Source organism: Brassica napus, chromosome A1 (genome assembly GCF_020379485.1).
Source record: "Brassica napus cultivar Da-Ae chromosome A1, Da-Ae, whole genome shotgun sequence".
NCBI lineage: Eukaryota > Viridiplantae > Streptophyta > Magnoliopsida > Brassicales > Brassicaceae > Brassica > Brassica napus.
Genome location: NC_063434.1, coordinates 13,835,808 through 13,953,885, shown reverse-complemented (window position 1 = coordinate 13,953,885; position 118,078 = coordinate 13,835,808). Strand labels below are relative to the sequence as shown.

General features: G+C 35.2%; 15 protein-coding genes, 4 long non-coding RNA genes and 1 other non-coding gene across 38 annotated transcripts; 10 read left to right on the top strand and 10 right to left on the bottom strand.

Annotated features, from left to right (window-relative positions):
• Positions 1–22,186: 22,186 nt before the first annotated feature.
• On the top strand, positions 22,187–24,525 carry LOC106447585 (cyclin-dependent kinase A-1-like). Of its 2 annotated transcripts, XM_013889544.3 has the most exons (9): positions 22,187–22,331; positions 22,444–22,484; positions 22,550–22,734; positions 22,796–22,916; positions 23,001–23,174; positions 23,243–23,406; positions 23,588–23,675; positions 23,780–23,833; positions 24,139–24,525. In XM_013889544.3, exons 2-9 carry the CDS (start codon positions 22,476–22,478, stop codon positions 24,226–24,228), a joined length of 885 nt encoding a protein of 294 aa, XP_013744998.1. In that variant the 5' UTR covers positions 22,187–22,331; positions 22,444–22,475; the 3' UTR covers positions 24,229–24,525. The 2 variants fall into 2 exon arrangements, with proteins under 2 accessions (XP_013744998.1, XP_048632808.1); XM_048776851.1 differs by lacking the exons at positions 22,187–22,331; positions 22,444–22,484 and having other exon boundaries at positions 22,541–22,734.
• A 5,103-nt stretch (positions 24,526–29,628) lies between these two features.
• Positions 29,629–32,373, top strand: LOC106447550 (long chain base biosynthesis protein 2b). 2 transcript variants are annotated; one of them, XM_048776839.1, is made up of 9 exons: positions 29,629–30,202; positions 30,294–30,564; positions 30,633–30,726; positions 30,803–30,966; positions 31,061–31,222; positions 31,341–31,467; positions 31,547–31,713; positions 31,804–31,911; positions 32,062–32,373. In XM_048776839.1, the coding sequence occupies exons 1-9, from the start codon at positions 29,922–29,924 to the stop codon at positions 32,155–32,157; spliced, it is 1,470 nt and encodes a 489-aa protein (XP_048632796.1). In that variant the 5' UTR covers positions 29,629–29,921; the 3' UTR covers positions 32,158–32,373. The 2 variants fall into 2 exon arrangements, with proteins under 2 accessions (XP_048632796.1, XP_048632798.1); XM_048776841.1 differs by having other exon boundaries at positions 29,708–30,172.
• A 298-nt stretch (positions 32,374–32,671) lies between these two features.
• On the bottom strand, positions 32,672–33,808 carry LOC106447571 (protein bicaudal C homolog 1-A). The gene has a single exon (XM_013889526.3). It carries the CDS (start codon positions 33,659–33,661, stop codon positions 32,882–32,884), a length of 780 nt encoding a protein of 259 aa, XP_013744980.1. The 5' UTR covers positions 33,662–33,808; the 3' UTR covers positions 32,672–32,881.
• Positions 33,809–37,734: 3,926 nt separating this feature from the next.
• On the top strand, positions 37,735–40,214 carry LOC106447540 (pentatricopeptide repeat-containing protein At3g48810). Its single transcript, XM_013889490.3, has one exon. It carries the CDS (start codon positions 37,915–37,917, stop codon positions 39,877–39,879), a length of 1,965 nt encoding a protein of 654 aa, XP_013744944.1. The 5' UTR covers positions 37,735–37,914; the 3' UTR covers positions 39,880–40,214.
• A 434-nt stretch (positions 40,215–40,648) lies between these two features.
• On the bottom strand, positions 40,649–41,280 carry LOC106361361. The gene is made up of 2 exons (XR_007338420.1): positions 40,892–41,280; positions 40,649–40,739 (listed from the first exon to the last, which is right to left on the bottom strand). It is a non-coding gene; the product is annotated as an uncharacterized LOC106361361 (long non-coding RNA).
• Positions 41,281–41,506: 226 nt separating this feature from the next.
• On the bottom strand, positions 41,507–42,548 carry LOC106376634. Of its 2 annotated transcripts, XM_013816733.3 has the most exons (3): positions 42,420–42,548; positions 42,197–42,289; positions 41,508–42,067 (listed from the first exon to the last, which is right to left on the bottom strand). In XM_013816733.3, the coding sequence occupies exons 2-3, from the start codon at positions 42,198–42,200 to the stop codon at positions 41,583–41,585; spliced, it is 489 nt and encodes a 162-aa protein (XP_013672187.1). In that variant the 5' UTR covers positions 42,201–42,289; positions 42,420–42,548; the 3' UTR covers positions 41,508–41,582. The 2 variants fall into 2 exon arrangements, with proteins under 2 accessions (XP_048632785.1, XP_013672187.1); XM_048776828.1 differs by having other exon boundaries at positions 41,507–42,067; positions 42,197–42,530.
• Positions 42,549–42,936: 388 nt separating this feature from the next.
• Positions 42,937–44,044, top strand: LOC125607107. Its single transcript, XR_007338418.1, has 2 exons — positions 42,937–43,864; positions 43,958–44,044. It is a non-coding gene; the product is annotated as an uncharacterized LOC125607107 (long non-coding RNA).
• Positions 44,045–44,125: 81 nt separating this feature from the next.
• Positions 44,126–48,376, bottom strand: LOC106447528 (chaperone protein ClpC2, chloroplastic). 2 transcript variants are annotated; one of them, XM_013889473.3, is made up of 10 exons: positions 48,243–48,376; positions 47,167–47,750; positions 46,959–47,074; positions 46,761–46,883; positions 46,486–46,671; positions 46,192–46,407; positions 45,883–46,100; positions 45,717–45,792; positions 45,557–45,646; positions 44,126–45,485 (listed from the first exon to the last, which is right to left on the bottom strand). In XM_013889473.3, exons 2-10 carry the CDS (start codon positions 47,726–47,728, stop codon positions 44,286–44,288), a joined length of 2,787 nt encoding a protein of 928 aa, XP_013744927.2. In that variant the 5' UTR covers positions 47,729–47,750; positions 48,243–48,376; the 3' UTR covers positions 44,126–44,285. The 2 variants fall into 2 exon arrangements, with proteins under 2 accessions (XP_013744927.2, XP_048632741.1); XM_048776784.1 differs by lacking the exon at positions 48,243–48,376 and adding an exon at positions 48,134–48,195.
• Positions 48,377–48,594: 218 nt separating this feature from the next.
• On the top strand, positions 48,595–50,571 carry LOC106447520 (F-box/LRR-repeat protein At3g48880). Of its 2 annotated transcripts, none has more exons than XM_013889460.3 (3): positions 48,595–48,722; positions 49,357–49,741; positions 49,806–50,571. In XM_013889460.3, the coding sequence occupies exons 2-3, from the start codon at positions 49,377–49,379 to the stop codon at positions 50,368–50,370; spliced, it is 930 nt and encodes a 309-aa protein (XP_013744914.1). In that variant the 5' UTR covers positions 48,595–48,722; positions 49,357–49,376; the 3' UTR covers positions 50,371–50,571. The 2 variants fall into 2 exon arrangements, with proteins under 2 accessions (XP_013744914.1, XP_048632763.1); XM_048776806.1 differs by having other exon boundaries at positions 48,690–48,897; positions 49,355–49,741.
• Positions 50,572–55,718: 5,147 nt separating this feature from the next.
• On the bottom strand, positions 55,719–55,825 carry LOC125579452. The gene has a single exon (XR_007317495.1). It is a non-coding gene; the product is annotated as a small nucleolar RNA R71 (small nucleolar RNA).
• Positions 55,826–62,276: 6,451 nt separating this feature from the next.
• Positions 62,277–66,536, top strand: LOC106447881 (single-strand DNA endonuclease 1). 3 transcript variants are annotated; one of them, XM_022719201.2, is made up of 14 exons: positions 62,277–62,432; positions 62,531–62,688; positions 62,827–62,888; positions 62,995–63,125; positions 63,219–63,270; positions 63,368–63,440; positions 63,542–63,615; positions 63,881–63,940; positions 64,038–64,188; positions 64,291–64,390; positions 64,759–64,841; positions 64,948–65,048; positions 65,281–65,411; positions 65,755–66,536. In XM_022719201.2, exons 1-14 carry the CDS (start codon positions 62,365–62,367, stop codon positions 66,347–66,349), a joined length of 1,839 nt encoding a protein of 612 aa, XP_022574922.1. In that variant the 5' UTR covers positions 62,277–62,364; the 3' UTR covers positions 66,350–66,536. The 3 variants fall into 3 exon arrangements, with proteins under 3 accessions (XP_022574922.1, XP_013745287.2, XP_013745292.1); XM_013889833.3 differs by having other exon boundaries at positions 65,275–65,411; XM_013889838.3 differs by lacking the exon at positions 62,277–62,432 and having other exon boundaries at positions 62,991–63,125; positions 65,275–65,411.
• Positions 66,537–66,824: 288 nt separating this feature from the next.
• Positions 66,825–68,427, bottom strand: LOC106447509 (fasciclin-like arabinogalactan protein 2). The gene has a single exon (XM_013889449.3). The coding sequence runs from the start codon at positions 68,137–68,139 to the stop codon at positions 66,934–66,936; it is 1,206 nt and encodes a 401-aa protein (XP_013744903.1). The 5' UTR covers positions 68,140–68,427; the 3' UTR covers positions 66,825–66,933.
• A 12,316-nt stretch (positions 68,428–80,743) lies between these two features.
• Positions 80,744–82,050, bottom strand: LOC106361522. The gene is made up of 5 exons (XM_048777280.1): positions 81,849–82,050; positions 81,533–81,754; positions 81,174–81,255; positions 80,974–81,098; positions 80,744–80,898 (listed from the first exon to the last, which is right to left on the bottom strand). The coding sequence occupies exons 1-5, from the start codon at positions 82,048–82,050 to the stop codon at positions 80,744–80,746; spliced, it is 786 nt and encodes a 261-aa protein (XP_048633237.1).
• Positions 82,051–86,222: 4,172 nt separating this feature from the next.
• Positions 86,223–87,371, bottom strand: LOC106447872 (40S ribosomal protein S11-3). Its single transcript, XM_013889829.3, has 6 exons — positions 87,232–87,371; positions 87,111–87,151; positions 86,939–87,039; positions 86,682–86,826; positions 86,523–86,612; positions 86,223–86,429 (listed from the first exon to the last, which is right to left on the bottom strand). Exons 1-6 carry the CDS (start codon positions 87,241–87,243, stop codon positions 86,339–86,341), a joined length of 480 nt encoding a protein of 159 aa, XP_013745283.1. The 5' UTR covers positions 87,244–87,371; the 3' UTR covers positions 86,223–86,338.
• A 3,691-nt stretch (positions 87,372–91,062) lies between these two features.
• On the top strand, positions 91,063–92,674 carry LOC106447852 (pentatricopeptide repeat-containing protein At4g01400, mitochondrial-like). The gene has a single exon (XM_013889810.3). It carries the CDS (start codon positions 91,155–91,157, stop codon positions 92,559–92,561), a length of 1,407 nt encoding a protein of 468 aa, XP_013745264.1. The 5' UTR covers positions 91,063–91,154; the 3' UTR covers positions 92,562–92,674.
• A 57-nt stretch (positions 92,675–92,731) lies between these two features.
• Positions 92,732–94,358, top strand: BNAA01G20620D (uncharacterized protein YciO). The gene is made up of 7 exons (XM_013889819.3): positions 92,732–93,127; positions 93,225–93,249; positions 93,342–93,464; positions 93,543–93,709; positions 93,781–93,850; positions 93,930–94,028; positions 94,104–94,358. The coding sequence occupies exons 1-7, from the start codon at positions 92,805–92,807 to the stop codon at positions 94,182–94,184; spliced, it is 888 nt and encodes a 295-aa protein (XP_013745273.1). The 5' UTR covers positions 92,732–92,804; the 3' UTR covers positions 94,185–94,358.
• A 92-nt stretch (positions 94,359–94,450) lies between these two features.
• On the bottom strand, positions 94,451–95,847 carry LOC106447867 (60S ribosomal protein L13-1). The gene is given in 5 exon segments (NM_001316299.1): positions 94,451–94,812; positions 94,969–95,127; positions 95,209–95,342; positions 95,425–95,543; positions 95,830–95,847. Coding segments are annotated over 4 exon segments (621 nt in total). The 5' UTR covers positions 95,531–95,543; positions 95,830–95,847; the 3' UTR covers positions 94,451–94,590.
• Positions 95,848–96,029: 182 nt separating this feature from the next.
• LOC111197783 (peptidyl-tRNA hydrolase, mitochondrial) lies at positions 96,030–98,627 on the top strand. 2 transcript variants are annotated; one of them, XM_022719208.2, is made up of 9 exons: positions 96,030–96,139; positions 96,762–96,943; positions 97,043–97,127; positions 97,222–97,289; positions 97,582–97,632; positions 97,737–97,810; positions 97,950–98,008; positions 98,111–98,187; positions 98,294–98,627. In XM_022719208.2, exons 2-9 carry the CDS (start codon positions 96,830–96,832, stop codon positions 98,426–98,428), a joined length of 663 nt encoding a protein of 220 aa, XP_022574929.1. In that variant the 5' UTR covers positions 96,030–96,139; positions 96,762–96,829; the 3' UTR covers positions 98,429–98,627. The 2 variants fall into 2 exon arrangements, with proteins under 2 accessions (XP_022574929.1, XP_048632782.1); XM_048776825.1 differs by lacking the exon at positions 96,030–96,139 and adding an exon at positions 96,199–96,656.
• Positions 98,628–101,117: 2,490 nt separating this feature from the next.
• LOC106447848 lies at positions 101,118–102,961 on the top strand. The gene is made up of 3 exons (XR_001289029.3): positions 101,118–101,936; positions 102,010–102,079; positions 102,207–102,961. It is a non-coding gene; the product is annotated as an uncharacterized LOC106447848 (long non-coding RNA).
• A 6,209-nt stretch (positions 102,962–109,170) lies between these two features.
• On the bottom strand, positions 109,171–111,603 carry LOC106447813. Of its 11 annotated transcripts, none has more exons than XR_001289022.3 (6): positions 111,150–111,597; positions 110,915–111,043; positions 110,607–110,697; positions 110,347–110,535; positions 109,852–109,937; positions 109,171–109,673 (listed from the first exon to the last, which is right to left on the bottom strand). It is a non-coding gene; the product is annotated as an uncharacterized LOC106447813 (long non-coding RNA). The 11 variants fall into 11 exon arrangements; XR_001289020.3 differs by having other exon boundaries at positions 110,924–111,043; positions 111,150–111,596; XR_002664457.2 differs by having other exon boundaries at positions 110,347–110,445; positions 111,150–111,589.
• Positions 111,604–118,078: the final 6,475 nt, after the last annotated feature.

Genomic DNA, 118,078 nt, shown 5'->3' with positions numbered 1-118,078 from the left:
AATTAGTAGTTACAAATATTTTTTAAATAAATAATACATGTAATTCCTAACTTATACTCTATTTTTTTTTAAAAAAATAGATTTTTATAAATAGATATCATATTTTGACACTTTTGAAATTATATTATTGAAGTTTATATAATGACAGGTATCTCTAAGTCTCTAAGTCATGTGTTCATAATGGCATGTATCTCTAAGCCTAATACAAAATCAATCAACTTAGAGCCAAGTAACATATATACAAAATGAGGTGTAAAAAGAGTTATCATATCTAGTCTATTATAGAAGCAAAGAGGAACCAAACATATACATGTTCGGTATAGAGAAAATTATATGATGTTGATAAGAGAAAATTATAAATCAACTTAGAGCAAAGTTTAATCTATTGTAAAAGAGGTCCAAGTGAGAGTTATTGAATTGCTAGTATAATTGTAAATATATTGTAAATATACAATCGGTATAGTTTAATAGAGTAGATAGAACATAATTCAATAGAACATAATTCGTTTGGTTGTTATAATATAATATATTGTTGGTTTAATTTAAGTTATTTAGTTTTAATTTTATTGTATAATTAATTGTAACTAATAGGATATGGTCCATAAATTATGTAACACACTAACAAACTTGAAACAGTCCAAAACTTAAATGATAACTTTAATGGTAGATAAATTTAGGACTCTATTTTAATAGAGTAGATATCATTTAGAAAATTTTCAAACATATCAAGAATATATTGTTACAATAAATAAATATTCATAAATAAGTTAATATATAGTACTCTTATATCTGAAATAAAATTTAATATTAAATACCAATATTTGCATTAAAACTAAAGAAATATTTAATTAAACACTTTATCTCTCCCAATGTATAAAAATCAGTTGAATTTCTTATACCTAATATCATATATGTTAAACTGGGAAATCGATCAGAAACTGTTCAAAAAAGAGTAATAATATTTCTGTTCTTCGTTACCACATGTAACCATGACTTTACAAGATCTTACAATTTTAATTTTTGACAACGATGCTGATGGTACCAATATTTTCAGTACACTTATAAACAATTAACCTTCTATAGATGAGCAAAAAGATCTGCAAAGTTTGATTCAATTTGTTATTCGTTTTGATTTGATTTTAAAAGCTTTGATATTCATATTCTATAAATAAAATACTAATATACAATATCATTAAAAATCAAAAATAGTAATATTTTGTAAACCATATATCTACTCCAGTCTGTTATATGCATATATATACATACATGTATTCAAAAAATTATATAAACTATATAATTATTACATTTATGTAAATCTTACAAAAATTTTATTCATTAAATTAATTATTTAGTTACTAATTTTTTTAAAGTAAACAACTTTTTATGTAATACATTATTATTAATTTATATTATTTTTATTAGTTTATTTAAATTTTAAATCCAAACTTTGTACAACATATTGGATAAAAAATATATATAGATTTTTGATATCCAAACACTAAATATCCTAATGACTACAGAATGAATACATTCCACAAATAAATTTTTGAACGAAATGAATTAGATCATAGTACTTCCAAAAACCCGAATATCTAATCCGTGTCAACCCCAAAAGCAGAACAGATTTTGGCGTCGAACAAATTCACATTGATTGATGATCCAACCTTTGGAAACCATATAAGTTGTACTCTAGCAATCATCGATAACAAACATGTATTCATGATTGTTTTATGATTACATTTATGGTTTTTATGTAAATTTTGAATATACATTTTGATTGTCTATATGTCTTATGCATGTTTTCATGTTAATATCTATCTTTTAGAGTAAAATGGTTACTAAAAATTACATACTCTTTAGTACTGAGTATTTTCCTTTCTAATAATTACTAATTTGAAGAATCCAAATCGACTACAATCATGTAATGTAACGCCGAGCGGAAAAAGAAAACCTATGACCTATTTGGTACTCGCTCATGTTTTTATAAGTATTACTAGGTGGTGATCCGCGTTGTTGGGGATGAATGGACTAAATTAGTTTATAACTTTCATTTAGTAGGTATTACTTATACTAATTATAGGAAATAATAATCATCATGATATTTGACCATAAACATTTAAAAGCGATGGTTACTCTCATAAATCAATCATCATAATTCTAAACACATAAAGCCACAAAATAAACGGCGAGTTTATCTAATTGGAAAGAAAACAATTGACTTCCTATAATTAAAATTCACACTAAAAAATGGAAATATCAGTGTATTCGAATTACAATATATTTCTTAATGAAGACATGAATACCAATTTATGATGATTTTAACATATAGTACGTTTGGAAAGAAAACATTGCACTTCCCATAATCAAAACTAGACCCTGACCCGCACGCCAACGCGGGTATGAATTTTTGGTTTTTGGTTATTTATTTAACTAAATGATGTATTTGTAATATTTGATGTATTATACTCACCAATTAAATTTTTTGTTTTGACATCTTAAACCATCTATTTATGACGAATATTCGATATCATATAAAAAATTGAACAAATAGACGTAATTAGAGAATTGTAGACGATATATAAAAACAATGGTTATAAATGTAAAATATGAAAAAATATTATATCATGACTTAGTATAGCATAAAAGATTATAAATTAGTTATACATGTTTAAAGAAAATACAATGATTTTTAAACTTCTATAAAAAATTTAACATATAAAAAAGGACGTTGAATTAATTAGTCATCAAATTGTAAATAATTTCATAATTTTATTAATAATAAATTATTTATAGTCTTTTTTTTCGTCATGATAATTATTAAATATCCATAACATTAATATGTTAAAAGACCATATTATGAAAGCCCATGTTGTAACCGTTTTTTTTATAGAAAGTGTAACAATAAATTACCTTTAACTCTTCGTTTTGTTTAAGTTCTGTGTTGGTAAAAGATTAAAAAAATCTCTCAATCTTTTTTAATGTTCAATTTGAAGCTTAGTATGCGAAACTCATACGCAAATATAGGCAATTGGTTGGAATCTCTATATCTTTATATTCTTACAAATTTTAAATTTATTGTTTCTTCTTCTACAAGCAAATCAATTACCGAAGTAATAGATCAATTGGTTGAAATCAAATATATTCTTATAATTAGTGTGATTATGGTTACAGTTTCTATATTTAATAGGTACATTAAAGATACGATATTGAAGATATTATGTTTTGATTAATAGAATATATTGAATTTTGAGTTTGTATTTATTGATTTGTTTTTTATAAACCTTAGAAAATCAATAGGATGATTGGTTGATTGATACATCCTATAAAGAAAACGAAAACTATAGGTGGTTTGAATATTGTACATCGATCAATGATGTAAGTTGACTATATAAAACTTGAGCATGATTATTTCAAACTAAAGTATAGGTAGGTTATATGCATTTGTTATATTGTAGTTAATATATTTTAAGTATTACATATGTCAAGTGATTCACGTTTTCGTAAAAAATAAAATTCAAGTTTATTATTGGGCCATACTCGTCCGTAATAAGTTACATTAAGTATATGATGTATTTTTAGGTTCATTTAATGATATTAAGTTTAAATTTAATTAAGCAAAACTCATTAATTGAACTGAAAAAGACAAACATTAAAATAAGTAAGTTCATTTAATGACATTAATAAATTTGATTAAGGAAAACTCATTAATTTAACTGGAAAAGACAAGCATTAAAATAGGTAGTTTAATTTAATTCTCAGTGGCATGGAAGTGTAAATAAATTAGAAAACTTAGAGGTATTTTTTAATGGATACTTCTCTTTTAATAATATAGATGAGATTTGAATAAAACATAGTTTCCCAAAATACTGTATTTAAACAATAACAAAAATGTTAAGAAAAATAAACAATCTATATATATAAAGAAATGTTTGCCTCTCTCCCGTGAAGCCACGTCATCAATTCGTGCGTTCTGGGAGTGACACGTGTCCTATTTTATATTTAAGACCAAAATAAAAGAATGCAGTTAAGGATAATTGAACCCAGCACCTCTAGCACTGGTAATTTCTCTTAGAACCACTAGGCTAAAGTCACTTTTTATAAATACGTGGCCGCGAAAATACTTATTATCGTGTCAGCTGGAAGCCCATGCTTCTTCTACTTGTGGCCAGGACCGACACTGAACTGACATCAAGATGAAGATCGTGAAGTTAAAAACTTTACTCCAAACAGTTTTGCAATGTTTCCAACCTTTATAACTTGATGCATATAATATATATCAAAATACATTTGTTGTACACGCTTTTATTAGTTTTGCTTTTAAAAGAAGGTATTTACAGTTATAAATGTTTTGTGCCAGTGAAGTAATGGTTGAAAAATCTCTATACATATGTCATTTCAAAATAACACCCAACTTCTATATATAGTCAATACATATGTCCATGTTATATTCTAGACTAAATATTTTCTCTTTTAAAAATATAGAAAACAATTTTTTTAGTCTACAAGCAAATGTTGTAGAGCAAGTATGCATTATACAAAATAATATATATTTAAAATCCATACATAAAAACATAAAAGTTGTTATATGCCTCTTTCTGACACATGCACACTCCACTATGAATAAGAATTAAAAAAACAGTATTGTCATCAAACTTTATCACAAATCCACATTTGTACATCTATAATTATGAGTTGGACAATTAGTTAATTTGATACAATACCAAAGCAAGAATAATCGAAAAACAACTATACCACCGCATACTAATAAGTAAGGCATAACAAATAACCAAATTCTTGAATCTTAAAACAAATTTCAACTCGATCATTTAGTGAATATCAAATTAACTAATATCCCGCCCGTAGGGCGGACCAACCCTAGTAACTAAAATAAATTTGTTTGGAGCTTTTTAAGAATTATTCGTTGGGGATAAGATTTTAATGTACGTACCAACATGAATTTTTTTCTTATATTTGTTTGCATGATATACTAATTATTGAATGCTTTATTAGTGTTTCTGTAAGTGAACATTCCACTCTTCTTTCTTTTTTTGGTAGGAAACATTCCACTCTTCTTGAAAGAGAACAAGATAATATCACAACTATGTTGTTTCTTTCCATTCAATTTTATTTTATTTTGTTTATCCTTTTTTCTTGTTGTCCATTAGAAGAATAATTAATATATATGATTTTTTGGTCTTCTCTTAATTTTTTATATAAAACTTTGCAAGCTGGCTCGTTGCATATATAGCACTAGTCTGCTTTCCTTTTTTTGCATCCAAACATTGAAAGCTGATCGATAATTGTCTAAAATAATCTTTCAGAATCAAAGAAAATTTAGATGATTAACATATTTCTTTCAAAATAGTTATATTTTTCAACATAATTATATTAAGAACATAAATAACGTTAATTTATCTTTTTATTTTACAGTATAAGTGATAGACAACCATATATTACAAATTTTATATCTATGCATTATCCAGATATCATATTGTCTATAATGATTAGGAAATTTATATTGAATTCTTTATCAAAAAAAAATTTGTATTGAATACGTACTTCTCTAATATTTTTAAAACCACACACTCGTCATCCATCAAGGGAAAACGTTTAAAAGATTCATTGTCTTGTGTACAGTTGGCCGGCAGCTTTGGTGCACCAAAATTTTCTGAACAAATCTGATTATATTTATCAATTATCACTTAAAATATTATAAAATCATACTCTCTATGTATACACATTGAAATGCGACATTTTAATCAAGAGTGCAACTTTTAAAAGCATACGATACATTTCTAGGTGTTAGGTGTATAAATGGAAAGTTTATTTTTATAAGCATACGATACATAAACTTATTTGCTAAACCAAAACCGAAATTTTTATCTACTGGTAAACTAATTTTTATAAATATCTGAGGACAAAGCACTAGAGATGTTAACCACGTGTTAGTGGTCCAGTGGTTAAACTCAACCTGGAAAATCAAGAATTTGAGTGTTACTGGGAGGTGATTATTTTGAGGGACCTTCAGATCTAATATGGAGAAGCCTGCTAACGTGTAACTATTGATGAGATTTACATGGGATGATCACTAGCACTCCTAGATACCTCGGCGAGCTCCTCGACTAAACTTCGGTGGACGATCATTAACGCTAATTGGATCCGCTCGAAGCTCCAGATATCAGGATCATAAAAAAATGCACTAGAGGTGTTGTTTTTGCCGGACACTGAAGTTTGTTATAAATCGCTTAAGATAGTTAGCAATTAATAATAGAGAAGTTTATACATAGATTAAGGTAATTCACAATCTCTGATGAAGTATCATTAAAAGCATAATTCGTATATGTTTTTTTTTTCGTTGGTTGTAGCTCATTTTTGTTGCTAAAACGGCTTCCAGTTGTATTCATTTGAGCGATTGAATCATCTTTTTGTAAAGGAGGCTCTCTTTTGGTGTCAATAATGACATATCCCAATTTCTAGGGAGGCTTACTTGGCAACTTGAGAGGAAATTTCGAAACATTTTCTTTTTTTTTTCCTTTTCTTTCACTTTTTCGAAAAAAGTTCACTTTACTTTTTAGTAGAATTATTTTAGAGTCATCACCTTCTTTGCCCGTATCTGTTAAAGAGCAATTTCTTATGAACCTAAATCTCATATATCTCCATGGTTTGGTGAAAAGTGAATATCCAATTTTATCATTTTCTATTTTCTGAAATTACTTTTAAAAAATAAATAAATAAAAAAATCTATCTTCTTTTTACTATTTAAAATTCTAAATATATATAATTCCAAAGATTCGTAAAAAAATGAAAACAAATTTCCAATCTTAGTTTTCTTGCATCTGTTGTGTTGACTGACAAAAGTGAAGCATCAAATGAATTGGTGATTTGTATATCTTTTGTTATTTTCAAACGAAATCCCCTATATATTAATTGAGAAACATTTGAAAAGTTGTAACCTCAATTTTGTATTAATTAAAAGAAGTCCCAATGCATAGGTGGCACTCAATTAGGTAGTCAATTACATTCAATTGAAAAATAAGTAGGTCCACATTCGATTTTTATATGTTGTTAGATACATAAGTTGGTCAAACTATATGATATAATGATATGATATGATATTTTCTTTCCTAAATAAAACCTACGGAATTACCATAAATGACTAATATATATATGACAATTAATGATTTTAATAATAAAGATTTGATAACAATTTATATCTCCTCCATCATTTTTTGTTTAATTTTATATTATTAAAATAAATTAAACAATCAAATTAGCTATAAAAATAAAATTTAGATTTTTTCGTATATGTTATATTTTGAATTTTTAAAAACGACAATAAATGACTAAAACTATTAAAATTATTATGTTAAAAATTAATGATCAATGGTTTAACATTTTTATTATAAGAAGATACACATGATTTTAAAACCATATGAGTAAAAAATATCATTTAATAATAAAAAAAATATATATATATATATATATATATATAGATTAAACACTATATACCATAAGATTACATAAATATTTTAATATCAAAACTTTCAATGAATTTTCAAGAACATTTATAAATTATAAACTTATTAAAGATTTCAGATTGAAAATTTTGTTATCGATGATTTAAATATTTTGTTATAAAACTATATGAATGATCATAGAACCGTATGATTATAAATTCTTATTTAATAAATAACTATACAAAATATACTATTCTTAGAAAAATAGGTTGGTCCATCTTAATTTATATTACACTTTTTATTAAACTAACTATTGAATTGATAAATAACGTACCAAAAAATGTTTTGCAATTTCCTTAAATAAAAGCTACGAAATTACCTAATATGAAAAATAAATATTTGATAACAATTTTTGTATCTTAGTTCTTTTTTTTAATTTTATATTATTAAAAGATATTTAAAAATCACATTAAATATATAATAAAAACATTTATATTTTTTCTTATATGTTATATTTTGAATTTTTCAAAACGTCTATAAATTATTAGAAATTTGAAGATTCCCACTCTGAAAATTTTGTGATCAATAGATTATTAGAAATGTTTATCCCGCGCCTTGCGCGGGTCTTATCCTAGTATAATATGTGAAACACAAAAACTAAGATCAGGAATTATAAGTCCATTGACATTGATTGTATTCAAATGAGTTTAGAGATTTTTGTTTGTACCTTTGTAAAATCTTATTTTTTGCAAACTTAATCAAGCATATAATAGTTTCATCTTTTGCTTCTTCCATTTGTTCAAAATACTTCCCCCACAAACAACACGCCATGGCATGACCACTGAAGACAATCACATTGAGAAAACAGCGAAATATTTAGTTAACTTGAACAAAACCAGTGTGCAAAATTACAAATCATTGGAAAAATTGATTATCTTGTGTCACATAAAACGGAATTGAACCTTTTTCCTGTCTTTTTCTTTAACTTGCACAGTAGCTATTGCTCCAAGATCAATAAATTGTCCAAATACATCTACGAAGAAAACATATAGAATGTGATTATAAAGGCTTCACATCCGTAAGAAGTGTAACATCTTTTTGGCTCGTCATTTTTAATGTGATTTGTGAATGTGATTGTGAATTGAGACAATAGGAAGAGGTATATAAAATATATACAATTAGATGACACAGTAATATGGGTTACCCTTACTCTAGATATTGCGAGATTGTAGCCTTCAAATGGAATATTCCTTTTTAAAATATAACACAATGATTTTATTGATGCAATTTAATATTTTACGTATATAATAATTAGATATTTAGGGATTTTATGGTCTATAATTAAGGCCCTTAATCACACACATAATAAGATTGGAATATTCCTGGTTGGTAGAGTTGTCAAAAAAAAATTTTTAAAAGATAAGATTGGAATATTAATCCTAGTATCTAAACTATTAATCCCCGTATCTATAGAAAAGTTTAACAAAAAAGGAATTTGAAATGATGGTGAATCACACAGAAGTTAATGGTAATGTAAATTGTAGGAATACTATAAAACGATAGTTTTTTTTTTTATTTCAGTGGCATGAGATGGTAGTTTTTTTATGAAAAGTCAAGGTCAAATTTTATTTGTATTCTCTTTTTAATAGTTTAGACTAGATTTTGATCCGCACGTGTAATTTTTCATTTTACAACTTCTGATCTTGAAAAATTATATGAATTTTTGACTTTTTTTTTTTGACAACAAGACATTCACATACTCATATTGACTCTGCAAACCAACACGGTAACTCCGCATCCATGTGAACGACGAAAGACGGTTGATTCCTGGCACTACTTGCCAAGCTATCCGCCCGTAGGTTCTCCGTTCGGGGTACATAGACGATCTTTGAGTTGAGGAAGCTTCTACGTAAAAGTTTGATATCTTCCAGATAACTTTAAAATGCTGGCCATTCTTCTGGTTCCGAAACCATCTTCACCAATTGAGAACAATCTGTTGCAAACGTAACCTGAAACTGTCGTAAGTTCTTCATACATTCCATTGTCCAAATCAACGCCTCCACCTCCGAGTGAAGAGGTGATAGGCATACCCTTACGTTCCTTGCTCCTAATAAACCATCAAAGCCGGGTAAGGTACTATACCATCCTTGTCTCGAAAATAGTTCCTTCTCTTTCCACGAACCATTTGTAAAACACCATCGTCCTGAAGTACCTAATGAAGGTGTAGTCAGAACTTGCCGCTCCCTCCTTTGGTCAGTGAGTACATGTGCTTCAGTCCAAAGTGCCGATTCCAGTTCTGCTAGTTTAAGAGTTTCCCTTGGATCAATATCCAGATTACTAAATATTTTATTATTCTGACATTTCCATATATACCATAATATCCATGCAAACTGATGGTCCTCCATTTCTGGGTTGACAGAATTTTTGACTTTTTTGTTACTAAACTAATGCATTATTTTATATAAAAAGCTGAAAATTTTGATGAGATTCTTTATAACTCTTTCAGCATATTTTGTCATAATTAAAAAAAATCACTAAATTTAAAATTAAAATTGATTTCATTTTAGTATCTTATATGAAGTAAAAAATTTAAAGTTTTCAAATAGCATATTTTGTAAATAGCACTGAAAGTAAATGTTAACTATATTCTATTATATTTTGTATATAATCATTTTTAGATAATATATTTTTGAAATTTTAAAATAAATAAATAGATAATATATATTTGTATAAACGTTTAATATATATTAACAATTTTATTTTTTTGTATAAAAATATTACATAATTTACAAATTTTAATCCTTATAAATGGTCAATGATATTTTAATCTTTTTAAATTGTAAATAATATTTTATTTATTTATCTAAATGAAAGTATTTTTCAAAATATTTTAATATACCAATTTAATATAATTTAATATAATTTCATATTCAATTCATATATTACTTCTATTTTAGTATATTATAGATAATAATTATAAAATTTATAAAAGTAGCATATAATTAAAGTTTCTTTTTTTATAATAATTGTTTATTTAAAATTTGATTTATAATAATATTTTATTACTAATTACGAAATTATTCAATTTATTAATTTTAAAAAAATAGTATGATTTTGTTAGATTTTTTTCAAAAGATTTATAATTTAATCAATTAATAATTATTAAAATAATTAGAAATGTTATTTATTCAATAGATTAATGTACATAATCAAATAGATATATTGAATAAATTGGACCTAATATGAATTTTAGTGGTAGATAAAAGTTATACTTCTCTTTTAATAGAGAAGATAGTTTAGAATAGACTTTGACCCGCACATCCGTATGAGTAATTTTTCATTTTATAACTTTTGATCTTCAAAAATTATATGATTTTTTGACTTTTTCTAACTAAACTAATGCATTATTTTAAATAAAAAGCTGAAAATTTTGATGAGATTCTTTATAAATTTTCAACAATGTCTCTTTTGATAATTTTGATTGGATTTCGGGATTTGGGGTTTCTATGTGATGATTTAAAGTCTTGGTTTCTTATGGTAGCAGCTATAGATTGATAGAGTTTCAGTGAATGTACTTATATTTAGTGTTCTTGGGTGGATTTAGGTTCAGAGTAGGTATGAATCTTGTGGTTTAAGATTTGCTAAGTAATCTGTCTTCAGCAAAATAGTGTTGAGTTGAATTCTCAAACTTGTCTTAGCGAAGTAAGCTGTCATGTTCCAACGATTCTTACTCATGTGCCCTTGATCTGACTACTATACATGGATTTTAATTCTCAAACTTGTCTCGCATTACAGAGTAATCCGTTTGCAAATCCAGATAGACAAAACATAGTACTCAGAAGGTAGTCCGTTGTGTATGATAAAAGTTATAGCTCAAAACATAATCTTCACTATTTATTCTTAAAGGGAATGGAACTAAATGTCCATTCATACACTGCTTGCATTTCTACATCCAGATTCAGGAAAGTTCAAGTCCTACACAAACCAGGGAAGGTTCACTTACGAGTTCGAATCAGCTGCAGAGTTCGCTGGGGAAACTTTCTCAATGGAATGATGAACTCATCAATCCTTCGTCGTCCTGGCTGATGGAGTAGTTACACGAGATGTTACAACTGTTTACCTTACAGAAAGAAACTGGAATGTAGAGAAAGCCTTCTCAAATCTATTGGAAGAATCATCGCAGTTTCAGGCTTCACAAGAAGGTGAAACCGGGAGCTCTTCTAGGTAAACCAGTAAATGATGGTTTCTAGAGTATGCTTAGTATGAATCGGTTATGATTCAACACTTTGAGCCTCATGTAATATTGTATTATAGTTTAACTCTAAATTATTTATTGCCGAGTATAAAATTTAACCAAATTCTTAATTTCTGCAAGAACCTGTTGTAATTTTTAATAATTATGAGGCAAATTGAGCTCTGAGTATTTAAGCGACTATGCTAATTCAAAAGAAAGTGAGAAAGTTGAAGTCCATTGTGCACGTGAAAGTGGAAGATTTTAAGAACGACATGGCTACTGCACTTATATTTCAATCTATACCAAAAACCCTAGTTCTCCAAGAAGGTATGGGATGCGATCAAGGCACGCCACGTAGAAGCTGACAGAGTTTGAGAAGCACGGTTGCAAACCCTCATGACCGAGTTTGATCGCTTAAAGATGAATGAAACCGACAAAATCGATGACTTCGTAGGCAAGCTATCTGAGATCTCTTCCAAATCAGCTGCGTTAGGAGAAGCTATGATGAAACAAAACTTGTCAAAACGTTTCTTCAAAGCTTACCACGAAAGAAGTACATCCACATTGTTGCTTCTCTTGAACAAATCCTAGACCTCAAAACCACCAGCTTCGAAGATATCATAGGTCGGCTAAAGACATATGGAGAACGTATTTGTGACGATGAGAAAGAAGCACAAGAGAATCAAAGTAAGCTTATGTACACCAATATGGAGAGCCAATCAAACCGAGATTATCATGGAGAATATAGAGAACGAGGTGGTGGAGGTAGATATTACGGCAGAGGCAGAGGACGAGGAAGATTGTATTGGGACAACAGGGACATGTCCAAAGTCATGTGTTACAGATGCGATAAACTCGACCACTTTTCCTCTACGTGCCCAGATATATTGTTGAAACTGCAAGAAGCAACAGAGACTAAAGAATATGAAACACGAGAGGCTGATGGGTTATTGATGCATGAGATTGTTTAACTAAACCAAAAGAATGTCAGGCCAAAGGAGTTTGAATCTACAAAGGATGGAGATCAAGTTTGCTATCTAGACAACGGAGCAAGCAATCACATGACTGGTAACCGTCGGTATTACAACAAGATTGATGAAACAATTTCAGGAAAAGTACGATTCGAAGATGACTCAAGAATCGATATCAAAAGCAAAGGATCTATACTCTTTCTCACTCAAAAAGGAGAAAGGAAAATCCTAGCCAATGTATACTTTATACCGGATCTAAGGAGTATCATCATCAGTCTTCGGCAGGCTACTGAATCAGGATGCGATGTAAGGATGAGATCAGACGTTCTTACACTTCATGAAAAGGATGGGAATCTGATCATGATAGCAATGAGATTGAAGAATCGCCTCTACAAAGTACTAATGGAGATAGATGAAGCATGTTGTCTGAAACTTAGAGCACAAGATGATTCCACAAGATGGCATGCAAGGCTAGGTCACATTGGAGTGGATACGATGAAAGCAATGATAGGGAAAGAACTTGTGACCGGCATACCAAAGTTGAAAGTCAAAAGAGAAACTTGTGAATCATGTTTGCTTGGTAAGCAAGCAAGGAGACCGTTTCCACAATCAACATCTTATCGGGCAGAAAAGGTACTTGAACTTGTTCATGGCGACTTATGCGGACCTATTACACCACCCACAGCTGGAATAAATCGGTATATCTTCGTGCTCATAGATGATCACTCCCGTTATATGTGGTCCATCCTCATGAAAAAAAAGAGAAGTGTTTGATAGATTCAAACGATTCAAAGCAATCGTTGAGCATGAAACCAAATCATCAATCAAGACGTTCAGAAAGGACATAGGTGGCGAGTTTACGAGCAGAGAGTTCAATCAATTCTGCGAATCATCAGGAATAAAAAGACACTTAACTGCTCCCTATAATCCACAACAAAACGGAGTAGTAGAAAAAAAGGAATCGAACGTTGTTAGAGATGATAGAAGCATCTTGAAGCATATGGAAGTACCAAATTATCTTTGGGGAGAGGCTGTGAGACATTCTACATATCTGATCATTCGTGTTGGGACGAATACGTTGGGAGTCAAACACCATATGAAGCATACAATAGAAGAAAGCTAAGCTTAGAGCACTTGAGAATTTTTGGTTGTATCAGATATACGAAAACAGAGGCGCCAAACTTGAAGAAATTGGATGATAGATCGCGATCTCTTGTGCCTCTAGGAACAGAACCCGGTTCAAAAGCATAAAGAATGTATGATCCAATAAGCAAGAGAATCGTTGTGAGTAGAGACGTTGTGTTTAACAAAGATAAAACATGGAAGTGGAACAAATCTGAACATGATACTATCGAGAAACCAGGAATACTGCGAGTGACTATTGGAGAATATGGAAAGACTATCAATAATGAAGGAGAGACTAAAACGAATGTTGAGAATGATGAAACCGAGGGTACAAACGAGAATGAGCACGATCACCAAGCATCATCTGATCAAGAAACAAATGATGATCAAAAAGAAAAAGTACAATTACGAAGATCAACAAGGATCTCAAAGAAGACAAGTTACCTCGAGGATTACATATATATAGCAGAAGAGGAAGGTGAGCGTCTTCAACTTCTATTAAATGAGGAACCGTGGGACTTCAAGGAGGCAATTGAAGAGAAAGTTTGGCGTGATGCTTGTGAAGATGAAATCAACTTGATCATCAAGAACAAGACGTGGAGCTTAGTTGACCTACCCAAAGGAGAAAAACCAATCAGATTGAAGTGGATTTTCAAGATTAGACGTAACGCCGATGGAAGCATAAACAAATACAAGTCGAGATTAGTTGCTAAAGGTTACATACAGCAACATGGTGTTGATTTCGAAGAAGTGTTTTCTCCTGTTGCAAGAATTAAAACCGTGAGATTCATCATTGCTATAGCCGGATCAAAAATTTGGGAGATTCATCACCTAGACGTAAAAACAGCTTTCCTTCATGGTGACCTAAAATAAGACGTCTACGTTAGTCAACCAGAAGGTTTCGAGATCAAAGGATGCGAGGATAAGGTATACAAGCTAAGTAAAGATTTATATGGATTGAGACAAGCTCCGAGAGCTTGGAACGAGAAGTTGAATCATGTGCTTGAATAATTGAAGTTTGTTAAGTGTTCAAAGGAGCCCTCATTGTATCGGAAGAGAGTAAAGGAACAAACACTTATGGTAGCAGTATACGTTGATGACTTATGTTCACACCTGAACTATATTCGCGAGTTTAAAGAGGAGATGTCAGCGGTTTTTGAGATGAGCGATCTCGGTCTGATAACATACTATTTAGGTATTGAAGTGATCCAGGGAAAGGAAGGAATAATATTGAAACAAGAGCGATATGCGAGAAAGATCTTGAGTGAAACCGGAATGGGAGAGTGCAATGATGTGCATACTCCAATGGAGTTCGGTCTCAAACTTTCAAGAGCAGAGGAAGAGCAGAGCATATATGTGAAGCAATATAGGAAGAGCATTGGATGCTTGCATTATTTACTTCACACGAGACCGGGTCTTGCGTTTAGTGTTGGCTTGTTAAGTAGATACATGCATGATCCAAAGCAAGTTCTCAGATATTTGAAAGGATCCGTTTCCCGTGGACTTATGTTTCGTAGAGAAGACAAAACAAAGTTGAGTGGGTTCAGTGGTTCGAGTCACAACATAGATGAAGATGACTGGAGATCAACTACATGTCATGTTTTCTATTTGAATGAGTGTCCAATCTCTTGGTGCTCACAAAAATAGGAAACAGTGGCTCTATCTTCATGTGAAGCAGAATTCATGGCTGCTACCAAGGCTGCTAAACAAGCAATATGGTTACAAGAACTACTCGAAGAAATCAGCAAACAACCGTGCAAGAAAGGAGTAATCCGGCTGGATAATAAATCTGCAATAGCTCTTACAAAAAATCTGGTGTTTCATGGACGTAGCAAACATATACACAAGCGCTATCACTTCATCAGGGAATGTGTTGAACATGATCAAGTGGACGTCCAACACGTTCCAGGAATCGAGCAACGAGCTGATATTTTGACTAAGGCACTAGGAAGGATCAAGTTCAAGGAGATGAGAGAGTTTGTAGGAGTTCAAGATGTGAATGAAGTTAACTTCAAGTTTAAAGGGGAGAATGTTGGAGATAAACATGAAGCTAACTTGGGATCCAAGTTAAACCAATCCTAGTTGAGAAAAGATTAGGTAAGATTCAAATATGTTAAACCTAATGAGTTTGGGAAATTTAGAGTTATATAAAAGGAGATGCAAGGATGTTGCATAACTTATGAGCTTTAGAGATTGTGAGTTTGTGAGTGCTTAAGTTTTGAGTTATTTTCTCAAGTTAATAAAGACACTACAAGAAAACACAACTATAGCGACAAAATTTAACGAGAAAAATTAATCCTCGTAAATTTACGTCGACTTTACGAGAATCTTGAGAAAATTTAAAAGCAACGTTAATTCGTCGTAAAATAACAAGAAAACGATTTTGTCGTAAAAATGACGTAACATAACGTTGTTTTTATGAGGAAATATGGTTTCCTCGTAAGTTCGACGTAAAAGTAGTGACTACTTTACGAGAAAATATTTTACGTTTACTTAACAAGAAAATTGCAAGTCCACCAACTTTGTAGTTGTAACACATTTTTTGTTTCGGCTACCTAACTAAATTTCGTCGTAAATTCGTAGTAAAATTTCAACATTCGAAAATTTCCTATAAATATGGACGTTTGAACATCACTTTAAACACACCAACAAGAAAACAAATATAAACGTGAAAGAAAAAAATATGTCGGGCTCCGGGAATATTTTCGAGTTGCGGAGATGGATGTATATGCACAAAGATGCTAACGGGAGAGTAATGAAAGAATACATCGAAGGGCTGGAGACATTTATGCTTCAAGCAGATTCCACACCGCTCGCCCAAGAAAGCGGTAAGATCTTCTCTCCTTGTCGGAAGTGCAACAATTCAAAATGGCAAATCGTGAAAATGTTTGGAAGCATTTAATAAATAGAGGTTTCACGCCAAAGTACTAGTAGTAGTAATAGCAATTTTTAGGAAGAACCGGTTGATCATCATTTGCATAATGAACATAGTTACCATCTGCAGGAGGAGCAGATGGTAGATTATGATAGGGTTCATGATATGGTAGATGATGCATTCGTAGCTCATGATGAAGAAGAAGAACCTAACATAGATGCAAAAAAGTTTTATGAAATGTTAGATGCTGCGAATCAGCCACTTTACAGGGGTTGTAGAGAATATCTCTCTAAATTGTCGTTGGATGCTAGAATGATGAATATTAAAACTGATCACAATCTACCTGAAAGTTGCATGAGTGAATGGGCAGACTTGTTTAAAGAGTATTTACCAGAAGAAAATGTGTCTGCTGATTCTTATTATGAGATTCAAAAACTGGTTTATAGTCTTGGATTGCCTTCAGAGATGATAGACGTTTGCACCGACAATTGCATGATCTACGGGGGAGATGATGAGAAGTTAGAAGAATGTCGATTCTACAAGAAGCCACAATTCAAGCCGCAAGGTAGTGGACGTAATAGGGTACCGTACAAAAAGATGTGGTACCTACCAATTACAGACAGATTGCAAAAGACTATATCAATCTGAGCAGACAGCCGGAGGGATGAGATGGTATGCCGAGCATACTCAGACGGATGGTGAGATGACTCATCCATCAGATGCAAGAGCCTGGAAACATTTTAACAAAGTACATCCGGAATTCGCTAGCAATTGCCGGAATGTGTATCTTGGATTATGCACAAATGGATTTAGTCCATTTGGAATGTCAGGGAGACAATATTGTGACCAGTCTTTCTTACGCCATACAACCTACCACCGGAGATGTGCATTCAACGAGGAACTTACGGCGATTTAAAAAAAAAAAGAACACAGGACTCGTTAATTCCACGTAAGCCGTATTCATCGTAAAAAAACTCGTAATAAGAAAACGCGGACCTCGCTTATTCCTCGTAAATAAAAAAAGGGGGCCTCTCTATTTCCTCTCTAATTTGATTAGTTTAGGGTAGATTAGGTGGTTAGTGTAGGAAATTTAGATACTGGAATCTATTTCCTCTCTTAACGACCAATTAGGGACTACCGTTGTAATATTTGAAAAAAAGAGAAGAAAGATACTGAAATCACATGTGGGAAGAAACAAGGCGAGACCTACGTAAGTCTAGCCTTGTCTCCGCCCACATGTGTTCCAGTATCTTTCTTCTCCTTCTTTTTTTTCAAATCTTTTTAATTTGAAAAGCAAACTGGTGAGTAATTATCTCTGATTTGAGAAGCAAATTGGTGAGTTTATCTTTAATTTGAGAAGCAAACTGGTGAATATTTATAAGAAATTTCGAAAGGTTTTACGACCAATTAGCTTCGTCTCATTCCTCGTAAATAAAAAAGCGGGCCTCGCTTAATTCCTCGTAAATAAACGAGGACGTTACGAGAAAACCAAACACGGGCCTTGCTAATTCCTCGTAAATAAAAACGCGGGCCACTCTAATTCCTCGTAAATAAAAACCCGGGCCTCGTGAGTTCCTCGTAACTTTACGAGTAATTTACGACGATTCCTAATTTCCTATATATACACGCGAGTTCTCACTTCCCATTTCGTCTCAACTTCCTCTCTCATTCGTAGCTATGGTACGCTCTCTCTATTTTGATTAGTTTTAAGGTAGATTAGGTGATTAGTGTAGGGAATTTAGATAGGTTTACGGATTTTATGTTAGTTAGAGTTGATTAGGTGGTTAATTATAGAATTTGTTAAATTACTGTTGATGTTAATTTTAAAATTAATTTTTTTCCAGACGGTTCGAAAGAATAGCCTTACTCCCCATTAGAGAGAGATGTTCGGTGAGCCTGGTAGTCGTTTAGACCGGTCTTCTTCAGCTCCCGGTTCTTCGGGTCCGGAGACTGTCCCCGAGACTCAGTCTTCTCAGAGAGTCTCTATGTCCCCTCCTTCTAGTGCACCATCGGTTCCTCGATTCGTTGCACCGCCGGCTCCTCATGATCATGTCCCAGAGGCGCCTCCTCCTGTGCCTCCTCCGATGTCGGTCGGGATTCATCCCGATTTGATGGTGCCGCCGAGTGCTCCTTACTCGTAGTACACTTTCGAAGACCTTCTCGCTCAGCCAGGCAGAGAAGGGTTACCAGTCTTAGACCCCGACCGACCGGACGGAACTTTGTGGTACGTAACATTTAAAAAAAAAAATGTTTATAACAATAATAAATAATTTATACTTTAAATTTATTTTTTTCAGGTTTGGGAGTGACACTTCTGTTGCTCGGAACGTAACCGAGTCGATCAAAGGTTACGTCTCCGAGCCACATACTGGAGAAAGATGTCGTTCTACGTCAGAAAGACGTGGTTCAAAATTTTCACTATAAGTTACTATTAATTAATTATATATACTTTAATTTTTTATCCTTTAGAATTTTAAATTTTTTAAAACTAATTCTTAATTTAATTTTTTTTCTGTTACAGCAAAAATATCATTGGTCCCTGGGGGTCAATGATAGGGTGAAGAAAGCGTTTAATGCGAAGGCGCAAGCTCGCTTGTTGGACACAGTCTCCAAATGGAAGGGTGACTGGATCGTGAAGGGATATGAGCGTGGCAAACCTCCTGAGCTCACCACGAACGTGTGGGATGGCCTCATCCGTTATTGGCGGGATCCTGACTCCATTAGAGTCGCCGAATCTTGCCCTGCCTCCCGTCAGGCGGTAGATGAGCACAGCCACGGGCAGATGCTTCACTTTACGGGTCAAAAACCCCACGCTGGTGTCCGTCTCGAGATGGTAATTAAATATTTAATTTCATTAATTTTATTTATATATATATATGTAAATATATATATTCTAACTTTCTTAAATGTTTTTTAGGCCAAAGAGATGGGAGTTTTCTCGTCTCTCTTGCAACTTTACGAGATGACCCACAAGAAGAAGGCGAGCCAATTTCTAGATGCTAGGTCCGAGCAGATCTTCAACGACTTGGTTGGTCACGTTGAAGACCGCCAGACCCAGCTGACCCAGCAGTCCACCGACGGATTACCCGTCACCTTATCCACACTTAAAGTGGATAAGATTTACGAGGAGGTAAATTTTTTGAAATTTTAAATTTTTTATTATTCATTTAATTTAACTTTTTACTAACAATATTTCTTTTTTTGTTTTTAAGGTTGTCCCTAAGAAAAAAGGACATACATTGGAGATTGGTTCCGTCAACGATGTTCCGAGAGCGACATCGTCTTATGGTCAGAGACGGGAAGATGAAGTCACTCAGCTGCGTAACGAGTTGGACTCGACGCGATCTGCGTTCACAACTCGTATGGGTGGAGTCGAGGGCTCCTTGGACGTTATAGCGGCCACAAATCCGGAATGGGAGTCCTTGTTGAGGAACATGCGACCCCAAAATCCCATTCCAGGCGATTCATCATCAGACACACATGCCGACGCAGATGTAGAGAGGAGGAGTGAGGAATTCTACCGGACGATGAACGACTCTTAGTTCGTTTTTTTTCATTGAATGTATTATATTCAAAACTTATTTATGTATAAAATATTTTTGTTTTTATTTTTATTTTTAAATTAGATTTTTATTAAAAAATTAAATAATTTTAATTATATTTTTTAATTCTGGAAATATCAAAACGAAGTAAATTTGTAGCTAAATTACGACTACTTTACGTCGAAAAGTTACGAGGAAGTAACGAGAAAAATGTTTACGTCAACATTACAAGGAAAGTCTAACGAGTATTTTACGTAGAAAGATTTACGTGTAATTTACGAGGAAATGCTTGCGAGGTATTTACGAGGAGATGTAGCATCCTCCTTACGTGGAAAGTTTACGTGGTTTTTACGACGAATAATGTTCTTTGTTTTTACGACGAAATATTTCCTCGCTAATTTAGGACGAATTGGCGAGTAAATATACGTTACGATGAACGAATAACGACGAAACATGTTTCTTCGCTAATTCCTCGTAAAACCTCTTTTACGAGGAAGTTACTACGAATTTGGCCGTCGTTAATATTGTGTTTTCTTGTAGTGAGAGAGTTATTCTGTATTGTGTGATCATACAATCTTTAGAGCTTATATTCATTGTACAACTTTTCATGTTTACACATACTACTTTTACCTTCACTTTTAATGAAGGGTAAAAGACATTTATAATCCTATGGTTAATTAATCTAGACTTAGTGTTTAGAGTTGAGGGATGGGATCGAATTTTTGGAATGTGAAATTTAGGATTCTAAAAAATTTATAAGTACATAATTAAAAGAGAAATTCCCTATGATAGTTTTTTTTAAGTTTTTGTCACATAAATAACCATCAATGAAGAAAATGACCAAAATAAGTTTTATTAAATGGTAAAAATGTATTTTTACCTTAGGGTTAACTAATCTAGATTTAAGGTTTAGAGTTAAGGGGAGGAGTTTTGGGGATAATATTTTAAATTAAAAAAAATAAATAAATATTAAAAATTCTAAAATAAAAAGAGCTATTTTGGTTATTTTCTTTTTTGAGGACTATTTTGTCATAAAAACTTAAAAATGGCTCTTTAAGAGAATTGCCAGACTTAAAAATATAAAAAAAAATTAAAAACAGTTTCAAAGATAATTTTCGATTTTTCAAAAAGAAAATTCAAAAAAAAAATATAATTAAGTTCGAATTAAAAAAAGTATAATTCGAACTTATATATATAGAGAGAGAGAACAAGGATATAAAAGTTTTTGCCACATAATGAAAAATATATTTTTGAAAATGTCCCTTTAGTAGTGGTAAACGAAAGAACCGATTTAATGTGTTATAAAGAACTGATTTAATGCGGTAGACAAAGGAACCGATTTAATGCGGCATAAAATATCGAATTGATGCTATAAAGTAGGTTTGTGATTTTTATCCGAGATTCAGATTCGATCTGAGATTTGATCCGGATCCGATCCGAAAATACAGATATCCGGAGGGGCCGAATCCGGATCCGGATAGTAAAATGCTGGAACGGCCAATGCCGGATCCTGATATCTTAATTTTTAGTCCGGATATCCGGATCCGTAATTTTTATTAATAAATATTTCAAAATTGTAATTTATATATATATAAAAACTAATTTTATTTAATATATTTTTATTTTTATAATACTATATGTAAGTATTATGTAAATTTTGTAATTTTATTCATAGAAATAATTCAAAGCATTATATATTTTTTATTTTAAATTATTGTTAATATTATATATATTAATATTATTTATTTATTTATTTTAAGGATCCAAATCTAGATCCAGATATCCGCCGGATATTATAATTTTTAGAAGGATATCCGATATCCATCCGAAAACCCTGGATTCGGATAACGATACTAAAATTATGGATCCGGTGGATAAGGATCCGAATACCTTTTAATTGTCCGGATACTCGATCCGGTCTGAGGCCTACTATAAAGAACCGATTTAATGTGGTAAGGTAAATTCAGTCCGGTAGAATATTTATTAAGAAAAACAACGAACATAATTTTCGATGCACACGAAAAAGAAAAGGAAAAAGAAAAAGAAAACCCTGAGTCAATCGCCTTCTTCTCTAGTCCACTCTCTTGACCGTCACTCTCTCTCTCCACACTGCCTGGATAGTCGCCGGTAAGATGATGTGGTTATCCTCCGATCCAATTTCTTAGCGAAGGAGCTTCTTTCTACTCCGTTTAGCATTTCTTAGTGTTTCACTAGATTATGCCTCATTATCAATCTGCAGATATACAAAGTTGGGAGATTGCTTTTCAGCTTATGGATCAGGTTGGTCGAAGTTCATAGTCATTGACGAATCTGTCGGTTGATTGATCGTGCTGATAATGTTGCAGTACGAGAAAGTTGAGAAGATCGGTGAAGGAACCTACGGTGTGGTTTATAAGGCACGAGACAAGGTGACTAATGAGACTATTGCTTTGAAGAAGATCCGGCTCGAGCAGGAGGATGAAGGTGTACCTAGCACAGCCATTAGAGAGATCTCCCTCTTGAAAGAAATGCAGCACAGCAACATTGTCAAGTAGAGAGAATCAAGTTTTATAATCATAATAAAATCTGGTGGCTAATGTTTTTGATGGTAGGTTGCAGGATGTTGTGCACAGCGAGAAGCGTTTGTATCTGGTTTTTGAGTATCTTGACCTGGATCTCAAGAAGCACATGGACTCCTCTCCTGATTTCTCCAAGGATCTGCATATGATCAAAGTTTGTCCTTTGGAAACTTTTAAAGGCGTCTGTTGTATTGTTTAGTAATCATTACTGGCTGGCTGTTCCATCTTGTCTTTGCAGACCTATCTTTACCAGATTCTCCGTGGAATCGCGTATTGCCACTCTCACAGGGTTCTCCACCGTGATCTGAAGCCGCAGAATTTGTTGATTGATCGCGCCACAAACTCACTAAAGCTTGCAGATTTTGGACTGGCCAGAGCTTTCGGTATCCCCGTCAGGACATTTACTCATGAGGTGCCCAAAAAAAGAGCTTAATTCTTGTTTGGCATTGGCTTCATTCATATTCGCTTCTTTCCTTGTAGGTGGTTACTCTCTGGTACCGAGCACCTGAGATACTCCTAGGTTCTCATCATTACTCTACACCCGTTGATATTTGGTCTGTGGGATGCATATTTGCCGAGATGATCACCCAAAAGCCCCTGTTTCCTGGAGACTCCGAGATTGATCAACTCTTCAAGATTTTCAGGTTTCCTAACTAACTTCCTTGATCCATTTTTCTACTTCTACATTTTAAATAACTTCCTTGCCTGCAATTATATCACAAAGGAATCTGAACTCATTTTCAACTTGAAATCTAATTTTCAGAGCCTAGTGTTGAAGTGTTAACTGATAATTTGCTACCATGCTTTTCTCTATCTCTTTTCCAGAATCATGGGAACTCCAAACGAAGATACATGGCCCGGTGTAACTTCGCTGCCCGATTACAAATCTGCTTTGCCTAAATGGAAACCAACGGTACTTCAATTTTCTTCATTCACTTCTGCATCACGTTTTCAGTAGACAAAATGTCACGACATATTGTGATCCATGCCCATGCCTTTTTTCTTCTTATACAACAGGACTTAGAATCTTTTGTCCCGAATCTGGATCCCGAGGGAATAGATCTCCTATCTGTAAGTTCACTGACCATATGCATATATATATTTACACACACATACTGTCTTTAGGACTAGAAACCGTTTGTACAGTTAAACCCATTAGCTGTTTGACTAAACCAAAACCAAATAAATTGGTTCTGGCTTCTTGAATGTGCCGCAAAAGAAGAAGTCCAAAACCAAGTCTGAAACATGAACAAACTTCAATAACCGGGATTGGTTAAAGTCCTAAACCCAAAACGGGAAAAGAGCAAAACCAAACTTTTGGATATTTATCACTAAGATATAATGAGTTTATGGATGATATTATGTCTGTGTAACAGAAAATGCTGTTAATGGATCCCACCAAAAGAATCAACGCAAGAGCTGCCCTGGAGCATGATTACTTCAAGGATCTTAGCGTCATGCCTTAGACAATGCTTCAGAACAAGGAATCTCCTTCATTCACTATATATATAATTATCTCTCAATCCTTGTTAATCCGAAGAAAATGAATCAAAATACATCAAGTGGCTTTTATTTTGTGCAATCATTTTTTGGGAGTAGTTTTTTTCTTCTTCTAAGCGTTTGAGATGATTTTTTGTGTTATCTTTTTTTACCCAAGTTCAGTATGCCTTATATATGTTTTTATTTTGCAAAATCTCATACTATTGTAGTGATTATCATCTGATGATCATTATGTAATGTATCTTATTGTATGTTTTCATCAATTTGAGTATGGTCCTGACATGGATTAAAGTTTGGAAGAGTTGCCTTCTTGAATCGCTTGTAGGTTTATCTTAGTTTGAAAATTGCCCTATTGTGAAACGCGGATGGTCTGTAGATACGACGATAAACGGGAACCCAAATTGTGACCAACGCGGATGCTAGATAATAGATACGACGGTGTTTCCATTTACAATGCTTAAAAATTAAAATCCAAAATGCCTAGGCAAAGCTGAGAAGGTGTGCCTAAATATGATATACTCCTCTGAATGTGGCAAGCCATGAGGACTAAAGAATGTTATGCATTCAAACCTCTAATTTCTAAAACAAATTTGTTTTCATCTTGCTATTTGCTTAGAGTTTTGAGAGGATCCTACAAAAATATATGTATTAGTATCATAAAATATATAATTAGTGCATTACTAGTAATGCAAAAATTAGAAACAATTATCACATTAGTGATAACGACTTTAAAGCTGACAATTGAAACATGAAGTTGAACTATAGTCAAAACTGGATTAAAAGGCTCGTTTTGTCCATGCATAGTTTTCACTTGCAGAAAAGTGAGATGCATGGTATCTCATGTATATTAATTAAGGAACATTTGAAAAGATATAATTTTAATTTTGTAATAATTTTTTTTTTGAATTATACAGAGGTATCTTAGCCCCACAGAAGTGATCCAGACTAGTCACATATTGTCACGTGTCAGTCATCTGTCCCTGACAATGCTGAAATGTTAATTCCCCAGTGGCCGGGATTCGAACCCAGGTGACGGTACTCATAGCTGTAAGTCCTTTACCACTAGAGCTAGAAGCCCCGGTTAATTTTGTAATAATTAAAAAAGACATATTGCTTATGTGTCAATCAATTAAGTAGTTAATTAGTCATACGTGTCAGCCTCGTATTGAAATTGAAAAACATGTTGGTCCAATTCGATTTTTATATCTCACTAGAAATATTTAACACCAACTATATGATATTATATGATATTAATTAAAGCAAGGTGGCTATTTATTATATATTATTTCTTTAAATAAAACATATAGAATTACCTAATGTGATTATGATATATATATATAGTAATTAATGATTTTAAAAAATGAAGATTTGCTAATAATCTGTATGTTTTCTATCATTTTTGTTTAATTCCCTACTATTAAAATAAATTACACAATTACATTAATCATATATTAAAAATTTAGATTTTTTTTGTATATGTTGTATTTTGAATTTTTCAAAACGAGTATAAATTACTAAACCTGTTAAAAGTCTCACATAAACTTTTGGGATCAATGTTTAAATTTTTTTCTATAATAAGATACAATGATAATAAAATCATATCAATAAATAATTTTATTTTAATAGGTGTTTATGTAAATATATATATACTTTATATCGTTTAAATTTAATTATATATCATATACGATAGATAAGATTGATTGTTTTGATTTATTTATTCTAAAATGATTACGAATAAACAAGAGCGGTCATTTGATTTATATGTGCAAGCCAATTTATTACATAATAGTAACTGATTTCTTAGTTATTTAATATATATTATTATTTTATTATTTCATAATATGTAGAAAAATATAAAATAAGTATTTATTCTGCACAAGACACAGATCTTAACCTAAGTATGTATCTCTTAAATAATTTTGAATCTTAAACAATTTCTAAATCTCAGGCCAAAATAAAAGAAAAAAATGAGAATAAACTCAAAAATCAATATTTATATCGAACAATAACCAAAATGACACAAAAAGGAGAAAAATATCGTTCTCTCTCCCTTCTCTCTTCTTAATGGATTCTCAAGGTTGGGATCCCGGATATCTAAGGCTTCAAAGGGGCAATCGAAAGGTTTTAAGTGGTTCTCGGAGAGTAAATCTTCATCTTCATGACGGTTTCAGTGGAGGATGGAAGCGAAAGGAGCTTATGGATTCTCGAAGGATCTTATGGAGATCTGGAAAGTCCAGGAAAGAGAGGCAAGGCAAATCGAATCTGAAGGTAACAATAACCAAAATCAATCTTAAAACTCATTATCTCTCTATCCCGTTCTCTCTCCCTTCTCTCTTCTTCTGTTAGGGTTTCCGCCATATAAAATCCGCCTATGGCGGTCACCGTCGTGCTTTTGGTGACCGCCGGGCCTTTTTTCTTTTCTTGTTTCCTTCTTCTCCATTTCCGTCTCCTCGTGCTCTTTTCTCTGTGACTTGCTAAGCTCGACTCGGGTGTGTTTTCCAGGTCAGATCCGGCGACTTCCTGGGTTTTGGTTCAGAACCAGGAGGTTTCCGCGCTTGAGTACGGCGCTAGCTCCTCCACGAATCTACATCTCCGGTCTTAGGAGAGTCTATGTTCGGAAACGTTTTTACCTTCCTTAGTCTTGCGTGGCTGAGAGGTGTAGTGTGGTGGTTGTTGAGATGTCGGTCATGCTCGGTGTGCTCCATTTGGTGGCACTGAAGTGGTGCTCTTGAGCTCAGCATCATGTATGGTGAGGTTCCGCGGATCTTGCATATGTCTCTTCTTCTTCTACTGGTAGTCTCTGGTGGGCACATGAGCTTCTCAGGAGTCAGATTCTCTGTCTCCGGCAAGCTTGAGTGGTAACCTGTGGCGGTCATGGCGGCGTGTGGTGTGGCAGCTCATGCGTTTCAGATGTGTTCCTAGTTCTTCATGTCCTTCTTCAGGGCAGTTTCCCGGTGGTTCTGGTGTTGTCTTTGCTGTGTCATGAGTCCTTCACACCTTCATCTCTCTCAAATAAGGTATGGCGGCTCTTGGATAAGCTCGTTAGTTGGTTTGGACCCTGTTCTTGTTCTGGTGATGTTGTTGGTCTAGCGGACGGCTCGTTCTCCTGTGGTTAAGCTACCAGAGAGTTAGCTACCTTTCGGTCTGCTATCTCTATATGAGATTTTGGTTCAATGGGTGTAAACGGTCACAATGAGTTGGAATGGAGGCGGCAATCTCAGGGATGGTTCGATGAACGACAGCATCATCGCTCGGTGGTTCTCTCTCGTTTAGCTGTCGGGTTTTTTTGAGTTTTTTCGTGTTTGAATTCTTCCTCTGAGCCTGGTTTCGGCTGTGCAGTCGGAAGCTGCAGGAGCCGTTGTTTCAAGGTTTGAGGGTGATTTTCTCTCGGTAGCTCGTGGTGCATGGCTCTCGTTTGCGACTAGTCTCGGTTTGTAAGGTCTAAGCTTGACTCATAGCAAATCTGGCTCTTCGACTTTGTCATGCTACCTTCAGGTTTGTTTTCATTCCGTTTAGGATCAATTGTTTAGTTTCATTATCGCATTCTACTACTTGTTTACTATGTAATTTCTGTCACAAATTTGAAAATTGGTATAATAATTTAACATTTTACCAAAAATAAATAAATTTGTGAACCAAATCTTTAGTTGCAACTTTTCTTAAACTCCTATCTGCAACAACATTTTAATTTTGTATTGGAACTTATGATCATGTTCTTATTTCAACTAAAATTTTCCCATAGACCCTCTCTACAAGGGTAAATTTTTACGAGAAGTCTCATTAGAATAAGTTCTCACTAAATCTCTTTGATGCTCATCTCTAGCAGAGATACTTAAACAACAATCTCTTTGATGGGTTTTGGGAGAATAATACAATTCCTCGTGTTTTGATTCTTAAGAAGATGACATTGAAGATGAGATTAGTTTATGGTTTCATGCAAGTTGTGTATAAAGATCTCAATGAACTTTTAACTTCGGAAAAAACATTGAATACTGCAAAAAAGTGGAAGTTTGAATTATTTAGAGACTCTTTGAAAAATTTAACATTAAGATAGATGAAAAAATAAGAGAAATTTCAAGAAGTATCTATAACTGCAAGATGACACCACAGTAGAGTGATACATAAGGTAAATCGAGAGACAAATTACACAAGCAAATTACTATGCTTATTAGAAATCTCTTAAACAATATATTACAAGATATGCTTAATTCAGCTTTTACACGTCTAATGTTAACACCCTAACACACGCTACTGAAAGATTTCTAAGTTACCCGTTTATGTTTCTCTTCTGTCAAGTACTTCAGCCACTTCTTCAACACGACCTAGAATATTTCCAAGAGCTTATCTCTCTCTCTCTCTCTCTCTCTCTCTCTCTCTCTCTCTCTCTCTCTCTCTCTCTCTCTCTCTCTCTCTCTCTCTCTCTCTCTCTCTCTCTCTCTCTCTCTCTCTCTCTCTCTCTATAAGATCTCTCGATACATACGACCCATAGCTATCTTATATTATTCTCCGCATTCCCTATACCTTAGTCTCCAAGACAACATGAACATCTTCCATAACATTAAGTGCAATTTTCCTTTTTTTTTAATGCATTTATTCCTTTTCCTTTAAGTCATAAAGTTGTTCATCAAGTTTTTTCTTCTTTTCTTTTCTCCAAAATACTATCTTGCTTTCCAATTCTATGCGACTCCATCTCAGCACCTTGACTCCACATGGTCTTCACCACTCACATGACATCTGCTTCATCAACTACGTCAACGACTATTTCAGGACAAACATCTTACATCTTCAGTATCCTTTTGATGTCCATAACCATTGATCCATTGGACATGAAAAGAGTAGTTTATGTTTTCTTTTGATTAATTAAAGCAGTAATATAAACAGTCATGGACTTTAAAAGTAGCAGCGATTATAAACTAATTTCATGAAGACATGATTGGCAAGAACAACTTGCTAGTTTGTAGTTGGTTTTCTGCATAGACCATTTGGTGACTCGAATCCCTAAGATTTTTTCTCGTTTGGATTATACACTCAACCCTCTAAAGATCTCAAATACAGCTAAAATAAAGATCATCACAAATCTTTGAATGCAATTGCAATGTCTTAAATCGTTTTTGCTCCTTAGTAATGATTCATGGTAAAAATTGTTTGGCTCAAATCCGAAAATAAATATGAAAATTTTGACAAATTGAGTGAAGAACGACGTTGCGGAAAGGGGGTCTCATGCTCAAAGTCAAGTGGCCTACTTTGACTTTTCTAATTTGCGCGTCGACTAAAAATTAACGTATTGTATGGAAGTCTATTTGAACTAACGACAAGTTTATGAGCTGTGAATAGAGTGCATTTTTACTTGAGGGATTTTAATTTTAGTAGTCAAAAAAATATTTTAGGAATAAATGTTGGGGAGAATTATTGAATAGTCTGAGTGTCCAAAAATAACTAATTAATTAGAAAATTGAAAAAGAAGGAAATGTTTTGAAGAAGATCCGAAGAAGAATCCATTTTCATTGCTGACCAAAAAGGGGAAGAGATTGAATTCAAATCTCTCTCTTCTCTTCTCTCTCCCGTGACGACGACAAAGCCCGCAGATTTTTCCAGATCTCATCATCATCATCATCATCATTCAATCTTATTCCGAGAGGAAAAGAAGAAGAAGAAGAAGATGATAACGATCCCATACCTAACCGCTGTATCGACCTACTTCAGCTACGGATTGCTCTTCGCCTTCGGGCAGCTCCGCGATTACTCCCGGCGAATCTTCGATTGGTGGAGCACCAACAACCTCCATGGATACGCCCCGATCTGCTTGGCTCATGAGGATTTCTACATCAGACGTTTGTATCATCGCATTCAGGATTGTTTTGGACGTCCCATCTCAAGTGCACCTGATGCTTGGGTTGATGTCGTCGAGAGGTTCTCTAATGACAACAACAAGACCCTCAAGTCACTCTCTCTCCTTCTATTATTGTTTACATGTAAAAGGTTGAAACTTTAGCTCTCTTTAGAATAAAACCACTGGTTGGTTTGGTTGCAGGAGAACAACAAAGAGCACAAGATGCCTTAACTTGGGCTCTTACAACTATCTTGGATTTGGTTCTTATGATGAATACTGCACCCCTCTTGTTATCGACTCTTTGAAGAAATTCTCCCCAAGTACTTGCAGCTCCCGAGTTGATGCAGGGACTACCTCTGTACATGCGGAACTCGAGGAATGTGTTGCTAAATATGTCGGCAAACCTGCTGCTATTGTCACTGGCATGGGCTACGCTACCAACTCCGCTATCATCCCTGTCTTGATTGGAAAGGTTTGTTTTCTTGTGGTGAACGAACGCCTATGTATTGTTACTAACTGCTACCCCCTCTTTTTTTACAGGGAGGGCTGATAATAAGCGATTCTTTGAACCATACCTCAATTGTCAATGGTGCTCGAGGTTCAGGAGCTACTATCCGTGTCTTCCAACACAACAGTAAAGCAATTCTTATGCTCCTTCACTTTCCACGTATTTATCGAAGGGTGACTTACCTTTATGCTATGCTTCTCAGCACCTGCGCATTTGGAAAGAGTGTTGAAAGAACAAATCGCTGAGGGACAACCTAGGACACACAGACCCTGGAAGAAAATCATCGTTGTTGTTGAGGGTATTTACAGCATGGAAGGGGAAATTTGTCAACTGCCTGAGATTGTCTCAATATGCAAAAAGTATAAGGTAAACCATCCCCTTTTTTTCAGTATCGATGAGAGTTTAAGAAACTCTTTGGCAAAAGAGTTCTTGTAAGCTAATTTCTCTAACATTGTTTCAGGCTTATGTCTACTTGGATGAAGCTCACAGCATTGGAGCAATTGGAAAAACAGGCAGGGGAGTTTGCGAGCTTCTTGGAGTTGACACTGCTGATGTGGACATAATGATGGGAACTTTTACCAAATCTTTCGGATCTTGTGGTGGCTATATTGCCGGATCCAAGGTTAGCAATTAATTAGTATGTACTTTTTGTTTACATAGCATATTGTTTAGGCAAGTGGTAGTGCACTTCATCTTGAAATCCGCCAAAGTTCTAATAATGGTGCTTTCAATTTCTGCAGGACCTTATCCAATATTTGAAGTACCATTGCCCGGCTCACCTTTACGCAACATCAATCTCAACTCCTTCCGCGCAACAAATCATATCGGCCATAAAAGTTATCCTTGGAGAGGACGGTTCTAACAGAGGTATCTCTATAGTTTGGTTTGCTCTCATAATCTTAAGTTATATATAGTGTCTCAAAATTCTGCTAAAACCCCTGGGCAGGTGCACAAAAGTTAGCAAGGATAAGGGAGAACAGCAACTTTTTCAGGGCTGAGTTGCAGAAGATGGGATTTGAGGTTCTTGGAGACAATGATTCCCCAGTCATGCCGATAATGCTTTACAATCCTGCGAAAATCCCAGCCTTCTCAAGGGAATGCTTGCGAGAAAACGTAAGTGGAACTATATTATACTTTCTCCCAATATTTAATTTGCCTCCCATACCAGAGATCATTAACATCTATGCTCAAAACTGTGAACAGGTGGCAGTTGTGGTTGTTGGTTTCCCAGCTACACCTCTGTTGCTAGCCAGGGCTCGTATTTGTATATCCGCATCTCACTCGAGAGAAGATCTTATTAAAGCTCTACAGGTAAACAAAAAGCTTGCATCACTTGCTCTCTCCCTCCTATATTATTTACCATAGAGAACTCGATTCTATACATAGTACTTACTATAAATGATTCGAGTTCATCCACAAATTGATTTTGTATATTATAAATTTGTGCGTGTTATATGACAGGTTATAAGCAAAGCAGGTGACCTTACCGGAATCAAATATTTTCCAGCGGCTCCAAAGAAGCAAGAAGAAGTGAAAGATACCATCAAATTGGACTAAAACGAGGGGGTAATGGCATCATCAATTTCTAGTACCAGAAGAGGTTCGTCTTTTGTTGGTGTCCCTTCTACTTGTCTTGAAACTTTGTGATCCTTCTTTCATTTTGGTTCCTTGGTTTTGTCACAGTTAAAATTGTATAGTTGACTTCTTTAAGAACAGATATGACATTTTGTGCTTCACGAAACTATGTAAAGACCAATCGTTTCTTTTTTCTTCTTTCCTCTTCTGCTTTGCTTCCACAGATCGTCAGCATGTGGGACTCGATTCTTTTTACCAACCCGAATGCCAATCTTTCACATTTAACTCTAATCCACAACCAAACCTAAAATCATCATATATCCATGTCTCACTGTTTCGATGTTCTTAAAAAAAAAAAAAAAGAAGCTGTGTGAACAAAATAAACTAATTACCTGCTCCGTTTCTACATACTGAGATAGCTAAACACTTAACCTATTCAATTGCAAGTTCCTTATCATCAAGACCACCCGTGGAAACGTCTCAGGCGAATCAAAAGGAGTAGAAAACCTTCTTCTTTTTCACTTCTACTTATACAAACACTAGTACAGTAGCTAATGCTACAATCAAAAACTAAACAGCAAAGATGAGAAACAATCAGAGGAATGGCATACTAAGGCAAAAAGGACGAAAAGGCTTTCAGACATTGCCATGTCTGACTATCTCACCAACAAACAACAAAAACACAGTCGAAATTCTCCAACATCCATCAGGAGAACTCCCTACCAAGCTTCTGAATAGCAGAGAACATCTTCCTCCTGGACCCAACAGCATTAATCCCCATATCTTTCAAATCCTCCAAGGTCAACAACGGCAAAACCTCTTCATCAACCTCATGTATCTCAAACATTGGCCAGTACCTCCCTAACCCCAGCTCTTGCAGCCAAATCTTCACCCCTTCTCTTCCCTCCATATTGGAGGGCTCTGACAACTCAAACTCTCTGTTGTAATACCCACCACCGTCTCTCACTAAAGACTCGTCCTTTATCGGACTCTCCGAATCTTCTCTACTGAAATCCCTATACCCCCCACCTTCCAGCTCATCGCCGTGATCCATTTCCCCAACTCTCGACACCCAATTGGATCTCACTCGCTTCGTCGACGGCCCGACCCGTTTCTTGACCCGCCAGCTCCCGACACCGAAAGAATCGACATTCACTTCCCTTTCGTCACCTAGGTTATCGTACCCAGAACTCAAATTCGTCAAAGCTCGAGTCCTCGTCGACGACTTGCTCATATCTTTCTTGGGTTTCCTCACCTGCGAATCGTACGCCGTTTGGTACTGCTCGCCGCCGATTTCGCCTAATCTAACGCTCGGTCTCCTCAATCGCTTCGATCCGGCCAGAGCTTCGGCTGATGTTGACGGCAGAGAAGGAGGAACGCCGCCGTTGGGTTGCTGGCTATTGTCGTTGCCTGGTTGCAATTCCGCCATTCGAGAGGTTTCTTGCTTCACTTTGTCGGGCATAGATGTGATGCTACTAAAGAACATGAAAGGGCAAAAGTCTTTTAGCTAATTAGGGTTTTTTATCTGGGGAAGTCTGAGGTGGGATGTGAGAAAGAGAATCGTCATCACTAGAGTCGCACAAGAGAGATAGAGGGAAGAGAATACATGTTCACTTCCTGACACGTGTACGCTTATGCACACACTCACTCACAGTTATTTAATTATAAACAAATCCTTTCCCTTCTCCTAATTTTATTTTTGTTTTTACAATAAAACCTCTATAAATTAATAATGTCGAAACTTTAAAATTTTATTAATTTATGAAAATTTTCTTATTTAAATTTTTTATTTTAAAATATATTTATTTTAAGATAAAAAAATATTTGATTTTAATGTATAGACATTAATTGTTATTTTTTTGAAATTTGACATTTATATTAATTTTATTATATTATTTAGTATATATAATATATATTTCATTGAACTTAACTGTGTGTTTAGATATAATATTATTAAATCTCATCAAAAATATATTACGTGTTAAGAAAATATAAAGATAATTTTATTGTGAATATAAAATAAAAAATATAATAATAGGTATTTACTTATATTGAATATGTATACATATAAATTATTAATTTATAATTTTAATGAGACCATATATTACATAGAATGGTTTTTAAAAATTATTATCTTATTATTTTATTGATTTTTGTTAAATTTGAACCGATCTAAACCGGCGAAATTTATTAATTTATAGAAATTATTAATTTATCGAGAATTTATAGATGTTTTACGGTATATTTTTTGTTTCAAAAGATGTTTTGTTTCAATTCATATCTTAGCGGAGCTTACTGAGTTACTCGTAGCTGACTTTAATGGATTTAGAATTTCAAATAAAAATATGTATATTATTGGCTCAATAATTTTAGAATTTATTGTAAAATAATATGTTATTATTTAATGGTTTACAAAATATGGTAAGTTCATGATAAGCTTATCTGATCTGTGACAGAAATAAAAAGAATTAGAGAAGAGAGGAAAAATATGGACAAAAAAAAGTTAGGGACTGAACCTATTGTTTTAATTATGATATATTCTTTTTTTTGTCAAACAATTATGATATATTCAATAATCCTAAATAATTAACAATTTTAACATATATGGAGAAAGTAGAAATATATGGCTTGGGCTTCATCTCTATGTTTTATCTGAGGCTTAATAACTTTCCATATGAGATCCATATATCTTCAGAGCTTAAAAATATTTTCATGTAAGAGATCCAACTTGTCATGTTGCTGGAATAGAAAACAAGTGTTGTAGGTGGATGACTTCAATGATCGTAATGGTCACAGTGACCTCACATACTCAATAAAATTGTTGTAGGAAAATTGAATCTTGGTCTAGTTACCTTGTAGTTTCTTTCCATTTGTAGTTCTACTTATTCCGTAGCCACACGAATCCGCCATACTCAGAATCTCCACTTATTCAATACTTGATTCCTTGCATCCATGTGAGAAAAGACAGTAGCCAATTGATGTACCAAATGCTCGCTTTTGCACTGGTCTGGTGACCTTGGTGAACTAAACCATTCAAAGGTAATATGGCCAGTCATTTCAAGAATAATTTGACAGTGATTAAGTGATTTGAAGATGGTGCTAAGATTTCTTGTCATTTTCTTGTCACCCCACCATATCCTCTATAACTATTATCTTGTCGGGAGCCAACTCACCAAGATAGTTATGGGAAATGATCATAACACGTACATTCTTGAAAGGTAAAGTGTAATCAGAAACTGATGAGTTGGTTCTTTCAAAGTTTTGCCAATTTTAGAGTATGAAAAATTGAGAATCATTCACCAGGAGTTGGTTTGGCATTTCTTTGGCACCAACATTTATTTCACACTTCTTCCACCTCATCATACTCATGTGGATCTTAAAACTCACAATAGATATTTGTAGTGGTGAATGTAGGTAGAAGAGGACTAAGGGTGCAAGTGCACCCACCTTTTTTCTCAAAAAAGGTTTTGTAAGGAGTTTTGTTGAATTTTTGCACCCATTGGAAATTTATTTTGCATTCTTAATTCCGTACATTTGTGATGTTGTCTTTCTAATTTGTATATGTACACTAATATATGCACCCACTAACAATATGTTCTACATTTGTCCATGGGTATTTGGTAGTGATTATATGTACAAGAGTAGGGAAGAAGAATTATGTGGGTAACAATATCCTCATAACACAATTTTGTAATCAAATTCAAGTCGACAAAAATAAACTTTTGTATATATTGATATAAAAAAACTAAAAAGTTACAAGGATTGATCAGATACAGAAAGGGATTAACTAAAGTCGAAGAACAAAAGGTGAAGTCGAGGTCGATGTTAGGGGTGAAAGCTGCAACGTTAGGAATGCCCTTTTTCTATTTTTTCATCTTCCTTTTATATCCCACCTTCTTTGCCTTGCTTTCGTGATCTTCTCTCTTGCAGGTTGCCAATCCCGAGATCTTCGGGGTACTACTATTGTTGAGTCATCTTCTCCGATGATTGTGGAGGTTATTCTTTTGACTCGATCTCTTACAATCTTTGAATATATTTTTTTCGCTGAGCTTTTCAATAATTTCCATCGATTTTTGTGGGATATGATCCCCATCGTTTAGGTATAATTCTTCCTTATCGCAATCTTTCTGAGGCCATAAATCTCGCAGCCGCACCTTCCTTTGGATGTACTTGTCTTTCTAGCCCATCATCATTTTTTCAAAATGATGGCTACATGGAAGAAGCCCAGCTAGCAGGAATATGAAAGGATTCATAGCATGATTTGTGTGGGTGGTTCGGAAGAGATCCATGTGAGTGATTCTCTTATGGAAGTACTAAGAGAGGAAACACGTCTCCCATGGTCAGTTAGTGGTGACACCAAGCCTAGCAGCCGCAGTGATGTTGCTTCAGTGGATGTCGTTTGTACGAATTCGATTAACCTGTTGGGTTCTGGTGGTCGAGATCATCCACTAAAGAAAGTCAAAATTGCTAATACGGATTTGAGTTCGAGCTCGTCGAGTGATGGTGCTGGCGCGAGACCTTTCCATTGGCAATTCTATAAGGTAAAAGATTGCCTCATCACTGAAGATCTGGATAGCGTTGCTCATCTAGTAAGGCACTTCAAGTCTGTCGGTAGTCCGTTGCCGTCTCTTTGGAATATGATGGAATGTGACACCTATGTGAAGATGGCTTTTGCTCATGCCAAGGTGCCTCCCTTGGATCTGATATCTGCTTTCGCTATTGTACTCATCTTCCTTTAAATGAGGTTGTTTTTCAAGCTATGGAGGCTTATAATGAGTTTGGTGCGACTGTGGAGCAAATGTTAAAGGATGTTCCGTGTGATGACGAGCTTAAAAAACTCAAGAAGGTCGTAAGGGAGTTGAAACTCAGTTTGAATCTGGCTCATGATCGAGAATGTGCCAACTATGCCCCAATGGATGATGCCGAAAAGCTTGGGAATCAAGCCACTTCTCTCGAAGCTCGGTGATCTGGAAATGAAAGAAAAGCAGCCCTCGAGAGGGTTTCTTTGCTGGAGGCGCAGATCAAAATTTCGTCGGCTAAACATGTGAAGGATCTTCGTTTGGCTTCTTACGAAGCTAATATGACCCTTGGTGATAGCTACCTCGACGTGCTCTAAATGAGAAATGGGAGAGAAAGTAGGTTGCAACTGACTGTAAGGTTTGTCTTCGGAAGGTCATATCTAACATCAATCTTATCAAAAAAAAACTAGAGAATTTTAAAAAAGATGTTTGTGTAAAAATACAAAGACATAAATCTAAGAAAACTTATAAATTTACGATAGTTAGATTTGGAAATTACTAAACTTACAAAATTTACAAATTGTATATATAAATTTCAGATCAAGTATGTTACATAGTTTCTTAAACAACATTTTAAATTAGGTATGTTTTTGTAACTATGTTCATTCATTAATAGTTAGTGTGCCATTGTACATCATCTATGATTTTTTTCAACAATAAATAGATATTTTGTAAAGTTAGTAGAAGTTGAGGGGCATATTCATCAATACCTTTAACTTCTCACTACCTATCGAATTCCTGCTTTTTTTTTTTTTAAAGAAAACAAAATCCGAGCAAAACCCTCGCTGAAAACGCCGCCGTTTGAATGGCTTCCTCCGGCCAATCTAATCATCGGCTCCGTCTGTAAATTTAGAAGAAAAAAAGAAGACTCTCAAGTGTTCCTTTGCAAGAAAAGTTCTCATCTTTTTTTTTATATTCCGGTCTCGTTGCGTTGCCATCCATGTACCTGAAAGAAGGATGCTCGTTGCTCTTAAAAGTTCAAAAACCAATCATCCCCTTCGTCCTCAACACAAATCTCAACGTGAACCTCCTCCCTCAAGCTCCAAACCCAGCAACGGAGATCAAAGAGTCATATGTCGTAAAGAGGCTGAGACAAGAGCCATGTGTCCCCTTGGCTTTGCACTTCTTCAAATCCGTTACCAACTCAAATCTCTTCAAGCACACGCCTTTGACATTCGAGGTCATGATCAGGAAGCTAGCGGTGGACGGTCAGGTGGATAGTGTTCAGTACCTTCTGCAGCAGATGAAGCTCCAAGGCTTCCAGTGTTCCGAAGATTTGTTTGTCAATGTTATTAGCGTGTACCGGCAAGTGGGTTTGTCTGAACGAGCCGTGGAGATGTTTTATAGGATAAAGGAGTTCGGGTGTGATCCTTCTGTTAAGATATATAACCATGTTTTGGATACTCTACTCGGTGAGAACAGGATTCAGATGATTTATACGGTTTATAGAGACATGAAGAGAGATGGGTTTGAGCCTAATGTGTTTACTTACAATGTGCTTCTCAAGGCTTTGTGTAAGAACAGTAAGGTGGAGGGAGCTCAGAAGTTGCTTGTGGAGATGTCGAATAAAGGCTGTTCTCCTGATGCTGTGAGCTACACCACGGTGATCTCGTCTATGTGTGAGCTCGGTATGGCGAAGGAAGGCAGGGAGCTCGCCGCAAGATTTGAACCTGTCGTGAGCGTCTATAACGCTTTGATTAATGGGTTATGCAAAGAGAGTGATTACAAAGGGGCGTTTGAGCTGATGAGAGAGATGGGGGAGAAGGGGGTATCTCCTAATGTTATCTCATACTCTACACTCATCAACGCGCTTTGCAGTTTTGGAGAGACCGAGCTCTCTTTCTCGCTTCTGGCGCAGATGTTGAAACGAGGGTGTCATCCAAATGTCCATACGTTGAGTTCTCTTGTGAAGGGTTGTTTTGTGAGAGGTACGAGCAGTGATGCTCTAGACTTGTGGAGTTCGATGATCAGAGGGTTTGAGTTGCAACCGAACGTTGTAGCGTTTAATACTTTGGTACAAGGACTCTGTTCCCATGGCGATATGGAGAAGGCTCTGTCTGTCTTTGCACACATGGAAGGAAACGGATGTTCTCCAAACATCAGAACTTACGGCTCTCTCATCAACGGGTTTGCCAAAAGAGGTAGCCTCAATGGCGCTGTTGATACATGGAACAAGATGCTAACTAGTGGATGCTCCCCAAACGTTGTGGTGTATACAAGCATGGTGCAAGCTCTTTGTAGGCACTCCAAGTTCAGAGAAGCTGAGTCTCTTATAGAGATTATGTGCAAAGAAAACTGTGCTCCTTCTGTGGCGACGTTCAATGCCTTTATCAAAGGCTTATGCGATGCAGGGAGGCTTGACTGGGCAGAGAAAGTGTTCATACAAATGGAGCAGCAATACAAGTGTCCTCCCAACATTATAACGTATAACGAGCTACTAGATGGGCTCTCAAAGGCAAACCGGATAGAAGAAGCTTATAGTCTCACCCGAGAGATATCCATGAGAGGTGTGGAGTGGAGCTCGTCTACTTACAACACGCTTTTACATGGGTCATGCAGTGCAGGTCTCCCAGGGATAGCTCTGCAGCTAGCAGGGAAAATGGTGGTTGATGGTAAGTCTCCGGATGAGATAACGAGGAATATGATAGTATTAGCGTATTGCAAACTAGGGAAGGCTGAGAGGGCTGTTCAGATGTTGGATCAAGTTTCTTCATGTGGAGGAAGAAAGTGGCGGCCAGATGTAATCTCATACACAAATGTGATATGGGGGTTATGCAGTTCTAATTGTAGGGAAGATGCAGTTATTATTCTGGAGAGGATGATAAGTGAAAGGATTCTCCCAAGTGTTGCTACGTGGAATATATTGCTTCGTTGTTTTATCATTGATGACAACTTGAGCTCATGATCAGTTTACCATATGACATGTCAAAACTTGTTCAGTTCATCTATGTATTGAGTTAGAAGCATAAACTCTGGAGGATATATGGGAATCATGTGATCACATGGAAGCTTTTCGGTATGTGACACTGAGAATACATTGGCAAATATGATGAGACAGTCCGGCAAAGAGTGTTTCCTCAAGGAGATAGCTCTAGATTCTCGGGCCAAGGTTTTGAGTTTATATTCTTTTGTGTATAATAGATAGTTCGTTGATGAATAGAACAATATGTTATGATATTGTAACCCTTGATGGAAAGTTATGAACTTATGATCAAAAGATAATGTTGAAGTTTACTTGAGCTTTAAGATCTCACATGAGATTATAATATTGAACTTGATTATGTGCTATGGAATTCGACATGGAGCAAAGCAATCTCTAACTCACATTTACCTACAGCGCTCGTGAAGACAGGATTGTTTATTGGAACTTCCTGAAGAGAAGGAAGGAAGGAAGAATCCTCAAATGAGGAACTGATTTCAGATATTCAAAAACCACGAGGTAAGGGATAAAATAAGTGCGGATGTACAAACCCGAATCATTCTGTTCATGATATCATGTATTGTTGTTTTTATTAGCAGTACCTCTTGCTTCTTTTCTGCATAAGTTTCAAAGAGAATGAAGTATCTATTTGCAAGCAGTAGAAAATGCGACACACAAAAATGAATAAATATAGAGAATCCAACTATGGCGTAACCATGGAGGAGTAGAAAACAAGAGAACATTTATACAGTACCATCCAACTCCACCACTTTGTCAAGGGCTTTCGCTGACCCTCGATTAAGAAGACGGAAGGTACTTTTTTCTCCCACATATTCCTTGTAGTTCTGGAGATAACAGAGGCAACCAATGAATTGGAGGTTAGATCAAAACTGAGACAAGAGAGGGAACAAAAAGTCGATGCCAAGGAAATGAAGATGAGACAAGAGAGGGAACAAAAGAAACTGGAAGTTAGATAAAAAAAGGATTCAATATTAACCTGAATTGGAGCACCATTTTCTCTAAGAACCGCATCGTAAGTATCTATCTCCTTATCCGAACTTTGTTTTCAAAAGATCACCAGAGTTACCAATAACAGCACATCGCCCAAACTGCCGGGGAAATATGGTGGTGTTTCAGGAAGCACTGACGAAAGCTTCTCGATGCATAAAGATTTATTCTGACAACGATTACTGCACCAGAGTTGGAGTTTCATTAAGACCAGACTAACAAGGAAGGAAGAAGATAGCCCAGCATTCCTGGTGTAAACGTGTGAGTAAACACGTACAGTTGTATTCCTTTATTGATTCTGCGCCATGCATAATCCTCCCATCCATTTGGTAAGGCATCAATGTATTCCTTGGTGAGTAGCGTAGAGCTGCTATTCCTGACCTGGTCAACCAACTCCCATTTAAAAAAAAAAAAAAAAAACTAAAACAAGAGTTAAAGGAGTGCAGAAGCAATACCCACTTGTTCCCATGTAGCAACAGCTTCGCACAAGTCAAACTCATATGATAGTCCTTCAAGCTCTTCAGACTTGGGATCTTTCTATTGATTGGACATTATTTTTTTTTTTTTTTTTTTTTTTTTTTTTAAGAAACATCTCTTTATTTATTTTGCAAAAACAAAATACAAACCTTTAGACCTACCTTTACCAAAAAAAGAAAAGGTGCAGGGACTTAACAATGCCCTTAAAAGATACTTAACCAAGTACCCAAATAAGTGAGAGAGGAGCTGCTTGTGATTCTCATGTTCCTAGATAGGGGATCAAGTTTCAGTCTGATGGTTTGTTTAACCTCTTGAATGATGGCTTGAGGGGGTCTACTCACGCTGGAGTGGAGGCGACTATTTCTTTCCTTCCAAATCATGTACACAACCGCTTGGAAGACGAGTTTTATGATCAAGAGGATGTTAGGATCTGTTGAAGAAGTCTTTAGCCACCTGAGACAATCTTCAAACCCTGTGGGAGGATTAACTTGGATGCGTGAGCAGAAGTACATCCATATCTCATAACTGTATACACAATCAAAGAACAGGTGCTGTCTAGACTCTTCACAACCGGAACAAAGGAGACAGTTTGGAGGTACTTCAAGACCCCAAGCTCTAAGCCTGTCTCGAGTTGCCAATCTGTTCCAGGCCACCAACCAAGAGATAAACGCATGCTTGGGTATTCTTCCTGTAAACCAGACAAGAGATAAACGCATGATTGGACATTATTAAACCAAGGGCACAGTACAAATATTCCTTCAGTAGAGACAAGCTTCAATGTAACAAACAAAGCCAAGTAACCAATCAGAATAAATACCCATTTGAGAATAGTATCCTTTGGGAAGTTGATTGATACTTTACAGTAATCTCTACCGGTAGCAGCAGCTTCTAGTCCCAAGCCATTTGCATTCTAACATCATTCCAAAATAAACTCTCTTTTTTTTTTGAAAGTCTCCCATAAAATCAACAAATCATAAGTAAAGATTCGATTGATTCCGAGTGACATCACTGAAACAAGCACGAATCGGATTTTTACTTACTATGCACTTCTGAAATCCGCTCTGCAGGGACTGCAACGCCTCTAAATCTTCATTGCTTCTTAGCCCATTTGATTCGCCTCTAAATGCTGCCTAGTTTTAAAAAACGACAGGATAGTGAACACGAACGAACGACGTCCTTTATACGCAGAAGAAACTGAGAGAACACTTATATATTGGACAATTCTATCAAATATCATTTTTTTGTTACAAAAATAGCATAACACAGAAAATAACTAAAATATTATTTTAAAAATTTTAGTTTAGTTTAGTTTTAAAAAATTTGAAACATTATCCTCAAAATTTTACTCCATTAACTCTAAACTCTAAGTCTAGATTAGTTAACCCTAAGTCTAAATATTATTTTTACTCTTTAATAAAACCTTTTTTGGTCATTTTTCTCACTGAGAACTATTTTTGTGTCAAAAATTTAAAAAATGCTATCCTATGAAATTTCTCCTTATATATTAGTCTGAAAACATTATAACATTTGATCAACGTCATATGTCACGAGAACGATTCTTACATTTCTTAAAAAAATAGGTTACTTCATCTAAATATATATTATATTTTTCAATAACTTAGCCATAACATCAATTATTAACATATATAAAGTATTTTTTCTTTTTTTTATTCCTTAGACAAACTTACTTTGATAAATTTGTCATGTCTTGGCCATAAACTTATTAAATTTTGACAGATTTAGTGATGATTCCACAAATTTAATTTCTTTGGCCACAAATTTATTTAATTTTGATAGAGTTATGTAGCATCGATAGATTTAATTTTATATAGCCACAAATTTACTTCAATTTGATAGATTTACTTAAGATTCGATAGATTTATTTTTATTTTGGCAACAAGTTTACTTTATTTTGACACATTTAATTAAAACCTGATAGATTTATTTTTATTTTGGCCACAAATTTACTTTATTCTAATAGAATTAATTTGAATCTGATAGATTTGTTTTTTCTTTAGTGACTAATTTATTTAATTTTGAAAAATAATAATTTGGATTCGATAGACTTTTATTTGTTATTCTGACAAAAAAATTACTATATTTAATCAAATTTGAATGGTTATACAAAATTGTAACAAACAGTTTAAATCCAAAAATAGTAATTTTAACCATAACCATCCAAACAGTACACGAGTTGTTAAATAAAACAGTAACAACCCAGTTAACTTTTGTAAAAATCGAAACCATTTTTGCTTCATTTCTTAGTGTGTTCACTACTTCAGCTACATGTAAGAAAAGATTACCCAACGCCTCCACTCAAAGAAATTAGACTCAGCAAATGCATAATAATGTGTCCTTTTTTATGTAAGATGGCTGATGTACTTCTGGGGCAGAGCGAAGTTACACGGTCTGGAAGAAGAACGTCTCCTTCTATGGATCAGCCGTAGCAGCGGGAAATCTACGACTTCTCACGATTCCTTAGATGGTACAATCAATCACACTTCGTTTCCACTCCTGACTTTTACTTGAAAACCTTAATGATGAAACTAAAGTGTTTCGATTTTGCTCTCTTCTATAGTGGAAAGAGGATTGATAGAGCTAAGGAAACTGGGGACAGAGCAACAGCTATGGGAAGCTTCTCGGAGAGAAATTGATCAGCTTCCATCACCTACTTCTTCAAATCACGATCTCGATGCAGATTATTTCACATAGAATCTGTGTGCCATCCTTTTTTTCACACACTTGATTGTGTAAGCTTTGGTGTTCTTATTTTGGCAAATCTAGGTCCAACAAGCTTTGTGAAAAGGAAAAAAAAAAAAAACACTGCAACAGAACACAAGCAATCAATATCCAGATCGAAGAGAAAAAACTAAAACAAAAATCTCTAGAACACATTCTCATTCCTTCTACAAGACAAGAATAGGATCTTCCATGGCTTCTTCAGCAAAACTACCACCACCTCCACTCTTACCATTCAACACAACCACACTTCCTTCAGCATCAACATCAACAATCACTGAATCTCCATCTTTAATCTCCCTTGAAAGCATCTTCTCCGCCATGCTATCTTCCAACAGCCTCATTATCGCTCTTCTCAGCGGCCTCGCACCGTAGCTCGGGTCAAACCCTTCATCTACAACTCTCTCCTTAAACCTCTCGGTCACTTGAAGCTCAATCTCTTTGTCCTTAAGCCTCACCACCACTTCTTTAAGCATTATATCAGCAATCTCCTTCACTTCCAGCTTCGTCAGCTGCCTGAAAACAATCATCTCATCTAACCTGTTCAAGAACTCCGGTCTGAAATACTGTTTCAGTTCCTCAGTGACCAAGCTCTTGATCCTGTTGTAGCTGCTGTCTTTCTCGTCGTAGTCCAGATCAAACCCGATTCTTCTACCGCCCTTTTCAATCACGCTGCTTCCTACGTTCGATGTCATGATCAGAAGCGTGTTCTTGAAATCAACGGTTCTTCCTTTGCTGTCAGTGAGTCTCCCGTCTTCTAGGATCTGAAGCATCATGTTGAAAACATCAGGATGGGCTTTCTCTATTTCGTCGAAGAGGACAAGCGTGTAAGGCCTGCGTCGAACTGCCTCAGTTAACTGACCTCCTTCCGTGTACCCTACGTAGCCAGGAGGTGAACCGATGAGTTTTGAGACGGTGTGTCGTTCCATGAACTCACTCATGTCGAGACGGATCATTGCTTCCTCTGAACCGAAGTAGTAAGCAGCCAAGGCTTTGGCAAGCTCTGATTTCCCCACACCGGTTGGACCAGAGAAGATGAAACTTGCTATTGGGCGGTTCGGGTTCTTGAGTCCAACACGCGCACGTCTGATGGCTCGGCTTATAGCTTTGACTGCTTCGTCTTGGCCAATGACTCTTGTGTGAAGGGTCTGCTCCATCTTGAGAAGACGGCTAGATTCATCGGACGAGACTTTCTCTACAGGGATTCCTGTCCAGGTGGAGACAATGTGTTGGATGTCGGATTCAGTGACAGTTGGTCCTCCTTCTTCGCCAGCTTCAGTCTCAGCTTTGCTCACTTCTTTGCCTTTGGCTAAAACTGCAGCTATCTCGGCCCTAAGCTCTATTTCCCGGTCACGGTGAGAACCAGCCTGTTGGAGAAGAAACTGTAAACACCAATCTTGGGTTTATAGACGGTAAGACAAAAACTCGAAGACGATACCTTCTCAAAGTCTTGGCTTCTTACAGCTTCATTCTTCTCCTTTGTGATCTGTCTGAGTTGCTTTTCAAGCTCCCTAGCTTCCTCAGGTACCTAAACATACACACAATTCCACTCTGAATAAACTCAAAAAGATATAAAAGACAATCTGCTGATAATAAACCTGAGCATGGCGTAGTCGAACTCGAGACCCAGCTTCATCAATCAAGTCAATCGCTTTGTCCGGAAGAAACCGATCACTATTCATTCAAGAGAAGAAACAGGACTTGAGTAAATGATGCAAACCTGTGTAATCAACTGTGTTGACAACAGGAAGAAACAAGTAGTACCTGATGTACTGATGAGACAACTGCGCAGCAGCAACCAAGGCTTCATCAGTGTACCGGAGCTTGTGGTGGATCTCATAACGCTCACGCAGACCGTGCAAGATCTGTATAGCTTCATCTACAGTTGGTTCAGGTACCTTCACAGGCTGGAACCTTCTCTCTAATGCAGGATCTTTCTCAATATGCTTTCTGTACTCATCCAACGTTGTTGCACCAATACACTACAACAATAAAAAATAATATAAACTTAAGAGTTTCCATTTTTAGTTAACATACATTTTGACCAATAGAAAGAATGAGGATTTCCTTTACCTGCAATTCACCTCTGGCAAGAGCTGGCTTTAAGATGTTGGCAGCATCAATGGCACCTTCAGCGGCTCCTGCGCCGATCAGAGTGTGCACTTCATCGATAAACAGAATGATGTCATCACTTTGCCTGATCTCCTCCATAAGCTTCTTCAATCTTTCCTCGAATTCTCCACGGTACTTTGTTCCAGCCACTAGAAGACCCATATCAAGGGTTATAACCTGGAAAGTAAAGGTAAACACTCTTCTCAGCATCTTATAAACAATACAAATGAACCAATGGGAGAATATTTTGTTTACCGTCTTCCCCTCAATTGTTTCAGGAACATCACCACTGGCTATTCTCTGTGCTAGTCCTTCAGCTATTGCTGTCTTACCAACTCCAGGTTCTCCAATTAGACAGGGGTTGTTCTTGGTTCTCCGAGCCAAGATCTGGACCACTCGTTCAATCTGTGGCTGCCTTCCCACAACCGGATCTAGTTTTCCCTGTAATAGAAAGTGGAAAACAAAAGCTTAACATTACACTTTCTTGAGAGTTTCTTCAAGATGAGTGTTAAGTAAGCCATTTTTATTACCTCCTCTGCTAGTTTAGTTAAGTTAGTCCCATACTCTTCTAGCGTTGGCATCTTGCTGTTTCCGCTGGATCCTCCACCAACGCTTGCGGTCACTTCATTGTTTTCTCCGACCATACGTATAACCTGACTCAAAATGTAATCAAGAAACTGTTTCCAAAGACTAAACATGGTTGTGAGGACTCAGATTGATGCATTTACCTGCGTCCGGATGTTACTAGCATCTACACCCAAATTCTCCAGGACACGAGCTGCAACACCTTCCCCTTCACGAAGAAGACCAAGCAGAAGATGCTCTGACCCAATGTAGTTATGCCCTATAGTTTAAATAACAACAAAAAGGTTGCCAAATTAGCAAGAGACTAAAAAGCTAAAGTAATACAGAAACAGATCCAGGACAGGCTCTTACCGAGTTGTCGAGCTTCCTCTAGAGACAACTCCAGGACACGCTTTGCACGAGGAGTGAATGGGATCTCCACAGCCACGAATCCACTGCCTCTCCCAATGATCTTCTCCACCTCCACGCGAGAATCTTTAAGATTGATCCCCATGGATTTAAGAACCTTTGCAGCGATTCCAGTCCCTTCCCCAATGAGACCCAACAGTATCTGCTCAGTGCCAACAAAGTTATGTCCAAGTCTCCGAGCTTCCTCTTGAGACAGCATTATGACCTTGATAGCTTTCTCGGTGAACCGCTCAAACATGGCTTTTGTCACACATCGGCTCGCTTTTCCTTTGCGGGAAGAGATTTGAAGGTTAACTTTACTAAAGAAACCATGAGCAGGCCTTGCTATTAGATCCACTGCATTGGCAGACCTTAACCCTGAGAAGCTCTGGATGCTCAAAACCGGCGTTTGTGAAGTGTACATCATCTTCACACATCGTCTTGGTTTTCTATAGTCGTCGGACTGAACATGTCTTCCGGGACCAAGTAAAGGACGGGCTGTGAAATTAGCCAAGAGCCTAGCCATGATGGCGAGAGTTGGATGGAGGCTGCATTGGGTAAACGGTAAATCATAAGTTGTAAGCTCTTATAGACCAAAAATAAAAGACAACACCAGAAGAAGAGAAAGTTTTGGCTAGAGAAGGCAAACATCACAAAAAGAAGCGAGAGAGAGAGAGATTGAAGCTAATCATACTCTTAAACCAGTTTATAGAAAGAGCTCTCTCTCTCTCTCTCTCTCTCTGGCACAAAAGATGCATAACTCAGTCCACTAACTAAAAGCAGAACAGTCATTCTGAGTGAGATTAGCAACCAAAGCATACAATCTTTGAACAAATACAAAACCCTAATCCCCAAGTAAACATTTTTTTCTCAACTGAATACAAGAGAACCTAAAGGAACAACCTGAAGATTTTAATAAAAAGTCTCTGACCTTTACCCTTCAAAGTTAACACGACACAGAAACAGAAACAGAAACCTCTCGTAAGATTAATGGAAACAGGAAAAGAGAGAGAGGCAGAGAAGAGGGTTTTAGGTTTTACCGGCTAAAGTGCGAGAGAGACTCTTGTAATGGTCGGCCCGTCTGGGGAAAGAGATAGGTAGCGGAAGACGAACGAAACAAAGGAGATTACTTTTGCTTCTCTCTCTCTCTCTCTCTCGTTTTATCTAACTCTGTCTCGTCGTCTAAACTGCATCGCAGCCGTTCATAACATGTCACCCACCTAACAACGTTACGTAGAAGCCGTTGGATCACTCAAGTGTGTTTTGCGCCGTCAGATTTTAATTACCTTTTTGTCTTCAGGGATTTTAAGGGTTTGGGTTTAGACAAACCGGTTTTCTCCGAACCAAAACAAAAAAAATACAATCAAAAAATAAAACCAAAAATCAAAACCGGGTCGTTGTGACGACAACACACTCTTTTTTCTTTTCATATCTACTTTCATCGGCTAGAGAGAGAGAGAGAGAGAAAGAGATGAGTTACGGTGTCGTCGTCGCTGCCTACGATTATTTGCTCTTCCAAGGTTCTTAAATTTCTCACCCCCCCCCCACCACTTTGCGTCTGTCTTTCACCTTTCAGCTTTCTTCTTCTTCTTTGATCTTATCCTTTTAGTTTGCTTGTGAATTGAGATCTATGTCGGTTTATACGTTTTCAATTTTAGGAATGTCAATAGATCAGATCGGTTCATGGCTAGAGAGAGCTTTTCGATCTTACTCCTCTCTCTCTGTTTTCGATTAGTTCGGTTTCTTTCTCAGTTTTAGACGATCTTAGTCATCTCTGTTTTCGAATTACTCTGCTTTCGATTGATTAGTTCGGTTTCTTTCTGTGTTTTAACGATCTTGGTCCTTCCGTGTTTCTCTGAGTTAATTGTCCGATCTTGGACAAGTCTTTTCGTTTTTGTGACTCTGAGGTTTTTTTTTAATTAATACTCTGTTTGTTTGTGACAAGTTTTGCTGACGTTTGTGTCTTTCTCTCTTTGCTTCAGTTTCTTTCTTGCATTGATTGATTACAATCTCTCATATTTATTTAGAGAATTAAGACACTTGATTCCTCTTTTCCGTTTTTTTTTTTTTGGGTTGATTTTTCCCTATTTAACAATGGAGTCTTGTGAAGGATACTAAGAACAGTTTTTTTTTTGATTAAACCTTCTTTGTTAGGGTACTAGAGCAATAGAGAAATGGAAGAAGGGTATGAGAGTCGTCGAGGGAGTAGATGGGAAGAGCTGGACACTGACATCTTAGTCCGCATCTTCCAGAAGTTTAGCATCTTTGAGTTGACTTCGGGTTTAGCTCATGTCTGTAGTGGTTGGAGAGCTGCTTGTTGCGATCCCATCCTCTGGAAGACTCTTGATCTCTCCCACATGAGATCTAGCTTCATCAAGATCCCTTTAGAGCCTTACGTCTACGTGGAGCGTCGCTCCGATGAGGCCCTCACCCGCATCCTGAAACTCTCCATGAATCTCAGTGGAGGCAACACCAGGGCCTTGGTTTTCCATTTCAACTTGTTCTTGAGTGATGATCAGCTTACTTACACTGCAGAGAGGTAACGAGTTTTAATTGAGTCTTTAGATTCAGCTTTACTTATATTTTGAAATCTTTTTTTGTAGGTGTCCAGGGTTGAGACGGATCGTCCTTCCGGCTTGGAACAGGATAAAGAAGACTGGGATATGCAAAGCCATAAGGATCTGGAAAGATCTCGAGTCACTAACTATGCCTAGCATCGCAAACCCGCCTTACCTCTTAACAGAGATCGCCAAGAACTGCAAGAACTTCAAGGAGCTCAAGATCATGGGACCCTTCGAGATCTTCTTTGCCAACACGCTCATCACTTACCTCCCTAACCTCAAAACACTCAGCCTTAGATGCTCTGCCATCAAGCGAGAAGCGCTCATAAAGATCCTCGACGGGTTACCTCATCTTGAAGTGCTCAACATATCGCACTCTTACCTGGTGGAGTACAGCGTGTGGCAACCGCAGCAGAAAGTGATTGTTAGAGAGCTGGATAAGACGATACTTGAGAAAGCTTCGAGGCTGAAGAGGTTCTTGACTTGTATGGAGCATGAGACTTGTGTCATGTGTCAGAGGACTGAGAATGATGAAGGGATTGTGAGATGGTACAAGTATGAAGAAGGAGAGTGGAAAGTTGATGAAGTGAGCTCTCTTCATCTTTGATTGGTGTATCTGACTTACTTCCCCATCTTTCATTGTTTGTGTGTTTCTCTCTTTTTTTGTTGGTTTGTTTTTGGTTTTGAACGTTTATTGTGTGTATATAAATGTAGGCCATGCCAAAAAGTTTGTATTTAGTGATCAATTCTAGATCACCAACCTTGACTCATGAGTAGGAAAATAAATAAAAACAAACAATTTCTAATATGTTTTTTTCATGTCTTTTTGGCAGACACGGAGAGCTACATTCAAAAGCATATTTTAGTCATTAGCTTTCCATACTTAACCGTGTTATTATAAAATGGTCTGATAAGCTAAAGCATGAGTCCCACTGCAACATTTTAGTTTTAAATGATCAATTTATTTTAGTTGGCATTAGTAGACGCGAAAATGTTGCTACTACAGCTCAAAGCACATTGAGATGTTTTCTATGGTGTTTCATCATTCTACAAGATTATTTATACAAAATTTCTTCCTTGAAGTTACATATAGCTCTGGTGCTCATGTTTGGTAGTGAGTACTTTCAAGATCGTGTTTGAAGCATATTTGCTTATTTGAATACGCGTTATTCAAAATCTAAACCAACCAAGTAAGTGTTTGAGATGTTCAAGTCAACTGCTCCTTGTTTCTATGATGAATGTACACGTGGTGAAAGGTCAAGAAGAAGAGGAAAGTGCAAACATTTTAGTCTCCCGTCTACGGAAAAGAAACTGATCAGTTCCAACACTTCTATTATTTACCTAGAGTAAAGTAAGCAGCAACACTTCTATCTATGTATTTTCTTTATTTTGAATAATGTGACCAGGGCATGTTTTTATAAAAACCGATTAGCGTTTGCATGTTTTTATAAAAACGTGTATACCAAATTTATTCAAGTAGATTGAACAACTAGACTTTTCTTATCAATGTATGAATCAGTTTCATTAGTATATTGAAACTATATGACCGATAATGAAGTATATGTTATGGAAAATTCATATAACAATTAACCACCAAACCAAATAATTAAACAACATAACATGTTCATAAGTGGATATTTACAGATACAAAACTCATAAAATGACAAAACAGTCTATATTTCTATCACCCATCCTCCGAAAAAAACAAAACAAAATATTCCACTGCAACCATGAATTATATAAAATTAACTCAAATAAGATTCATGCAAAGCTTAGCTATAACTCAATTGGTTATAAATCAACACTCCCTATACAAACTTTACAATAGATACTACAAGTGTCTTGGTTAGCTAAACCATAGACTGTTTACCAATTTAAAATTAAAATAACATAACTACTAGAGCTAAATGCAACATAACAACTAATACTATGAAAGTCTCTTACAAATAAACACAATATGAAAATAATACATAGTCTAGATAAAAACAAAATTATAACACATTAAAAGAAATCAATTCAACACAAACAAATAACTCTAAAAAATTAAACACCCATGAATAAATGATCCTTAAAACCAACGTTAGAAAAAGACAATGAAATAATCTATTTAACCTCACCCTGTATAATACAATTCTACAAAACCTTTATGCCCCCACAAATACTCCAAGAATGAGTAACCTACCACTTATATCTCATCGGTTCTCACATCAAACAAGATCTACATGTGGAAACCCAAAGCAAACACTCCAAGTCTACATCCACAGACCCAACACACAACAATCTGTAATTGATTTTCAGATACCATCCATCATCGACAGCCAAGGTAATTTTAATGACTTAATGACTGAGAGCATGGAATACATGTTAACATACCATGACATTCACCACCACAATTCAACATACTTATTGAAGAAACCACCCAATACGTGATGAATGAAGTAAGAGACGACAACAATATCTTAGCTAATGATCTTCAAGTTACTCTAACTATCAAAGACTATAACCAAAACGCAACATCAAGACTAGACGTTGATCTGATCATCACCGATCTAGAGGGTACTAATAGGCCTCCAACTACGGAAGAGGAAACGATATATGCATCGTATGCTTCAGAAATTACAACGATTGGAAACAATCTTTGCTCTCTTATTTGCAGACATCATTTCCATTTTCCTTGCATTGATCAGTGGCTTCGCACAAAATAAGTTATCTGGTATATAGAGAAAGTAATCTATGATGCCAACTTAATAAAAATAAATAAAAGGGTTTATTGGGTTATAATTTCCAATATCACTTCTGTCACTTTTGTCCTCATTTAGATATTTTTCTTTTTGATATTTTTCTTTTTCTTTCTCACCATTTAGATATTTTTCTTTCTCACCATTACAAATTTCTAGATTTATGTTCATCTTGACTTTGTAGCTCTATGCTTTGTTTCCTGCTTTCCATTTTATTTAAAAGGAAAAAACACCCTCCCTTCTAAAGTGCTCAAACAAAACTTCAATTTATCAATAATATTATATACTTATTAACCCTTCTCTTTCTGTTCCCATGCAATCTCCCCTAATCCCACGTCCTTATACAACAATAATTTTCAATCCAAGCTCCAACAAATTCAACCTTAACGATAGGTAAAAATTTGACACCAAAATTCTATTTAAATTTTTTATCATATACATATAAACTCGACTATTCTTGTTTTCATGACTATTCATGTTCTCATGCATTCTCCTCTAATCCCACATCATTTTACAAGAATAACTTGCAGCCCAAGCTTAGGAAAATCCAACCTAAGCAAGCACTCACTTCCACACAACGCCTATGAGTGGTATTGTTAAAGTTATATTTAAATAAATCAGAACTAGATCACGAAAGAAGCACAGCTTGAATATGTGCTGGTTGGAAAATATATCTCTAAAAAGTATGTGTCGATTAGAGGTGTCCTTGATTCGGTAAATAAAGCCTTCACTTGATATATGTAAAGATACAAACTCATTTTATTATCCAAATTATATTAATTTTGGTGCAACTATCACCTATATATTATTCTTACTTCATTAATAAGTGGGAAACAACTTACGCTATTCATATTTTGCCTGAATAACTACAAAACAGACAAATATATTACTATCACTAACCAATACCAAATGGATCAACAAATCCTTTACAACTTATTAGACCCTGACGCGTAGCGCCAGAATGCACATAGTACGTATATATAGGTTGAGTTTAGTTGAACTAGAGTTTTCAAACTGATACGTGGTTTTTTTTTTGTTTTCGGTTCTGTTTAGTTATGCGGTTAAAAGGATTACAAGTGATATCTTGCATATTTGCATTGTTTTATCCATTCATCCATTAGCATTTTCATCATATAGATTAGGATTTAGCCATGTCTAGGTTGCATTTTGCATTCATTGTCCTCATTAGGTGTTGGAGTGCCACATGGAGTTCTTGGGGACATTTGGATGCATTTGGAGCTTAAAGGACGTGAAACAGGTGATCATTGGACGAGCAGAGCATGGGAGCGAGGTTCCGCAGCGACGTCATGAGGTCGCTCCAAAGCACCTCTCAGAGCGACCTAGCTAGAGCGACCCCGTGCAGTCGCTCGCATCTCACACCCCTCTCGGAGCGACCTCCCAAAGCGACACCCCGAGGTCGCTCGCGTCTCTATGGCGAGACGACAAGAAGCGAAGCCCGGAGCGACCTCTCAGAGCGACCTACCAAGGTCGCTCCCGATCCAGAGCGACCCGTTGGAGCGACACACCAAAGTCGCTCGCGACCTCTCGCCCGGAGACACCAAAAATCGGCCCTGGAGCGACTTCCCGGAGCGACACCTGCAAGTCGCTCCGCGTTATTTTGCTGCCGAAAATCATGATTTCTTAAGGACCTTTTTGCAATTTATTTTGGACGTTTTGCACTTGGAAAAACCTATGTTTTAAACATCTTTTGTAGCCACCAGAGGCAGATTATCTTTTATCTTTTGATCTATTGAGAAATAAACAAGAACTCTCTTGAGAAGTTCATCTCTTGGATTTTGATTGTTATGTTCTTGTGTTCTTGTTGATTTCTTATCTATTTCTTTACATGATTAATCTGAAATCCAATATGGGTTTAAGAGGAATCATGGAGATTAGTGAGTAATCACCTTTGGAATTCATGGGTTAGGGAGATTAAGGGTGATTAGGTTAGAGTTAGGATGTTTTAGTGTAGATCATTCATATTTCCTTGCTAGTAGAGTAATCATAATGCATCTTCTGAGTTGGCCACTCAGTTGTTGATCCTTAGGCATTTCTCACCCGAAAGGTGTTCGATGAAATGCCCGAGACAACTCTCCTAGGCTTTTAGTATACTTTGCCAAAGACATTTGTTGTTAAAGGTGCTAAGATAGCTAATAGACTTGTTAGTAATGATTGCTTTCATATTATTCAACCAAAGACATTTGATGTTTGAGATATGTTAGCAAATGAGCATTCATCTAGACATAGAGCTTGCTTAGAATTGTGTCTAGGCTTAAGGTTGATAGTTTGATTGATCATTTGCCATCCTTAGTTCGATACTTGATCACCCAAGGTCTAATCCCTATACCCATGAGTTCTCTTTTCCTTTAGTCAAGAAAGTATCATTCTGTTATTGCTTTCTAGTTTTAGTCATAGTTTAAAACCCATCTAAATCATTGGTTGCACTTACATTAAGTGAGTACTTGCATTCTCAGTGCTTTGATATCCCTCAGAACTGGTTCGACAATCATCTATACTACAACATTTGTCTTAGGAGCCTTGAAAACTCCTAACATCAAATTGGCGCCGTTGCCAAATTCTGAGTAGATTTGAACATTGAGATTTAGTCACTTGCTTGAGACTAAGTCATTTTTATTTTCTTTTGTTACTGATTCTCTTTCTTCACCTCCCTTTAATCTACAGGTGTATGAACTTGAGGAGCAGGGGTCCATCAAACCTAGTTCCAATAGCTGCAGACATCAGAGCTTTAGAGAGAGAGTGTGCTAGAAATAGAAGAGAAGAAGAGCAACAGGCTCACTTGCAGAGATTGAGTACTGATATGGGAGACATACCTCAAAACCAACAGCGAGCAGCTCGACCCATTGGCACTTACGACCGCCCCAACATTCATGGTCATAGATTGGGAATCCGAGCACCCGCTGTGGCAGCCAACAACTTTGAGATCAAATCAGGACTCCTCAACGTGATCGAGAACAACAAGTATCATGGCTTGGCTCTAGAGGATCCATTTGATCACTTGGACAGGTTCGACAGCTACTGTGGGTTGTCAAAAACCAATGGTGTGTCCGAAGATGCCTTAAAGCTCAAGCTATTCCCTTTCTCTTTGGGGGATAAGGCACGTCAGTGGGAGAAGTCTCTACCCAGTGACTCCATCACTACTTGGGATGACTGCAAGAAAGCATTCTTGGAGAAGTTCTTCTCTACTTCAAGAACTGCTAAGCTGAGAAACGAGATTTCCAGCTTTCAACAGAAGAACTTGGAAGGCTTCAGTGAAGCCTGGGAGAGATTCAAGGGCTACCAAGCTCAATGCCCACACCATGGCTTTTCTAAGGAGAGCTTGCTGAGCACATTCTACCGTGGTGCTCTTCCTAAGTACAGAGCCAGACTGGATACAGCTAGCAATGGGTTCTTCTTGGGGAGAACTGAGGAGGATGCAGAAGAGCTGGTTGACAACATGGTAAAGAGTGATGCAGTCTACAGTGGAGACCACGACAGAGGCAGTAGAACAGATGATAAGCAGACGAGGAAAGAGATCAAAGCTTTGGAAGACAAGATCGACCTACTCATTGCTGAAAAAGCAACCCAAGAGCAGCTGAAGTTTGTTGGTAACTCCAAGCAGGAAGATCCACTTGCTGTCAATGAGGTTGAGGGTTTGGAAGGTCAAGAGGAGTTGTGTTTCATCAACAACAATGGTAGCTGGTACAAAAAGGAGCCCAACTTTCAGTACAACAACTACCAACAGAAATCCTATCCAAACAACCAACAGAGTGGCTATCCGCCAAGAAACAACCAGCAAGGCAGCTATCAGCCTCAGCAAAACCCCTCGTCTGGTTCCTCTGCTCCTCAAGAGAGCAGCACTGATACCTTACTGAAGCAAATCTTGGAGTCTCAGACTAGAAGTGAGAAGCAAGTTGGTTATGAGTTGAAGAACCTTCATTCCAAGATTGATGGGAGCTACAATGAGCTCAACAACAAATTCTCACACCTTGCTTCTACAGTCAGGAATTTAGAGAATCAATTTGCTTCCATGAACACTCACCAGAATCGCCAGCAAGGATCTCTACCTGGAAAGTCTGACCAAAATCCCAAGGAGGCCAAAGCTATCACCCTTAGGAGTGGTAAGCAGTTACCTCCTAGAACCCTCACCAAGGATGCTGAGAAACTAGGTGAGGGGGTTGCCATCAACATAGATGATGAAGTGGTGATTGTTGATGAGAAGATCAATGACGAGATCTTGGAGAAGATAGTGGAAGCCAAAGGTAAAGGAAAGGTTGGAGAGGAGAAGAAGACAGTAAAGGATGGTGAAGTTGTTACTCCAGCAAGTGAAAGTTCTTTTGTTCCTCCTCCCTATGAACCCAAACTTCCATTCCCTGGTAGATTCAAGAAGCAGCTGCTAGAGAAATACAAAGCTCTGTTTGAGAAGCAAATGAGTGAAGCTCAGGTTGCAATGCCCATCATCGATGCTTTCATGTTGATTCCTCAATACAACAATTTCCTGAAAGATGTTGTAGCTGCAAAGAAGAAGGAGATGGAAGGCATGATGATTCTTACCCATGAGTGCAATGCCATCATCCAGAGGCTTGATGTTCCAGAGAAATTAGAGGATCCAGGAAGCTTCACACTACCTTGTGCTCTTGGACCTATGGTATTTGAGAAAAGTCTCTGCGATTTGGGAGCTAGTGTCAGCTTGATGCCTTTGTCTGTTGCAAAGAAGCTTGGATTCACTCAGTACAAGAAGTGTAGACTCTCTCTGGTGTTAGCTGATCGTTCAGTGAAGTATCCTGTGGGCATCTTAGAGGACCTCCCTGTGAAGATTGGAAGGTATGAGATACCTACAGATTTTGTGGTGCTTGAGATGGGTGAGGAGGCTCAAGATCCATTGATTCTAGGAAGGCCATTCTTAGCTACAGCAGGAGCTATTGTTAATGTGAAGGAGGGCACGATTGATCTCCATTTGGGTAAAGAGAACATCCTCCACTTTGACATCAAGAGGAAAATGAGGAAACCAACTGTGTTCGGGCAAGCCTTCTACATTGAAGAGATGGGCACTCCTGCTGATGAGCACCTTGAAGAGTTACCACCTGAGGACGACGAGGAGGGAGCATCTCCCTCTACTCATTCCCTATAGAAGGTAACCCACCACACTCCCTTGTATATACCATTTCATTTTTGCATATTAGTCTTCTTTTCGGTATCTCTCTCTCTACTTGACGACACAGAGACTGTGTCACTCAAGTTTGGGGGAGGTACCAAGTATTTGATCATGTTTGCTTTGATGTTGTTTCATTGAGTCATGCATGGCATACCTATTTGCATAGATAAAAAAAAAAAAAAATCAATCATTTAGTTTGCATCATTTGCATTTTTAGGAGAGTCTAGAGCATATAGGTTGCATTCACTTGCATTGGGAGCAATGATTTTGAATGCCTTGTAAAGAACACTACGTTGCACTTGACTAGCTTTTGCACCTCTCAAAAAGACTTGTATGTTTCGAGCCTTGAAAACTCTTCCTGAAACTTGTTGATTGCTGAAACTCAGTCTTTGAAGCCAACTACAACCTTATTTGAACTGAACGAACTTAATGCTTCTTGCTCATGGTCCCTTGTGTACTGAGTCATGGCTATACACACTTGAGTTGTCACATCTTTTATACCAATCTTTTTTGACAAACTCTAGTGGTAGACCACTCCCAAAACCTTTTCCTCCTTTTAAGCTTTCATTGTTTGATGAGTGAGGCCTTTTTCGGAAAGTCTTACATGTGCATAATGTTGAGAGTATCGGGAACGACAATGCTTGATCTTCATTCTTGCTAGATTGGACACTCTATTGTCTAGCTATAGGTGGGGGTGAGTGTTGTGATTATGATTTGGGAGAAATGAAAAAGGAAAAGAATAGACTCTTTGTGCTTAAGTGAATTGTTTTATTGGGACCAGTATAGAAGCCTCTAGCTCAAGTTTTGAAAAGTCTTGGCCCCCAGCCTAAAAAAAAAAAAAAAAAAAAAAAAAAAAAGAAAAACGAAAAAAAAAAAGAGAAAAGAAAAAAAAAAAAGAAAAAGAAAAAAAAAAGGGGGCTAGCAAAGTTGTTAGGAGCTAAGAAATGTTTTGAGGTTGTGAAAAATCCCTTGTAGATTTCAAAGAGAAGGAGTTAAAGTTCTTAGGATCTTTTGGTGAGAGATGTGAGTTGGGTTTGACATTTGGGAATGATTGTGTAATTGTATGTTTGGGAAAAGGGTAGAACAATGGAGATTGAGCATTGTATGCATGAGTTGGTCCCTTTCTTAGATATATTATGTGCAATGTCAAGGCTACTTGTTTTGAGAGTAAACCACCTTAAAGATCATATGTTTTGAACCTCTTGAATCACTTGAATAAAAGCCTTCCCTTACCCAACCAAATGACTTGGACCAACTGACCATTTGCAAGAATTCACCTGATGTTTTGTGCTTAATGAATGTGAGAGTTGGTTGATTTGAATGTGTGGATGCTTGATGATGAGTGTAAGAACAAAAAGAGTTAAGATAGGCCTAGAGAAGCTAGAGTGTAATAAGAGAGTGTGCTAGTTGTGTTTCTTTTGGCTATGTGCTCCCTCCTTCAACCTCTCTCCCTATGAGTTCTAGAAAGTTCACTTGTGGACAAGTAAAAGAACAAGTTTGGGGGAGTTGATATCTTGCATATTTGCATTGTTTTATCCATTCATCCATTAGCATTTTCATCATATAGATTAGGATTTAGCCATGTCTAGGTTGCATTTTGCATTCATTGTCCTCATTAGGTGTTGGAGTGCCACATGGAGTTCTTGGGGACATTTGGATGCATTTGGAGCTTAAAGGACGTGAAACAGGTGATCATTGGACGAGCAGAGCATGGGAGCGAGGTTCCGCAGCGACGTCATGAGGTCGCTCCAAAGCACCTCTCAGAGCGACCTAGCTAGAGCGACCCCGTGCAGTCGCTCGCATCTCACACCCCTCTCGGAGCGACCTCCCAAAGCGACACCCCGAGGTCGCTCGCGTCTCTATGGCGAGACGACAAGAAGCGAAGCCCGGAGCGACCTCTCAGAGCGACCTACCAAGGTCGCTCCCGATCCAGAGCGACCCGTTGGAGCGACACACCAAAGTCGCTCGCGACCTCTCGCCCGGAGACACCAAAAATCGGCCCTGGAGCGACTTCCCGGAGCGACACCTGCAAGTCGCTCCGCGTTATTTTGCTGCCGAAAATCATGATTTCTTAAGGACCTTTTTGCAATTTATTTTGGACGTTTTGCACTTGGAAAAACCTATGTTTTAAACATCTTTTGTAGCCACCAGAGGCAGATTATCTTTTATCTTTTGATCTATTGAGAAATAAAACAAGAACTCTCTTGAGAAGTTCATCTCTTGGATTTTGATTGTTATGTTCTTGTGTTCTTGTTGATTTCTTATCTATTTCTTTACATGATTAATCTGAAATCCAATATGGGTTTAAGAGGAATCATGGAGATTAGTGAGTAATCACCTTTGGAATTCATGGGTTAGGGAGATTAAGGGTGATTAGGTTAGAGTTAGGATGTTTTAGTGTAGATCATTCATATTTCCTTGCTAGTAGAGTAATCATAATGCATCTTCTGAGTTGGCCACTCAGTTGTTGATCCTTAGGCATTTCTCACCCGAAAGGTGTTCGATGAAATGCCCGAGACAACTCTCCTAGGCTTTTAGTATACTTTGCCCAAGACATTTGTTGTTAAAGGTACTAAGATAGCTAATAGACTTGTTAGTAATGATTGCTTTCATATTATTCAACCAAAGACATTTGATGTTTGAGATATGTTAGCAAATGAGCATTCATCTAGACATAGAGCTTGCTTAGAATTGTGTCTAGGCTTAAGGTTGATTGTTTGATTGATCATTTGCCATCCTTAGTTCGATACTTGATCACCCAAGGTCTAATCCCTATACCCATGAGTTCTCTTTTCCTTTAGTCAAGAAAGTATCATTCTGTTATTGCTTTCTAGTTTTAGTCATAGTTTAAAACCCATCTAAATCATTGATTGCACTTACATTAAGTGAGTACTTGCATTCTCAGTGCTTTGATATCCCTCAGAACTGGTTCGACAATCTTCTATACTACAACATTTGTCTTAGGAGCCTTGAAAACTCCTAACATCAACAAGCTTTTCAAAATTAATTTAATTACTGATTTGACTCGGTTCACAATTGGTTAACGATTGTTTCTTAAGTTCTCCTAAACTGAATTATACCAATCTTTAAAAATTTATTAAAATTTATGAGACAAAGGGTCTGATTGGTAATGACTGTACCTTTAAAAATTTTGCTGTAGAAAAAAATCTCTAGATTTTTTGTTGTGGCTTTAGATTTTGTGGCTTTAGAAGTTTATGAAAAGCTGCAGGTTATTTTAAGAGCTGTGATTTTGGATTTTTTATTAAACCTTGATTTCTGTAAATTTAGTGATATAGAAATAAATGTGATATGGACATCACTTACAACCACTACCAGTTACACTCAAAAATCAAATTAATAAGATTTAGCCGAATAAAAAACGAATCTATACTATTATTTGCGAAGTAAGTTTTTGGAATGGAGCTCTCACGTTAAAAGTTAGAGTGGTTAATATCGTTTATACTCTTAATGAATAAAATGTATAACTAAATTAAAAAATAAAAACGAAATTATAATTTATTTGATTAGATAACTGATTAAAATTAATAATAGTAAGAATTATCCAAAATCTGAAAATATAATTTGAAAAAGAGATAATTTATGTATATATTATATTGTTATCTGAAAAAGTCTTTTAGTAAAAAGTTAAAACATGAATTATATAACTAAATATTAATCAAATAAAATTCTTAATTATTTAATTAAAAGTAGAATATTGAATCAACCAAAATCTAAAAATATAATTAAAAAAACGATAATTTCTATATATATATATATATATTGTATTGTTATCTGAAAAAGTATTTTAGTAAGAAGTTAAAAACATAAATTGTATATTTAATCTATACTATTATTTGCGAAGTAAATTTTTGGAATCGAGCTCTCACGTTAAAAGTTAGAGTGGTTAATACCATTAATGAATAAATGTATAACTAAATTAAAAAACAAAAACAAAATTTTAATTTATTTGATTAGATAATTGATTAAAATTAATAATAGTAATAATTATTCAAAATCTGAAAATATAATTCTAAAAAGAGATAATTTATGTATATATTATATTGTTATCTGAAAAAGTCTTTTAGTAAAAACTTAAAAACATGAATTATATAACTAAATATTAATCAAATAAAATTCTTAATTATATAATTAAAAATAGAATATTGAATTAACCAAAATCTAAAAATATAATTAAAAAAAGAAGATGATTTATATATATATATATATATTATTTTTATATGAAAAAGTATTTTAGTAAAAAGTTAAAACATAAATTATATAATTAAATATTAATCAAATAATATTTTTACTAAAATTATGAATATACTGTACAAAAAACTTTTCAAAAATTATGAAAATGTTTAAGTCCGCATCGCGGGCAAAACACCTAGTTTGAATAAAAACCATAAACTTTCAGTTAATTTCACTAAGATTTTGAACAACTAAAGTAACCAATAAACAGGCCGTAGCTGTATTAAGTAAATTTTAGAATAATTTAAAACCAAAATTACCTATCTAACCGAAAATATGAACCAAACCGATCAGAGGAACCGATAGATAGCTTAAAAGGTGGTTAACTCGTTTTGGGTATTGGGCCTCATTGGGATTTAAATTTAAAAAATGTGGAACATTGTATTCGAACGGGGTTCAAAATTGAGAAATTCAAATTACCTCCCATCTTCCCCCTTTCTGTCACTCATTTCAATCTAAAATGGGGGTGAAGTATCTGTGGGAAGTAGTAGAGCCTTGCAAGAAGAGATATCCACTCGATCATCTTCAGTGAGTATTCTTGTTTCCTCTCAGAAAATTTTATGCTGTATAATTAAAGAAAAGACAAGGCCTTGACTTAGACGAGATCTCATCTCCGTCGTCCGCAGAAACAAGAGGGTATGCGTGGATCTCTCGTGTTGGATGGTGGAATTGCATAAAGTGAACCAGTCGTATTGCGCCACTAAAGAAAAAGTTTATCTCCGAGGCTTCTTTCATCGTCTTCGAGCCCTAATTGCCCTAAACTGCTCCATCATTCTAGTCTCAGGTATCTATCTATCTATTTCCGAAATTGCCATCAATTTCAACGAGTTTGTTCAGTAGTGATCAAATCAGTTCTGAGTTGTCAGTGCTTTGCTCTAAAGAATTGATCTTTTTTGTTTATGTGTCTTGTAATTGATTGTAGATGGTTCAATTCCTGGAATCAAAGTACCAACGTACAGGCGTCGATTAAAAGCAAGATTCGAGGTGCACTGCATGCTAACTAAATGAGGCACTAGTGTTCTTTTGTTCCTTGCATCTCATTCTCATGGTTAGTTATTTTCACCGGTTAACACTTTATGGGTCTAGCCAGGTTGCTGACGATGGCGGCGTCGAACCTGGGAAAGAGACTTCACTCAGAAGGAATAAGGGGTCTGAGTTCTCTTGCATGATAAAAGAGGCCAAAGTTATTGCTTCCACACTGGGGATACTCTGTTTAGACGGGTAATTCTTCAAGATTGACAATACTACTTTTTGGTTCGAGTGTTTTGCCAAGTTGTAAACATGGACACATGAAAGCATATCCTTCAATTGCAGGGTTGAGGAAGCTGAAGCACAATGTGCTCTGTTAAACTCTGAAAACTTATGTGTAAGATACATTTTGCCCTTTCTTGTTCGTCAATCTTCATGCTGTTAACTCATTACTCAAGTGATAAGTTTTCGTTTTCCTGATTATCGATCGATAGGACGCCTGTTTTAGCTCTGATTCAGATATTTTCCTTTTTGGGGCAAAGACTGTGTACCGAGAGATATGCCTTGGTGAGTGGAAAGAGACTCCTTAGCCGTCGTGATTTCTTTTACCATCCCTTTAGTTAATTGTTGTGGTTAGATATATAACTTAATCAATCTTCTTGAACTAGGTGAAGGAGGTTACGTTGTTTGCTATGAGATGGAAGACATCAAGAAAAAGCTTGGGCTTGGACGGAACTCATTGGTAACTTGACGAGTCTCTTTTAGTCATTAGCTTTACATACTTAACCGTGTTGGTTTGATCAGCAAAAGTATGACTGATGAATGCATACTTGCAAAAGGTGGCGTTTGATATTTTAACCTACAATGTTTTCTTTTTGTTAGACTAGAAAACGCAGCTACAGACTGTTGTATGTTGTTCCATATGTCAATGAACTTTGAGATGTTTGCTATGATGTTTCATCAGTTTAAAGGTTACTTACTCAGAAGTTTGTTCCATGAGGTTACAGATAGCTCTGGCGCTTCTGCTTGGCAGTGACTACTCTCAGGGAGTTCGTGGTATTCGTCAGGTTTGTTGTTAACTGAAGCTCTCGAACCATTATCTATAGGGGTTTTCATATTATTTGCAGACATTATTAAGGTTGAATTTCTTCTTCAAACAAACAGGAGAAAGCCTGCGAGATTGTTAGGTCTGTTGGAGAAAACGTTATCCTTGAAAAAGTTTCATCAGAAGGACTCGCTTTTGTCAAAAATAAGAGAAATTCAAAGAAGCAAATTAGGCCTAAAAAGGGGACCTTACCCTTGGTGGCTGTAAATGGTATTGTGATTTGACATGGTTCGCTTATGCAGTTAGTTGATTTTCCTAGATATATTTTGTTCGTCTCATAGAAGCTCTTTTCGTAATTACTACTTGGTTTAGGAAGTAGTCATGATCCAGAGGGACTGCAAGAGATCAAAGAGGTGATCGATGCGTTCATGAATCCCAAGTGCCACAATGCAGACTCTAATACAGTTTCCAGGTTAAACCTTATTTCCATTTCCTTGTAGTGATAGTTCTTCTCCTCAATATAACTATGCGTGGAGCTAGCAATAAGGGATCACCGATTTTGTTCTGAATTAAGTCATGTTACATGCATTGTTTGCAGTTTCTACTGATAAAGTATTAGTGTTGCTTGTTTGTGTCAAACTAGTTACTTAAAATAAACAAGAGAGCACAAAGGAAACTAAAGATGGAATCAAATGCTTCCTCAAAGTGCCTGAAAGAAATCAAAATGATTTCAGACAATATACAAGCTGGGAACAGGAATATATGTTAATCCTGGAGATTAGTGAGCTTAGAAAAGGTTGAATGTATATTTAGATATGAATTTCAGTACTGGTTTTGCAGAGCTCTGGCTGAATTCACTTTCCAGCGCACCAAGCTACAGGAGATATGCCACCAGTTCTTTGAGTGGCCCTCTGAGAAAACAGGTATCAATTTTGAACTTCTTCTATTCCTTGTTGGTTTGCATTTGCAGTCATTGTGCAGAAACGATTGTGTAACCAACCTTCTTATTTCTCTCTATCTTTCTTTTAGATGAATACATACTTCCTAAAATCGCTGAAAGAAATCTGAGAAGGTATGCTATTCTGCAATCAAGATCAACTGAGGTTGGCGTTAACCGGCCTCTCCACAAGGTGCCTTTTCTTTCTCTTACTGCACGTTATTTTCTATAGATCTTTGAAGTTAAAGCAACTACATAAGTTGTGCGAAATTGATACGTACGGTACATAAAAGTTTATGGATTGGTAAAGGAAGTTTTTGGCTCAGACATTAAAAGTCGATTGGCTTCACCTTGCATAATTCAGTTGGAAATTAAACAAGAACATGTCTTAACTCTGGAACGAAAATATTCTTCTGCAGCTACAGGTGCCAGAGAAGTGCCCGGTGTCTGAAATCATTAAGACTCGCAAAGTACAGGGACGAGAATGTTTTGAAGTCTCATGGAATGATCTAGAAGGGCTAGAGACGTCTATTGTTCCTGCAGATCTTGTAGAAAGGTAATGATAATGCTCAAAGTCAGACCTTCACCCATTTGTCGAAAGGATTCAAATAAAGTTGACATTTAGCTGTGGTTCAGTTTTGTTTGAATTAAAATAGTATGTCTGAAGTAAGCAGTTCTTCAGGTAAATTAGTCAGTTACTTGTTACTAAAAATGCCCTAGTTCAGCGATATTTGGTTAGCTTGGTTATAGAAACTTTCATATATCTACATATGCAGCCAAATGCTACTGTAACTTTGTCACATAGCACCCAAAACATTGTTCAGATTTTTTGGTTAGCTTACATTGAAGAACCTTCTAATATATGTTTTGCCAATTTATCCTTCTTTTTTTTATGTTAGGGCTTGTCCTGAGAAGATCATAGAGTTCAAGGAGAAAATGGAAGCAAAGAAGAAGAAGAAGAAGAAGAAGCCGAAACAAAAACAACCTAAATCAAAAGAGAAGGAAACAAGTTCACCGAGTAAAGCTTCTTCACTTATCGAACTCAGCCTCCAACTCCAACAGATTGATCTTAGTTCAACATCTGACCTAGCTACAAGCACCATAGAAGAAGCAGAGCAAGAGAAAGAACAGCAAAAATCCAAGAAACATGATTACTTGCGTCTAATCGATTCACCTGCTAAAGAAAATTCCAGTATTGGTTGGTCGACCATTGGTAAATTCGGTGTTGGCTCGAGCTCTTATTCATTCTATCCAGAAACAGAAGTCATTGATCTGATAAGCCCTTGTCCTGAAGCTCGGTCACGGAACGTGTCAAGAAGTTATCAAGAACAGAAGTCTCAGGAGCAGAAGTGCCTTCATCACAAACTTGAGAATGTGATTGAGCTGAGTGATTCAGAGACAGATGATGATGATGATGATGATGGTGAACATTGCAGAAAAGCCAGAGAGCTTAGGATGTTCTTGCAAAATATTAGGAAAGACGTTATCCGCTGAGCCAAAAGTGGACGATGATCATTTATGATAAGTGACTATGCTATGTTATTATGTACGAATTGTTCCATTCCACATAATGTCTATGATTTATGAATTCTTTTTTTTTTTTTTAATTGTGTAGGTTTCATGAAAACTGTTAGTAAAACAGCTATTATTAATAAACAGATTCTCTTTGTTGGCAGTGATAGTTTTGCTGTTGAAATTTAAATCATGCTACTTGTTTAGTAGTTTCTACTTATAGGTTCTAACTATTGGTGATGCTTCTTTGCGTTAAAACTGGTAACTTTAAAGTAAACAAGAGAGCACAGAGGAAATTAAATATGGTATGAAATGCCTCAAGGGGATTTCTGATGAGATACAAGCTTAGAAGAAGAGAAATAACTGTTACCCCTGAAGATTACTGAACTTTAAAAAAAAATGTTATTTGATAAAAAAAAAAAACAAAAACAAAAAATGTTGAATGTATATAATGAAATATGAAATAAGTGATTATGAATTTAATGATTGAACTCATTGTCCGACAAGAAAATCAATAAAGATCAAAAACAAGAAAATCAAGAAACAAGATTCCCAACAACAACACATCACATGAGCCAAACTCCGAAACAGAGCCCCACAATCGCCGTCACAATAATACTGGTTCGTGTAACTGGAACGGCGCCGTTTTTATCATCAGCAACCTCACCGTCATCGTCCGACGGAGCATCGGCACTGGGTCCATCAGCGTCTTCATCAGCCTCAGCATTCTTAGGCTTGTGCTTACTTGATTTAGGTGCTGGAGCAGACGCCTTAACGGCCTTATAGATCTCTCTCGGCAACAAAACTTTATCAATCTTGTAAATAATCAACGGCTCTTGGTCCTTTAACGTCCCCGTTAACTTCGCCGTCACAACGTCCGTCTCAAGCGTCACTTCCTCTCCGTCGTTCTGAACCGTGAAGTCAAACTTGTTGTTACCCTCAGTCGCCAACGTGTTAACGGCGCCGTTACCTGATCTAAGCATCTGCAACGACTGGTAAACGGGCATGCCGTGGTACAACACCAACGCCGTCTTGTTCGCAGCGGAGAGGGCTTTGAACTTCGGCGCGAATTTCCCGACGGCGCTGTCGGAAGGACAGAACACCGTCAAGCCTCCGTCGACGGTGTCTTGAAACGTCTTGTCGGCTCCGGTGGATTTCAACATGTCGGAGAAAGCTTTGCATCCTTGCTTTTCGAGAATGGAGGTGAGGATGAGATCGCTAGGGCTCGCGGTGGGAGCCTCTGCTTCCGGGGAGGTCAAGACTTGGCTGATGTGAAGGACGGAGATGTTGTAAGCCTTCTCGAAGATGGATTTGATGTAGCGAGCCGTGAGTTGACTGTCGTCGTCTTGGACACCGAAAGCAACTTTCCCGCCTTTGATGTCGGTGATGTTGACGTAGCCGGAAGTTCCCGTGGCGGATCCGGTGGACTGGAACATGGACGCGGTGGAGGTGGAGCCGTCTGTGATCTGGTGGAGCTTTTTGGCTCCGAAGTAATCTACGAGGACGTGGAGGGAGAGAATGTTGCGGATTGTGTAGAGTGAGTAGCCTTTGGAGAGGATTGAGTTCATTGCTGAGTTGTCAACGGCCAAGACGGTGATGGTTTGACGGCGGTTGATCTCGTCGGCGAGATGGGTGGCCGAGAGGTAGTGGTTGAAAGTGGAGAAGTCAGGGTCTTTGGCCAAGATTTTGGTTATGTTGTGGGCGTTTGAGAGAGACAAGAGTTGGAACATAATAATAATCAATGCGGCGGCTGCTCGCCGGAGATAAGCCATTTTGGGAGTGTCGGCGGCTAGGTGATTAGTGGACTTGTGCGGTAGCAATGAAGAAGAAAGAAATGCTATAATTATAAGAGATATGATTAATAATAATAAGAATCAAAGCTGTCTCGAATATTTTACAGCGCAGAAGCAGGTAAGAGGGGCCACATGCCCACATAAGTTTGTGTCTGAAAGTAACATGGGGTGTCCGATTTATATATTTATATGTACGCAACAAACCGACACTTTTTTTCTTCTTCTTCTTTTTCATCAACTTCACCGACAGTTATTTTCACAATCCTTCTAGACATTCTCGTCCATGTACTTTCCGAGTCTATGATTTCAGACACCGGTCACTTTTCTGGCACCGGCTGCAGAAGAATGTACTTTTGTAAGGGAAAGTCGGTTACTACAAATGCTCCCGGTTCAGCCATATTAATTTGGTTGGCTTGACTTACTACTTATGCAGCCTAATGCTACTCTTTATTTGTCACATTGTACCAAAACAAGGTTCAGAATTGTTGGTTTGTGTACATTTGAAGAACGGGTCTACGAACATTTCGCCAGTTTATCCATAAATGAACGCAAAAAGAAAAGAAGAAACCAAAACAAAAAAAACAAGGTAAATCAAAAGAGAAGGAAACAAGTTCAATAACCAAATAGTTTTCTCTTATTATCCAACTTAACCTCAAACTCCAGCACACTTATCTCAGTGTAACTGTAAAGCCCCGATCGTCCATGGTTAATGGACCACCCACGCCCGCTCTTTTGGTCTGTGGGTCCCATCCTGTCTGACGGGCAGTGCATTAATTTTCCACGGCCCGAAAGTCTTGTTTACTGACCATGCAATCACCTCCGACCATTCTCCATGCTTTAGTCTCACTCGCACGCTATTGCGAATCACTTCCCGATAGGCTACCCATCATTCCTCTACTCCAACTCAAGCACGCTTAACTCTGGAATTATTTATGGATGTGCTCCAGAAAAGGTAAGTCAACTTTGGTGACATAGGTAACCAAATCAATTCTCTTAAGTATTTTCTATATATCACAAACCGGAATGTTACAATAACCTTTGTAGTAGATATAAGCTCCATAGAAGAAGCGAGCAAGAGAAGGAACAACAAAACTCTAAGAAACATGATTACTTGTGTCTAATCAATTCGTCTGCTACAGAAACTTCAAATAGTGACTGGTTGTTTGGCCAACCATGGCTAGATTTTGTGTTTGAAGAGTTCTTATTCATTGTATCTAGAAACATAAGTCACTTATTTGATAATCCCTAGCCCTCAAGCTCGTAGTTATCAAGAGCAGAAGTGTCATGACCACAAGCTTGAGAATGTGTTGAGCTGAGTGATTCAAAGATAGATTATAATGAGGCCCGACTCAAAATATTTTTGGGCCTTGTACATAATCAATCTTTTATACCATATATAAAGTTTTAAGTTTATCATTTTTGTAAATTGTAGACTTTTTTAACAAAAAAACAGAAATTAAGGACCCCAAAATATAAAGAAAAACTAAAGAAAAAAATGAGACCATGTACAAAAACACACGTGTAAAGCCGACACTAATTATTATGTACAAATTACAGAAAGCTAAAAATGCTTATAGGATGTTTCTTGAATATATTAGGAACGACTTAATCCCTCTGAGCCAAAAGTGGACGATGATCATTTATGATAACTATGCAATATATTATGTATGAATAGTTACCTTCCACATAATGTTTATAAGAATGTGAGGGACTTTCACAGAAAACATCAAGAGTCAAACTCTTTAACCAGGTAAATTTTGTTTTGTTTATTGTTGAATGGTGGGTCTTCAGCTTGTTTTGCGAGTTAGATCAGAAAAATGAAGTCCATTATCAACAGGAGGCCCATCGCCGAATCAACCCTGGTAGAAAAGACACCTCCCTACACAAGGATGAGCAATGTAGCAGTAAGATATCAGTAATATGTGTCTACCGCCGAGCATAGCTTGCGCCAACAACTTCGAGCAATAAGTATAATGATGATTGTCGGAACAAATTCCTGACACAATCACTACAAAAGCAAGGAAAGAAAGGAGGGACTCCATAAATACGTATTGAATAAAAAAGAAAAAGGGGGAGATTTAGAGAGAGTCACTATGCGCTCTTAAACAGTTAAACACTCAATAAACAGAATCTTTGCCCCTAGTCTCTCTTATTATTGATAAACTAGATTTCCGGTTTTAGATTTCAACATTTATGTTTAGAAACTTTTTGATATGCAAGGCATATACCTTTTCAAACCTTTTGCAGTCTCAAAGATGATCTTTTTTCTAGTGTGCAATGGAATATAAGATAACTTAGATTAGGTTCAGTCTTGTAGCTCATCATCAACTACAGTTTGATGCTTGAAGTAGAAATATATAACATGCCTTCTGCATTATAATAAGTATATGGTACTTGCTAAAACATTTTTATCTAGATTAGTTATATATATATATATATGCACATGTATTTTTTTTAAATCAAATCGTCTTTTCTCTTTCGCAGGCCATATATAACAGATAGTTGTTAAACCTCATATAAAATACATATCCTCAATATAGAAAACGGGTCTTTACTGTTTTCGTGGTTTAGGTAAGTTGATCTATGCGGAACGAGAACAGTTTCAGGAAGCTGAGGCAGTACATCTTTAGAGTGAACTAGAGCTAATGATCGCTTTGTATGAAATGTTCGTAACTCTGCAACAATGGATTTTCACGTAACTGATATATTTCACATATCATTTGTATTATGCAGGTCACCAAGTCGTTTGAATATGAAGCAGCTATACAAATACAATCGATCAATAAGGAAGGTGGATGAAGATTGTTAGTATCTTACGCAGTACCGTGCTTACATGAGAAAATAAGAAGGATTGGCCTAGGGCATCTTTTAAAAAATACAAAACACTAAAGGCATTTCTTATAATTAGTTTCATGTAATGAGATTCTATAGAAACATGTAGCTTCATGAGTTAAACAAAAAATGAGACTACAAAAAAACAGATATTTTAAAGAAACTTAATAAAATATGAAAACATTTGTTAATTATTTAAAAGTTGTATAAACCAGCTATTGTCATTTTTAGCATGGATGACAGTAGCATTCCTTCCTTCCTGCACTTTTATATGGGAAACATTTTCCAGAACATCTTTTCGGATTTGTTTCTGCAACGCAATACTGAGTGCATACTTCATCACCAGAATTACGATCCAAACAGACTTCAGTTGGCGCACTCTTGGCTTTAACATACTTACTTTTCACCTGAGCTTCTCCTGAACATAATGGAGTCAATGAAGAATCAGTAAGATCCCTTTAATTAATAAACTTTTTTTAACTCCTTCAATTAATAAACATAATTTAGTTTCAATTAGGTTTCACAAGAAAGAAACATTATCTTATTCATAAATCATATAACATTTTGACTTTTTGTTTATATGTTAGTTTTTGTGTGTTTTAAGTGAAAAACAAATAGATGAAATTTGTTTGCGGAAATAAGTTTGTAACGAAAACTGCAAATGCAAAAAAAAAAAAGGTTCGTGTTAGCATTTCTATCACTACTCCATAATTTATTCCATAAGTGGAGAGAAAAATGAAGTATGAACAAATAATAAAAATTAATTCTATTTATAGAGTAATCTTTTATTTTTTGTTCATTCTCTATTTTTTAATTATGAAATAGGGATGGAAATGCCCTAAGTTATAGTCGCTAAATGAGTTTTGTTTAAAGTTCTTAACGTTATGTGGTTCATTTGAAAAAAAAAGAAGCGAAGCATAATTTAATATTTCTTCTGTTTGCTTTTAATTGATGTTTAAGTTTATTTTTCTATAGTACTCCATCCGTTTCATAAAGAGTATCACTTAGACATTTTTCACAGATATTAAAAAACTGATTGAAATACATTTATGTTTTCATTAATATCATCTATTTAACCAATAAAATTTTAGATAAATACATTTATTTATAAATCAATGCATTTTATAATTAATGTTAAGTTAAAAATAAGTATAAATTGCATTGAAATTGTAAAATGACATTTTTTATGTAATAAGAAAAAAAAATGCTAAAGTGACATTTAATATGAATAGAGGGAATATAATATAAAATATTTTGTGACCATTTATTTCCTGAATTTTTTATTGCCAGATAATCAATTATGTTTTAGTGTAGGAAAAGAAAATAATAGGAAAAAAAATCAGCATTTTGAAAAATATAAAAAGGATTGAAAAAAAAGAAACAAACAACAAATAAAGCTTTTGTGAGATTTATTTGTCAAAATATGTATTACCTGTCAAAACCAACGAGAAAATCATTAAAAGAGAGATGAAAGCGACGACATTTCCACATTTCGCCATCTTTATTTTTCTCGCCATGTTTATTTTTCTTCTTTATTATTCTCTCTTTTTTCTTCTTATGGAATATTTATGTTGTATCCACTCATCTAATTGTTAATTATATATACGGATTTTAAGTTTTCTAAAAAAAGAAGATGAAACGTAAATTTTTGTCCGTAAAAAAGGGTGGTCAATGAACCACATAATTTTCGGTCTAGTTTGACATGTTCAGATAACCCCTAATATAGGTTATGTTTCTAAAAAAAGGAAAATACTAGCTTCGATTGACTCGATGACCTCATGAAAATTCAAATAATTGGCTGTCTAAGTGTCTGTCTATCTTGAATCATCTAGCAGATGGTTAATTTCTGGATGCCAATGTTTTATTATGCATAAATGTCGCCTTAAGAATATGAAGATGTTGTGGTCTGGGATATATACCTAAGCACTCTGAGGTTAAAGTATTTGGCAAGCAATAACCCTCCTAAATTCAAAAGGTGGATTAGGTTAATTTAACTCTTTAACGAGCAAAGCTTTAGAGATATTTAGGTGGATATACTCCATGGAAGCCCATATTAGAGAAGCATGCATGAAATGACTTAAGAAGCCCGGGTTATACCATTTATGCCTGGAGAAGATGAAATTACCCCCGTGTGATGATGAAAAAAAGCAGGTACGTACACTGCCGTTGCAGAGGGAAGAAAAGCGTTGCAGGTGTGTAGGGTGGCGTTCGAGGTCATAGGTAGACAGTTGGCTTACTTCTCCTCCACTCGTTTGCTCCGGGTATTGAGACGAAAAGATGGACGCTATGTCCAAGATCTCATCGGTAAAGGGAAAGGATATTTTGAAAATTTTTATGTACTTGTTAAAAGGTAAACAAGAAAATAAATAACATAAGATAGCAGTTCAACTTTCTTTTGTGGGAGAAGAAAGTCTAGAACGAGAACTGTGATAGAGAGTGAAGAAGAAAGAAGAGAACTCCGGTGACTGTACTCGTTTCAGGTTCAAAGTACATTTCTTACTTGAAAAAAGGTTTGAAAGGCATAATGTTTTATTCAGTTCTCTTAAGCTAAATCATTTTTTTGTAGGAAAGAAATGGGTCAGCTTGTAAAACTAGTTACATGAGTATGGGGGAGACATGGCCAAGGAGTTTGGAAGTTCGATGTTGATCATACTGAGGTAAAATACGATGTAGCTGTGAGAGAGAACGAAAGCTACGTTCCACTGCTGGAAATGGTGAAGGGAAAGTTTCAGCTAAGAAAAAGACTTTTAACATCAGAACTTTTAACCGGTAAATATTTAACTATCGCTGTTGAAGGGATAATTAAAGACTTGTAGGGCATGCAGCAGGTGTGGCGGGAGAAACCATAACCACACAACATGCAAGATGCCCATATAATAAGGACATATCCAGACGTTGGGGAGGTGCAATGGAAGAAAGCGCTAATCTTTTGAAGGTCTGATCTGGGGGGACCCCTTTTGTATTTTGTTAAACACTAAAGTTCCCCAAAGCAGCACCACATTGAGAACCGTATATGTCTTTTGTGGTATCTGATTATTATTGTCCCCAACTTTGATGTAAGATTCTATGTTAAACTTATTATGTGTTAAACTTATTATTATCCGTTAATTCGTATCTTTACAGGGTAGGAAGCCTAATGTGATCTAGAATATTAAGATTTAAATAACAAGGTTAGTTAAATATGAAGATCTTTGAAGCTCTGTACAAGATTGTGTTATCAAAGTTCATTGTTATTAGCTAACCCGAGCTTCACTAATCTATATTATATGCATAGACAGTTAAGGTGTATGGTTAGTTTACTAAATAGATGTTTGTAGATTTTTACCAGATTGTTGAAATCAGAAACTGAACAGATTTAGAATATCGTCCACATCGATACTTATAGGATATAATTAGTACTAATGGTGTGAAAGAAAATTGTGGTGAAACTAAAAATTGAGAGCGATGAAGAGGTAAATAATTGATAATCTTGACCGATAAATTGTAAATTATCCTTAAATAGTTTTCGTGACTGCCAACAGAAATCAAGTTGTACGAGGGATCTAGAGAGAAAATTGATATTTCTTGATTAGGAGCTACTGAGGTCGTTGAAGAATATTACAACCAGCTGTTTGGCAGCCTTTGGGAGGATATGCGTCGTGATGCATTTTAAACCTGGTAACCCGCATTTGGTGTGCACCTCAATGAGGAGCTCAAACATTACAGCAGCATCACCAGCATTAACGATCTGAGGTACACCTTTCGCTCGGTTCAAGCTAAATGGCTTCAGCGATCCTACAAACTCTGTGCCATTGGCAGCTTTGACGATGTAGGGCATGAGAGCAGCAATAGGATTAAGATCCTTCTTCATTAAACTCTCGCTCTTAAATGCAACATTGGAGTCAAGTATGACCACAGACGTGACTTTCGTGTCGACAAAAACACCAACCCAATGCTGCTTATCAATACAAAATGGAAAGTATATTTTCTCTCGAAGTCAAAGATAGACACCAGCAAACTTCAACTTAGGACGGTCTTTCACGGCGGTCTTGACAACGCGAAAATGCTGCATCACCATATATGCATGGAATGTGGTATCGAAGATTTGGACCCTGGAATCATCATCAGGAAGCTCACGAGCAAGGAAGAGCATTAGCGCATCCATAACCTAACAAAAATTAATGTTAAACAAGGGTTGAAAAAAAAATGCTGAGAAATAAAAGAACAACAATTACCTTAGGGGATATATGTTGAGGCCTAAGCGCAATATCGGAGAACTCAGTTGGGGTAATTGTGTGAGTAGGCGAAATATCTATTAACCTATACGGAAACCTTTAGCGTTTAAATATAAAGTTAGACTGAAATCACTGAAAATAAATGGATAACGTACGTTTTTTTTGTCTAAGCTCTTCCTGGAGGTCCGAGAAAAGTTGACCAATATTGGGGTTGATGTTGTACCCTAAGCCAATTTTCAGATCATAATGGAAGTCGTTCAGTACAATAGGCTTGTTCTGGGGCCTTTTACTCTTCCGTGGCTCAACTAGTCCACCGTCACCATTGTCTTCGTGCATGACGAAGTTGACATGTTTGACATTCACAAGAACTTCAGTAACTTCTTTATGCAATAGTCCGAGTGAGAAAGACGGAATTCCGAGAAGATTATAAGGTATATGCATCTTTTAATAGTATGGTCCCAAACAATACGTTATCAACAAGAAAGATAGGAGGGAGATAAGATAAAATTTCATTAAACGAAAACATGTTTAGAAACATACCTCTGTGTCTAATTGATCTGACACTGGATTCGGATGATCCCCATTGTTGTGTGGGTCAGTGTGTCCAGCAGACTTCTCCTGACTCCGGGATAATGAATGACATGATTAGCGGGTAATAAAACTCTTAACACTTACATTGATGTTTATATGCTACGAAATGCAATACACGATAATATACTACAGAACCGATGCAAAACCTGAGTGATTGGATTAGATGGAAATGCGACTGGGGCGTCCAAATTAATCTACGCCTTTGATTGTGGCTTACCATTTGCTTCAAACGCGCTTACAGCCAGAACAGAGGCATCAGCTGGCTTGTCCTATATGATTGGTACAAACAGTAGTATTATCAGTTAACCATTGTATTAAATGGGATTAATATACTTAACAGTTATATTACTAGCTCATTTACCAGGAGAGAATCATGTGAAGCCAGGTTTTGTACGTCTTGGTTGCCAGTCTTCTTCTCCGGCATAGACACATGAGATCCAGAAGCTTCAGCTCCAGTATCTTGCATTGATGTCAGAAAATAAAGGTTAATTTGCAAGGAAAATTGATAATATAACGGCTACATCAATAATTGGTTGATAAAGATACCTTACGCGGTGAAGAACCTAAGTTAAGATCATCAAGCACACCATCAATGATATCGCGGGCCGGTGAAGTCCAATTTGCTTGGGCATTGCTCGAAACCAGAGGAGGAGATCTACCACCAGAACTGGGAGAGTTTTCGTTATGGCCGATCATGGTCCTCTTTTTCAGACGCGGACGAAGCACTGCCTTTGGCAACATGATCCATTAACGATTGGATTATTGCGCCTTGAATTTTCAACAAACTGGCCGACAAGGAAACATCCAGACTTTTCTGCAACTCCAAAAGCCCGTGATGGACAGACAACTGCACAGAGGAAGCTACACGCCCCTCTATACCACCAATGTAATCTTTCATCAGCGTACAAATATGATTAGCAAGCCCTGGCGGATGAGGTAACTCAGACGAGTCACACTCTGTGAATTCAGACATGTGCTCTTTCTCCAGCTTATCTTTCGTTTCTTTATCCTTGTTTTTTTCTCCAGCTTTAATCTTGCTAGGTCAACCGAGGTTAAGCCACCAACAAACATCTCTTTCTTAAACGCAAAGCATTCAACAATTAATCAGACCATATCATCTACCAACGCGTCCTCTAACTCATCATCATATGAAAAATCAACAGTTTGAGCCCAATTCTCTTTCAGATCATCGAGTATTGATTTCACTTCTACCTGAAAAAGTTAGCATCCAAATTATTCATATGGGGTTAATGACTATAATGTGTAATATTATTACTTGGAACTGTTAGAATAAAGGTTAGCGGAAATTAAAAAACTTATATTTTAACAAAAAAAGGATAATGGTTTATCTCACCCTGCATTCACGGTCAACTTTCCTAGCATTCGCAGGGATGACTTCAAATTTTCCTCCAAAGGTGGTTTCTATTTTACAGAATCGTTGTCCTCGCCATCGTTCAGCCCAATTTCTTCCATGTCACAATCGCTATCTGAGTCGACAAGGACTACGAGCTCGTTAAGTGTAACCTCCTATTTCAACATCGGGACAGCAGCAACCAACACTTGCTGAATAGAATCAACTTGTCCTTTAAGCGCAACTGATGACTGAGCCAGAGACACTTCGTCTTTACTAATAATGTTGGTCACCAAGAAATGAAAGGAAACGCGACCCCAAGGATAAGAGTAAAGTGCTCAGGTACTCTTAATGAGGCAAAAAGTGAGCCGGCGTACTCTCACGTGATCTGTCATACTCTTATCCATTCACATACTCTTGGAGAGAGTGGTTGATTACGAAAGTACCCCTCACTGATTTAATGAATAAATTAATATTAATCGAATCATTCTCTATTCTTCTCTCTCCTCCTCGCCGCTCGATTCCGACTAATCCATAATCCAGGGCTCGGTCATCGTCGAATCGTCTCGTCGATTCATCTACTCGACTCCTCCCTCCTTGTTCTTCCTCGCTATCATCGAATTGCGATCTTGGATGCTGGATCATTGAGCTATTAATTCAGTTTTACATGGTATGTATCTCAAATCGTCGTTAAGACCGATGTATAGAATCGATAGAATCCACCATAGACGAACTCATTAGATAGAAGATTTCGTATTTGTGTATGAACTAATGGAGGATCGGAAAGTTTGAATGGTCTGTTTATTAGGGAATTCGATAATCAACAGCTGTATAATTGAATGGAGACTCGGGAATCAAAGCTGATTACAATTTGGTTTTGAATTGAAGTATTCTTATTCATTTGGTTTTCATGAACTAGTCGAGGATCGGAAAGGAATGGATGAATGATTGAATGAATACTCTGAAATATATTCATATTCTTATTCATAGGATTCATAGACGTTCACGAGTTCACTGATTACTTAATTGATTACTGACACCGTTTTGTGACATGGTATAACTAAGTATAACTTTAATGCTATAACTGAGTAACCAAGTGTAACTTTAAGGTTAATTTTTTTTATTGCAGACAATGTGTTCTTGTTCGACGAACATACACTTTGATTATGATGGACGTTATTCGAAGGATGGAGATGATTATGAATGGATTCCAACCGATGCTCGTTTGTATGATATATCCTTTAAGACATCATTGTTGGAGGAGATCACTTATTCGTTGTTGAAGGAGAGGATATGCAGGAAGATGGGAATAAATCCATTTGCGAAGATGCTCAATTTGGGTTACATTTCATTGGTAGTGGAACCTAAGAGGCAATCATATATTTTGGATAATGAAGATGTGTATGTTTATCTAACATCAGTGGATAGAGAGCAAAGAAGAAGTATTTTGCATGTGGAGGACATCGAAGAATTGCAAATAGTTCGAATAACCGAGCAACTGTCAAGAGTTGGAGAGAGCTCTTGTAGTAGGAACTATTGTGAGCGTGAGAGTGGATATGGAGAAGAAGAGAATGTAGGCACTGGTTTGGAACACGGTGAACATCCCCACAAGAAACAGAAGAAGAGTAGGTTGTAATCCTTTCGTTTCAGTTTTGATGTGGATCGGGCTGTAAGCCTTTCACTTTCAGTTTTGGTGTTTTTATCGCATGGGATCGTTGTGAGCCGAAATAAAATAATTTATATTTGTGTGTTGATGAGTAAAGTGAAAGTAGTTTTCTTTACTGGTATAACTACGATAGGTAAACTTAGTAAGACTATGAGCAGGGGAGGTGTTGAATATTTTATTCAATAGTTGAATGATCACAATGGAAGTGGTGAATATGGGTGTTGAAATGAGGTGGATTCATTTGTGTTGAAAGTTTTCACCCATGTTGAAAAATGATTATGGTGGGGACACACACCACATGTTATATTCTTAGTTGTTGTTAAGGTTTTTTGCATATATTGTTTTCACGATATATGTTTTTGTGTTTATTTTATGCTATTTTTTGATATTTTTACACAAATTTTTATTATTTTAAATTATCTATAAATGGAGACTAATTTTGTTTAATTTGGATATATAAACAAAATAATTATTAATTATTAAAATAGAGTGTTGAATTTTATTCAACAAAACCATTGAATCTTAAAACCATTGTACATATATTGAATAAAATGGAGCAAAACTTCAAAATGAGGATTTGAGGGTTGATCACTCCAACCACGAAACCTCAAAAAAAAACCGAATCTTTATTATTTATTTACATTATGTGTGAGCTTTGTAAATTCTTAACTTTTTAATTTTATAAGTCATGGAAGTAGCAAGACTATAATATATTATTTATTATTAATGTTATGTTGGTTATTATTTAATCGGAATTATTAAAATTCCATCTCGTCGGTTGGTAGCAATCATATGGGAAATATATTGTGTTATCATAGCTTTATCACTAAAACCAACCTCGTTAGATTTGATAACTCTCTATGGCACCAAATCAAGTTTATGTGTATGCGATCGTATGAGAAATGAACATAGGAAACACAATTGCATTGGTATAACCATAAAATCACCAATTTAAGTCGAGTATAACTAAGATTAATGGAAATAATAAAAAAAGTACAACTTTGATGTGTTCTGTGAAACTTAGTACTTGGTGAAACTTAGACCACGAAAAACTCTGATATTTCTTTTCCCGCCCAACTTTTTGAATTTCTAATTTCTCTCTTCCCAATTTGCTAAACCCCAAAATCGTATAAAAGACCTTTTTTTAGGTTTTCCCCATATCTATCTCCAACTTCCTCTCTCTTCTGCTTGGCTCCTCTCTCTCTCTCTCTCAACTAACTTTTCCGTCAGATAATGTCGTCCAACCCAATAACGGCCGCTTCATCGTCCACGACCGGAGATATTACCGGTGGTCGGAGACGAGTAAAAACTGCGGGAATACCTACTAAATGTTCGTGCGGAGCGAGAATCGTCGAGTTAATATCCAAATCGACGCCAAATCCACACCGCCGGTATTATTGGTGTCACCATGCGGCTTCACTTAGGGTATTATCGGTCTCTCTATGTTCTCTTAAGCTGCTCGTTTAATTTTTTTTTACATAATGTTGTGGGATCTAATATTGTAGCTGGAGAACGACGACCACGTCTTCAAATGGGTCGACGAAGCTTTCACCGATGAGATTCAACAGTTGGACTACCATGTTCGAATCCTAGAAGAAGAAGTTCAATTGCTCAAAGCAACAATAAGAAGCGAAGGTCCGAAAAAAACGGCTAAGATATCAGGATGTTTTGTCCCTGTTATTGTCGGCATCAGTGTCGTTGTAGTTCTAGCCGGTATTACGATGTACAAGTAATTGTGTCTCTGTTATTGTCGGTATTCTAAACTTTCATAATGAAGTCGTTTTAGTTCGATTCTTGAATCTTTTAGTTTTAAGTTGTTTATACCATTGGAAAAAGTGAAACTAACACAAAATCTGACATATTTATACGATAAGTCGAACAACTGATTAAGAGAAACTAGAAGTTAGATAACAGTTAGAACAACAAGTTTTACACAAGACTTTCAACCCCATATTTCTTAACATAAGGGTCGCTGTTTAGTAGAGACTGCCTGAAGTGCTCAACCTCGGACAAACGCGGATTGAACCTGAAGTCCGAAATTTCACCTTCGGTCTCAAGCGATAGATCATCAGGACCAGAACAATCTGTATAAATATAAATGATCTTAGTAAACGTTTTACTCAACTATCACATTTAAAAGACACAGAAACTACACTTACTCCAATGCTTCCTGATCCTCCACATCTTAAGGGCCACAATCACCTGTCCACGTCCCATCTTTTCAAGACCATCCCAGAAGGCATAGGCCTGTTCGCCAGTTGCCACACATTTTATCTGGCTGTGACTATTCAGAATTAAGAAGTGTGTCAATTACAATATCGATAAATTTTCTTTGGATCATAAGTTACTTCCTACTTACATGTTGTCCCTAATGTAAAACACCATCATTGGTGTTGCAAGGTCGAAACGGGCTTCCGTGTTGAAGACCACTCCCATTGTATCTACCACATAAGTGTTACACAACTAAATCAGTTTGTTTCACGTATTTTCACTAAATCAGTTCGTACACTAAATCACGTAGTTTCACTAAATGTTACACAACTTAATCAGTTTGTTTCACGTAGTTTCACTAAATGTTACACAACTAAATCAGTTTGTTTCACGTAGTTTCACTAAATGTTACACAACTAAGTCAATTTGTTTCACGTAGTTTCACTAAATGTTACTCAACTAAATCAGTTTGTTTCACGTAGTTTCACTAAATGTTACGAAACATACCTATGGGATGGTTTCGTTCCTTGCTGGACATGTGCGGGATTGCATGGATGTTCTTGAAGTCAATGAAAACCCGATCGTTAACAGGCGGGTTGATCAAGCGGACTTGTGTGTCGCGCGTACCAATTAGTTTGAACGGAGAGTTAACTGCCTGGAAACCTGGACCGGAACGATCTACTTTTACCCGAAATATTTCCACCCATTTTTCCTCTTCCTCCTCGAAGCCTTTAAAATTTTCATAATCCCCATAAACGGTCATCTCCATCTTGTACCCCTACATAAATAAATAAAGTATAAGGATCAAATTTTTGTTTGTCACGGTTAAATGTTAAGAAAAATTCGAGAGATGATGATATAACACTTACATCTTCATCTGCTAGGACATAGGTATAGTAAGATCCACTGTTTGTAACATAGGAATGGAAAGAGAAGATCCTGTGTAATTTGACTCTGAAACGCCAAGCCACGAGCCTGGGATAAGAAACCGCCGAAACCTCTGAAAGCTTGTTGTAGAATGCCATCTTGTTTGTAGAGAGACGAGAGAGAGAGATTCGATGAGAGAAGAGAGAGTTTCGAGAAGAGACCAGAGAAGTTGAGATAAGAGAGGAGACGATTTATTCGATTTAAACTTCTTAACTTCAAAACTCTTTTAACTTCCTGTGGAGTTTCAATTTTCAAAGCAACTGTAGAGGAGAAAAGTCACAAATGTAATGATTATTATAAGAGACTTTTTCAAGGGATTAATTGTGTTCTTTCGAGGAGTCCATCAATATCTACCACATAAGTGTTACACAACTAAATCAGTCTGTTTCACGTATTTCCACTAATCAGTCCGTACACTAAATCACGTAGTTTCACTAAATGTTACACAACTAAATCAGTTTGTTTCACGTAGTTTCACTAAATGTTACATAACTAAATCAGTTTGTTTCACGTAGTTTCACTAAATGTTACACAACTAAACTGATGGAGAAGGTGATGATGATAGTAGACGGTGTAGTGTTGTGGCGTTTAAATGCAAGTGTAATGATTATTACAAGAGACTTTTTCATGAGAGAAGTCGTGTCTTCTCGAGGAGTCCATCAAATCACCCATAATTACAGGTTTTTCTCAAATCTTAATATTACCATTTTCATTTAATATATCAAATCGTTTTGGATACTGATCAACTCTTGCAAAATATAACAATAAAATATCTAAATTTCGTTACGTTTTACATAGTTTCAAATATTTATGCAATCTAAATTCTGAACTTTTTCTTAGTTTCATAACTTTAGACAATCTAAAATCACTTAGTTTCACTTACTTATATATAGTTATATATCTTAATAAATTAAAGTTATACAAAGTTACAGTTCAGTTCCAAGAGATGCGAGTGTCAGAAGGCGTGTGAGAGAAGTCATGTTCTTTAGAGGAGTCCATCGAATCACCCATAATTACAAGTTTTTCTCAAATCTTAATATTACCATTTTCATTTAATATATCGTATACCTACTACTTGCTTTCATTATATCCACATCAAATCACCCTTACAGTATAATTAAATATATCCACTAAGTATAATAAGTTTTGGATACTGATCAACTCTTGCAAAATATATTCCAAATTATAACAATGAAATATCTAAATTTCGTTATGTTTTACATAGTTTCAAATATTTATGCAATCTAAATTCTAAACTTTTTCTTAGTTTCATAACTTTAGACAATCTAAAATCACTTAGTTTCACTTACTTATATATAGTTATATATCTTAATAAATTAAAGTTATACAAAGTTACAGTTCAGTTCCAAGAGATGCGAGTGTAGATAATCAAAAGGCGTGTGAGAGAAGTCGTGTCTTCTCGAGGAGTCCATCATATCACACTTAAATGGACACACTTCTTTTAATTAGGGTGAGTGGTTCATTAAATTTTAAGGGTTTATCACTTCTACAAATTTGTGATTTCTCTCACACATTAACCGTTTTCTTTTATCAGAATTAGACATGGAGAACTTGAACTTGGCTTCTCTCCCTCCAATAATGCTTCATAAGATTCTCTCTAAGGTGGCAACGAAGAGTATCCGAGACTTTGGTTCTGCAAGGATTGCTTTTCCCGGGTTCAACGAAGTTGGAAGAGATGATTACTTCTACAGATCGGCCAATCTCATTTACCTGAATGACTGGGTAGACGAAGTCAATGCTGTTCGAACTTTCAAGCTTAAATGTAACAGTTTGGGTAATCCAGAGGCCATCTACCTGAGAGGTATGAACGAGTACTTCTTCCTCCATTTACTTGATGAAGGAAGGGAAAAAATACATCGTGCTGGTGAGAGAGGGTGCGTGTTGGCACAATTTGTAGATGCTATGCTGAACTTAGCCTTTAGCGTTGATGGTAGAGGAATTGTTCACAACTACCCTGCTTTTACTCGTCAACATGATGATGAGATGTTTCAAATCATCAATAGTTGGGATCTCACAGGCTATTGGAATTACGAAAAACCTCCCATGTTTCTATCTAGGGCTGAAAGGATAGATCCTAATGTGCCACATGATTGCTGGTGCTCCAACCTAGACCCTCCAATGTTTGTAGTTTCCCTAAATGGATCAAGATTACATTGGAAATGCGATCGTTGTTTCTGGAATTGTGCAGCTTGGGACTTCTGCAATGACATATACTTGACTGCTCGTGCCTGGCCCATTGAAGATTAGTTGTGTGTTTATCACATAGAAGTTTTATCTACTTTTACTAAGTTGTTATGTAAATTACTCTTTACAATATGCTCTGTTATTTCTCTAGTTATAGCTATAAACATAATATACTTTCTCTAGTTATATATATAAACTTATCTTTTTTATTTGAACTTCAATGAATATATCAATAACAACAATTGTGGAATCTAAAAGTACGACTTAGTTCAATTTAGGATAACTTCAATTTATTAGTTGAATTTTTATTATTCTGCACAGTTACACCAAGGTTTATGATTACACCAAGTCTTACAAAGGTTTCGAAAGTTATGGAGAAACAGATCCGAATTTTATGTATCGGGTCTGGATAATCCGCGAAATGACTCTGGTTAGATTGTAACTATGCATGCAAGTTTCTGTTGGGTCCATAGTCTTTTAATATTTTTCTGATTTAAATAAAGATATATTTAATTCTAAATCCGGGCAGTTTCGGGCAGGAGTATTTCAGCTCTCTTTTTTTCGGGCAGGAGCATCTGAGGGCGTTTAATTCCAAGGATACGCTAGGAATTCATCAAAATCCCTTTAAGCTCAACGTAGTCAGGGATTATACGAGGTGTATGAGAGGACGAAAGCAAAATAGACGAGGTTATTGCAAGACAAGCAATCTTGAGTCTGGTGTCGTGATCTTTGACCTTGTGTATCTTGAGCAAATCGACGGCCAACTCAATTGAAACAGATTTCAAGGACCCGAAAAGCTCATTCCAATATAGTTTCACATTAAGTGGGTTCTTTCTCTTCTTCCTTGAAACCGTGGGAAGCGTACCGCAATTGAGACCAATAACTATAGCAAACTCTCTTAGAGAGAATCATATAGGACGACCGGCAAACATAAACCATACCTCGTATTTTTTGTTAACTTTAAGCATACGGACTATTATGAATTGCCCAAATGCACCAGAGAAAAGGGTGTTCTCCTCGAGAGCAATAATCTTTCCAAATATTGACTTCCGAAAAAACTTTGTTTCCTAAAAATCAAGAACATCGAGAATCGATTCAGTCTGCTTTATCTTGTGGTAGGAATTGACACGCTCTCTAATGGGTTCTTTTCCGGCGGCGAACATGCGTGGTGGAAGAACGGGATAGTCCATTATTTTCAGTATGGAACACGAAGAAATTGAGTATGAAAGGAAATCAAAGAAAATTATGGATGCGATTTGCAATATCTAAAGATGTAGTTTGATAGAGTTTAGAAGAGTCTCAATCTAGTAATGACGACAGTACAGTGAATCGACGCTTGTTTTTGAGAACAAAAAACAAAACAAGATGAACAAGGAAGGTATAATTACGTCTTGTCCAATAGGCGTGACCAAAACGCCGGTTACGTTATCAATATGCAATTCAGTTGATAGAGAATTCACGTCCACATTCAGTTGATAGAGAATTCACGTCCACTAAACTGACATATGCAACAGACGCCATAACATCTTTCCAAGAATAAAGAGGAATAGAGAGTAGGAGCATTTTAGTCACGAAAACAATGAAGACTTAGGCGATGGTAGATGGGCAATTAAGGGATATGCTTTGCCTATAGATGCCAATTATCTCAAAGCTTTAAAGGTTCTTTCGTAATAAAATGTCAGACTATATATGTATATGATATGATATAACTAAATATACTATTAGAGATTCAGGAATGTATCTAGTTAGTAAACAAGAGAGATTAAATTGAGACATTGTATAAAGAGTAGATACTTTAAATTAGACTTCATCACTTCATTATGAAGTTGAATTTTTTAATACGTCAAAAACATTTAATACTCTATTTACGTTCTAATTTGATGTGTATATATATGAATATGACTTCAATAAAGATATTATTTTATCCTAAAAGTCGCAACATCTTTGGAATCAAACCGGTATTTGGATGGACCAATCAGTTTAACCGGTATTTGGATCTGATAAAGAAAAATAAATACATATTCAAAACGAGATCTCAAGTTTGGTTGAAAATGGTATAGCAAAGTAAACAAAATCGAGTAGCATCAAAACATTAATATCTGAAAATTCAAATGTCAAATTCTCCATAGATAAAAGAGGAATAGCATCCAAAAACATAAACTAACATGAAAAGCCCCCTTGTTACATTCCAGTGAAAGCCTTCTTTGCGAAAGCAGAAGCACCAGCTGGTATCACCTTCAACACATTGAACCTCACAGTCTTGGACAAAGGCCTAAAGTCACCAATAATAAAATACCAAATCAAAACTTCGCACACGAACATATAACAAATCAGAATCAACATTGTTGTTGGTCCAGAACCAAACCTGCATTGGCCGATGATGACATGGTCTCCTTCCTTGACACGGAAGCATGGTGAGACATGAGCAGGGATGTTCGAGTGTCTCTTCTCGTACCTGACAAAGAAAAGGATAATACTTTCTTAACATCCATACAAAAGTCAAGAAACTATACAAGAATGTTACCTCTGATACTTCTTGACAAAGTGGAGGTAGTTCCTTCTCACGATGATGGTCCTCTGCATCTTGGCGCTGTGGCAAGTACCGGCTAAGATACGACCTCTAATGGAGACAGTTCCGGTGAAGGGACATTTTCTGTCAATGTAAGTTCCTGTTCAAAACAAAAACATTAACCACCAGAGAATCTAACTAATTAGGTTCGGTTGTTCACTAAAGCTTAGGACATTGATCTATCAGTTCCACCTAGATGCTAAGAAACAAACCTTGAATGGCTTCACGAGGAGTCTTGAAGCCCAAACCGATGTTCTTCGAGAACCGGTTTCCACCCTTACCAGGTCGCTTTCCCTTTCCAGATATCTTCGAGCTGAAACAACAAATCATTTAATACACTACAGTAAAATTCTAAACACAGAGTGAAATCGATTCGTTTGTTACCTAAGGAAGACCTTAGGTTGCTTGAGAAAAGCCTTCTCAGTCTGCAAATGGGCAAAAGAAAAGGCATGAGATTCACTAAATAGACAGGAAGCAATGGAAGAGGGGGTAAAGATCAAATAACCTGTTCTGCCATGGCTGCTGTTTTGTGAAAGCTTGAGGCAAGGATGTAGGAGACGATAGGAGAGGCAGTGACGGCTAAAAGCTTTAAGAAAGAAAAACCCTAGTGTACAAAGAGTCTTTATATAGTGAGAAATTTCCTGCGACAACAACATAATATACCAAGCTTTATTGGGCCCTTCTATATTGGGCCTTAATATCTCGGCCTAATACTAAGAAATCCTTAAATTGAGGATTAAAAAAAATTAGTAACGGAATTGTGGAATTGCTTTTTTACCAATTAGAATTAGGGTTGGGCACAAATACGCGTCACTTGTCTTATACCCGTTACTTGACTCGTACTCGTTTCGTTTTTCCAAGTACTCGTTGTTGCCAAGTCAAGTATTAAGTCATTGAGTTTTGCTACTTGCAAGTATAAGACGAGTAACAAGTATCACGAAAAAAATCACGACTTACTTTGATATTACTCGTTACTTATTTTACGACTTAAAACATGATAATTAAATCATAAAAACCAAAACCCTAAACAAACATTTTTTTGTTGTAAGAAATAAACAATACTTTCTTATCGAATTTCATCTTCTTTTTTTATACTATGTGCAAATATTTTATCCCTTATATACTAAAGCACAAGTCACTTTACCAATCAAATTTTGACACATGAAATATGTTTAAAACAAAAAAAAAACTAAATAAAATACAAAAGTATTTCGATTCCCGTTTTTCTAAATTCCTAATAACAAAATTCCCATTTTTTTCTCAGATTATCGACACCACGTTCAAAAAGATCCTCAACACTACGTAAGGTTTAAAACTGTTTTACCTTTTATATAAATTTCCATCTATTAATTTGTTCTTTGTTCAATCTCTTTCTCTTCTACATTTTATCTTCTTCTCCATCGCTTCATTTTTTTTTTATTAGGCATTCATATTTAAAATGATTAAATTAAAAACTACAGATTAAGACAGAAGAAGAAAACATATAAATAAACAGAGAAAGAAGGACGCTTGGAAATTGGAATGGAAAACCAGTCCAGGTAAAAAAGAAGTAGCACAATAATTTCATCTTCATCGCTTCATATTTTGGGACTGAGGTTTTGACTGATGCAAAATAATAATTCGTACATGGTTTTGGTTTATGGTTACTCTTAATTTAGATTCAGTTTCCTTTTTTTATCAATCAATATTATCTTCTTTTTTTTTGCATATTTCAAGTTAGAAATATATACAAAGATAACAAAATGATTTTAAAACAAAAATGAAGAAATTCTTTTTGTTAATTGAAGTTATTTGATTCTTATAGTGTATTAAGAAAAAGGAGAATACAAATATGCGATGGGCTGAAGTAAGTGTATTCGGCTAGAAGGTTTTAAAATTCAGGTTAGTGAAACTAAAAAAAAAACAAGCTTTTCATTGCTCAATTCATCATATTAAATTTCTTTTTTTCATGAAATTTTTCTTCTAACCTACTTAAATTTTTTTTCTTTAGATATGGTCAAAAATAGAAAAAAATAAACTTAAACAAAGTATGCCAATAACAGATTCACAATGAATTAAATCACTTTATTGTGTCGTGATAATTAGTTGTGATAGTGATGACAATTCAAATAAATAAAATGATACTAACCTTTTTCGTTATAAATTCCACACATATATTGGAAAAAACAATATCATATAAAATGATGTTCGTGCGTAGCACGAGAAATATACTAGTTTAAAATAACTCTCATGTTTTTACCGAGTCGAGTAAATAAAAAAAACTTTTATAATCTTTTCTCGTAAAATATTATCTATCAAGTAATTTTTAAAAACTTGAATATATATTCAAGTAATTAATAAATACTTGTAAGTAGCAATTAATCGAACAAGACAAGTAACTTGCAAGTAACATATTTTTGGACAAGTATTCGAAATAACAAATACTCGTTTCTGACAAGTCAAATACAAGTCGAAAAATTCATTATTCGTTCAAGGCAAGCCAAGTATCAAGTATACGTAAAAAAGCAAGTATCCGCCTTGCGCCCACCCCTAATTAGAATGATTGACTTTAAATAAATGTTTTACATTATTTTGTTATTGACTAATAATATATCATTTTAATAACTAATTTTTTTATAAATTAATTTTTTTATAAAATAAATAAAATTATGTTTTGGGTTTCACATCATCAGTAAATTTTTTGTGTAAAACAAATATATCCAAAATAAATGTTCAATATTTTAGCACATTTCTTGTGTTAATTTTCTAATAGTATTAATATAAATTTTGTAATATATCAGTATATTTTTGTCAACTTATAAAATATTAATATCACAATAACTGATTTAGATGATTTTGTAAGTTTTATTTCTTCATTCGCTACAAATTTTTGTTATTTGATTGTTTTTTCCAGCTAAATTTTAAAATCTACAAGTCAAGAAATATTACCACTTGGCCTTAGTAGGAAAACGAAAATGGACAAAACTAAAGAGAAATGATCCCAAATGACTTTAATCCAAGTTTTTTTTTTTGGTCAAATAATCCAAGTTTTTATTCTCAACTTCTTCAATTGGAAGAAATGACTCAAATTTTTTTATTAACGATAAATATATCATTAGGGTTAGTTAACCATAGACTTTGGAAAGGGGGTTAAATCTTTTTAAAATAAAAAATAAATATTAAAATTTTTAAAAATTAAAAATAAAAATTTTAAAAAGTCTCAAAAAACATTTTCGAATTTCAAATATATATTTTTTGTATTTTTACTTATTTTTTGCTTCTTTAGGTAGAATGATTTTTTGCTTCTTTAGTAAAATTTATTTGAGAAATTTCCTAGCATAGACCTAAATTTTTTTTTTATCACAAATATAAACCTTAAAAATTAAAATGACTAAAATAGACTTAAATATTTTATCAAAAGAAGTAAATATACATTTATATCTTTAGGGTTAATTAATCTATACATTAGAGTTTAGAGTTAAGTGGTGGAGTTTATGATTTAAGGTTTAAGGTTTAGGGTTTAAAATTGAGGAGTGGGGTTTTGGGATATGATTTCAAACTAAAAAAAATAAAAAAATTTAAAGTTTTCAAAATAAAAAAAAACTAGGGAAATTGCCACAAATACCACATTCGTAGTACCACTTTTCATGTTTACACTAACCAGTTTTATCCTCACTTTTAATGAATGGTAAAAGACAATTATAACCTTAGGGTTAAATAATCTAGACTTAGGGTTTAGAGTTGAGGGGTGGGGTAGAGTTTTTGAAATGTGAAATTTATGATTCTAATAAATATATAAATACTTAAAAAATATATAAATTTTTTTTAAAAATAGTTTCAAACATAATTTTCGTTTTTCAAAAAGAAATTTGAAAGAAAAAAATAAAAAAAATTCGAAAAAAAAAATTATAAAAAAGTTCGAATTTGAAAAAGTATAATTTGAAAACATAAAATTTATTTTATTTTTTATTTTTTATTTTATTTTTTATTTTTTATTTTTATTTTTTATTTTTTATTTTTTATTATATATAAATAACAAGGGCATAATAATTTTTTGTCACTTAATAAAGAATGTATTTTTGAAAATATCTCATTAGTCGTGGTAAAAATGAAAAGTAGTACCATAAAAGTGGTAAACATATAATTTCTCCAAAAAACTATTTTGGTCATTTTAGTTTTTGAGGTCTATTTTTGTAACAAAAACTTAAAAAGATTTATTTGAGAGAATTGGCCAATTTATTTTCGTCATTTCTATTTTGAAGACTTTTTTTTGTGACAGAAAAATAAATAAAAAAGTTGTTCGAGAGATTTGCCCAAAATTAAATAACCGAGTTTTTAATTAAATCTAAAATGTTTGAAAGAAGCGTTTCAAGTAAAAAAACTGTGTATATTATTTTTCAGAAAACGCCGTCATGATTTCCAACGGTTGACTATGAAAAACGGAGAGCAATGATTCGCCGGCCGATCCAGAACTCCTCCGCCGTGTCTCGTCACCTAACTTCTCCAATCTCTCTATTCTCCCGTTTTCTATTCTCTTCTTCATCTGAAAACAATACCCATGAGCCCATTGTATCAAACCGGAACCCTAAGTCACCATTTGGGTCTCCGACCCGCGTTCAAAAGCTCATAGCTTCGCAATCGGATCCTCTCCTCGCGAAAGAGATCTTCGATTACGCCTCACAACATCCCAGTTTCCGTCACTCTCAATCTTCTCACCTCGTCCTCATCCTCAAACTCGGCCGTTCGAGACACTTCAATCTCATCGACGACGTTCTCGCCAAGCACAGATCGAGTGGTTACCCAGTCACCGGAGAGCTTTTCACGTATCTTATCAAAGTCTACGCAGAAGCAGAGTTACCTGAGAAAGCTTTCAAGACGTTTTACAAAATGATCGAGTTCAATTTCACTCCACAACCCAAGCATCTGAATCGGATCCTCGAGGTCCTCGTAAGCCATAGAGGTTATCTCCAGAAAGCTTTAGAGCTTTTCAAGAGTGCCCGGCTTCACGGGGTGATGCCCAACACGAGAACATACAACGTATTGATGCGAGCCTTTTGTTTGAACGATGACTTGAGTATTGCGTACAAGTTGTTCGGCAAAATGCTTGAGAGAGATGTTGTCCCTGATGTAGAGTCTTATAGGATTCTTATACAAGGGTTTTGCAGGAAAGGACAAGTGAATGGTGCTATGGAGTTGCTTGAAGATATGTTGAATAAAGGGTTTGTGCCTGATAGGTTGAGTTACACGACATTGTTGAATAGTTTGTGTAGGAAGACACAGCTTAGAGAGGCTTATAAGCTTCTATGTAGGATGAAGTTAAAAGGTTGCAACCCTGATATTGTTCATTACAACACGATGATTCTCGGGTTCTGTAGACAAGGTCGTGCTATGGATGCTAGGAAGGTTCTTGAAGATATGTCATCTAACGGTTTCCCACCCGATTCGGTCTCGTATAGGACATTGATTGGGGGATTGTGTGGTCAAGGAATGTTTGAGGAAGGCAAGAAGTATCTACAGGAGATGATATCGAATGGGTTTTCTCCTCATTTTTCGGTTTCTAATTGTTTGGTGAAAGGGTTGTGCAGCTTTGGGAAAGTAGAAGAAGCATGTGATGTGGTGGAGCTCGTGATGAAGAATGGGGATGCATTGCATTCAGACACTTGGGAAATGATAATTCCTATTGTCTGTAAAGAAGATGACTCTGAGAAGATCCAAAGGTTTCTTGAAGATGCTATGAAAGTAGAGATAAGCGGTGATACCAGACTCGTTGATGCGGGTATCATCGCTTTAGGGTCTTATCTTTCTAGTAAGCGACAGTTGAAACGTATGAATGTGAGAGAGAGGAGACGTTTGTAGGTTCCTCCTTTTCTTGAAGACAACGTTCTATTTATCTCTGCTATAATAGAGTCTTTGTATCCTTGACTCTTTACTAGTGTACACATCTTGTCGATAATCTTCATTTTAAAACACAGTTTTGAGTTAAAAAAAACATGATAAAAGTGATTGATATGGTCTATGAGGCTATAACAGAGTCCAATTAAGGCCCAAAGATGAGCCTTTTTCGTATATTCTTCTGTTTCTCAAAGTTGGATTCTTTTCATGGCGATGCGTCTTCCTTTCCCGTCAACTCACCGCCGTATCCCAACGCTTCCGAGCTTGGCCTCTTTCACTCCACGGAGGCGAAATGTTGCGATGGCATCGGCAAAGAGAAGCCCTAAGCGTCTCAAATACTCTACTCCTCGGTTCACAAAGGAGGGGGAGTTTGTGTCAATAGAGGTGGACCCTTCAGGTGCTGATTCGTGGAAACTCGAACCTGTTATTGAGCTTCTCAAACAAGGAGCCGTTGGTGTTATCCCCACTGATACAGTGTATGCAATAGTTTGCGACTGTAAGAACCATTCCGCTGTAGAACGTCTCCGAAGGTTGGTCCTTTCTGTGTTAAAACAGTGTGTGTACTTTACTTTCGACTCGATTCTATTACCTAACATAAACCCTGTGTGGTCTGTTTTGTCGCTGTAGGATTAAAAAGATTGAATCTTCCAAGGTCAGGACCATGACCATAATAGATACTAGCTGCAAAATGGACTTGTTTGTGTGTGGGCTAACTCTTTGTTTTTTTTTCTTGCCATGCTGCAGCCACTTAGTATCTTATGCCGTTCCTTAAGGGACATAGACACATATACAATGGGGTTCCCTCGTGGCGATGGTCATGGTCATGCTAACGTTTTCCGTGCTGTTAAGCAATGCTTGCCTGGACCTGTGAGATACTCCATGACTCTTGTATAATCCAAACAGTTTTCATCTGTCCATTAACATGATGGCGTATGTTTTATGCAGTACACTTTCATCTTGACTGCAAGCAAAGAGTTACCTAAACAATGCGTAGGGTATGGAACGACAAGTGTGAAATACGCTTCGAGGAAGAATGTGGGTGTACGCATATCAGATGATGCTGTCTGCCAAGCTATTCTGGAGGCCATGGATGCCCCTCTGATTTGCACCAGGTTGGTTCCTTCTTCATCCCAATCCTTTACATGTGTGTAGAGTGGTAATTAATATGTATGATTAATGACAGTGTGAAAGGGCCAAAAGAAAACGAATGGATGATTGATCCAACCATAATTGGTGACATATATGGACCAGAGGTACATATATAGCTGCTCTCTATTTGACTAAACAAGCTCTCTGCTTGCTCTAGTCTCATTTTCAGTTTTCTTTCTACAGGGTCTGGATTTTCTGGTAGATGGAGGTGTTCGAGTGGCTGAACCATCAACCATTGTTGATATGACAGGACCATATCCCAAGGTCATACGTGAAGGCAAGGTAATCAAAACATTCAAGTGCATACTGCTTTGATCTTATCCAAAAAGAGCGCTAATGTCTATGTGGTTTTAACAGGGGCCTATATTGCCATGGATGGTGGTTGAAGAGGAAGACGAATCTAGCCTGCGCCAAGACCTTATAGCTTCTGGAACTTGAACAAAACAATACAGAGACCGTTTGTTTTGCATCTAGACACGTACCTGGCTAAAGAATCTGAATTATGTGAATACTGACGTTAATTAAATAATCCAAAATCCACAAAATGACGAATAATGTGATTTGTGTAGAAGGAAATGTTGGTTGAAATGTAATACTTCATTTAACTTAAAAGCTAGGTAGACGTGGATTCAGAGAGAGAGAGGCTACAAAGTAACGCTTAATATGGTAGAGCAAGATATGGGTTTGAAGTAGATAGTAGATGTGTAAAATGATCTTTTCCATAAATCCAGATAACCAAGTAGCAGCAAAATCTTTGAAGGATAAAAATCTGAGGAAACAAAAGCAGAGTCTGATACACAAAAAAAGACTGATTCAAACGTTGACAAGAGATAAAGTGCTTCTCTCACTTCTTCTCTTCTTTCTCAGCATCAGCAGCTCTCTTGGCTCTAGCACCGGCATGTCTCTTGTTTGTGCGCTCCAGACGGATTTTGTCAAAAGCCTTGACTGATTTCATCTCAGTTGTCAGCTTCACAAGCTCTGTAGCATGCTTCTCACGGACAATAGGCATGTAGTCCCCTTGGACTTGAGTGGCATTGGCCAACTCTTCTGCAGTAGAATCACCAGCCTGACACAAAAAGAATAGAAAAAGAAGAGTCTTGAGCAAAAGTCTAAGGATAAATCTTAACTAGAAGGTTGTCGTCTCAAAAGTAATAAAAACAATGAGCACAGATGTAAAGTCTAATCTAAAAGAAGAGGAAGATTGTCGTTTGGAGAGTAATACCTTGACCTTCCTGGCACGACGCGGGAAGATGACCAACTTAGCCTTGTAGGTTTTGAGCCTCTGGACATTGGACTGAAGACCCTCGAGAGATCTGTTCTTCCGGCGATGGTCAACAGCGATACCAATGGTTGGTGCCAACTTCTTGGGGATTCCAGCAGACTGAAGACAAAGAGAAGTAAAGATTACAAACAAATATCTCACAAAGAAATGGAAACAAAGAAAAAAGATAGACAAAAATACCTTGAGCTCTTCAAGAGTGAAACCTTTACCGGTTCGGACCTTCATGTTGTACTTGAGAGTCTGACCATGCACAACAGGGCGAAGAGGTCCAGCAGTGGGACGGGGGAAGATCTTCACAGCCTTCTTTTGTCTCGCTGAGTAAAGCATAAAACAAACACATGTTCAAGTAAAATACAACATAGCACATAACGTTATTGAACAAGATTGATAACTAACCAACTCTTCTCCTGGTTTTCCTGGCAGGCTGGTTGAACCAAGTCTTGACATAGTTCTGCCAGTGCTTCTTGAAATGACCATTGGGGATGACATTGTTGTGCTTCATTTCTTCTCCTCAGCTGCAATTTATAGTACAAAGAACACTAAGCAGGTCAAGAGAAATCATTAAATAAAAGCTAACATAGAAACAGATAAGAAACTAGCAAAAGGATGGAGACGGCACTATGGAGATACCAAACAATTAAACCAGTACAGTAAACGAAACAAAACAAGTGGCAGGAGCTAGACGGACACTTAAGACTGAAAATGAGACAAAACCGATCAATGCGATGTCACGGCTATGTAATTCTAGAGATTAGGTCTTAACAACAATAAAAATTCACAGAGAAGAAGAAGAGTACTCACATGAATGTCAGAGAAAAGGTTGCGGCGAGACGAGAGAAATGACAAGGGCTTGTTTGATGATTAGGTTATAAATACCTAAAACCCTAATGGCTATCTGTTGGGCCTTTTCTTCAACGAGCTGGGATGCATTAAAAGCCCATTAAAGAAAGAAAGCCTTTTTGGTTCAATTTTAAACCAAAGGAAACCGCAATAATAGCCCATTAACCACCTTCTTTCTCTTGGTTCCTCCTCTTCCTAAAGGTTTTTGTGACTTCGCTGAACAACTAACTAATCAAGTGAATGATTTATCAACGAAAATGGAACAACAATGGTAATGTTTCTTAGTTTTTATGTTTGTCGGAATCATCATCATCTCTTTGATAATCCAATTGTTTGATTTGTTGTGGTCTGTTTTGGCTTATTAATCAAAGTAATCGCCCTTTGAAGTTTCTTTCAAATGTTCGACCACTGCAAAATACAATTTGATTCCTTATTTATGTTCAATAGAGATATATTCCTGAGATTTGAGATTGGTTGCTAACTCTTGAAGTCTCACTTTACTATGGTTGTGGTCTCCAAATCCTTGCCATGTAACTAGTTTCTGTTTTCGCTTGTTCTATCATTTAGCTATTTGCTGTATCAGAAGTGTCTTTGTTTTGCACTATTATGTTTCTCTTGACCTGCTTAATGCTTTTTTTTTTTGGTTTGATTTGAATATTATGATTACCACTCTTGCTGATGATTAGTTTGTTGGTTGTTTGAAATGAACCGCGACTAAGTTTTAGCTTCTTTACTATGCCACAAGTATACTGATTCTGTTGTTTCGTTGTGGATGTGAATGGTTCCATGTAAGTACATTAAATAAGTAAATAGCTCAACATTGATATTTACACAGATCAATCAAATTCAAAGTATTTAAAAAAAAAAAAACACTAATTTGTTTCTCTTTTCAGATTGCGTGCTGTTGGAAATAAAGGTGTAGGGATTTATTAAACTTGGAGAAGATTTCAACTTTGAGATAATGATGCTTGGCAAGTTGTCAAGGCGTTGCTACTGCACTTCTGTTCATCAGCAGCCATGGCTCTTTCTTGGATTGGGAAATCCTGGCGACAAATACAATGGCACTAGACACAATGTACCCACACTTCTTTAGTCCTTAAAGTTATTAAAACAACTTGGATCTGCCTGCGTTGATTCTCAAGATGTCTGCTCTTGTTTGGCTACTATGTTGCAGATTGGGTTCGAGATGATAGATGTTTTTGCTGAGTCAGTGGGGATTCAGATGAACCTGCTAAATTTCAAGGCTATAATGGGACAAGGTATTATCCATAACATGTATGAACAAATAACTCTGTTAGTTTGATGTTTGCATTAAGGAGGGCTTCTTCTAATTTTGTCTTGTCCTTCTGTCAGGTTTCGTGGGCGATGTCCCTGTTATCCTGGCAAAGCCGCAAACTTACATGAACTTGAGCGGTGAATCAGTAAATTTTGCTTCTCCTATTATTCATGTGTAAACTATTGCATCTTGGCAGCATATCAAATTTGTGAGATCCAGGTTGAGTAGAAAAGTAGATGAAACCTGAATGATTTAAAGTGGTCTCTTGTTGTACCAAAACATATATTCTTGAATGTGTTTCATCCATTAACCAAGGTTAGGTTTTCTCTATAGACATGTTAGAGGTCGATAAGAAGCTTTCATGTGTGAAAGAGATGTATGGGTCATAAGAATCTATTGCTTTTCTTACTAACTCCACCTCTCCTGAAACTGATCAGAGTGGACCTCTCGCGGCTTATTACAAGTTACCTCTCAATCGTGTGCTTGTGGTAAATCCTAATACTCTTTCTGTCTCTCAAGCGGCCCCTACCCATTCTTACAATCTCCTTAGCAGCATAAGACACTTAATTTCATTGTTGCTGTGGTGATGTAGGTGCACGATGACACACAATTGCCATGTGGTGTTCTTCGCCTTCAAGAAAAAGGAGGCCATGGATGTCACAACGGGTACATTTTTATTTTATATAGGCTGTGGGCCATGTGTAAAACAGAGTTCATCAGTAACTTGCTTAACTTAGACCATTATAATATGTGAATCAATCTATTGAAAACTGTTATTGTGTATACTTGCTTGTGTTCTTCTCAGGTTAAAGTCAGTAATGCACCATTTCCGAGGCAATAAGGAATTTGCAAGGCTACGAATCGGTTAGTTTGGACCCTCTCTTGTAACTTAACATTATTTCTCTGATATTTGGGTTCTAAATCTAGCTCTTGTTGTTCTTATCATCTACTAATTAATGTTAAAAGGAATTGGGAAGCCTCCTGGACAAATGGATCCAAAGGCGTTCTTGTTGCAGAAGTTCAGCATGCTAGCTCGTGAACGGGTAAAAGTCTTTTTGAGCATTTATGTGTGTTTAAATCAAACACTAGGAAATGATCTCTCTCTTTATTTTTATTTTTTTTTGCATCTCTGTGTGTTTGTGGGAAAAGATTGATGGAGCTTTAGCAGAAGGGGTGGAAGCTCTGAAGCTGGTCTTGTCTAAAGACTTTGGAGAAAGCTGGAGACTGTTCAACGTGGAACAGAAGTACAAACACTTAAGGCAACACACAATAATTGCACCTTGACCAAATTGCTCTCACCAAGATGGGATAAAAGAAACAAACTAAAAAAAAGAACAATCAGAGACGAGCAAGTTCATAGTGGATAATTTTGTTCTTAAAAAACAAAGTTTGGTTACTTTTTGTAATTTTTAGTTCAGTGTATACTAAAGTTACAAAATTTCTCGGATTGAAAATTAAAGTTTATACCTTTGTTTCATAGCTATATGATGATGGTATGAGTGAGTCCAACCTGTTCATGTCGATTCTATGTGGTTGTTGCCCTCTTCTAGAATGTTGTTACTCTCTTGGCTGTGCACGTTGAGATTACAAACGCTATCTTTACACTGCTGGTCAGGACAGTCAAGATTGTCGGAGAGTTTCTGCCTTTTGCCGCTGCATCTTATCTATTTACGAAGGTGACATCCAAATTCCTCTATGGGAGCCTCCACAAGGATATGGATATGGGATAAACAAGCAATCCCATATCAAGCAATCTTGTTTATGATCATGAAACAAGATTGCTTGTTTCTAAAGAAGACTTATCAAGACACTCAGGGTCATGCTCCAGCGTATATACTATATCTTGATCATAAAGATGTCGTTGTTGCCATCCGGGGCTGAGTTGCGAATATGCTGTGCTTTTAGATAACAAGCTTAGGGAAATGAAGTTTGATGGTGGTCGGGTATGTGCACAACGGGCTGTTGAAGATGAGGAATGTAAAGTTTTGAAAGAATTGGTGGTGAAGTATCCGAGTTTTACTTGCTGGACATTCTCTCGGGTCTGGTGTAGCTACAATGTTGGCTTTGTAAGTGGTTCGTCATCCGGATAGGTTGGGGAATATTGATAGAAAGAGAGTAACGTGTTTTGCTATTGCGCCTGCGTGGTGTATGTCATTGAGTTTAGCTGTCAGGTGTCGGATGTGATCAACTCTGTTTTGCTTCAAGTGTGTCTAAATACATCAAATGACCTAAGTCATTCCAAATGTTGAATCTAAAGTATTTTTGGAAATATGTTCTTGTCTTTTTGAAACTTTCAAAGATAGCTTACAACATTCTCACAGGTACGGTCTGGAAATATCCTTAATATGTTTTTCCTGCTCTTTTGGGACATCTTATGGCTTTTGGTTCACTATTGACTAAACTTTTTCTTTTACTTACAAACTAGGTGATTTTCCTGTGCTCATGCACATATACAAACATTTATGTTAAGGTTTTATGAAAACAATTGATAAAAAAAATCTTTATTTATAACTTTTAAGTTAATTTCTAATATTTATAATATTATTTGAAAAGTCAGTTTGTTATGTATTATTATGTTCTCATCTTAATTAGATATATGATTTCACATATAATATATTGTATAATTTTAAATATATTTTTTTGTGTTAAATTATATCTATTATTTTAAATTAAACAATGATTTTTAATTATATTAAAATTGGACTATTATTTTCTTAATTTCATGTAGTTAAGTTCATTTTCTTATATTTGTAAATATATTGGTGTTTTTTGTAACAATGGGTATATATTGTTTTAGAAAATAGGAAACATTAATATTAAATCAGAATTGCATTAATAAACATAACTTGTAATATTTTGAAAATTCATACAGCAGAACACTACTACACACTAAATCTTAATAATGGTTTGATTTGATTTTTCATAATTTAGTATATTGAATTGTATCGATTTTCTGATCACAATTGTTTTTGCTTTTATTTTAGGATGAAAAATATATTTTGTAAGATTATGTATAATTTGATATATGCTGTTTTCCATAAAATTAAAAAATTGAAGTGTTAATAAATTTTATTATGAAAATTCTAATCATTCAATCAAAAATATATTGATAAATAAGAAATTCTATTTATATTGTTGTAGCCTCACGTTATAACATATTTATTTGGTTTTAAAATAATCATAAGATATACTAATTTTCGGAAAACATAAGATATTAAATAATCATTTATGTTGTTCCAAATTATTTTTTATTAATTATTAGATCAAAAGATATTTATAATAAATATTATTATCTTTTAGAAAAACATATCTGAATTATTTTGTTTTTAAGTTTTTGTGAAGTTATTTTTATATATATTTATGAGTAAATTTTTAAAAGTTATTGAATTTTTTTATTTTTTGTTGTAGGAAACATAAAGAATAAAAAAACTAAATTTGTTTTTGTATAAATTTTTATGTTTATATTTTATAAAAAAATTCTTTTTATTATTTATGTGTTTTAATAAAAAGGAAAATTATATTAAAAAGTTAATTACAGTTTTATTAAGAAAAAGGAAACATAGATTGTTATTAATGGAAATCACTAATAATAAAAAAAAATAGAAATCACTAACAATATTTTTAATTTATTAAGGGTGTAAGTGTAATAAACCACCGTGAAAGCTAACATGAGCGCGACACATAAAAAACTGACTGCTCAAATCTTATTATATAAAGAACAGTTTACTCCCTCCTGCTTAAGCCACGTAGGATGCCACGTCAGAAATTCGACTCCTGATGGCGCGACACGTGTATCGTAAATGAAAAAGCTTTGCTGAGTTTTGATTTTCTTATGGGCTTATACGGTTTGATTATTTCTAGGTTTTGAATAATATGTATTGGGCTGAGAGACAAACAAAAACTTGGCCCATTATTTCTTTTTCCGATAAAATACTTGACCCGTTGTTTGCGTTCATCTCCTTCTCGAGTATAGGGTTAATCGTCGCCCCAATAATCTAATTTTGTCTACCATCAATGGAGGTTCTGAAAGGTCGTGTGAGTCGAAACTTCGTGACTGTTCATGTCGTTTCGCTAACGATTCTTCACCTCCTAACCGTTACAAGTTTGATTGATTCATCACCATTAACGACTTCTTAACTCTTTCGACCCACTACAGCCACGATCCCTCATTCAATGATTCTTATTCCTCTTGCAGTCGGTGATTCTCCACTCTATAAAAAGGTAAGCTTCATCCGTAGCATCATCCTCACAATTCCTAACAGCAATATATTTTTTTTCATAATGTTCATTAGTGGTTCTGAGCAAATTTTGCTTTGCTTAAGATCAACTGAATATATTTTGATTTATGGGGGAGGGAGCTTTCTCTCTCTGTTCACTCTCTACACATCTTTGAGAGAGAGAGAGAAAATCAATGTTTTGTGTTCTTCTCTTCCGTTTCGTCCTCTGAATCGGATTGTTTATACCTTTTGTTAGTTTGATGTTTTGGTTCCGGCCACAAATTGATCTTTACCATGATCTTGACCGGATATAAACTTTTATCTAAATCAGATTCAGTTTTTATTTTCATTTTCAGATTTCAGGAAAAAATCCGATATGTAATATTTCAATCCTTTGTTGTTTGATCGTCTGCTCAGATTGTTTTGCGTGCAGGAATATAATATTTTCCATCCTTTTTAGTGGGCCTATTTAATTAGGTATGGGTGGAGCTTCCTCTGTAGATTGATAATTTGAGATGGAAAACTTGAGTTCAGAGCTTCATAAGCATATCTCATGGTGGGCAACAACAATGAAGGTAGAAAGACTCTTGATCACTCTTATCAAGTCTGAAACCCATTGATGTTTCGTATTGCTCTGGTTTTGGGCAGATTTGGCTTTAGCTGACTGAGATCCTAAGGTTTTCCTGCTCAAAAATGTTCACAATGGCTGGTAAACTAGGTCTGTTTTGCATGTCTGGACCATGGCTCTTTCCATTTTAGACAGAGAATGAATGAAGTGAGAGAGAATGTCATTTACAAGAACAGGAACACATCAGTTTTCATGCTCTCTTAATCTGTCTGTGCAGGTCATGTATTCCTCAATGCCATATCGGTGACATACTTCCCACATTAAAGACACCAACTGCGGGCTCCGTAGAGCAAAGAGTGGTTCCTCTGCCACATCTTTCAAGTATGGTGATGTTAAGAAAATTGAATCCGTCACATTATATGAAATTAATAGCTACGTTCTCAACTCATCCCTAGGTACGTTCACTGCATAAGGATCACTGTAATAGCATGACCAGATACATGTGTTGTTTGCGTTGTCTCTCCTTTTCATGCTGCGCACAATTACCTTATCAAAACGTCTTTTATTTGAAAATAACTAAATAAGAGATTTGTTGTTACTTAGCTTTCTGCTTTAGTTCATTTACTAAGCTTCACATTTGAATAACTGTGGAGTTTCTGATGATGTGGCTGCTGTAAAATTTTCTGTGGTCCCAAATACAGTGGTGAAACGCAGTGTTCGGTTCACACAAACGGGCATCTGATGCTGTTCCAGTTATTGAAAGACGTCCAGCCAGCACAGACCCATGGCCTACGCATACTGATTCAGTCATAACCTCCACCGAGACTCCTATTGATGATGAAAAAGGCCCCAAGTTCAAAGAAAACTAGCAAACACTGAGCACTCCAACTATGGGTTATTTGGGTTTTGATTATTTAAAATTATTATTGAATTTTAGAATTAAGTGATTATCTTCCAGTACACTAAGTGAACTCTTTTTTCAAGAAATATTATTATAACTCGCAAAATATAGTGGAGCTCCATTGTTTGTTTCAAAGCTCTATTTTTTTTTCCTTCAATAATGATGTAGTCCACATACTATAGTTAACAGCAAGATGTTCTTAATTGTATAAGAATAAAATTATAAGGACTAAAGTGAGAACAATAAAAGTTAACTATGTTATTTGAAAAACAGATAATTTCAAGGACTTTAAAGTAAATAACTTCAAATATGAAATTTTGTATATTAGAACTTAAAATATGAATCGTACAAAACTTAAAAATTTAAAGTCTTGAACTTGCTTTTAGAGCAGGTAAAATTTCATATTTGAATTTTTGAAATTGATTTTGGAGATGTTCTTAACATGAAACAATTTAGTTCTGGTCCGTAATCCATTATATGTTCCTTCAGTTTGAAATATATTTTCTTAACAAATTGTACAATCAATGAAGTTCTTCCTTTAGTCGATAATGCCGGGCAATATAACTATTTAACCGATAACATGGAGATTCATTATATCAACACAAAATAGTAATAACATAATAATACATATAGGTGAAAATCTATAAATTATTACTCGCAGATGAATAAATACATAATTAATAAATTTTACTGGTCTTGAACTAGACATATGTAAAATATAACTTAATTCGATAAAATAATAATAAAATAACTATTATATATATAACTTTCATACAAACATAAAAAAAGTCATCTTTTAAAAAATGAATTCATCTTTCTTTTTTTTTTTTAATTTCAGTTTTCTGATGTTTTCATTGAATTACAAATAATTTAATTAAGTAGATAAAATTTAATTAAGTAGATAAAATTTGTTGACAAAAAAGTAGATAAAATTTAACTAATATATACTATTGTAAAATTAATTTTTTGGACGACAGAAATAACTTTTCTAAACAAGCAAAATATATTTTATTACTTATAATCCTTCCTCAGCTAAAACTTTCAAAAAGACAAAAATCATTATTATACACATGTTTGCAAATGCAAACCTATAAGACAAACCACAAATCATACAAAAATAATAATAATCTAGATCACAAGTGAAATATATCCCGCCCTACGGGTGGGCCGATCCTAGTCTATATATATAAAGAAATGTTCGCCTCTCTCCCGTGAAGCCACATCATCAATTCGTGCGTTCTGGGAGTGACACGTGTCCCATTTTATATTTAGGGCCAATATAAATGAATGCAGTTAAGGGTAATTGAACCCAGCACCTCTAGCACTGGCAATTTTTCTTAGAACCACTAGGCTAAAGTCACTTTTTATAAATATGTGGCTGCGAAAATACTTATTATCGTGTCAGCTGGAAGCTCATGCTTCTTCTGCTTGTGGCCAGGACCGACACTGAACTGACGTCAAGATGAAAATCATGAAGTTAAAAACTTTGCTCTAAACAGTTTTGCAATGTTTCCAACCTTTATAACTTGATGCATATAATATATATCAAAATACATTTGTTGTACACGCTTTTATTAGTTTTGCTTTTAAAAGAAGGTATTTACAGTTATAAATGTTTTGTGCCAGTGAAGTAATGGTTGAAAAATCTCTATACATATGTCATTTTAAAATAACACCCAACTTCTATATATAGTCAATACATATGTCCATGTTATATTCTAGACTAAATATTTTCTCTTTTAAAAATGTAGAAAACAATTTTTTTAGTCTACAAGCAAATGTTGTAGAGCAAGTATGCATTATACAAAATAATATATGTTTAAAATCCATATACAAAAACATAAAAGTTATTATAGGCCTCTTTGTGACACATGCACACTCCACTATGAATAAGAATTAAAAGAAAAAACAGTATTGTCATCAAACTTTATCACAAATCCACATTTGTACATCTATAATTATGAGTTGGACAATTAGTTAATTTGATACAATACCAAAGCAAGAATAATCGAAAAATAACTATACCACCGCATACTAATAAGTAAGACATAACAGATAACCAAATTCTTGAATCTTAAAACAAATTTCAACTCGAGCATTTAGTGAATATCAAATTAACTAATATCCCGCCCGTAGGGTGGGCCGAACCTAGTAATATTATAGAGATATGTTTAGTTCGCTTACTCTTGCTTCCTTGTAATGTGTTTTGTGTTTACAATTTGCCATGTTTCTCTGCATAAGGTGCATGAAAGATACATGTGTTCCAGAACAAAAGTTGCTCAAAGATCCAAGGCGGCTTTACACTCTTGGTCGCAAGTATCACATCGTTGAAAGAAAGCCTTACATGTACATAATAACACACAAATCTAAAAATACACACGGAACTCTCCTTTCCCAAGTACAATCCACACCCCATAAATGCTGCATTTTCTTCTCCAGGTTCCATAGGCTCTACATGTTTCATCCACCCGTGATTTTGCGATTTCCTCTTGCATCTGGAGTTCTCTATCTCAGCTCTTGATGACTTCTTCGAACTCTTGTCACGGGGCAAGTTTTCAATCTCGGTTAGGTGAGGCAGTCCATTTAGAAGTCATTCCCAGTTATCAAACTATCTAGCATTTCATCTGTTATACCCGACTTAGCATAAGGTCTCCAAATGTTGGACCAGGATATGCAATAATAGTAAGTTCCAAATCAAACTTACTCTATCTATGGTGTGCCTATTTTACTATAAGAAGGACCGCCTATTACCCATGTCATTTAAAAAAAAACTCTTCAGTTCATTCAAATGAAAAGCACTGTGTGTTTTAAAAGGCACATGGCACTCCAAGACAAGGAGATTAGAGCCTTACACACCAAAAAACCACACATTATATAAGCAAGCACCAAACTATCAACTTCAAAGACAACTCACTCTACTCGAATGCTCATGTCTTAACCAGAATATTGTCGTCCACACGAAAAAACATGCTTACCAATTGATTGATTACGCAACCTTGGTACACGAATGATTGTAAATCTAGACACGTTTCTGAAGTAGTGTTGGTGCATTATATCTAATATTATTAAAACTGAAGTACATTTCGTACTGTTTGGAAACATGAATTACAATATAAACGATAATTGTGTGGAAACATGGATAACAATATAAATGAGAATTGTTTGGAAACATGGATAGTGTACTTTTAGTAATTTTATTAATATAATTACATTAATTGTCTTTCTATATTTCACTCAGTTTAACAATTTCATTAATTATATTGCCTTAACAATACATCATATTATTAATTATATTACCATAATAATAATAGTGCAGATTTTTATTTATTAGTTAATAAACATTAACTTTGCGCCAATTATAAAATCAAAAATATAAAATAATTGGGTTTTGCATATTCTTAAGCGTTCAGTTTAGTTTGTTTTACTAAATTTTTATTTTTATTTTAGTTTCAATCAGTGAAAAATTACGTAGCCAAATACATAATTCAAAGACATATTTTTGTGAATAAAATAATAGCTTAAATCAAAATAATAAAAAATGTATTATAATTATTGTCACTTAATAAAATAATGGAGTTAGTTTCACAACTAGAAAAGGAAAGGTTTCCGTTCCCCGCCATCAACAGTAATCAATTCTTAAAGAGTAAGCTCAGTGCTTTCTCGCTCACTCTTCTTCTTTCCCTTTGACTGACCCCGCTTGACGGAAGCCTGCTTATTTAGCGATACAACAAAAGAAAGCGGCATGAATAGAAAATGTAGCCCATATCTCTTAGAAAGAACAGGTCCAGCGAAATGATACTGATAAGTGATAAAGGAGAGTATAAGGTTCCACGAGTTATTTAAACCTCTCCTCACAATCGAGTTATTCCGGTTTGATAGTATGAGAAGAGTTTGCACTGAAACTATTTCTAGAGCAGATATCGAAGATAAAGAATCAAGAAAATAACTCCTCAAACACGGAGTAGCCCAACCAGTTGCTCCGATAGACAACATTGATTCCCTTATTCTTTCTACACCCGCAAACTCTTATTTCTGCAGATACCTTATTTCCTTGTTCTCTTGATGAAACTCTTCCCACAACAAACAGCCATAAATAACATGTATTCTATTGTTGGCCTTTCTTTACCTGATGGATGAGCCATGCAGTGTCTGGCTCCTACTGATCTGAGGCGGGGTGGGCATGGATTGTTCATCTATATTGCCTAGTAGTAGTATGGTAGAGATAATCTTCATCGGTATGTTCCCCAACCTTCAAAAGAAAAGACATGCACTTACTTAAGTTAAGGAGGCCTTCTTAGGTAAATTAGTGCTCAGCAACCTGCCTTCCCTCCCCCCCCCCCCCCCCCCCCCCCCCACTGATGTATCAAACACCATTCTCCCCTGGGTATTCTGGTCTATTTAGAAGGACCGAAACACACTCATCTTTGAAGGGAAAAGTGAAAAACATGAAGATACAGAAAAAAAGGATTAGCGTTAGCAAGGTAATGGAATGAGACACAATCGCCGGTCTCTAAAGGCCAAAAGACTCATTCCGGAACACAAATCAATAAAATCAGGGAATCAATTCAGCCCAATCTTCAGATCGCCACCTGCAAGACGGATGCTTCATGGGACGCGACTCGATACAAGTCAGGCCTAGCTTGGATAATAATCAAAGCATCGAGTACTTCTGTGAGGGAAGGATCATCAGTCCACAACTATGTCGATTCACCATTGGTCGCTGAAGCTCTGGCGATTAAGGAAGGACTTTACATGGATGCAAATCAAGGGATCTCGAATCTCTGGGTCTGCTCTGACAACTTAGCGCTCATTGGAGTACTCAACAACAAGACACAGAGGAAGGAATTGTTGGGAATCATCAAAGACATCCATGATTTGTCTTTTGTATTTGTTTCGATCGCTTTTTTTTTTTCATATTCCTAGGGAGAACAACGAGGAGGCAAACGATTTAGCTAAAGTCGTCCCCATAAACTCAAGTTTGTAATGGACCCCTTTTGGACTGGGCCTCTAGGCTCTATTTTAAAGTATTTTGTGACAAAAAAGGATAATTGGAAAAAGGAAAATGAAATGATTTTTTATAAAGGGAGATATTATAAGAGGGATAAGAGAGATAACGACTACCATATTTTAGATTGTTGACTACATGTTCTTTGTTTTTCAAGAATAAAAACTTGTATCATCTTTTCCGGCCTGATTAATACACTTCATCAAACGGAATCTCTGGCCATCTCTTTACATTATTGCTTGATTGATCTCTAAAATCAATTACGGGTTGTAGGCTTCAATAATATTTTATTTTGTTTAATTTATATATCTCAGTGTATGTAGTGGAGCCAACTTCTTGCGTGCCCCAAATGTGAAATGTCAAATCTCCTATGGGTTCCTAGAGTCTCCTATACCCCTATTTCATAATTCTTTTTTTGATCAAAATCCAAACTCCCAAATCAAATCCTTCCCGGTCATCAAAACTAAACCCTAACCCCCCCCCCCCCCCCCAATGGATTAGTGAACCCATGGGCAAATATTTAAATTCTATACCTTTCAAATTCAGAAAAAAATATTTTAAAATCGTTTTTAATCATATTTTAATGATTTTTTTGAAAATATGGAAAACAACGTTTTTGGATTTTGAAATATTTTTATCAAATTCTATAAATCAAATAAAAAATATTAACGTTTCCATTTTAATTTTATGATTTTTCGTTTGACATATAAAATTAAAAGAACAAAAGGGTCCTTTTGAGATTGTGTTATGAGATATAGGGGTATGAGAGGATTTGTCTCGTATGTAGTGTGAAAATAATTAACTGGCTTTTCAGTTCCATATTTACTAATTCCTCTGTTTCTGAAAGTAATTTTTTTTAGAAATTTCACGCTTATTAAGAATACTAGATCTTTTGTCCACGCTACGCGTGGATAATGTCTTAAATATTTTTTCCAATAATTTTCTTACGTGTATTTTATAATGTTCAACAAAATTTGTCGTGAAAATACATAAAGTCTAGAATGTTAAATTAAGTGAAAAAATATACTGATTGAAAGTCTAGTTCCATTAATATAAGGTTTCTTTGATTCTTTACTGGAGGCTGCGTTTAAAGCGTTCGAAGTTATTCTAGTAATCGTAAGGGTTTTTAATGAGAAAGGTTTGCTGTTCTCAAATATTGTTAACCACAGATGGTCAAATTGTTAACCGAACTATTAAAATATTTGACCAGAAAAGTTGTAGGTATAAAAGCCTCTGGTAACCATTGAACGATTACGGAAACAGAAGTTTATAAATAAGTGCATACAAACGCAGTAAGCCACACTAAATATCATATAAATAATAGACAAATAGGCATGAAAGAATAACTTGTTCAGTTTTATCGAACTGCAACTAAACAGTCCATGAATTGTAGTGTTATACAAAATTGAACTAAGAGATTAAACTATGACAATGGATAAATAAACTAATCAAAAATATGATCATAACATTTTATATTTTCCGCCATAAAATCAGTACGAAGAAACTAATGACTAATGAGCTGTTTTATTTTAGACCTTGGAAGTTGAACTGCTTGGCTTGTCTATTTGTTAGTCACAAAAAGGCTACGACGTTTTGAATAAAAATGATAACAGTTAAAGACGCGATGCTGAGTTTTCGTTACGGTTCCATATAGAATCTAAATCTCCTCCTTAAACGAATTGGTCTGGCGACAAAAATTATGGTAAAAATATTATCTCTGCCTAGTGCCTATACAATAAAAATACCAGGAAGATTAGAAACTCGGTAGCTCTGACGACAAACTCCAGTCATAGATTTGTTTGAAATATGACCTTACTGTACACAGAAGTTCGTACATCCTGCATTCCAATTATTGCAAATTCATCTTTAGTGCAGACATCATAGCACAATCTCTTCTAGATTTCCAGAGCTACCTAAAGACTAAATATAGGATCCTACTATATATCTTCCAACATCTATCTATGAACATTTTTTTTGTTTTTTGAAGAGATATAAATACAACCGTTAAAAAGTTACCTCAGAGTTTTCTAACTTTGATGCTCTTTGCTCGCAGAGAGGAATTAAGTTACTGCCATCCTTTTTTAAAGTACTCTGAACTCCATCTAATGCAACATGTATTGAAAATGAGGTTTTTATTAGTAATGTTAATCATAAATTTCGGAAGCTATTTATTTAACACGCATACCATATAATTTTATTGTCAAACAAACAAATTATGATCCAAACTGACACTTTGTAAAAGCAGTTTAGCTGTCAGCTGAAGATATTTTTTATAGCTTAAATATTATTCAATATAAGGTAGAAACAGAAGTGGAGGGCACTCATCCTATACTGAATCTTCTGCAAAATGGTAGCATAAAAGTCTCCAGCACATACAAAATTTCATTCAAATCTAATCTCAAATTCCATCAGTAAACAGTAGGATTAAAGAATATGCAGAGAAGATGTAAATTGATCATGGACTGCTGAAATTGAAAAGGGAGGGCAGAAAAAATCTCAGAAGTTGATTACCAGAAAATCTGAAGTTCAACATGCATGCTTCCTTCTCCCAAGCTGCTCGTGTGCATCATTCGATCAATTCCATTCCTTTGTTAGTTTTCTCTTCAGAAACTGGTCTCTGGAACAAATGTATCATCCCAATTATTCATCGCTCCAAAAAATCAGCGGAGGATGACGCATCCAGAAAGTAGAATGTCCACCCTAAGTGAAAACTTGACATGTAGTTGAATGACCAGATGCTTGTTTAAAAGACACGTAAAGAATATGTTTACCCTATTCAAAGAAATTGAGACCGTCCACCCTAAGTGAAAATCCATAAGATAGATAAAATCTAGACTGCTCTTGTATTTCGTATAAAGAAACCTGCATAGATGCATATTTATTGATGAGAATATCAATTTGTACTTCGGCTTATACGTTAGCCTCGAATCATGAAACAATTAATACAAAACCAATTTGACGTTTTTTTCTTCTGAAACTTATAACCAATCCCAATATATAAAGTGTGAGATAGAGACAGTCAAGATAACATAATTCATCTAAGACTCATACATCCATAGCAAAGAGAAAAGGGAAGCACCTATATTACCCGGTAAAAGTAATCATGCGGAGGGCCTGAGATAGTGAGATCTTTCTTCGAGAACTTGGCCGCATCAGAACTTAGCAGGGGAGGACATCATTCAAGGGCTTTCGGCTTTCCAGCTCATAACTAAAGGAAATAAGCAGAAAAGGTAATTTAATTTAACAAACCATGTGAGATCCCAATAACAATTGAAAAAGTTAGCCAAACAATATAACAGAGAGTAGAGAAGAACCTTTGAGTACGTGAGATGTTAAAATGTGGGGCCACTGGAAACTTGCCGGAGATTTGATCAGATTTCACTGCTATTGTTTGATTTGGTTGAATGGAGGTTATAAAAATTGGATCAAGGTGAGACTCGAGGAAGAGGTTTATAAAACATGAGAAGCAAAGGGAGGTGAAAGGATATAGGTTCTCTCATGAAGATATGATTAAAGGATGGAATTGAATGAGGAGTAGTGGGTGGTGTTAACTAAACCTAAACGGAGGTTTACGATAGTTACGGATGAAAGAGATTGAAGCGATGAAGGAGGTGGAAGAGTCAAAGCTGTTTGAAGGGCTGTGGGCTTTAAATTAGATGACCCAATATACATTTTGGAAGTTCAGTAGATTAGACTCCGTTCTAATGTTTTTAGAGGACGTGTCAAAATTGAGTTTTCCTATTGGTCGATTTTTTCATTTTACGTAGACATGCTAAATGATGATCTTATTCCCCTTTTAGTATAGTATAGATAATAAATATTTACAGTTTAATTTATTATTTAATTTTCTATACACTTTCCAATTACTCTCTATCAATTTAATCTAATCAATTCAAATATTTGTAATTAATGTTTCTTAAAAGTATACAAAAATATCTTAAAAATATAAAAAATCTATCTTTGTGAAACAAAAAAAAAAATCTAGAAAATCTTACTTTCTAGAACGGAGAGAATACATTTTCTATATCTGGTCCAGATCTTGAGGTTGCAATTGGTGAATGAAAAGTTGTGCGTATTTGTGTACGTGGAATGAAAATTGAAAAAGTCACCAATCACAAAACAGTAAAAAAGCAGAACGGAATTCTTAAAATAATGCACTTAACAAATCCAATTTTTTTTTGTTTGTTCACCTATACAATACCACCCCAACAGTAGTTTACGCTACAATTATACTGCGGTATTATGCAAATGTGCGTTTCTTTTCACATTTTTCCTTTATAACTATATAATTAAAATATTTGGTTCAAGCCTTTTCATATCTAAATATTTCAACTGAACAGAAATATGTACAATTAAATATTCCGAATAAAATTTATTTATTTTAAAATATTAATTATCTTAAGGCAATGAATAACATAAATAAGTGTGTATGACTGTGATATATATGTGTTTTCTTATAATCAACTATTAATAACTATTTTAAAATTTAAATACTTAAACTTTTGTTAAAAGCATACATGGTAATATTTCAGTTATACATTTATTCAAAATAGTTAATTAAAAAGATTAAAAAAATAAATAATCAAACCACTTTTATTAAAATATAGGAATATATAGGCATATGCATATTTATCCAGAACTGAAGATTCGAACTGAACCAAACCAAATCTCTTTTTTTTTGTTCTGTTTGGATCATACCAATTACCCAAATAAATTTTATATCTTTAAAACCTAAGAACCAGAACCAAATTTTATATTCTACATTATTTTTGATATTTATGTAACAAAAGCGTAAAATATTTTCCAGCAATCGAAACATTATTTTGTATCGCTTATTTTATCCAAAATGAACTTATCAAATGTATTTCAGTTTACAAAAAAAATGCATTTCAGTAAAAGACACTTTTATTTTAATATACGTTTATTACATGAATAGATTATTATATTATTTTAATATATATATATATATAGATATATATATATATATATATATTCTATACCATTATTATTTTATTTATTAAATAATCATTCAATACCACAAATATGAATTGTCACCAATCAAACAATATTCCACACTGTTTTTTACTTAAAACCGTAGTTGTCCCGTACCGCACTCTAATTCCGCAAGAACCGCAATTGCACCAGCACTTTAATTTCATACCACTTTTATTATCAAATCCGTTCTCACCATTTGGAGGCTGAATTAGTTAATTTACTTTGTGTTTGAAAGGCATTCATATTTGACCACAATATATTTATTTTATAAACGACTTTATAAAACGGTAACAATATTTGACTTTGCAAGTTGGATTTTTAGAGTATTTCAAATTTGTGTATCAAAGTTCAACTTATGTAGAGTTTAGTTGCCCATAGCTTTAATCGATTTGCCGAATCATTATGTTGATATCTCTATGTGATTTTGTTCGTTTCTTTCTCAAAATGCAACATTCAATTGCTAGCACAAGATGTTGTAGCCAAATTTACCACGTCTATTATATGACAAGTATATAGATAAAAGGTCATGTAAGTTTATCAACCCAACATAGGTGAATAAGCCACCGTTATTTCCGCAAATTGCAGTAAAACCACAACTAGAGCCCTATAACCACTGAGGTAGTAGGTCCCAAAATCCAGAAATGAAAGAAGAATAGGTAAGGGGAGAAGTTCACTCCACCACGCCACTCCAACTATAAAAAGAGATATATTAAGAGAAGAGAAGAGCAGCCAAGTGAGAATGCAGCACAACTGGTTCAGATATTCCCACTTAAACTAACTAAAAGGGAGAAGAAGAGGAGAGTTCCAACTCTATTCTCTTTGCTTCCAATACTTAGTCAAACATCATCTACAGATGAATTTTCTCACCCAAGCCCTCATATACATCTCGAATTATTAAGCCTAATTGATCAATGTTTGACTTGGCATTTAAGTGTTTTGGGAGATGAACTCCTCTTCTCTCTTGAATAACTTTAGTGCCATTTCTTCCATGTACGGAGGTGGCTCAAAAAGCTTCGGGAATAGACATCTCCTCATCTCTCAGTACACATCTATCTACCTTCCGCTTACCAATTATCAACTCAAAAATTTTATGAAAGTATAAAACAACCTCAAAAATATCCCCAAAGCAATGTTGTATGCAGTCACCAAAATTGTAGTTTTATTTAGCACCGAAATTCAAACTTTTTTTTTTTTATAAACAACACCGAAATTCATATTTGATATCAAATTCCATAAGCATATTTTAACAGGAAAATTGACGAGACAATATTTTACGGGCAAACTCGCATAAGCTCATTTTGCTATTGGGAGTACAAAATACAGGTCATGATAAAATCACGGAGTTGGTGCCATAATTTTAGATTCAGAGCTGAAATTAAGGTATATCACATTTTGACATTATAATTTCAAATTCTTGTTTGACGCCAATATTGAATACTATTGTGGTAGCGCCGATATTGCATAACTATGTCTTAGCATCAAAATTATTTTCCCCACCTAAGTCGCATTTCGACAGTTGAAATGAGATTTTAAGATTCGTTTTAGTCTATCCTCTAATTCATACAATTATAAAATTTTATTAACTACTTCTAAACAATTTGCTAATAAGAAATATTATCCATAAGTAAAATCTTATCTAATTTTGTTTAATCAATCGCTCTTCTAAAAATTATTAGGACAGTTTATAGAACTTTAATGATAAAAAGAAATTATATATTTATGGTTTACCATGGTGATTGTAAAAATAATGTAATGATAAAGATGAGTGAATTCTTATTTTTTGGAAACTTTATTTAAGTGACTGATGATTATGAATAACATATATTTTATTAAAATTTTAATAAAATATAAATGCTTAAAATAGTTTTCTCTATAAATAAAAATTATTAATGCTTTATATTATTTAATAATAAAAAAATATTTTTCATTTTTTGTCATGTTTTTTTTTAATTAGAAAATGAAGAGAAACCCTATTTCTCAGTTTGAAAATATATTTTTAAAAAGGTCCCTTTTCAAAATGGTATAAATTTTGAAATACATCACATTTTCTGTGTATATTTCTCTACGTAGATCACCAACTAGAAAAAGACCCCTCGCTAAAGTTTCACTAATATTTTCAACAAAAAACTTATATTAATATCTAAAAATTGAAGTGCAAATACAAAGTTTTATTAATATTTTGTGGGTGTTTATCTAAAAATTTCAAGAAGTTCATGTCAAATCATTTAGTTTTTTGGGATTCTTGTAAATTTTAGATGGTCATCAGTAAATCTTAATATTTATTTCTATTTACATTTAAAATTAATAAAATTATATATTGAAATATTTTGGCATAACTGTTAATACAAATGCTTAAATCAAATTATTTATCTATAATACCAAAGATATTGTTATATTTTAATACATCTGATTCCTAATCATATAAATTAGAATTCATAAAGTTTAAGATAAAAATAAATATAGTTATGGTTCCTGGTGTTAAATTGAATAAACCGTAAACCAAAAATTTATAAACCAAAACAAATACAATTAGAAAGGATTTTAATATGGTAACTAATTCTTACAAAACAAAAAAAAAACTGAAAAACGTGCCAAAATCTGAATTGAACGCCGCTCTAACTCGAACGATGAAAATATTTTATATCCCAAAAAAATTTATAGCTTTTTTAATAAATTAGGATAGAAAAACTAAAATTTGATAATCCAAACATTTTTCTTATTTAAGAAAAATAATTTAAAAGGTTCAAAAAATAATAATTAAAATAAATCAGATACAAAAAATTATAAAGTTATAAATAAAACTGAAATAAAATTTACTAACCGTCAAAATAATTTCACGTTTTGAAATCAAAGATCATAATAGTAACTATTAAAACAAATGCTTCCTCAACTCAGACATCGTCCATGTACCTCGGACGGCGAACCTTCGGCGGATAACTTAGTACGACAATCGTTCTTTGTTGTTCACATGAATGCGAAGTTACCGACTTGGTTTACAGAATCAACATGAATCTGTAAATTCATTTTTTTTGGTCTAAAGTCTGTAAATTCTTTACTGTAAAAAAAAAAAACAAACAAATGCTTAAAATCCGCTTTCTTGGAGCCGTGGGTCGCCGTTGGAGGATGTTGACGTGATCTCTATAATTGAGGGTCTCTGTTCTTAGTCTTGTTACTCTTCTATAACGACAGAACACGTGGCCTTGTTCTTATCTTTCTTTTTCTATTTTTTTTTCACAAAATAATCAGACTTTTTGTATAACCAAATGTAGATTCAGCATTGGAGCCAAATGGAGACAATTTAATGTGGTTTGCTAAATTGCTACGTATATTTCAGATAGGTAAGAGTGAGACAGCTTCGTTTTAGAAATCGCTATACGTGTACGTAATCTCGTTTAAAACTTTACAATACTCGGTTTTATTTTCAACAACTTTTGCCGAAGCCCTGACCACAGATAACTACACCGTTCATATTCAACCTCGTTATTTGATTCTATGTATCAATGAAAGCTATTGAGTTTCTGTAGCCATGGATCTTAAAAGCATCTCTAATGGAAATATTTCACTGTCTCAAACAATAAAAAGAATAAGAAATAATCCAAAATAATTTCTGTAAATCAAAAGATAAGAATCGGTTTTCAGACTTTGAGAACTCTTGATAAACCTGCCCATTTGACATTTGTCAATCCATAAATGGTTCCATTTTAAGAACAAATTAAATACATCATAGTTTAAAATAGTAATATATCGTTTATAATACTGTCATATATTTTTTGCCATGATTTGTATAGATCATAAAATGAAATTATTATATATTAAGTTTCACTATTTTAAATTTTAAATTATATTCTAACCTTATAATTTAATTGATATTAGTTATGTTTAATTCAGTAATATCAAATTAGTAATGTTTTAGATGATAAAAATATTTTAGGCTTAATTTCTATTACTATAAATTATATAAACAAATATAACTATTTACTACAACAAAAATATGTATTTCATTGTTGAACAATTTAGTAAAAACGTATGAAATATTTGTAGAGCATTTTTAATGGTTAAATACCTATCAATATCTAATCTACTCTATTAAAATAGAGTCATATTTTCATATTTTTTTATCTACTATACACAAATCTATGTTAAACCATCCATTAGAAATTTAACTAAACATCATAAAGTTACTCATATATGATATTCTCCTAACAAAAACAATATACATCTAAACAGTAGAGTTTTTACCCGCGCACTTGCGCATATATTGACATGAAAAGAAGTATGATGTTGTGTTATATATTGCATATGCAAAAAATAGTTTTAATTTATTTTGGTGCTCAAAAACATTATGGAGTTACAAATATAGTTATTAATAAAAATATTTAAATTGTGTACTATAGTATTTATGGCGTGAGGTTATTATATAAATCGTGTTGATATTAAGAAGAACCAATATTTATATAAGAAATGTAATTAATAAAACATTCATATATAGATGTAAATGAAGAATTTTGGCTTAATAATTGAACATCATAGCTTAAAGTTTCATGATTGTTTGAATAAAGTGATCTAAAGTTAGATTTTTAATTAGTTAAAAATAGATTTTTCAAGTCCAAACATATTTGTTTTAATACAAAAATATTATAAAGATTTAATTTAAAAATATTTACAAAATAGCTAAACATCGGAATCTATTCTTGGTAACATATATCTTGTCAGGAGATTATAGTTTGCTGTTTATACTGATTTTTAGGAATTAGAATTATATCTTGTCAGGAAATTATATAATGTTAATATTGTAGATATAACTGGTTGATATCTATTATAAATCTAATTTGTTATTCTATTAATATAATGGTCTTACTATGACTTCTCAATAGTAAATAAAATATAGGACTCTGAATTAATAAGATATAGATATTGCCTCCGGTGAATCACATGTATCATCAAGCCCTTCACGGTACCTCTATCTTTTGTTGTTTGTCATTTTCCTTTTCTCCTTTTTCCTGGCACTAGATATTTATTATATTGCTTTTCCTCCAACGTATATGTATCTGAATATTTACTTTTACTTCCTAATTAAATTCTTGTATTTTATTTTGAATTTTCAAAAGTTGATGCATTAGTTATGTAATTAAAAACAGTTATTGCCATTTTTGTAGTGGCTTTCCCAAAAAAAAAAAGTGAAATGAAATACTACGAAATGGTTAAAATTACTGAATGTATTATTTGTTTTCAGTTTGGCTTGAAAGTG

Coding starts and splice junctions, on each gene's coding strand:
- BNAA01G20620D (XM_013889819.3), top strand. CDS start 92,805: ATGGCGATGCGTCTTCCTTTCCCGTCAACTCACCGCCGTATCCCAACG. Junction 93,250..93,341: donor AAAAGATTGAATCTTCCAAG/GTCAGGACCATG, acceptor GCCATGCTGCAG/CCACTTAGTATCTTATGCCG. Junction 93,710..93,780: donor GCCCCTCTGATTTGCACCAG/GTTGGTTCCTTC, acceptor GATTAATGACAG/TGTGAAAGGGCCAAAAGAAA.
- LOC111197783 (XM_022719208.2), top strand. CDS start 96,830: ATGATGCTTGGCAAGTTGTCAAGGCGTTGCTACTGCACTTCTGTTCAT. Junction 97,633..97,736: donor CTCTCAATCGTGTGCTTGTG/GTAAATCCTAAT, acceptor GTGGTGATGTAG/GTGCACGATGACACACAATT. Junction 98,009..98,110: donor ATTTGCAAGGCTACGAATCG/GTTAGTTTGGAC, acceptor TAATGTTAAAAG/GAATTGGGAAGCCTCCTGGA.
- LOC106447550 (XM_048776839.1), top strand. CDS start 29,922: ATGATAACGATCCCATACCTAACCGCTGTATCGACCTACTTCAGCTAC. Junction 31,223..31,340: donor GCTATATTGCCGGATCCAAG/GTTAGCAATTAA, acceptor CAATTTCTGCAG/GACCTTATCCAATATTTGAA. Junction 31,912..32,061: donor ATCTTATTAAAGCTCTACAG/GTAAACAAAAAG, acceptor GTTATATGACAG/GTTATAAGCAAAGCAGGTGA.
- LOC106447881 (XM_013889833.3), top strand. CDS start 62,365: ATGGGGGTGAAGTATCTGTGGGAAGTAGTAGAGCCTTGCAAGAAGAGA. Junction 62,433..62,530: donor TATCCACTCGATCATCTTCA/GTGAGTATTCTT, acceptor CGTCGTCCGCAG/AAACAAGAGGGTATGCGTGG. Junction 64,842..64,947: donor GTGGCCCTCTGAGAAAACAG/GTATCAATTTTG, acceptor TCTTTCTTTTAG/ATGAATACATACTTCCTAAA.
- LOC106447520 (XM_013889460.3), top strand. CDS start 49,377: ATGGAAGAAGGGTATGAGAGTCGTCGAGGGAGTAGATGGGAAGAGCTG. Junction 49,742..49,805: donor CTTACTTACACTGCAGAGAG/GTAACGAGTTTT, acceptor CTTTTTTTGTAG/GTGTCCAGGGTTGAGACGGA.
- LOC106447852 (XM_013889810.3), top strand. CDS start 91,155: ATGATTCGCCGGCCGATCCAGAACTCCTCCGCCGTGTCTCGTCACCTA.
- LOC106447528 (XM_013889473.3), bottom strand. CDS start 47,728: ATGGCTAGGCTCTTGGCTAATTTCACAGCCCGTCCTTTACTTGGTCCC. Junction 47,075..47,166: donor AGAGGAAGCTCGACAACTCG/GTAAGAGCCTGT, acceptor TTTAAACTATAG/GGCATAACTACATTGGGTCA. Junction 46,672..46,760: donor TAACTAAACTAGCAGAGGAG/GTAATAAAAATG, acceptor TTTCTATTACAG/GGAAAACTAGATCCGGTTGT.
- LOC106447509 (XM_013889449.3), bottom strand. CDS start 68,139: ATGGCTTATCTCCGGCGAGCAGCCGCCGCATTGATTATTATTATGTTC.
- LOC106447585 (XM_013889544.3), top strand. Junction 22,735..22,795: donor CAGCACAGCAACATTGTCAA/GTAGAGAGAATC, acceptor TTTTGATGGTAG/GTTGCAGGATGTTGTGCACA. Junction 22,917..23,000: donor AGGATCTGCATATGATCAAA/GTTTGTCCTTTG, acceptor TTGTCTTTGCAG/ACCTATCTTTACCAGATTCT.
- LOC106447540 (XM_013889490.3), top strand. CDS start 37,915: ATGTACCTGAAAGAAGGATGCTCGTTGCTCTTAAAAGTTCAAAAACCA.
- LOC106361522 (XM_048777280.1), bottom strand. CDS start 82,050: ATGGCATTCTACAACAAGCTTTCAGAGGTTTCGGCGGTTTCTTATCCC. Junction 81,256..81,532: donor GGAACGAAACCATCCCATAG/GTATGTTTCGTA, acceptor CTTATGTGGTAG/ATACAATGGGAGTGGTCTTC. Junction 81,099..81,173: donor TTTTACATTAGGGACAACAT/GTAAGTAGGAAG, acceptor AATTCTGAATAG/TCACAGCCAGATAAAATGTG.
- LOC106447571 (XM_013889526.3), bottom strand. CDS start 33,661: ATGTTCTTTAGTAGCATCACATCTATGCCCGACAAAGTGAAGCAAGAA.
- LOC106447872 (XM_013889829.3), bottom strand. Junction 86,827..86,938: donor TCCTCGTGAAGCCATTCAAG/GTTTGTTTCTTA, acceptor TGTTTTGAACAG/GAACTTACATTGACAGAAAA. Junction 86,613..86,681: donor TTTGTCAAGAAGTATCAGAG/GTAACATTCTTG, acceptor TTTCTTTGTCAG/GTACGAGAAGAGACACTCGA.